General features: G+C 40.6%; 2 protein-coding genes across 2 annotated transcripts; both read right to left on the minus strand.

Moving 5' to 3' along the window:
* Positions 1-11,740: 11,740 nt before the first annotated feature.
* On the minus strand, positions 11,741-24,400 carry SNAPC1 (small nuclear RNA activating complex polypeptide 1). The gene is made up of 10 exons (XM_070931614.1): positions 24,251-24,400; positions 22,955-23,114; positions 21,700-21,840; positions 20,697-20,804; positions 19,158-19,316; positions 18,570-18,638; positions 18,142-18,204; positions 16,056-16,200; positions 14,508-14,615; positions 11,741-12,705 (listed from the first exon to the last, which is right to left on the minus strand). Exons 1-10 carry the CDS (start codon positions 24,376-24,378, stop codon positions 12,671-12,673), a joined length of 1,116 nt encoding a protein of 371 aa, XP_070787715.1. The 5' UTR covers positions 24,379-24,400; the 3' UTR covers positions 11,741-12,670.
* A 12,744-nt stretch (positions 24,401-37,144) lies between these two features.
* HIF1A (hypoxia inducible factor 1 subunit alpha) lies at positions 37,145-84,789 on the minus strand. Its single transcript, XM_070942478.1, has 15 exons — positions 84,615-84,789; positions 69,973-70,163; positions 62,625-62,770; positions 61,100-61,184; positions 58,831-58,943; positions 55,179-55,381; positions 52,184-52,290; positions 51,187-51,334; positions 50,244-50,464; positions 49,808-50,091; positions 48,834-48,959; positions 47,594-48,006; positions 44,871-44,979; positions 40,526-40,652; positions 37,145-39,139 (listed from the first exon to the last, which is right to left on the minus strand). The coding sequence occupies exons 1-15, from the start codon at positions 84,656-84,658 to the stop codon at positions 38,988-38,990; spliced, it is 2,469 nt and encodes an 822-aa protein (XP_070798579.1). The 5' UTR covers positions 84,659-84,789; the 3' UTR covers positions 37,145-38,987.
* Between the last annotated feature and the right edge of the window lie 59,390 nt (positions 84,790-144,179).

The raw sequence follows: 144,179 nt of genomic DNA on the forward strand, positions 1-144,179 counted from the left end.
GGGGGGGACGCTGGCCCCCTGAGCCCTGTTTTGGGCCTAGTAGGCCTCCCTGCAACCTCCTGGGAGCAAGAACGGGCTACAGGGTGACTTCTGGAAGGAGCGGGAAAGGGAGGGGTGGGGCCAGCCAGCAATTTAACAACCGGTTCTGCCGAAGTGGTGCGAACCGGTTGAATCCCACCACTGTGGGTACCCCTTTGCCAGCCCCTGTGGGGCAAGCTTGTCAGCACTTAGGCTGCCCACAAGATCACACATGGATTCAGTCCTCTGGGAGGTCAACTGTGTTCAATGTTTATACATTTGTTTATATATCAAAATTCTTTACTGCCAATCATGTTCTTTGCTGTCTTAAAGCATCGCATCTCTGAGACATCACAGCTTACTGCTTCATTCATTCATTCATGCTGCTGCTGCTGCTACTTTCCTGCTTCAGCTCTCTTTTAGTCCTCCTTCTTTTAGAATCAAATATATATACAGTTGGAAAGCACCTTGGAGATGATCTAGTCTAACCCACCACCCTCAACCCCCAACAAATGGCTGTCTAACCTTCCTTTGAAAACCTCAAGTAATGGAACATCCATGACATCAGGATGCTGGCAGTTCCATTGCTCAACGCATCTCATGGTCAGGAAATTTCTCCTTGTTTCATGTTTGGTTCTCTCTTTGTAAAGTTTCTATTCATTGGAGATTCTCAGTCATCCAGGTCATGGTTGTCCCAAAAGTGTTTTTTCAAATGGCAACTGGATTTTCTGGGTTTTCTTTGAAGACGTTTTGAAGAGCTGAAAAAGCTTCTTGGATGAGAAGCGAAACATTTTCAAAGAAAACCCAGAAAACCTAGTTGCCACTTGAAAAAACACTTTTGGGACAACCATGACCTGGATGACTGAGAATCTCCATAGACAAGAACTGAAGAAGCTTCTTGGATGAGAAGCAAAACGTCTTCAAAGAAAAAAACAGATAGTCCAGTTGCCTCTTGAAAAAGCACTTTTGGATTTCTATTCATTGGTTCTAATATGATGCATGGGCGTTATGGAGAATAGTGCCCTGGGATAGCCCTTCGAGTATTGGGAAACTATTCCCATTTATCTTCCAAGTCTTTCCTTTTTTTTTCTTCTTTAGGCTAAACCTAATTGGTTCCTTTAATCATTCTTCAAAGGATTTAATCTCCAAGCCCCACACTTGTCTGCACTCTTTCCACTTTCTCAGCATCCTTCTTGCATTTGGCAACCAAAACTGAATAAGCATTCCAAGCGTGACCTGACCAGCACAATAAAATGAAGAATACCATTTGCCATGATGTTAACATCTCAACATCATGCCTCTGTTAAGGGAGCTCAAACAGCATATGGCAACTCTAGCATATGTCATGCTTAGTCTATGATCTACCAAGGTGCACAGATCCTTTTCACAAGTAATTACTTGTTGTGGCCCGCCAGCTGGCAGCGGAGCTGGTGGTAGACTCAGACGATGAGGAGGTTGGGGAGGAACTTGGGCCAGTTCTGGAGTCTGGGGAAGGCTCTGCTGGATGCTCTGCATCAGACGCGGAGATAGAACCAGGGCCGTCCGACATTTCCCAGACACTGGAGAGGCAGCTGCCTTTGGAGGCTGGTATGAGTGAGGAGGAAGAACAGCTGGGGCCTGTTCCAGATGCACATATGCGCAGAGCAGTTAGGAGAGGTGAACCTCAGAGGACAAGGAGTCGACTCGGGAAGCAATTCACACATGGATGCTGAATGGCTCCTCCCTGGCTGGGGAATAAATAGAAAGAAAGGGGAGTGGTTGTCGTAGGAGACAACAGTTCGTATTTCTGAAGATTTTGCTCATTGCGTTTTGTGCCACAAAGACTGCTTGCCAGAACTTAATTTGCAGCCTTTCGGCTGGGAGCTCACGGCCTTGCAATTATCACAAGGAACTGATAAGGTCTATTACTGCAGTTAACTCCTTAAAGGACTATTGCCTGGACTTTTCAGTGGGTGAATGCAATTAATTCATAAGAGGTAAATAAAGAGAGGTTTTTCATGACAAGGAGTCTGTTTCTTGCTTCTGCTAAAGCTGGGTCAGAACATTACTACCAATCCATGTACTACCTGTTTTGTACCTGTACATCTCAGTTTTCCTAAGTATAGAACCTTATATTTCTTACCACTGAATATTTTGTTGAATAGGGTCCAATGTTCAAGTCTGTCAAGATCCTTTTAAACCTTGAACCTCTTCTCAGGCATTGGTAACTGTCACTTTTATTCCATCTCTCCCACTCCTCTCTTCTTTCAAGAGACAGTTCTCTTCTTTCCTACCATAGTTGTCTTCATAAAACAGCAGCAGCACATACATACTGTCTTAATAATAAAACTAAAGACTGATCTATAATTTCAAATACGGTTGCATCTGGGCTGCAAAAATCCAAATGATTCGTAGTTCTAGCAGCAAAAAGAGATTTCTGGGTCTTTAAAAAAAATATTTTTTTAAAAAAAATTAGAGACCATCTCACTCACAGAGCAACTATGAAAAATATAAAAACCATATATTTTAATAGGCAATTAAAACAGGAATAAAATAATTAAAGTTTTTTGTTAATCCCCTGGTGGTTATTTGGATTCTTACAGCCCATGTGTAATAAATTTTAAAAGTTTCTTTTGCTTGTATAAACTCCCAAGACATGTAGAGTTGGTGGTTCTTTGGGAAAATTAAAATATTTGAAAACAGATTTTATCACAAACTAATTAAGCTACAATCCATCAAGAGATTCAGTTCCTGATGACGATGGGGAGTTGTATACTCCCAACTCAGAATAATACTTCATAGACTTAATTAGGTCAGCTACAACTTACTTAATCAGCTATATATGTAGTGTATGCATGTAGTATAGTATATAGTATAGGTAGTCCTTGACTTACGATCACAATTGAGCCCAAAATTTCCATTCTTAAACACTTGAGTTTTGCCCCATTTTACAACTTTTCTATCCACAGTTGTTGAACGAATCACTGCATCTAAGTTAGTAACGCAGTTGAATCTGACTTCTCCATTGACTTTGCTTGTTAGAAGCTCACAAAGGAGGATCACATGACTCCAGGACACTGCAACCGTCATAAATACATGCCAGTTACCAAGCATCTGAATTTTGATCACATTATCACGGGGATTTCAGAGTCATAAGTATGAAAACAGTCCTAAGTTATTTTTTTCAGTGTCGTTGTAACTTTGAAAAATCACTAAACAAATGGTTATAAATCAAGGACTACCAGTGTAGTGCAGTACAGTGCAGCACAGTATAGTGCAGTGTACTTTAATATAGTGTAGTGTAGTGTAATGTAGTTCTTAGCTTTTAAAATGCCAATAAATATTTTAAAATCTTAATTTCATTTTGCCTGCTCTCACCTATATTAGCAACTCTCTCTCTTTCTCACACACACGCACACACACACTAAAAAAAGCATCCAAAGTACTATTTGAATGTCACCAAGGGATGTTATAAGACAAATCTGGAAGATATATAAAAGCCATAAGACAGACTCCCTTCCAATTCCATTTACTCATCGAACATGTTTTTTTCTTTTTCTTATCAGTGTCCTGGATTAAGAAAAAGCTAAGAACAAAAAACAAAAAGACCAACCTCCTAGACCAGAGATGTCAAACTGGCGGCCTGCAGGCCAGATACGTCACGTGTAGGCCACGCCCACCCCAGCTCTACACAGGGAATAATGTTGTGATACATCATGTGACGGCAACGTGACGGCGCGAGTTTGACACCCATGTCCTAGACTAACACTATTCAAAATATTATATTAAAAATGTATTGTATTAAAATATGTTTCAGCACCTAAGGTCAGGAAAACAGCGCACACTGCACAACTGGAAGACCTTTAGAAGCAGTAGTTGTTCATTCATACAATCTTTAAAGTCTAGTATGATCAAAATTAGAAACAGAAAATATTTCTTGTAAATTAAATGCTAACTCATACAAAGAACCCCAACAGTACAATTCTGGTAACTAAGCAACCACTGTACAAACCAAAATAGAAAACAAAACAGCCATGACACCTTAATTTCAGGGGCTGAAATCCTTGTCAACTTGAAAATAGCTAATTGAATCAGCTCTGGCTCAAGGCTAATTTTCTATTTACTTATATCTGAGATTTACCTTTAATCTACTTTTTCGTAAACTTTCACTCCCATTCAACATGCTCAATTCACCCCCACTGCCAATCTCTTCTAAAATTAAAAGCCAAGAGGACTCAGTGACCAAAGTATTGGATTTAGCACTTATTAACTTTTCCTTTTTAATATCACAATCTCTGGGGTGTGATGCTAGTTTGCCTCCTCGTGGTGCACCCTGGATAGCACAGAAGTGTGAACCAAATGACTAGCAACAATTGGCAGCCAGACTACATTAAAGAATTGGTAGTTAATGACAGTTGGTAGTCGGACATCTTTGTAGAACTCCTGGCTCTCTAAATACATGGCAACGGATAAGCAACATCAAGAGCTTACATCGGCCCAATGTCTGTTTTTTTTTTTTTGGCATGGACCAACATGTCATTGGATGGCTGGGTGGACTGGACATTGGCATTTGAACTACTAAAAATCCATGTATTTGCCATACACTAAATAAATAAATTGCAATCTCTAAAATAGAATAAAAGCCTACTTGATGAGGCCTTAATGTCAACAGATACAACAACCTGTCTAAAAGCTAATAATGAAAATACTGACGTGCTGGACAGATTCTGCTTATTTTGGATTGACTATGAATACATAATAAAGGAATCAGCAGTTGAGAAATATGCCACAGACTAGGACATGGTAGAATAGCCACAAAGGCTTTGTTAAAGATATTCAGATGTCATGATGTGTCCATACCTACAATGAATTCTCCAAGCTATGGTTTTCCTTATGATGCTCTAGTCAAGTGGAAGTTGGATTTTGAAGAAGTAGAAGAGAAATAAATAGTAATGTTGATGTTTTTGAACTTTGGAAAGATAGCAAAGTAAACAAACAAATGGATCATTGAACAAATCAATCCAGATTTATCACTCCAGACACAAGTAACAAGGCTCAAATGATACTTCAGATACAGTACATTATGCAAAGGTCTAACTCTTTGAAGAAGTTTATAATGTTCATCCTGGTTAATAGAATGTCCTAAAAGACATGGATGATACTTTTATTAATTAATACTTTCACTAATTAATTAAATACTACTACTACTACTACTACTACTACTAACAATAAGACAACAACAATCTTGGAAAGGTAGACAAAAATGCCAAATCCAGCCTGAACATCTGGCTGACTGTGTTCAATGAACCATAATAATAATAAAAATCTGCCTTCTGAGAAATTCCCTAGCCTGACATGTTTTTGCCTAAATTTTTTTGTCAATGTTTCAATTTTACAAATTCATACCATGTATTCACAAATATTAAGAATAGATGTACATATAAAAATCTAGAGTTTTAATGCAAACAACCTATACCGGTACTACTTTTTTAAAAAATAAATTTTTATTAAACATATTTCAATTTTTTCACATTTCCACTCTTTACAGTGTTCCAATACCGGTATCACTCATATTTATGTAGTTTTCAATTTTCATAGACTGCTATTCTATATATTATATATTTACTTAATTATATAAATTTAATTATATTATAATTATTTATTTATGTACATAAATGTACATATACCGGTACGTCTAACTTTTCTCTTAAAATATGGACAACAGAAAGTTTAAAAAATTAAATAGTATTATTCAATCTATTGTTAGCCTATATCTGTAATGAGAAAAATCTGCCATCCTAAAAAGTTGAGCATCCAAATTATGTAATATTAAAACTTCCTGTTCAAGTATGACATGAAAAGCAACTTATAGCATGAAAGAAACTCATAACATTCAAAAGAAAAATAGAACATCTAACATGCAAATAGAAAATTCATCAGAAACAAAAGGTTTGATTTTAGTTATAAAAATATGGGTCTGAAATATTTTTCTAAAGGCAAAGAACAAAAGAAACCTTGCTCATCTCAAACCACAGGAATCTTTATAGATTTGCCCTCTCTTGTAGATCTAAATGTCCAGATTCAGAACAAGATAGTTTTACCCTAATTTTTTTTTTTAATTTGATTTATATGCCGCCCTTCTTCGGAGACTCAGGGCGGCTTACAGTGCGTTAAGCAATAATTCATTTGAGTCTTAAAGTTTATATCAATATCTTAAATGAGGCCCTCAAAGAAACAGCAATGAATGTAGCTGTCTAAACAACAATCCCATATGATTTCTATTTAATTAATTGAATGGGGATTGTCTTTAATCCCCACAATCCCCAGTCAGGGGATTATGGGAGGTTATCAAATTTGGTGAAAGCTGCTTTACATACTGTGCCTTTTCTTGAAGAGTCTCAAACCAGAACTCAAGTTGTCCATTTATTTCACCTTCACTATAAGCTGATATTGTTACCAGCTTTAGGGGAATTAAGTTGCTTGTGAAATTAACAGAGTGCTGCTGGTTTCCTGGGCCATCTCCTTCCTCCATTTCATCATAGCCATGGAGAAGGATGCGTCTTTGCTAAAGGCCTCCTTCAGGTCCTGTAGTCACTACTTGAAAGTGAGCCGTTGCCACTGCAGAGATCAAGACCAGAACAACAAGCTTTCCAGGAATGGTGACATCTGATTATTCATTGGTGGCTTTTCAGTCAGCATCCAAGACAGGCTGTGGTGGCTGGGATTGCTGTGCAACATTTGGAAAGCCATACATTGTATCCTGCAGCAGCAACTGCACTCAATTCAGAGTTCAGGCTTAACTAGGTTAGAATGTTGCCCAGCCCTGTGCTAGCAGATGATGGCGACACAGCCTTAGATTAAAACAGAGCTGCCCAGCCCAGGGCCTCAGATCCTTAGAAGTCAGATCAAAACTCGGGTGGCCCAAATAAATCTTCAATTGACTCTTATGCCAGAAACAACTCCAGGGAACAAGACAGGATGATGAGTAAGGGATCCCCAAATTACATACAACTTTTAAAACCTGACTACAATTTGAAGACCAGATTGTGAGATCTGGAAAGAAAAACTCAGGTTGCAGCAGCTAAAATGCAGAGAGGGGGGAAATGGGGAGGGGACAGATGAGGACAAAGAGCAGGAAAGGATCTACAGACACCATACCACCCCCTCTCCAAATAAGAGCTTCCCAAAATGCCAGGCCTGGTAGGGTTTGAAATCCCAGACATCTAAAGGTCTCCAACTGGAAGAAGTATGGCAAAAATGCAGAACGGATAGGAAAAGGGACCCGGGAAGGGGGGGGCAGATATAAAGCTCCCACCAAAGCAAAGGAAGCAGGAATCCCATACACACACACACACACACAAATACACAAACACACACACACCAAGCGCAGAGTGGAAAATCCCGCAGAGAATCCCGCGCTCTGCGAAAGCCCGCAAGAAGGGCACTTACTATCGGTCGCCATAGCTGCTGCTGCAGCGGTTGAAGAGACCCACTTTTCCAACCGAGGACTTGCGGAGGGGCGGCGACAATGGCTTCTCAGCCACCTGCTTTCCCACTCGGCGTCGCCGCCGCCGCCAAAGCAGCCGCCGCCGCTTTTCCATTAATCGGAAAGGAGGCGCATCCTTTAATCCATCACTTCGCTCCCTTCCCTCCAGGAAAAGAGGAGGAGGGAGAGGGAGGGAGCGGATTTTACGCACGCGCTCGTCGGGGCTCTGTATCTCGGCAGGCGCGTGCCGGAGGGGCGGCCTGCGGAGGCGCCGGGCTTCTGCAGGAGGCTCGGCACGTGCTCCACGGTCCCTCCTCTCTCTCTCCGGCTCAAAGACCCGGGTGGAATCGGAAGGCTGGAAGGTACCGACGCCCGGCTTTAGTGGCTGTTGCTGGTCCTCCGCCTCGCGGTCATTGGAAAGGTTTCCTGGAATGTTTGCAATAAATGCGCGAAGTAAGAATGAAAATCCTATAGAAAATCGACCCCTACGGGAAAAAAATTGGTTGGATCGAATTATATTATCAGACACACACAAAAAATAACATTTCCTTATTCAGGGTTTTTTTTTTTTCCCCTCTTCAGTCGTGTCCAGTTTTTTAGAGACTGCCTGGACAGTTTTCTTGGCAAGATTTTCAGAAGTGGTTTGCCATTGCTTCCTTCCCAGGGCTGAGTGAAAGTGACTGGCCTAACCTTGCTCAGCTGGCTTCATGCCTAAACAAGACTGGACTAGAGCTCAGTCTCCTGATTTCTAGCCTGATGCCTTAACCATTGCACCAAACGTGCTCTACATTTTATTTAAAATGGTGCAAAACTGATTGCATACAAAAGGATTAGCTTTATTCTTATCAACCAGATTTGCAACAGGCAAGAACATTGCATTGATTCTGGATAGGGAAAGGGGTATTTTCTTCTCCAACTCCCAACCCTGTTAAATGGTGCTGGTGTTTTCTTCAACCACATAAATATCCTATAAAGTATATTTAAAATGCTTCTCTTGGTAGAGAGCTTTTAAACCAGTAGCCCAATTAATAGGGATGTGAATAGCATCCCCAATCCTTCTCACTTTCAAGGTGGGTTGAGACCGGTTCCAGTAATGACATAAGATAATAAATCCTGGAAATTCTGGGACTTGGGAGTCTCAATTGGTCCAGAGAATGTCAGGTTGGGAAGGCTGAAAAAAGGAAGCTACATGCTGAACAAAACTTATCCTAGGCTGCAGAGCTGTATTTTCCACACAGAAATAGAGCCAGATTAGTTTACATCTCTTCTTGCAAAAGGAAGATGGCAATATCAGACTTGCGGCCTCCCTGTGATATCTGACCTGCTCCTAAGCAACAGACATGTTCACATTAATTTCTGACTTACCAGAACTGCTTTAAAAAAAAAAAAAAACAAGCATTGACTCCAGTAGCTGGGACTGTCAAAAGCAAGAGAGCTGTTTTTATTACTGAAATGTGTATGCCACTGAAACAAACTTCCAGCAGTTTATAATAAGATAAAAATGCAATAAAACATCCATAGTAAAAAGAAAAACAAATGCAATAAAATGTCTGTCATTGTGGAAAAAAAGATTACTTCACAACTCCAGTAGCATCACAAGAAGAAAAAACAAAGGTGAAAACTATACAGTTCAAAATAGAAATGTAATAGTGGCCATTCATATCTCAAAGGCACTCTTTAGAACAATTCAACTGTCACCAGCTTCTGAATGGTCATAATTCTGGAATCCCAAAGGAGCACAGAGATCCAAAAGTTACTCTTCCTGGCTTAATTTCACCCAACTGGGACAATGTTGGCAGTTGTACTGCTTCAAGGTTGCAGGAATACACACGTAGACACGGTACTCAGAAGCTGAAGTAGATAACAGCAGACAGAAATGTAATTTAAATGTCTGGCAGAGAATGCTTGCCTGAAAAAATGCTGATAAAATCCAAGAATAATAGCATAATCCAAAGTCAGTCAAGCCAGTCAAGTAGTCAGTAGGTCCAAGAATCACAAACCATTATTCTGAACTCTTGTTTCCAACAGAGACTGAAGGCAGCTGGCCTAAATTACTCAGGCCTCACCCTTTGCTTAGAAAGAAATCTCATTGAATGGCATTGCTCTGCTCACTGCTGCAAGCATCCACACTTGGGAGATTGTGCTTAATCATCCAACTGCTCCAGCTGATCAGAAAATATCTGATTGCTCAGCCTTGTCAGATGAATCATGACTTGAAGATTCCCAAGTCTGATAATCTACAGTCTCAGCTGGAGCAACATTGTCAGTGCCCGAATCAGAATCCTGGCCCATGACAGCAGTGGTTTCTCCTGCAAGCCATCCTCAGACATCTCAACTCTGATTAGAATGGGTAGTCTTTGCAGGTACCTTGATGCCAACCCAGCTTTAAAAGCTAAAAATATCACTTTCAAAGGCAGCTGGAAGCCTATTGATAAGGCTTCCTTCCACATAACTTTTCTTCCTTCCACAGACTTTTTTATTTCATCAAGCTGGCCTGGCCTAAATCTTTTCCCCTTTTTAAATGTAAATTTTAATTTGTTTTTAAATTATGTGGTATTTTAAATTTGTTCAGCTAAATTATTTGTTTTATTCTATTTTAAATTTTTGTATTTATGTGTTTTTATTCTGTGGCTGTTCATCGCCCTGAGTCCTTCGGGAGTAGGGCGGTATAGAAATCCAATAAATAAATAAAATAAATAAGCCTTTGTCTTAAGATACCAATTAGCAACAAACATGCATTTTGCGCTAACTGCCGTTTCTGAGTGATCTTCAAAAAAGATTGAGCACATGGAACATACTATGATGATAAAGGAATGAATCATGTTGTAACCAGTTTGTGGTTACCTATGACATGGTACATAAACATGGATGGAGGCATCCAGGTTTGTTAGGCATATTCAGTAGCTGCATGCTCAAAGTTGGAATTCTTAAGAATTCTGATTCAACATTTTCTGTAAAGGTAGCCCTTTCAATTAGTAGCCTTTTCAATCAGTAGGTTTGCCAATTAGTAGAACTGAACTTTGACGAACTGCTATTCAGCAGTTCTGTAGCAGACTTCTTTACCTACCACCTCAGCTTGAGATCATCAGCAACATGAGATGATCTTCAAATGTGAATTTAAAAGATTTCCTGTGCGGTACAATTCATTAAAAATATACTAAATATACTAAATATTTTTGTTGTTATTAGTTGCGAAGTCGTGTCCGACACATTGTGATCCCACGGAAAACGTTCCTCCAGGCCTTCCTGTCCTCTACCATCCTCGAGTCCATTTAAGCTCTAAAGATTTTATTGTTCAATTATTTAGTGCATTAATATGAGCTGAAATGCTGTTTTCCAGTTAGTATAAACCTTACCATAAGTTGGCTTAAACAGAATTGTAGTTTTACAGAGAAAAATACAATCTGCACACTGCTTTTAGAAAAGATGCCAGAAAAATGCCTTTACAAATGGAATTATTTTTCTGCCTTAGGCCGTAAAAGCAGAAATTCTTGTATTTCTGAGAAAGCTATAAGCTTAATAATTTAAATATTTGAAATAAACAGCAAAAAGTCAAAGACCTTAACACCAGAAATTTATAAGCAAATCAAAGGACTATGTGTCAGAGAGACACTATCCCAGTCAGGAGGAGAGATCAAACGGGATCAGTCTGGAATTGTTACCAAGATACAAGAAGGGAAGGTCTGACACCACCACAATCCCACTTAGATGCCATTGAGCCTTACCTGTCTTTCCCGGGGCAAACTACCAGTCTGGGAAGATTGCTATGAAATAGGCATAGAACAATAAACTAGCAATTTGAATTCTTCACCTGTGGGTAGAGATGGGAAGGCCTGAAAAATGGTAACATGGGGGGGGGGCTATTTTTTCCCGTTTTTTTTCCAGAGCTGTTTGGAAAAAAACAAAAAAACTTTTCCCCCCCAATTTTTCCAGTCTTTCCCATCTCTACCTGTGGATCTGGTCATCAGGCAAATTTGGAATAGGAGAACTTTTACTACAAGATTTTTGAAAATAATTAAATAGTACCTTCAGGGGAACTAAATTTTAAATCATAAGAAATTCCATAAGAAATTCCATACTTCTATGGTTTTGGAAATTGGACACTAGAGGGGACTAAAAGATTCCAGGAAGAAAAGGAGAAAGGTTTGTCTTTTGTTTTGGTGAACAGAGACAAAATAACAGAAAATACTGACATGAAAAATTTGATGAGATATCAAACACTCCAACAATCCTACAATGAAATAAAGACTATGGTGATTAGTAGCAAAAGGAAAGACTATAAAGTTTGTTTAATTAAGGTTAAAACAAGAGGTTTCCACATTAAAAAAAATTATGGATTTTTGCTGGCATCAAGACTGAATGAAATGTTAATGATTTATGACTTTGTGCATGCATAAGGGATGGGTTATGGGAAGAAGAGGTGCTTGCATGTAACCTTATCGGAGTGAAGAATTACTATATTTGCTTTTACAGGCTGTGATGAAGATCCGAAATGGCTTCTTTAAATAGTTTTCTTATTTTTTTCCTTTTTTTGCACTTTTATTCTTTATTATTTTTAATTTATGAGTTTAGTTTGCATTGTCTTTTACTGTAATTAAAACAGTATCTAAACAAGTAGGACAAAACTATCTTCTCCTTTGTGAAAAATCTAGAATCACATAAGGATTTTTCAGTCTCGTCATAGTTCATTCCCCAAAGTTTTGTAGAAAAAAAAAAACAGAGATGAACTCCATAACCTTCAACAGGGCAAAAATGTTAAATCTTCTGATTCTTCAGAATGTTGTTTCTTTCTAGATTCTTCTAACAATAACTTACAATTACAAATAAACCAATGGAAGCAGGAGTAATATAGGTACATAAAAAGCTGAAATGTACATATGCACTGCATTACAAATCTGTTACTGTCCAGAACAAGAGTTTCTTCTTTCATGTAATTAACATGGCTAAAGACCTTTTTAAAAATGAAACAAACTTTTACCAAAACCTATTTTAAATATGAATAAAGAATCCATTATAATCTTCTATGAAGTAAATCATAAGTAATGTCTTTTCTGCTTCTGTGCCTTCTTAACAAGTATCCAGTTCACAACATAGCATGGGTCACTCAGATTGCATCATCCCTGGCTGGAAAACATGGTTCATTTAGACAGATGATTCATGTATCACCATTTCCCTTAAGATGCACTCTTAATGAGCCTTTTTCCTCTTGGTAGGTATGAAATCTAAAAAGAGAAGAAACAGGTCATCATAGCTTATAGCTATCAACAAAAAGAACTCTATATTCAAATTCTATTTTCTTAACATTTTTTTTTTAATTGACCAATGACAACCATTTTCAATCAACATAAAATACTGATTTTCTCAATGCATTTCACATGCATTAGTAAATTTAATATTAGATATTTCATGAGCTTAGGGAGAAAATGACCAAATTATTACTTATATACCTTATTCTGAATCAATGCAATTGAAAATTACCTGTGCATCAGTGGTGGGTTGCTTCCGGTTCTTGCGAACCGGTAGTAAAAGCGGCGGGAGGCTCCGCCCACCCGCCCAGATTCATAATGGACGCTCTGCGCATGCGCGCATGTGCAAACCGGTAGTAAAGGTAAGTAGAACCTACCCCTGCTGTGCACCCTGGCAATTCTGTAACAACTGTATTCAGAAGTATAGGGTTTGGGTTCTTTGAAATAAAAGAAAAAATGAACTCCAAATCTTGACTCCATTTTTCCTGAAAACAATGGGATTTCTTTGTGGTTTCTCTCTAGAAATCAACCAGATCTGACCTTGCTTAGCTTTCTGTGATCTGTCTAGGTCAGCTATGTGCTATGCATGCTGTGATGATCTTAAAAGCAGCACATAGCAAGCACTGCTAGTAGCTTATTGAGGATTGCATCTTAGAAGAAGGAAGAATGTAGTCCTTGGTGCTCTCTGAGCCTGGTTGTTTGCTTGCAGACATTTAAACTAGGTAACATCTTCCATGCCAGGAGGGAGTGAGGTTTGCTACCTGTTTACATACAGTGCCTGTCATGTTGATGGGTGTGTTGTTTTCACTTTGATAGTTCCTTGATCAGGGTATTGTTTATTGTTTCATTGTTTGGTGTAGATCAGGAGCAAGTCCTGTTTATCTGGGTGTTGAATGCTAACAAGTAGATGTTCTGGTCTTTTTTGTTTCCTTTTAGCTTTTTCATAAGCTCTTTTGAATGGAGTATAAATATTGCCTATCTCAGGGGTCCCCAAGCCCTGAGCCACAGACTGGCATCGGTCTGTGGCTCACCAGGAACCAGGCCAAGCAAGCAAAGCCCCATCTGAACATGTGCGGGATCCAGGCAGCGCATGGTCTGCGGAAAACTGCCATCCACAGAATGGTCCCTGCCAATCAAAAATTTGGGGACCGCTGGTCTATCTCAATTTGCCTGTTGATGGCTGATTTGTCTGAATGCCAAATTTCCAGGAATTACGTGTTTTTTTGGATATGGCTTGGTCTAGAACACCTTGTTGAAAAATTGAGTTGTTGAATAACTGAGGAATTACATTACCTATATATGAAAAAGCCTTGGTAGTACAGTGGTCTAAGGCACCCTGTTATTAAGCTGGTTATTAAGACCAGCTGCCTGCAATTACTGCAGGTTCGAATCTCGCCAAGGCTCAAGGTTGACTCAGCCTTCCATCCTTTCTAAGGTAGGTAAATTGAGGACCCAGTTGTGGGGGCAATAAGCTGACTTTGTATAAATATACAAAAGGATGAAGGCTATTGCTGAGCATATTGTAAGCCGCCCTGAGTCTCCAGAGAAGGGCGGCATATAAATCAATTTTTTTTTTTAAAAAAAAAAAAGGTGAATGTTTTTCTCCAGTGTAATGTTCGAAAGGGAAACTTCTCAAATGGAAGACAGAAGTGGTACCTAAGTAGGACTACTCATGTATCTGCTTGTGTCAGAGATAGCTAAGAACGGTAAAGAAGAAGGATTTTTGCAGACTTTCCTTTTTTGTCAGAGCTATTTTTGTGCAGAAGTGTACAACATACCTTCATCACTTGAGTGATCATTTCCTTCTTCTTCATCACCATCATTATCTCCAATCACAGGCATATTCAGTCTCTCAATATTTTCCTGTGCTGTTGGTAGTGAAGTTCCTGCAAAAAGAACAAAATTAAAGAGAAATTTTCATTTCAGCTTTACAGAAATTAGATTATATCTTTGATAGCCAATCTTATAGGATACCCTTACATTGGAACAAGTAGCATTTGAGGGATTTGGAACCATAATTCAATGTAATCAAGGAAGGGTGCTTGACATTTTTGCTCCTTTTGAAAGATATTTATTTATGTCTTTTTAACTTCAGTTAGCAACAGTTTTGCCAGAACAGTTTTGCCAGAAACTGGCATTTACTACCCATTTCTGGCAACAACAAAAAAAGCCCAACCCATAGAAAAAAAATTCACTTAACTGCTACAAAAAAGGTCATAAAATGGATCTGGTCACACAGTCACCTGCTTTATAACCATCATGACTTACAACCATAATTGCCAGGGTCAATTATGGTCCTAATTTAGGACTACCTAATTAAGGACTACCTGTAATCTATTTTATATGGGATTTCCTAAACGACAATTTGGGAATTGTGGATAGAACAAAATATAATTGTGAAGTTGTCAGATAATAAACTTTGAAGATCTACAACGGGTGTCAAACTGGATTTCTTCGAGGACAGGATCAGCATGTAGTTCTCCTCTGCAGGCTGGCCAGGGGGGAGACGGGACGGACACCTCCTGCAACACCCTGCCAGCCAAAATGGGGCACGGGGGGGACCATGGCCTGGACAGCCTCCTGCAGCACTTTGCCAGCCAAAATGGAGTGCTTTTTGGCTGGCAGGGTGCTGCAGGAGGCTGTACAAGCCAAAAATGGGGCATGGGGGTGCACACAGCCCCCTGCCCGTTTTTGCTAGCAGAGGCACTGCGGGCTGGTGCTTTGCTATTTCCAGGCCAGCCCCACAGCCCAGATTTAAGCACCCCATGGGCCGGATCCGGCCCGCAGGCCTTGAGTTTGATACCCGTGATCTACAGGATGCCTATTTGTCACAGAACCAACTCATATATTTAAATGTTAGAACCTGATTACTTGAAGGACTTTCCCCCTCTGTATTGTCTTGTTTGGGACCTGAGATTAAATTGGATTAAATATCATAATTGCAAAATCCTTCCCACTAGACAGGAGACTGTTACAATGATTTACAGATGAACTAATTCTCTTTCATCAGACCTTTTCATCAGTTATGAGACTGTTATGAAATAACATACAAACACAAACACACACACGCACAACTACAAGCAGATTATTTTATAAAACAAGGAAGGACATTCATAAGTAATACATTTAAAAGTGGCAAGAACGATGAAAGGCTCAGGAAGGACACATATTTATTTTTTTTTATTATCACCCACTTTTATTATGAAACATTTACATCTCTTGTGTTATGGTACAGCATTCACAATGCACACTAATTAGAGGGCCTATACATCAGGGGCATTGTAGAAACAGCAATTTCCCCAGATTAATCCTACTATGCTAATCACCTCTCTTTTGCAGACGTTCTGATTTCTTTGCTGTTGGTAAATATTTCCTGACGTTTCTATCCCTAGGCAATCTGGTTTTCCCACGATTTGATCCCAATTCGGAAGATTCCAGTTTAACTTGGCGATGTCGTCTGGACTTTGAAGCCTAAATAGATTTTCAGCCAAAGAAAGTGCAACAAGAAAAATATGCAAGCAATGAATACACAATAATATTGCTCTGAAAGAGAAAGATGATGATCCAATGAATTTATCATAAGGTATTTAATTCTGCCACTGTATTTGTAAACTGATCATATGACTTGTTCATCAAGAGCATCTTTACAACACAAATTAAATCCAAAACTAAGTCATATGACATAGGTAGGTTTAAAAGTGCACCAATGGAGGAAAAATACATTCTATTAACTATTAGGCTCTACTATCTGCAATTGGGGATACAATCTTGTATATTGTTATGGTACTGCTTCCACGGTAGACTGGGGGCAGAAAGGAGATGCAATTTCAAAAAGGAAACTTTTACCCAACCCACTAGAGTGGAGAGGCAGGGAATTCTATGGGTTGTCTTTCCTAAGGAGGTTCATGTAACAAGACCAAGAAGAAAGGCCTTCTCCATGGTGGCTCCTCCATGTGAAACATCATCCCAAGGAAATAAGATTGGGTCCCCCTCTGACACTCTTTCGCAAGGCCCTAAAGACTTTGCCAATGGGCCTGGACCCCAGACTGGGATGGAACCCACCAAGTGGCTTATTTGATTGACTGATTGTTGTTGTGGGGAGGATAGATTTTTGTTATTTTTATATTGAATTTTAATCTTTGTAAACCACCTGGAGTTACTGATAGTGAAATGGGCAGCCATATAAATTTGTTAGATAAAATCATGGAATGAAGTGGTTTGCTGCCTCTTCTTTCCATGGCAGTCCTCAACATACAACTGTAATTGAACCTGGAATTACGGTTGTAAGTCATGGCAATCATTAAGTCAGGATTAAGCTGTTGAAAGAAGTTGTATGTTGCCAACTTTATCTTTACATACCAAGAAAACATGTTAAGGGTTACATCCAATGTTACATAATCAGATTTCTACTTATCAGGAGGACATCTTGTTTAGCACTAAAGAGCCACGGTGGTGCAGTGGTTAGAATGCAGTACTGCAGGCTACTTCTGCTGATTGGCTGCAATTTGGCAGTTCAAATCTCACCAGGCTCAAGGTTGACTCAGCCTTCCATCCTTCCCAGGTGGGTAAAATGAGGATCCAGATTGTTGGGGACAATATGCTGACTCTGTAAACCACTTAGAGAGGGTATTAAAGCACTGAAAAGTCTAAGTGCTATTGCTAATTTGTCTGTTTCAAATTGCTTTTCTTACAGACACACTGAAATGAAGTTTAGCACTTGTGTTCAGATAATTATGGCTGTTAAGAGAGTCAGTGTGGTGGTGGTTAAAAGCATAAAGCTAGAAAGTGGGACATCCTGTATTCTAGTTCTGTTTTAGGCACATAGACAATGTGACATAGACCTTAGGCTAGTCACTTTCTCTTAGCTATAGGAAGAAAGCAATGGCAAACTGCTTCCAAAAACCTTGTGAAGAAAACTACAGGGATTTGTCTAGGGCAGTGATGGCTAACCTTTTTGCTGTCGCGTGCCAAAAGCGGGGGGAGTGTGGGGAGGCTGCCCACATGTGTGCCCACACCCATAGTTCAATGCACCCCGCCCTGCACCTCCCCCCCACCCCGCTTTTAGCATGTGATGGCACAGTGGGCCCGGTAGGCCCATTTTTCACCCTCCTCAGGCTCCAGAGGCTTTCTAGAAGCCTGGGGAGGGTAAAAACAGCTTTCCCCACCCCCCTGGAGGCCCTCTAGAGGCTGGAAACAGCCCATTTCTCAACTTCCAGTGGGACCGGAAGGCCCAAAAATCAGCTGGCCAGCGCACACATACGCGCTGCAGCTGAACTATGGTAATGCTCGCGTGCCCACTGATATGGCTCCGTGTACCACCTGTGGCACCCGTGCCATAGGTTCGCCATCACGGGTCTAGGGAGTCACTGGTAGTCAAAAGCACAGAAAAAAATCCAGCCTTTACGTACTTACCTGAGCAACTGCAGAATATGATCTGGATTTGATTTCAGCTAATGTTTTAGCTCTGCTAGATCCCTGAAAAGAGAAGATTGCCAATACAGTTTGCACTACCTTTTTTTTACTTCTTGACATCTAATGTTTTAACAATTATCCATGCACAAAATCATGCACAAAAAAACTTTAATGCTAAAAATGTATCATTTTTCTTTGTAAATAAATTACTGTTTCAAATACCTACTCAGCTTTGAGGACAATAAGGATAGTTATCCAGGGATAATCCATCCCCACCCCCCACCCCCTGGTCCCTTCTTATCTTCTTGGTTCTGTAGTATAGAGCTGAATTAGAAATGACTGCAAGGGACTTTTATGGTAAATTATATCTTACTAAGAATTCCTATAAAGAAATTAAACATTCCACCATGATGATGACATTTCCTTACTTCAGACTCTTGGGAACAACCTTCTTTTCTATTCCTCATTTCGTCACCCACAGTAGATAAGGGGGATTCCTGAAAAAATAGATACTAGTTAGATTCAAGAATGCATTAGATACACATCGGATTTGTACACTCAAATCATCAAACAGATGAAAGGTGACTTTCCTCTCCCAGCAATATCACAAGAGGACACATGCATGTGCATAGAAAGCTGGTGAACTGCTACTCCATTTAAATGGAAAACTAGTTACAATATCATCCACCAGTAATTTCTTGCCTCAAGAAGCAAGATTATGTTTGCCTCTTTCAACATGTCTTTGCAACGTATCTTTAAATATTAACAATTTTGAGTTGCCTTTATCTCAAAATCCTTCAGAAAGTCCTCAAAGACAGATTTTTTTTCATAGGGCTGTTGAAGCTTAATAGTTTATAAAAAGGTTATAAAAATAAATAGCTTATTCAAAATGATCAGATTGGTGCCGGAATTTTGTTATTACACTAATTATTATTTTTCTGATATTATGTAGTTAAAACCATTAGTTTATAGGATTTATATTATACCAATTTCTAAAGAAAAATTAAATTATATACCATTTTCTTTTTCTGCCACTGTTGATAATCCTGAATGATATCTTGGAACTTGGCTGCGAAGTCATCTTTAATCAAACTGATAGCCTTATCTGGCTGACTTTGATCCATAGAGATCAGACATTTCATTTTTTTGTAATGCTCATGAATATTTTTTGTTTCCTTATAAGTGAAGCAGACAAAAAACAAAATTTCTTAATAACTTCATCAGTAAAAATTGAGATTGTTGTCATATTTTGCTGTGCATCCTGCTCTTAATGTTTCATCCAAACAGAAAACATGGTCAGTTCTGCATTCATATCTCTCTCTATATATAAGTGAAATACCATGCATCATCACAAAATCTCCAGAACTGTAAAGCCTACAAACTTGAAATTTGCCACTTATGTTCCTCTTGGTTTCTAGGTGCTCGCTAAGAAAGGATTTTTTGAAATGACTATCAGAGCATTAGTATTTCCTATATTATTATTATTAACACGCTCTGATGCTAAAGAGTTCTACTCCCCCTCTCCACCTGAAAAGAAATCTGTTCCAAATGCAAAACACAAGCAGAGGAGAGGAGTTTCAGTTTTACTTTCACAGCAACAAACAGCTTTACTACAGAACAGTTAAGCTAAGCCACCGCCAGGCTCCTTCCTGTCTCCTTCTTGCTCACATAGTAAATACTGTTTCAGTTTTCAAACAACCCTCTGATGCTAAGAAGTTCTACTCCCCCTCCCCACCTGAAAAGAAATCTGTTCCAAATGCAAAACAAGCAGAGGAGAGGAGTTTCAGTTTCAGTTTTACTTTCACAGCAGCAAGCAGGGGATAGGATAGGGGAGGCTTCTGTGGGGCAAGCCTGAGGGAGAGAAGGGGGATAGGATAGGATAGGCTTCTGTGGGGCAAGGCTGAGGGAGAGAAGGGAATAGGATAGGGGAGGCTTCTGTGGGGCAAGCCTGAGGGAGAGAAGGGGATAGGAGAGGCCGATTGTAACTACTTATTAATTTTCAAGCTGTGTCGATTTATCAAGCCCAATCACATAGTTTCGTAGCGGAGCACAGGTATTCAGCTAGTTAGAAATATATGCTGGTAAAACTAAGTTAAAGATTTGGATCTATGTCAGATCATATAATTGTTGAAAAAAATGTGCTAACCAGGTGTACATTATGAATATGCCTTTAGAAATTAAGAGAGATTGTAATATCTTTTTATATAAAACTTATCAGATATTGCCTTTGTTTCTATGTTCTTTAACTTTTCAAAGAAATTCCTGGGGGAGATCAAATGGAGTTTGGGATCTCTCAAAATTTGAGTTGTATTTCTTTTTCGGATAGTATGTGAAAATGGCCTGGCCTGGATTTCAGCAAACAACTTGAGGTTCAAGCACCAGATATAATACATACAAAGTATGGATTACATTCACAGAAAGATATTTGGATTATAAGAGTTTTTTTAAAAAAACGTTATATCTATTTCTCTGTAAAATTGTTTATCGATAACATTTTTACAGTGTATAGGACATAAGCCAAAAATAATCATGTTGGAACAAGGTGTTAAGTATACCTCCAAGAAATTTTCATGGCAAAGCAAGGCAACACGATCAGTAGGATCTCTGAATTCCCTCTTCATGTCGGTATTTGCATGCATGTTCTTTTTAGTCCTAAATGAAAGCTAAGAAAGAAACAGTCATATCAGAATCAAAATAGGAAAAACACGTATCTGAATCACCCAGCATGCATGAAATTTCTTGGTTAATGCCACAATAGCCGTAACTCTGAACAAATTCCAGCATCAACCAAAGAACTTCTTAATGAGGGGAGGACCAAGTGGAGCCAAGAAAAATGATCACATTTTTCAAAGCAACATCCATACTCTGTTACACATAATCCAAAGAATCATAGCAGATCAGAATTATTGCAGGTCCCACCAGGTCCAATTAGGTCCAATTTTGCAGCAAATAGCTGATGATTATAGAAAAGCCAATCATTGTAGAAACCACAAGCATTCTAAACCAAGTTGTCAGCTCAACCTTTCTAATCTACCGTATTTTTCCCTCCATAAGACGCACCTGACATAAGACACACCTAGGTTTAGAGGAGGAAAACAAGAAAAAAAATATCAGGCCGAGCCTGAGAGGACCACAGATAAGTGTCCTCTCATGTGCCAGCTCAGCCTATTGACTCCTGCACTGTGGAAAAGAGACCAGAGGCGGGGTTCAGCACTGTAAAAGGACCCTGCCACTGCAGCCCGGCCTGTGATGCAATATTCACTCCATAAGATGCACAGACATTTCCATCCACTTTTTTGGGGGGAAAATGGCCTTATAGAGCAAAAAATATGGTATTAATTGAAGAAGCATTTGTATGAGAAAGAAAACAGGATCTTTGCTAGAAAATCCACATTTCTCCCATTCTCTTGTGATGCTTGGATAATGCAGGACAGAGAATAGGAAGCAGGATACCAGACTGAAACAATCATAAGTTTCTTAGCAGAATGATAAGACGACCAGCCAGAAAATAGAGATGGTACAATGAGTACTTGTGTTACTATGGTTTTAATAACTCACAAATTTGGGCATTGCTGTGAAATAGAATGCTTTGTCCATCCGAAGTTTCCTGAAGATATATGCTGCATCATAGTGCTGTGCATCTAGAAGTTCCTGCTTGAATTTACTGACTTCAGCCCAATCTTTAAGTGCAACCCTAATCTGAAATACAAAACAAACAAAAATGTCTTCAAACAAGTCAACAACATACCTCGAAGTGTGAAGTAATTAAACAGCCTATGTGGCTAACTAAATGGATATTATAAAGGATGTCAGCACAATCAGATGCCTAAATCACCTAGCTCTAACTGAAGCAACAAACTGGAGTGCTTTAGTTTATTCAGAATTCCCAGAATATTTAACAGTAGGAGATAGAAAAATTATTTGTAGACTTCATTGTTATATGATAGATTTAAGGTTAAAAGAGAAAAGAAAATACCTCCTTTGAGTTTGACTCCTGATGTTATTTTCTTGGCAACAATACAGAAGTAATTTGTAGTGCCTTGTCATGGAATTTTTTAAAAAAACCTCACACACTAGCCTATGGCCCAGGCATTTGCTGCTGGTTTCCATCCCAGTAATCTAAAGTATGAGAATACTTTTTAAATTGATGATAGTTTATATGTACACATTTCTACATCCTGCTTTTTAAGTTTATCCAATATGTTTCATGTATATTGCCACTCTTTAATACAGTCCTGTAAATAAGGCCATTTTAAGCCCTATATGACAGACAGCTGTGAGGCAAAAAATCAGAGCATACTATTCACTAGGTCACCATTCATGATCATACTTTTATATTAAATAAAATTTCAACTCCCCAAGACTAAAGAACAGTGGTGTCAAATTTGATTTTATTGAGGGCCGCATCAGGGTTGTGTTTGATCTGGGTGGGCGGGAGGCCCATGGCCAGGATGGGCGTGGCCAGCTCGACGTCATTTGTGTGATCAAATGCCACTTTTTCTAGTAGTTTGTTTTGCAAGGACTCTGCAAGTGAAAATGGAGCTCATGAGGGCAGTGCATGCCCCCCCCCCGGGGCTCTGTTTTTGGCTGCGACAGCCTCCTGCAGCCAAAAACAGGCCTTCCGGGCCCCGTTTTCACTGGCATAGGCACCATGGGCCAGTACTTCACTGCTTCTAGGGCTGCCCTGCAGGCCAGATCTAAGCACCCCGTGGGCTGGATCCGGCCCATGGGCTTTGAGTTTGACACCCCTGCTAAGAACATCAGTTACAATGCAAGATTACTGGACAATGAATTAAAAGCAGTTTAAGTTTACCTTTTGTTTTGGTTGACAGAGTTGTGTGTTGTACAAACCATACAGAAGATAAAGAGCACCAACTCGGATCTGGAAAGTGTAAGGAGGCAAAAAGTAGGGCCATACCAGGGCTAAAGCTTCTGTAGTGAACTTAATTTGCTCTGGAGTCCTTATTTTACCACTAGAGGGGAAAAAAAAATACAATATATATCAACCTCAACCAAAATGTAAGGTCTTAGTTGCAGAAGAAATTAATTATCGACTACCTACATCAAAAAGAAGAGATTCAAATATGCCATTTGTTTTTCTTTCAAATCTGCACAAGGTCTGCTATAAACCTTATTCACTTGTTTATTGCAGTAAACATCTTAATTTATAAAATAAGAAGTAGAACAGATTACATTTCTCTATATACCATGCTTGGAATTGGTAATTACTTTATTTGTGCTTCTTAATTAAGAATTATTTAAAGCAGGAATACACTTTTTAAGAACTATTGGTTTTTTTCTGCAGTCATAACTATCTGTAGAAGTCTGTATCTGTCCTGTTTGATTATTGTACCAAACCAACAACCAAACTATCCACCTTTTCTCTCCTGTTTTCTAAATCCAATGCTCTAAGTATCTAAATAATAGAGTATCTATGGAGATTCATCCAGGTCATGGTGGTCCGAAAGGTGCTTTTTTTCAAGAGGCAATGAACTTTCTGGTTTTTCTTTGCAGACATTTTGCTTCTTCTCCAAGAAGCTTCTTCAGTTCTAAATAATGGAATGTTAAGAATTTAAGAGTATTATATAAATATACCGGTAGTTCTATTGGAGTAATCAATCGTATCAAGATTTATACTAATGCAATCAAAAGGAAAAAAAATGTGCGGGGGAAAATAAACGTGCAGAGGATTAAACTACCAGAATGCCAAGCCAACATCCATCATATCTGGAAGTTCTCGAAGTTGCAATTCCAATGCATCTAAATGGGGCAGGCTACTCCAAAGATATAATATGCTCCATCCTAATTTTTCTCATCCCTAACTACAGTGACTAGGGAATGTGTAACTAAAACGTTAGGACAGCACCATATAAAAAAATGCAGGAAGACTTCACTATTTCTCTTAACTCTAATTCACTTTTTAAAGGCGGGGAGGGGGAGGCAGAGGAAATTCAACCGTGTTCCAAATAAACTTTGCACAAGTCTTGGCGTGGAGGCTCAGGACTGTCCATAGGTGGACAGACAGCCCCACCGCCGCCGCTCCCTCTCTCCTGGGACGAGGGACTTGAAACCACGAAGGGGTGACAAAACAACAAGAAAAGCGACTCACTAAAAAATGGTGTCGAAACGGTTCTGCCTCCAGAGCAAGGCGAAATCTTCGAAGCGGACACTCTCGGTTTGCTGGAACCGAGTAAGCAAAGCCTCAAAGTCCGTCCTCAGCCCGGGCCACCCGTTCATGATGTACGACAATCCGCTGTGCGGGAGAACCCGCGTACGACAGCACCTCCCCCCCCCCCCCCACCGCCGTCTCCAAAGGAGTTGACTGCGCACGCGCACACGGCAAACAAATACGCCTGCCTTAACTCGTTCCTCCGGCCAAGGAAGAAAAACTTCGAATCTGCTTAAGGCAGATTCTCAACAAGGCAACCTTCGAAAGAGTTCATCCAATCTGGGGGCGGAGGAAAAGAATCCGACCAATCCGGGTTAACTTTGTGTTCTTCGTTCCGCCCACAGGTCTTTCTTCCTTTTCAAAATCGCTTTTTTGGAGGCTGACGTCACCATCCTGGGAGGCGGAGTGAGCGTCGTTTTATTTTTATTTTTTTGTGTCGGAATCGGAACGGATGAAGCATCCTGGGCAGATATCAATTACTGGGTTTTTTTTGCTGCGATTTTACTTATTTAAGATTATCGATAAAAGAGGATAGATAGATAGATAGATAGATAGATAGATAGATAGATAGATAGATAGATAGATAGATAGATAGATAGATAGATAGATAGATAGAAAGCGTCGGCGTCTCCTTCCTGTTTCTAGCGCATTGGTAATTATTTGTTTGATCCAAGCTGTAAATGTAACAAAGTTTAACAGTCAATGTCTAATGATAACATTCCACCCCACCTCCCTCAGTAATAAAAGAGAAACAGAAGCACTACCTTAACATCACTTGTGTTAATTTTCCAGCCCCCCTGTGACTGGTCTGTGTTTTGCCAAATTAAAATTTGAACTATCAGGAGGGGGGGGTGTATTTGTGTTTGCGAGTGTGCATGCACACAAAAGCGGCGGTAAGTGTCAACATTTTCTGAAAGGGTGGAAAAGCAACCTAGGTAGAGCGATGCTGGTTTTTTTAAACGTCTCAACGCGAAAAGAATAATTATTTCTCTTTCCACTCTTCTCTCTTTTGAAATCTATTTGTATTGGATTTAGAGTCATTAAAAGAAACATTATGGTATTTTTTTTTAATTGTACGCCACAAAGACATTTGTCAAAGTAGTTTGAATAATAACATTGGAAGTCCTCAAATATTATTTAATCAACCTCTTAATGATTTCCTTAAGTGTCCAACCACCAATCACTTAAAAAAAAACTTCTGTACTAAAAATTCCGCATCTTCACAATTATATCATTCACATAACTTGCTATAACCAATATATACTAATTAAATATATTGATAATTATCTGCTCCCTTACCAGCATGGAATGTATGGAATGAGTAGTATTTACATTTTGCTCTCATTTGTTCAAAGGACTAGTATTTACAAACTATCACAGATTGATTTAACAGTAACCTTACATAAAAGTCACATAAAAACACTACTTTTCACAAGCTCATCTTTTACTTCTTTATATATATATTCCCAATTATCCTTTTCCTTTCCCTCTTTTCTCTGTCTTTCCTCTCTTCTCCTTACATCTCTTCAGGTTATTAGCTTTTCTTGTAACAAATGAACCATACATACCTTACCTCTTATCACATATTGTTTCTTTGACAGTCCTTCAAAAATTAATGTAAAACATTTTGCCTAATGGAAATTTTTAGACTGGGTTCAGTCTGCAACACCAATAAATCCTGAACAAGCTCCAGAGAGACACTTAGTAAGAGAATCTCTTACTCTATCCTGCTATTTCATTCTATACAGTACAATTGCAGCTTGCCAAAAAACAAGAACTATCTTTTCTGATACAGAGAAGAAGGATGGGGAGGGTGAGAAATACCTCTTGGCTCTGTCTAGAGTGCTGAGCTGCACGTACAGTGGGCGTGGCCCCACTGAGTGGATTGGCTCAGAGCATCCAGAACATTCTCTCATTTGCATCTCCTTTCCGCATCCAAGAGAAGCATCCTCAGCTGAAACTAGAACAGCACAGCACAGCATATTTCAATAGATGTTGTGATGGTGAATTATTTAAGAGAACTTTTGGGGCAAACTGGGTAAGTATAATGGATTTGGGGACTGGAAATGCTTTGATAATAATGAAGTGCCGAAAATTGGAAGGTTTGTATTTTTTTTAATAACACATACAAGTGACTTTAGGAAGACTAGAATTGATAAAAAGGGGGAGATAACTGCACGAGGCATAAAGCTACTAATTGTTATTAATTCTGAAAGTTGAAGGAAACCTTCAAGAAATACAAGTCCAGTTGGCCAACATTACTCCTCCTTCCTTTTCCTCTTCTTCCCCTTTTATCCTTCCATTTTATTGAGTCCTTCCCAAGAACCTGAGATAGGCAGATGTTGTTGTTAAAGATTCTCACAAGATGTAAACTATTCTGAGTAAAGCTGCCTTTTGTAATTGATTGTGATTTTTAATGCAGATTGTGCTCAAGTGGTGCTCTAGTTGTTTTGGGATGCACATAAGGAACCTATTACTATCTTTGCTATCTTTTGTCACACTCGTTCTACTTTTTTCTTCTATTCTGCTGGCGCCAGGTACTGCCACATCCACAATCCAGACTTTGTCTTTCTTATCAACAATTGTTATTTCTGGGATGTTCTACGCAGATGGTTGTCTATTTGAATAATAAAGTCCCAGAGCACTTTAGCTTCTTCATTTTTCATTATCTCGTCTATTTTGTGATCTCACCAATTCTCACTTGCGGCAGGCAAATGGTATTTTTTGCGGATATTCCAATGCACTATTATTATTACTTTGTCATGCCGTTGTTTGTACTCAGTCTGTGCAATCTTGCAGCAGCTAACTAGAAGATCCACTGTTTTTTCAGCTTCTTCCCAGAGGTGGTATTTGCTGTCTGTTGCTATCTTCTCAATTCTGGCTTTGTATGGATTTGTTCTTAAGCTTAATCTTGTATTATTATTTTCAACTCAAGATGGGAAACCTATCCAGTATGCCTGCATCTTGTTTTCCTGAGTTTGATTGGTAAGATATAGAACCGAGTTGCTAGATTAAATTTCCTTCTGTCTGATCAAGCATATCTTATAATTTGGCTGCCCTCCATCCCCATCCTAATTCAGCTTCTGTACATACTACAAGGATCCTATTACATTGCCCCCCTCCCCACGAAGCACTACACATGGAGGAACAGGTATTTGTAAGGATTAGTAGCTGCAGAATTTGCTGAACAGCTACCAATACTTCTGTTTTCTGTTAATTGGTGGTTTGTGAGTTCACTAAAAAGTAAAGATGGGATTGCTACATAAAATCATTTCAAAAAGAAATATGCTCCATATTGTTTACAAATTATACAGGGTAAGACATTCCTACTATATCAAACTATATACCTTCTTTTCAGAAGGTAAAAAAACATTTAAAACATGTTAACATTTAAAAGCAGCAGCAGCAGCAGCAGCAGCCAAAAGTCAGAGTCACTGAAGGTCTGTGGCTCAAACCAAGGAACTGAAACATAAAACCAGTGTAAGATAACAGTCCTGCATTTCCTAGGAATAGCAGGCTCCCAGACTCCCCTTGCTCATCACCACCATAATATTCTGGCTCACCTCCACTCCCATAATGACAGCCCCAGCCACAAATTCAGGCCCCCAATTCCCAAAATCAGGAATCTCCCACTGTCCTCTGCAGCCATCCTTGATCAGGGAAGCCAAGCATCCAAGGCACCTTAGTTTCACTCTCTCTTAACATTACCAGAATACCTAGCCACCAACCCCCCCACCACCACAACACACACACACACACATACACACACACATATACATATTAATACTCACTAATACATGAACCCTCCCCTAATGCTCCCACCACCTGATACCTTGTTTTCCTCAAAATAAGATATCCCCTGATAATAAGCCCAATCAGGCTTTGGAGCGCATGGCAATAAGGCCTAGCACTTTTGAACCCTATTTCAGGATTCAAAAAAATATAAGACAGAGTCTTATTTTCAGGGAAACACAGTAGAGGGCTCCCATTCACATGCACACATTCCTATTCTCTGGTGCTCACCCAGGAGGAATCAGTCTTCAATCTATAATAGGTCTAGCTCTAGCAGATGGATCATGTCCTCTTCCTTATTCTCAGGGTTATCCAGGGAAGTTAAAGTAGCCTCCGTGAGAAAAGGGGAGTCCACAATAGCCAGCAACCAACCAGATGGTACAGGAAGATGTCCAGCAGCTCTAGCAGCAAAGGCCCCAGTGTCCAGCAGCAAGCACAATTGGTACAGCAAAGGTTTTTACATTTGCTTGTCTGTCACTGTGTTGTGAACATGTATATATTTACATCCAAAATGAAAACCAGAATTTGGATATGGAATTTGCTTCATCCAAACTCCAGGTTTATTCCTTACAAAACAAAACAAAACTTAACAATGTTTTCTGGCCACAAATATATATGCAGTTTCCAATAGGAGAGAATTTATGTAGTTTGGGTTTGAACTGTTAGAATCCTTGGTGCTCTCTGAACTTGGTTGTTTGTTGCAGATATTTCATTACCCAACTAGGTAACGTAATCAGTGCTAATGAGTGTGGGGTTTGCTTCCCATTTAAATACAATAGCTTGCTCTGCCAACGTTGGGGCTGGGATTGATGCTGTGGGTTTTCTCCTTGGTAGTTCCCTTGATTAGAGTATTATTTTTTGTTTGTTTGCTTATCTGGGTGTAAGCTATTGAACAGAATGTGTTCTGTTTCCTTTCTAGGTTTTTTATTGTCATTTGAATGGTGTGTAAATATGGTTTATTTCTATGTGTCTATTGATGACTGATAGATCTGAATGCCAAGCTTCCAGGAATTCTCTAGCATTTTGGATTTAATTTGTCAGTTTCCAGTTAAAACTGGAAATGAGTTTTCATCATGTCTTTTAACTGCTGTATTATTTTCAATGCTTTCTTCGAATGCTACAATTCAGATAAATGGCTATCCAACCTGTTTAAAGATCTCCAGTGTTCTCCATGCTACTTCATATATCAACCTATACTGATTGATAGCTCTTACCATCAGGAAATTCTTCTAAATACTTAGCCTGAATCTATTTCCCTGTAGTTTCAACACAGCAATTTTCCTGTGCGCTGCTCCCACTATCCAGGAATGGGTTAATGCTTCAGCCTTTGGCAAACAACTGAGTGTTAAAAAATACTAAAAATAAGGACTTCCTCTTTCCCCTCTGCCTAGCCACACCCCCACTCCCATGATTCCCCAGTCTTCGCTCAGTTGCTTGGCAAACGCTGACGTGTCTCTCGGGAGCTCCTGACTTCTTAAGGTATTTGTCTCCTGTTCTTTTAACCGTTTCACTCCCTGCCTTCAGGGACGCTTAGGACATTTTCTTTATTTTTGATTATTTCCTTTCCCCGGGTTCTTGTTTTAGTTCTGCCTTATTTTTGGTTTATTTTTTTTTTCTTCTCCTTATCGCTGCTCACAGCGGCAGCGCTAATCAGCTGGGCGTCGGGCTCGGAAAGCCGAGCCGCCCACACAGCGCGCCTCTCGCTCGCCGCAGCAGGCGCCAAATTTAAAACTGCTACAAGCCCCAGGATCAGCTTGCAGCCACCGCGTGGGGCGAAGAAGAGAGCGATCGGCTAGGATTAGAGCCGATCGCCTCGCAGAGCAGCCGCGGTTCGCCCGGCTAGCCCTGCAAGCCGCCGCCGCGCTACAGAGGCCCCCCACGGAGCATCGAGGGACCCGCTCCAAGCGGCGCTGAAGCACGGCAGCTGGCTGGACCCTCGGGCCTCCAGCATAAGTCCGTTGCTACCAACAGGCACCAACCCCGCACCACGTGGCGCCCGCCATCTTGAATACCACGTGGGCCGCCATTTTGGGGCTAAATCGTGCCAGCGCCCTCTAGAGGCCCAGCCAACCATTCCCCAAGGGCGGTGCCTGTTTACTATAAGAGTTAGCTGGTGAGACCTTCGGGCTCTCAGCTGCTCTTATCTCGCCTGGCGGGGCGAACTGAAGGAGCTGCCTCAGAGTCACACGAGAGGAGAGGGGTGGCCTTGATCCCTGCAAGCACCATGGCTGACTCCCCCTTTTCCTCAGACCCGGACCTGGAATTGAGCCCACCCCGCAAGGGGGGCAAATCTTCCAAAAAAAGTGGCCGGAAGCGATCTGATGCGCCCAGCCACAGGTCCAAATCGGGGGCGGGGCTGCCTTTCCAAGACAGGGATGCCCAAAGACGCCACCAGGCACTCGAGAGGCAGTGCGCCAAGGCACAAAAGGCGCTGGCTATGCCACCCAACAGCGGGCCAGGTCCAGAAAACACTGCCCCACCCACGCCTAGGGAGTCTGACTCAGCAATGGCAACCTGGACAGACTTAATACAGACCCCGGCGACCCCAGTATTGTCGGAGAGGGGGCCCCAGAGGGACGGATCTCCCGCCCCGGCCCGGAGTGAGGCAACTCCCTTATCACCTGCGGCGGCATCACGCAGCCCAGCACCAGGCGCTGAAGCACAGGGGGCCCCGCCACCTCCAATGGACTTTCAAGCCATGTTTTCCACAGCCCTCTCATCTTTCTTAGCCGCCAGCTGGCAGCAGGCGATGCCACCAGCACAGGCCCAGGGGTCTCATCCTCATCGAGTCCAGAACAAGACACCTGCCCCCCTAGCACGGGAGTCCTCGTCTGAGGATTCAGATCAAGCAGAGGACGCCCCAGAGGACATCGAGTTCTCGGAGGACGAAGGCCTAAACCCAGACACTCCCGCTTTCACTGGGCTTTTCCGGCCAGCACTGTTTAGATCGCTCCTGCACAAGGCTCGACTCACAACTAACCTGGGGGTGCCAGGGGACGTGAACCCAGCCCCACCTCCTGCAGTGGGGCCCCACGATGCCCTCTTCAAGTCATCCAAACAGGAAAAGGACAGCATTCCCTGTCCACAGCTGTTCTCTGAAGTTATCCAAAACGCCTGGGGGCAACCAGCTTCTCAGACTACACCAAGCAGCCTGGACAAGAAGCTCTACTGCTCAGCCCCGGAGCTAGAGGATCTGCTACTTCTCCCGACAGTGGACCAACCGGTCGCAGCACTCTCATCCCCATCGCCAGTTTCCACTGAGGCACTGGACGGGCTCAAAGCGGAGGAGAAGAGGACGGAGTGGTCCTTTCGTAAAACACACCAGGCGGTAGCCTGGGCGATCAAAACAGCCACAGCCACCTCCTTCTTCAATAGAGCGGCCCTCATTTGGCTACGCCAGATGCAAGAAAGGCTCCCTCCAGAAGACACCAGGCTGCAACAAGATATCAACAAGATCATTGCGGCCACCGAGTACGCCTCTGATGCCTCCCTGAACTCGGCAAAGTTCGCCTCAAGGGCCCTAGCCTCCACCGTCACGACTAGGAGGCTGTTCTGGCTCAGGCCCTGGAAAGCAGACCTTAAAGCTAAATGGAAGCTGGCTTCAGCTCCCTACAAGGCACCAAATCTTTTTGGAGCAGCTCTAGATCCTGTCCTCGTGGAAGACAAGGACAAGAGGAAGGTACTGCCGTCGGCCTACCGCCGCCAAGAGCGGAGGTACTCCCCGTATCCAGTCCAACAGCCCTTTCGGCCTGGCCCAGGACCCAGGGGGTCCTTCCCACACCGCTCCAATTATATGGGAGGCGACAGATCACATGACAGACAGCAGTTCCGAGACCGGGGCAGGAACCAACATTCCAGAAGACCTCTCCGGGGGGCAGGCTTCAAACCCGCCAGAAGGGGGAAGTGACTCCAAGACCGAGGGGCCCATAGGGGGAAGGCTACATCTCTTTCACCGCCAATGGGCCCGGTCAACATCGGACTCGTGGGTAAGGCGCACCATCTCATTGGGATTATCAATAGAATTTGCAGGGCTGCCGCCTCAGCGCTTCGTGCGGTGCCCGGTCCCACAGTCCTCCGAGCTACAAGCTCTAATGTCCCAAGAATTAAAGCATCTGCGAGAGATCAGAGCCATAGAGTCAGTACCACCAGCCCACCAGGGCTCCGGGTTCTATTCAAGCCTGTTCTTAGTCCCCAAGAACTCGGGAGGATGGAGGGCCATTCTGAACCTAAAGAAGTTGAACCTGTCGGTGCACTATCACAGGTTCAAAATGCACTCGCTACAGTCTATTCTAATGGGGGTGAGACGGGGGGACCTCCTCCAGTCAGTCGACCTTCGAGAAGCCTACCTCCACGTCCCTATCCACCCGGACCACAGACAGTACCTGAGGTTCGAATACGGAGGCCAACACTTTCAGTACCGTGCCATGCCCTTCGGGCTATCGTCGGCTCCCCGCACCTTCACCAAGCTAGTGGCGGTGGTGGCAGCCAGGCTTCGAACCATCCCGGTCCGAATTCTCTGTTACTTGGACGACATCCTGATACTCTCATCGTCTCACGACCAAGCGGCCAGGGACTCACACCTAGTCCTCGAAGCTTTTCGAAACCACGGTTTCACAATCAACCTCGAGAAGAGTCACCTTCAACCGTCCACACGGATTCTCCACCTAGGCGCAGTGATAGACTCCGCCAGGGGCCAGGTCTTCTTATCCCCGGACAGGGTCCAGAGTCTCCAGCAACTGACCCTTCAGATTCTGTCAGGAAGGAGGGCCTCTCTTCTGCAACTATCATGCCTACTGGGAAAGATGGTCTCCTGCTTCGGCATCGTGCCGTGGGCACGCAAACATTCGAGGGCCCTCCAGTGGTTTCTCCTCCCGTTCCAACGTTCGGGGAGGTCCAACTCCAAACACAAGGTTCAACTCCCCACCAGGGTGCGTCTCTCCCTCAGATGGTGGACTTCCACCGCACTCCTCAAGGGGTCAGAGTTCCTAGACCCGGACAGATTGATCCTCACCACAGATGCAAGCCTGCGGGGGTGGGGAGCACACCTGCACAACGGGGTGGCACAGGGCCAGTGGTCCAGAGCCGAGCAGCACAGCAGCATCAACCTGCTGGAACTCCGGGCGATCAGATTAGCACTACGCCACTTCCAGGCCACGCTGCAGGGCCGGCACGTGCTGGTCCTGACGGACAACATCTCGGCCAAGGCGCACGTAAACAGAGAGGGAGGCACAAGATCCCGCTCCCTGATGCTGGAATCAGAGGCCCTATTCGAGTGGGCAGAGAAACACCTGCTATCGATCAAAGCAGACCACATCTCGGGGTCGGCCAATGTAAGAGCAGACTGGCTCAGTCGAACAACAATAGACCAGGCAGAGTGGCAACTCCACCCTCGCCTCTTCAGCAAGCTAACCTCCAAATTCGGGAGACCAGGGGTGGACCTATTTGCGTCTCCAACCAACGCCCAACTCCCTCGTTTCGTGTCTCGGTACCCGACACCACAAGCAGAGGACCACGACGCCCTCCATTGCAAGTGGCCGACGGGACTTCTGTATGCCTTCCCTCCGGTCCCGTTGATCCCTCGCCTGATTCGAAAGTTACTGGCAGAGAAGGCCGACCTGCTCCTGGTGGCTCCAAACTGGCCTCGAAGGCCGTGGTTCGCAGACCTGGTGGCCCTGTCGGTGGAGCAACCATGGGTGATTCCACCCCATCAGATTGTACTATGCCAAGGCGAGGTCAACCACCCAGAGCCTCAGTGGCTCCAATTAGCCGTCTGGCACTTGAGCGGGTCATCCTAAAGAAGGACAATCTACCTGACAGCGTAGTCAGCACTATTCAGGCGGCCAGACGCCCGTCAACAACTCGTATCTACGAGGCCTCCTGGAGGGCCTTCTGCAGCTGGAGTGCCGTACACCATGTGGACCCCACCAGGGCCACGATTCAAGACATTCTATTGTTCCTGCAGTCAGGGTTAGACAAGGGGCTGGCCCCAGCGACCCTAAGGCGTCAGACCGCAGCCCTATCGACGGTCGTCTCCTGCGCTCCATACCGGACTTTGTCACATCACCCGCGTATCAGGGAGTTCCTGCACGGGGCAACAAACTTGCACCCACCAACGGTACACCGTTACCCATCTTGGGATCTGTCTCTAGTACTACAGGCCCTGACAGGCCCTCCCTTCGAACCACTAGACTTAGCCACCCTCAAGCACCTAACTCTCAAGGTGACCTTCCTCCTAGCAATCACCTCAGCAAGGCGAGTATCAGAATTAGCAGCACTGTCCGTGCGTAAAGACCTCTGCATTTTCAAATCCTCTTCGGTGGTCCTCCGGCTGGACCCGACCTTCATCCCAAAAGTGAACTCCTGGTTCCACCGAGCCCAGGAACTTATTCTGCCGGACTTCTGCCCGTCACCAAAGGACCACAGGGAGAAGCGCTGGCACACCCTTGATGTCCGGCGAGCGATCCAGACGTACATACGCAGAACGGCAACCTTCCGTCGCACAGAAGCCCTCCTGGTCTCTTTCAACCCGGCGTCCATGGGCCAGAAGATTTCAGCTCCCACGGTTAGCAGATGGATCAGAGCTTGCATAGAGCTATCTTATGACCTGAACTCCAAGCCTCTACCGGCCAACATTCTTCCACACTCAACTAGGAGCGCGGCCACCTCGGCAGCCTGGGCCACTCAGGCCTCTGTTGCCGACATCTGCAGAGCAGCAACCTGGTCCTCTGTGTCGCCTTTCATCCGGCACTACAAGATCGACACCTACGATTCAGCCGAGGCGGCATTCGGTCGCCGGGTGCTCCAGCGGGTCGCGACTGGAATGGACCCAGCGGGCAGTCAGCCCCCCACCCTGGAGATTTAAGCTTGGGTATATCCCATTCCTGGATAGTGGGAGCAGCGCACAGGAAAATGGACGTTGTCTTACCTGAACGTCCCTTTTCTGGGCGCTGCGTACACTATCCAGTCCCGCCCGTACATTTGGGCTTCCTGCCCGGTGGGAATTTTCCCCGTTTTCTCAGTTTGAACATGTTGAATATTGTTGTTAATAAAGTTAGGGTTATTAATTCATCATGGTCGTGTCACTGGTAGTCCTTTTCGCCACACCTTCGCTCAGACTGGGGAATCATGGGAGTGGGGGTGTGGCTAGGCAGAGGGGAAAGAGGAAGTCCTTATTTTTAGTATTTTTTAACACTCAGTTGTTTGCCAAAGGCTGAAGCATTAACCCATTCCTGGATAGTGTACGCAGCGCCCAGAAAAGGGACGTTCAGGTAAGACAACGTCCATTCTGGTTCTACTCTCCAGGATGACAAAACAAGTCCACTTCCTTCTCTATTTGGCAGCCCTTTAGATGGCTATCATATCTCCTTACAGTCACAAATGAAGCATAACCAGTTCCTTTAACTGTTCCTCCTAGATTAGAACATGGTTACTACGTTCCTCACTACCTTGATAATCACATTGATGTCCACGCTATAGCACATTAAAATGAATGACCAGGTAGAATAGAATAAGTACTTCTCATAATCTGGATAATAAATCCCCGTTAATACACCCCAAAAAGAGTTTTGGGGTCTTTGGCAGCTGCCTAACCCTATTACTGTATTTTTTTGGACTATAAGATGCAGTTTTTCCACCCCCAAAAGTGGGTAGAAATGTCTGTGTGTTTTATAGAATGAATATTGCAGCCGGGGGGAGAGGGGTTGGTGCGGCACTGATCAGCTGTTCTAGGTGGTGTGGATCACTGCTGCTGCATATTGCCGCTGCCACCACCCGTTCGTGGCTATCAGTAGCAAACGGGCCACGGAGGCAGAGACAGATTCTTTTTTTCTTGTTTTCCTCCTCTAAAGCTAATGTGTGTCTTATAGTCTGGGGCGTCTTATAGTCCAAAAAATATGGTAGCTGATGTTCAGCTTGTGATACACTAGAGCATCCAGTTATTATTTTTTTTATACTACTTCAAGCCAAAACTTCCCCATCCCAAAATGTGCTTTTCTTTTTTCTGCAGAGAAAGAATTTTCAGTTTTCCCTGCCAAATTTCATACTGTTCCTATTGGTTTACCATTTGTATTTTTTTCTCTCTTCTAAAGTATAGGTAGTTCTCAACTTATGACAACAATTGAGCCCATTTCTGTTAATTGAGTTTTGCCACATTTTATGACCTTTCTTACCACAGTTGTTAAGTGAATCACTACAGTTGATAAGTTAGTAACCTGGTTGTTAAGTGAATCTGGCTTCCCCATTGACTTGCTTGTCAGAAGGTGGTAAAAGGCGATCACATCATCCCAGGATGTTAAAACGGTCATAATTATGAACCAGTTGCCAAGCATCTGAATTTTGATCACATGATATGGGAATGCTGCAAAAGTTTTAACTGTGAAAAATCATGTCACTTTTTCCAGTGCCGTTGTAACTTTATATGGTCACTAAATGAACTGTTGTAAGTCAAGGTCTATCTGTATTAAACATTCCTTCTAGTTCTGTACCACCTGAACATTTTACAATAATCTCCCCCAGCCCCTTAATTAAGATCCTTAATAAAAATGTTGATCAGCATAGTGCCTGAGGAAGAGCCTTCTGACACGCTACTCAATACTATCTTCAAAGTGATACAATTTATGAGTATTGTTTAGGGGCAGTCATTCAACCAATTATGAATCCATCTATCAATCTCATATGACCAATATTCTACCATTTTATTAATAAGGATGTAAGGAGACTTTGTTGAGGTCAAGATATGCTGTACCTGAGGAAAAAACCTGTTTCCCTCTACAAGGGGTGATTATATCCAAAAATAGAACTTTATAACAATACTGTAAGGGATTATGGCACGGGTGTCAAACTGGATCTGTTGAAGGAGACATATTCAGAATTGCACTATAAGAATCATGCATGCCTTGAGAATTTTTCTAACATTCTGGGATGAACATGTGCTTATCAGAGCTGTAACACCCATTCTTACAATACTGCTCAACATACTATCAAAAATTTCATGGCAAGATTACTTTGATTTCTGAGCAAAAAAATTACAGCACACACTGGAAATTCACTATCATCTGCAGATACAATCCTTTGTTACAGGCCTGGTCCACATAGTTTATTGATGTAATAAAACAATACAGTTAGTGTCATATCCAACCACAAAAAGAAAAAAAAAAGAATGAGTAGGTAGAATTTATTGTACAGCATGTAGAAAGAAAGATGTTTTGTGACTTATTTCCTAAATAAAAAAAAAAATCAAAGTATATTCAGCATTACTGAAAGCTATGTTTAATGGGGTGGGGGCGGGTCTGATGTTAATAGCAACAAGGTACTTAAAATCCAAAGCACTGAATTATTAGCAAGCAACAATGATGAAACAAGATAACTTTACTAAAAAAACAACATGGTTTATGATTTTGTCTGAAATATCACCTCTACCAAACAAAGTAATGGGAACATTTAAGCTGTTATTGGTATATTAGTATTAGCATGTACTGTCACAGCTATGAGCTAGGGAGAATTTTGAGTTGGTCAAAAACTTTAACATCGAAAATGGATTGTTTTTCAAATGAAATAAAATTTCTTAATATAAATAACAACAAGCTGCCCTGCTGGATCAGACCAAAGGTCCATCCAACCCAATCAGATGCTTCTAGAAAGTTCATAAACAAAGCATGAAAACAAAACCCTCTCCCAGCAAACTGTTAGGAGACACCTTGTCTTCAACACAGATGACCCTAAGACCATGTCTATTTTTTTTTTAAGAAAAAGACATCTTTTGGAAAACCATTTCTAAAATGGCCATGTTGTGGCAGTGAATTCGTTTATTTGCAGAAAAATAAGAATTTAAAAAAGAAAAACAAATGATTTTCAACTGGTCTGAAGATCAAACTTATTTAGTGGGCCAATTTCAAAAACTCCAAAAGGAAGGGGGGAAAAAACCCCTTCTATCCATCTGTTCCACAAATATTTGCATGAGATTCCATTATCTACTCCAATAATCTTTTTTCCTAACCTGAAAGTCTCCAGATGTTGCTAGCCTCACATGCGCAACTTGTTTCCCCCTAATCCTACTTTAATATTAAAACACAGTTATTTAGGAGCATCTTGAAATACAACATAACAAAAATATAGCACTACTCCAAAATTTCTACATAATTTCACATGTAATTAACATAAAAGAGAAACAAAAAAGAAAAAAAAATGTTCATATTAAAAACTAGTTTTATAAACGCACAATATTGCATGAGGAACTGCTGGTATTTTGTTTATTTTCATAAGAAAATAGATTGTGCGACTGGCTACAAATGCACTGCTGCAAAGCAATATTTTTTTTTAAAAAAGGTAAAGTAAAAATTTATTCAAACATTAGAGATAACAGCACAAGGTGCCTTCAAGTATGCCTACAACCACATGATAGAAAGCTTAGACGAATTTATTGTGGCAATGTATCATCAGATAAAAATTCTTCAGTGACAAAACTCCTAGCCAAAATAAAATATAAATAGTTTTTGAAAAGGTGCCTACTTCAAAGCTGTCATTATGAGTTATGTTCTAAATTTAACTGACTTGAACTGTTTATGTACCAAAAATGCATTCATTAGCCGAGTTAGTGAAAGAGAGAGAGAGAGAGAGAGAGAGAGAGAGAGAGAGAAAGAAAGAAAGAAGAAAGAAAGAAAGAAAGAAAGAAAGAAAGAAAGAAAGAAAGAAAGAACGAACTCATTATGTAAGAAATTGTCCAAAATAGAAAGAGGATCAGATACAAACTAACTGAATTAGTGCAGTATTTCTAGCCAGGCTTCTAAAATCAGATATAGAAAATATAAATACACTGCTTTTAGGTGATAAATCACCAATGTCCAAGAAAACAGAACAATTATGAAGAGGGAGGTACAGGAAGAGAAGCTCAGTTGATCTGATCCAGGGCTCTGAACAACTCTTCACCTTGTAACAAGTTTCGGTTGCCTTGTATAGGAGCATTGACTTCACAATCATAGCTGGTAAGCTGTGGAAGTCCCTTCTCATCCATTGACTGCCCTAGAAGTTTACTTGCTATATCTACAAGGAAAAAGAAAATGAATGTTACTTGTACAGCATTCTGGAGCAACTAACTGAACAAATAAATAGACAAGTCACCTGTCATCTGTTAAGAGAATTTAGCTATGAGTATCTGATAACAAGGCTAAATGTAATGTTTCAATTTTACAGGGCAGCAGAGAACAGGTAAAACCCGGGGTCCTCGGTGTGGGACAAAGCCTTTCTCCTGACTGTGTGAATGATCGGTTAGATAATGCCCAGCTGATAATGCATTTTATTTTTTATTTTATCTATTTTATTTATTTTATTGTAAGTTGCCTATAGTCATGCAAAAGTGCAATGGGAGGCTATATATATTGAATACATTAAGGTGAAGTATCCTTAAAAAATAAAACAGAATTATTGGGCCTATGGAAATATATCCTTTAAAAAAATAATATTTAACACAATATTAAATAAAAGGAGTAGCTGAATTAAGATGTACTCTTGCTCAGAAGAGAAACGGTGAAAGGAAATACTAAGTTATGCAACTACACATCTGTACATTTTTTTTAGCCCCCCCCCCCACCCCTGGACAATTAGACATTCTTCCCAACTAAATAATGGGAGAGTCCTATCTATCATTTTTATTATCTAAGAATGCCTCTGACATCTCTATGGGTTCAGAGACATTACTGGAAATAAGTAACAATGCACAAGGATATGCTATACAGCCGTGATGGCGAACCTATGGCACGCATGCCACAGGTGGCATGCAGAGCCCTCTGCTGGCACGTGAGTCGCCACCCAGCTGATTTTTGGGATGCATGCGGGGTGGGGCACATGAAGGAGACGTGTGTGCATGCGTGGGTGGTTGTGCATGCATGCGTGGGGGCACGGGGTCATGCACACGTGCAGGTGCAGGAAGGAGTTTGGGGGGGTGGGAGGCTGCAGGGAGGCCTACTAGGCCCAAAATGGGGCGGGGGGTCACATGCTCATGCGTGGGGGGAGCATGGGAGTCATGTGTACATGCGTGGGGGGGCGCATTGCATTATGGGTACCGGCACATGAAGAGAAAAAGGTTAGCCATCACTAATATACAGCATGGGAGGAGGGTGTCCCCAATTACTTTTTAAGAAGCAAGGTTGCTGTGTTCTCAAATCCTATGGAATGATATCACTTAGTGTTATTTCACATTATCAAAGTTCCCCTTATCCTATGATCCAATCCATTTCATTCCTTTCCACAATATACATATTAAAATAGAATTCCTCTAATAGACAGCCCAATATCAATAGCTTGGGCCTTCATACCATTCCCAATTTGTATTAATATTAATTAAATATTTTATAATTATACAGGTGTTTACATGAGAAAAGGAGAAGGGATTGACAGATTTGACTATGTTAGCATTACACAGACACTAACCTGATGGTAATAAAATTACAGTCTTCTCCGCCACCTCATTCTGTCCGTTTGATCTGCATCCTTTTACACGTTTCCAAGCCAGTGATATATTTGTTCCAGGAGGCCCCGATTGTGCCAATAGTGTGCCCTTAAAAATATATACACACTTTTTAAAATGTAACCACAGAGCTTCTACTCAAAAATATTACAGAAATGAAAAAAAAAATGTACTCATTTAAAAGATGTTCTGAAGAGAAAGTGATCTCTGATAGCAGGGGAGAATCCTGGGTACGACTAGGCCTGCACTAGGCCTCCCATGTTTTTCCCCACCTGAGTCACTCCATGCTCTACCTAATGACCCACGCATTCGTTTAACAAACACATTGAGGAAAGCAGGGTCAGGGAGATTATTAATTATTCACTTCATTTGACATAGTCCTTGACTTCCAACATGAATGGGCGTGTTGGAAGTCGTAAGTCGAGGACTACCTATCTCTAGATACTATCTAGATGTATCTAGAACGCATCTGCAAGGAAGGCTACTACTTTTCTGGGCAATTAATTGCATTACTGAATTGCTCTTGGCCTTTTTTTTTAACATTCAATCCGAATCTGTTTTCTAGTAGATTCAAACCATTCGTCCATAAAGCTAATCAAATCCAGCTTCTTCTTTTTCTTTTCCCTGGGCTGTTTCTAGTTGCTTGTTCGAGTTTGTTCACATTTTCAAATCTGGTTCACTTTCACTGAATTATTTTTAAAACTATTTTGCTCAGAAATGGACCTGGTATTCAAGGTGAGTTCTGACAAAACTATAGAGTAGAATAATTTCTTTCATGAGTTGAAATTGTACTATTGTTGCTTATTATGATTTGTAAGATTTCTATACAAGAGACTCCAATACTTGTTTTCTTTGCAGCCATGTCACCCTGCTGCCTCATTATCTTAATTTTTGTATAGTCCACACTTAATTAGCTATAGTCGGCATGCAATGGGTAAAATGCTTTGCTGATGTTAGTACAGGTAATCCTCAACTTAAGACCACACTTCAGCTCAAAATTTATGTTGCTAAGTGAGAAATTTGTTAAGTGAGTTATGCCTCATTTTACAACTTTTGTTGCCAAATTTGCTAAGTGAATCACAACAGTTGTTAAATTAATAACATGATTGTTAAGTAAATCTGGTTTCTCCATTGACTTGGCTTGTCAGAAGGTTGCAAAAGGTGTTCACATGACCCTAGGACCATGATGGTGAACCTATGGCACGCGTGCCACAGATGGCACACGTAGCCATATCAGTGGGCATGCCAGCTCAGCTCTGGCGTGCATGCATGCGCTGGCCAGCTCATTTTCGGGCCTTCTGGGCCCACCAGAAGTAGGGAAACAGGCTGTTTCCTGCCTCTGGAGGGCCTGGGGGAGTGGGTGAGGGGAAGGCCCATTTTTCTTTCTTATCTGGCTCCAGATCCTCTATGCATCTGCTGAGGGTGAAAACAGCCTTTCTCACTCCCTCGGAGGCCCTCCAAAGGCCTGAAACGGTCCATTTCCCAACTCCCGGTGGGACAGGAAGTGACTTTTTTGCTGTCAGCCTCCAGAGTCTCCTAGAGAGGCTCTGGAGGCTGGGGACAGCAAAAAACATAACTTCCTGTCCCACCGGGAGTTGGGAAATGGACCGTTTCAGGCCTCCGAGGGAGTGAGAAAGGCTGTTTTTGCCCTTCCCAGATAAATAGAGAGGATCTGAAACCAGGTAAGAAAGAAAAATGGGCCTACCGGGCTATTGCATGCCAGGAGGGGGAGGGGTTGCACGCGCATGCACAGGGCGCATAGAATTATTGGTGTGGGCACGCGCGCGCATGAACCTCCCCCGCCCCCCCTCCTGGCACGTGATGGCAAAAAGGTTAGCCATCACTGCCCTAGGACATAAATATGAGTCAGTTGTCAAGCATCCACATATGAATGGATCCACATGTGTGGATGTCAAGCATCCACATACGAGGGGATGAGTTGCGGTGATGCACTGGTTAGAATGCAGTACTGCAGGCTGACTGCCAGCTGCCTGCAATTTGGCAGTTCAAATCTCACCAGGCTAAAGGCTGACTCAGCCTTCCATCCTTCTGAGGTTGGTAAAATGAGGACCTAGATTGTTGGGGGCAATAGGCTGACTCTGTAAACCGCTTAGAGAGGACTGTAAAGTACTGTGAAGCGGTATATAATGGTGATGGGGGCTACTCGGCGCTCCCATGTAACACCTCTCCTGCGCGAGTTGCACTGGCTCCCAGTGGTCTTCTGGGTGCGCTTCAAGGTATTGGTTACCACCTTTAGAGCGCTCCATGGCTTAGGACCCTGGTATTTACAAGACCACCTTCTGCCGCCGGTAGCCTCCCACCGACCAGTACGCTCCCACAGAGAGGGGCTCCTTGGTGCCATCGGCCAAACAATGTTGGCTGGCGGCCCCCGGGGGAGAGCCTTCTCTGGGGGGGGGGCGCCTACCCTCTGGAACGAGCTGCCCCTGGAGATACGGCAGATCCCAGATCTGCGCACTTTCTGCCGTGCCTTAAAGACGTTTCTGTTTCATCAAGCCGGGCTGACCTGACCTAACTTTTTTAATTGTTTTAATTTTAAATTGTTAAATTATGGGTTTTAATATAGGGGTGTTTTAACTGTGGGCCAAATTAATTTAATTGGATTTTAATATTGTTTTAAATTTTGTATTTTCTGTATTTTATCTGCTGGCTGTTCACTGCCCCGAGTCCTTCGGGAGAAGGGCGGTATACAAATACAATAAGCATAACATAACAAACATATAAGTCTAAGTGCTATTGCTATCCAAATGTACATCACTTAACCATGGGGATGCTGCAATGATCATAAGTGTGAAAAATGGTCATAAATCACTTTTTTCAGTGCCATTGTAACGTCAGGCACTAAGTGATCTATTCTAAGTCGAGGACTACCTGAATATCTTCAGTATTCCAACAATCTATTAAAGATATTACTTATCAAAAGTTATCTGATCCGGAACCATGTGTTTCAGATTGTGCATGCTTGGAAGTTAACCAGTTTTGTTCTGTATCAGGACGGGGATGATTCTGATAAACTACCATTTGTCCTTTGAAGGGAGGGTATAACAATACCCTCTTTGCAAAGCAAACCTACTCTTGTGACCTAGAGCAATTGGTAGTAGGGTCACCAATCACAATTTTATACAATTGTTGTTGGAAGTTGCAGAGTGCAAATTAAAATACATAAATATTTTCTAAAAGATCAGTAGAAGTAAATAAAATAGCAGATTATTAAATATAAAGAATAGAATACTTAAAATTTACATGGATAAAGCCAATTAACTAAATTATAAAACTACAATATGAATAAAATAATATCATAGTGTACTAAGCTACTAAGTGTGTATTTGTGTCTATGTATAACCTATTGTGATCAGTTACAAGTGAGATGTAACATAAAAAACAAGACACCCTGCCTTCTTCCACTTTGATACCCTTAGAAGTTCTCCTATCTTAGAAGTCTCTGTTGTGGCCCCGCCCTCTGAGCCTGTCCCATCGGAGGAAGAAAGCTCCGAGCATGAGGAAGAGGAGTCAGCCAGGCCTCCCTCTCCAGGCCCCTCCCCTCTGGCACTGTCTCAGGTGCCGGCCGAGGGAGAGGAGATTAACAGGGAGACAGGTGGCTCGGATGAGAGCGGAGGAGAAACATCATTCCTGGACGCACGCCTCTGAAGGCGTGATAAACGATTGCAGCAGCTCAGGAGGTGTGCTAGGGATTAGAACTGAGTCACTGGACCACACCCCAGAGACTATATAATAGAGGGTGGTGGCCAGTGATCCCTGTGACGAACAAAAGTAAACCTTGGATAGTCACTAAAACCTCGTCCGGAACTGCTGAGAGAAATATTATTCTGATTGGACTTTTTGTACGCTAAGTATCTTATCTTTCTGTTTTGTGGAAATAAACGCACTTGGCAGACGGTGTATAAATCGCTGCCAAGTTGGAGATAAGACCTGGGTGTGTGCCAAAGTGTTTCCTTAACCCTCGGCTGGCTGTGTTTGTGTGTGTGTGTGGACGGGGACAGATCAGTCTCCTATCCCACCACTGAACAAGACTCACTCTGTTTAGCTGAAGCATCAAGGCCATAGTTGTAGTCTATGACTCTGCGAGGCCGTGAGTAATGAAAGATATTGTTAAAGGACAGAAGTAGAAGACTAGAGCTAAGCAGATCTTTCGTTTAGCTGACAACTCTGGGATAAAAATTGCAAAGTTCTTGTGAAATAACAACCTGATGACTCAAGAAAAATACATGTTTAAAGATGCAATACCCAACATTAAAAGAAAGGAGGGGAGAATCTTTTTTAAAAACGTACAATTCCTACTGCCTGGAAAAGCAAGCCGTCCTGCTCCATTTTTCGTTTCCTCTGAATATTATGGAGAGCTATTATCCTTGGACTGATGTCTTCATTCACTTCAGTTGATCTAGTGTGGAATATAAAGCCAGAGGGTTAACAACTGTTCCAGTTCAATTAAAACTAAAGTTTATGAATAATTCAATAGAATAAAATCTAGACTGTTTTCTTTTATAATAATGTTTATGTTAGAATAATGTTATAATAGTGCCTGGAACACACTGCTGATGACATCCTTAAATGAAAAGGACTGAAATTTTCAGCTCAAGGTGTATGTATGTGCATTTTACATGGGCTAGTTGGGGTGAACTTAGGACTTTCAAATTCAAAGAGGCCATCTATGTCAAAATTGAACCACCACCTCCTCAACAGAAGGGGAGGGAAACGACATCATCTGGCATACGTCATCATCTATCTCCAGTCTACAACACAGTCCTTTCAACAGTTCCTAGAAGGCTCCATACCCATTTGCACCACTCAGGTGACCCTGACACAGATAAACCTCCAGGTGACCTTAATGACTTGTTAAAAGAATGCAAATTAACTGTCTGCAAGGAATATAAATCCTTCCATTCCCCAGCATCCAGTCAGAGCTGAAGACGCTTCTTGGATGAGAAGTGAAATGTCTTCAAAGAAAATCCAGCTGCCTCTTGAAAAAGCATCATTGGGACAACAATGACCTGGATGACTGAGAATCTCCACAGACATCCAATCCGCAATATTTTAAAAATACTAAATGTACTTTCAGTATCAAATTTGGCTTAGCTACATCAGAAGACCAATGTTAATTGCTAATTAATTAAAACAGAGCAAGACTAGCCTAGGTGCAATTTTGTTCATGTTTAGTTTGATATGGAAGTAGGGTTTTTTTACATCATTTAGCTTCAGAGGAAAAGACTAGACTAGAGTAGAATAGAATAGAATTTTTTATTGGCCAAGTGTGATTGGACACACAAGGAATTTGTCTTGGTGCATATGCTCTCAGTGTACATAAAAGAAAAGATACGTTCATCAAGAATAGATTAAGCACCTTCATCTAGCAGATTGGGGCTAAAGTATTAGGTCGCAAAACTCAGCTGCACTTCAACTTAATAGATAACTTGGTTAAGGTGCTTCCTTATCTGTGAATAGGAAAAATATTACTATAAGGCAACACTGGGATACTGAGAATAAATATTAGGATAGCTGACTTTTGTGACCCATGGCACTTTAGATTATTTAAAAGCAGCAGTAGGCATATCCATCAAATGACTACAGGTTGTCCTCACTTAATAAACATTTATTCAACATGAGTTTGGAATTACAATGGTGCTGAACAAATGTATGTATCTCAAAGTGATGGCTGCTACAGCACTCCATATTCATGTAATCAAAATTCAGCCCAACTGTATTTACAACTTCAGCATGCACTTCCATCTCCCCCCTACATACCTATTTTCCCCTTTTGGCCACCATCCATTCACTGCCCCTGCCACCCTGCCCTCTGCCGCTCATGTTGTCGTGCAATCTGCCATCTTTTCCCCCTTGCTACCATTTGCCATCTTCTTCTTCCCACTGTTGACAAGGTACTTGCAGCCAGCAGCTGCTCATGAAGGGCCAGGCCAAGTGCAACTTTGTCAAAAGTGGAAGGAAGAAGACAGTGAAGGCAGCAGAGAAGGAGTATAAGATGGAGTTCAAGACAGCCAAAAGGGTATAGGTGTATGGCGGCGGGACGGGGGGGGGGGGGACGACCACGGACACTAAAGCATAGCCTAGAGTAACAGATAGAAGAAATGTGAAATCCTTGGTTAATGACCACAACCAGGACTACTGGAAGTGCTGTTACTAAGTGATATGGTCATATAATGTTTTGCCTAATAATTGAATAACAAAAATAACAGAGTTGGAGTTTGGAGGTCTTCTAGTCCAACTCTCTGCTCAAGCAGGAAACCCTGTATCATGTCAGACAAATGGTGGTCCAATCTCTTCTTAAAAACCTGCGATGTTGGAGCACCCACAACTTCCTTCTGGAGGCAAGTGGTCCTATTGATTAATTGTTCTGTCAGGAAATTTCTCCTTAGTTCTAAGTTGCTTCTCTCCTTGATTAGTTTCCATCCATTGCTTCATGGCCTGCCTTCAGGTCTATGGAGAATAAGTTGATCCTTTCTTTTTTGTGGCAGCCCCTGAGATATTGGAACATTGCTACCATGTCATCCCTAGTCCTTCTTTTCATTAAACTAGACATACCCAGTTCCTGCAATCGTTCCTCATATGTTTTAGCCTCCGGTCCCCTAATGATCTTTGTTGCTCTTCTCTGCACTCTTTCTAGAGTCTCAACATCACTTAGCAATGGAAACTCCTTCCTGTCCCAATAAGGATCCTTAACCAAGGACTACCTGTATCAGAGGAGATTTCCCTGTTTACAAATTAGTTGTCATAGCCAATAGCAAAATACCTTTTTTAACAAAAATAATCTCTTCCCCAGTGATCTTTGATCTTCACTACCGGTAGAAAAATAGATTCCAGCCTAAATGATAGCATTTTGCCCTTATTTTTTAGACAAATTCTAAAAGAAAGACAAGTAGGATCAGGGGGACTTACTAGTGCTTGAAAACATTACTATCCACAGGTTCATCCACTTTTCCATGTTCAAGGGTATAGATCACATGGCTGGTTTTAAGATTTGAACAGATAACTCCATTTACCTGTTACCAAAAGTGACCGTCAACAAGTCGGGTGCTCCTGGACTCATTTGGTCTGTCTGGTCTATTGTGCCTTTTCCTGTTCTGACTGGAGACGAAGTCCGACTTTGGGTTTTAGCATAAGGTGATGCTGGGGCACTGATTATGGGAGCAGGATCTGTGAGTACTTTTGGGTTAATAGGGGCAGGCGTTACAAGCATCTTCGGAGCAGTTTCATGTTTGATTGTCGTGGATTTTATCGTGTCAGTGGCAGATGACTGCACCGGAGTTTGCTGAAAAACTGTCACAGGAGTCGCATCAGAAGAAGAATTTGCAGTATTGCCCTCCAGTGGTGAAAGCTGGTCGAAAGTGCGCAACTGGAAATCATCGTCCATGGGGATATAAGGTGCCAACATTTCCAAATCTAAATCTGTTTCCTGAAAGAAGACGACGATGACATAATTGCATAAACTAACACAGGATTGTAATAAAACTGCTATCAGGCCTGTCAACTTCCAAGAATCTATCAACCTTGCTTTTCCTCCTGCTTCCAAAAGGCTTAGCTGGGAAGACTACTGAAATGTAGATGGTGAGCAACATAGTTTTAGGGGGCTTTTGGGGTTCAGCCACATTAGATTGATAAAATGGCCTTCTCCTTACTTTATATAGATACTACCTATGTGAGGGTTCCAGAAATAAACCTTTATAAGCATCATCCAGACACTAGGATTCTGCAGCATTTCAAATTCTTTCCCCAGCAGGTGTTCCAGGAACCCACAGTTGCACAAATATACCACCTGTCTATAACAGTTTATAGCAGCCATGTAGCCATACCCTTTCCTGAATTGCCAGAAAATTCTGGAAATAAGAAGTACATGGTGACACTGCCATGCACTCAGAAGCATCTTTTTAGAGAATAAATCTGAAGTGCTACGCAGACCATTTGAGGTTTTCTGACTACAATCACTTTAGTCAAAGTATTTTGATTCCTCAAAAATGGATATTTTAGGTGGTTTTTGACTTATGACAATTCAGCAACCACTTGAAGTTCAGCAGGGCTAAATTACTTACATCCATCCATCCATCCATCCATCGTGCCACTCATCTTGCCAATTCCCATACCCGCTCACCTATATCTAGTCAGATAGTAATGAACTTAGTATTCTACCTCAGTATTTGAAAAATTACACCAAGCACTGTAAGTAACACATCATGAATGTGTACATATTAAAATAGAATGAACAAAAAGTTTTAATGTGCTCACCTGCATTGAAAATGGATTTTTCGATTCTGGGTCTATTGCAAAGAGCTTTTCCACCAATTCCAGCTTGAACTCACTTGATATCTCATTATCCACACTGAAGCAATAATCATTAGGAGGACTATTAGGCTGTAAAAATAATCAGCAACTTTATTCAGTAAAACAAGACCAAATTTCAAGTGTACTATCATAATGAATCTGATGTCATAGAAAAAAAGTCTATTTATTGAAATTTTAAATCACTAAGCTCTTATAATTAGGATGAGGCACAATAGATATATAGATTGGAATAATAAAGCTCACACAATCATTTTGACCAGGGGTGAAATTCACTTACCTTCCCTACCGGTTCACAAATGTACGTGCGTGCTCGCTTTGTGTGTGCCATTGTCTGCGCATGGACAAAGCCTTCTGTGCATGCGCACAGGCTTCAAATGTCACAAAAATGCAACGTCATGACGTCCACGTGGGTGGGCGGAGCCTCCCGCAGCCGCTGCTACCGGTTCGCCCAAGCCAGATAGAACCGGATGAATTTCACCCCTGATTTTGACACATAGCTCCTCACATTTTAAAATTGTATTTAAAAACATTCCTAAGGCTTAGGAAACAAGGCTATACTAATAAAAGCAAATTGTCAAATGCAAATTCTGTATCTCAGAATAATTCTTAACTGTCAACAGAAACGAATCAAATGAAGGAGGTTAGTGAATTGTTTTAAACTTTAGCTGAGCAAAACAATTAAAAACTTACTACACTGTTTGGAAAAGAAAAGTGTGAAATAATAGTTTTATTATTTCTAATAAAATGTTTCTAATCGGAATCCTCAGCACAGAGTTCACTAGCAAAGATTCAATCAGTCTTTATTTTTTCCTCACTATCCTCTTCTGATGTTTCCTAGGAAAATGACCAAGGTCGATAATGCATAAAATTTAATACAGAAACAATGGAAAGCTGCAAAAGGTTATTAAATGACAAACCTCAGGTGAGCTTTGGCTAGTGCTTCCATCAGAAGGAGTAGCTGGTTGATCTTGGGTCCTCCGGCTGGAGAAAGTAAGATCTAAGGGCTCCGTGCTGGGCTCCAGTTTGGCCACCGCCTCTCTATTGAGTGCTGGATCAGCACTGCTACAGAGAGGTTTTGTTGTTTCAGAAGCAGATAGTGGGGACATTGCCAAATTTATATTCTGCAGTTTCTCACTGGATGAGGGGAGCATTACGTCATTATACAAAGGAACGTCATCAGACGGTTGTTGTTCATCTGGCTCTATAAATTTTTTTTAAAAAGACATCATCAAACAAAGAAATATTGAGTCACCAATTAAGAGCCAAAAACATCTCTTTTTAAGAAATTCTAATGATCAGCATTTATCGATAATTAGCCTTTTTCTTTAAGTATTTGATTAAATATACACACACCATCGTTGTCAAAATCTAATGCAATTATGGTATCTCCAGCAGCAGGAGCAAGATAGGCTAATGCATCAGGTTCCTTCTTAAGTTTCTCAAAGAGGCTGCTGCTATCTTCCAGATCACTCTTGTTGAGTACTTTCATCATTCCCATCTCAGGAGAATCCACTGGTTTCAACATACGCTCTGTTTGCTGAAGTGAAAAAACCAAGTCCCCCTGAACAATTCCACTGCAAAAAGAATAAAGACAGAAATGATTAAAGAGATATTGAGAGCTGCATGATGCACATTTATTTACAATGTATGTCCCCAATAGTGGGAAAGGTAGAAAGAAAAAGAAGAGGTCAACTAGCAGCAAGATAGATGGACTCAATTACAGTGGTGAGGGTACATCATTGGAAAAAATGATAGACCAGGTTGGGAAAGATCATCCTGAAGAATAACTATATAATCATGGTCACTAAGAGTTGACACTAATTTGATGGCACGTAATCAATCAATAATATCTGCATTGAAGATTAATATGTTATATATAGTATGTATTTCTATCTGAAGGTAGAATATTCCAACAGAATTCTATACATGGACTGGAGAAAAAAAACCTATGAGTGGCACACATGCAGCCTCTTATTTGTTGCAATAACTACATCTATTACAAACCCTGATGCAGGTTCTCAAAGTATAAATAGCACTGTCACAAACAGATATGAAAGCCTATGGGCAATCAGTAGGAAGACAAACTAAAGATTTCATACAGAAATCACCTCAACATAACAAAGAAATGAACAAATATGCTTACAAAGAAATACATACTGAAGAAGTAAATTTTGTTACCAAGGACATTAGCATTACATCAAGCAGACAAATACTCATAATTTCTCTTCAAAAAGCTGGCTTAATATCTGGCTGATTATTTCCACTACCCCCAATAGCATTTACAGACAAAACTTACCTCAAGACATAGTTCACACACACTATACATTGTGGTTGAGAATTTTTAGTATTGTATATGACAGTTGCTTGAGTCTCTACCCAGACATAGCCCCCTTGCCTGGCAAGCATTCGATACTGTCCGGTGGTGACTTGCCCTTTGGCAAACACTGGAAGAAGCAAGAGACCCAAATTATTTATATACTGAAGACTGGGTTGCCCAGTAGGTTGCCAGACACTCACTCAATTCTAATTGGCCTTGCCATTTTTTAAAGCAATTATTTTCAATTAAAATAATGGGTGGCCAGAATACTGCAAAATAAAGTTCTGGCCTCTTAAAACATCTTGATTCCCAAGAATGCTTTTAACATTAATATTTGCAATATTTTCTAAATAAATAATAGTTCTTTAAAAAAAAAATTAAATGGTGATGGGAGCTAGGGTCAGTGTAGGGCATCTGAGTAAGCTAAAGGAGATGGCAAAGAATAAAGGAATGTTTTGATTCACCATGTGCATATATGCTTTGTTCTTCACTATTTTTGAGAATAATTACATGCTTGTTTCTAGTGTGGTCTTTTCCTAGGTATGGGTATTTATGAATCAAAGTAATATGCTGAGGGACCATTTCTGTGAGCATTACCAGTTTGCGTTTAATGAAGTGGATATCCACGGGCACAAATAGGTAATTTATTTTTGTGACTCAGACATTTCCTCTACCTCTTCAGTTACTGGACAAATTACATCCATCTAGCAACAATGACTTTTACTGCATTGCTGTTTTACAATTAGTCACTTGTAAATTTGCCATTTCTTTATGGCAGCAAATCTGTGCCCAAGATTAGCTTTCCAACATTCAAAATATACTCATCCAGAACTTTTGAATTGCTTAGAATTGCACAATAGCATACACAGTATCTGACAAAATGCTGGCATAATGTGTACAAGATTTATGATAAATAGCACAGAATATGTTAATGAAACCTGAATAGCATGCAACTGTCCTGCCTTCATCAACTTACTGTCATGATGTGTTTTGGTCAGATGATCAGAATCCAGTGCATGATAATATTCATATATAGAATGCCCCAGGAGTTCTTCAGGATCATACCCTATTAGTTCTGTAATCCTTTATGCAAAAGGAAAGAAAAAGTAAATTCATGATATCGCTAAAGATTACAGGTACAGTTTATTTGAAAAGTATTGAAAGTTTATTGAAAAAAATATTATCGCAATTTATTATCTGTTTCAACTAAAACAAAAAGCATAATATAAGCTTCGCTAGTAACTATAACATCATCTTGGCTTGGAGCCAAAATGAGCTAGAATGATTCAAGTTTAGGGATTTTGCTTGATTCAAAGCAATTTAGAAAAAAAATCAAAATTAAAAAATATTTACATACTGGTTTTATTTTGCATTTTGGGGATTAATAGAATCATGCCATTTAATGTTTTTAAATACAGTCAGGTCCAGAAATATTGGGACATCGACACAATTCTAACATCTTTGGCTCTATACACCACCACAATGGAGTTGGAATGAAACAAACACAATGTGCGTTAACTGCAGACTGTCAGCTTTAATTTGAGGGTATGTACATCCAACTCAGGTGAACGGTGTAGGACTTATAGCAGTTTGTATATGTGCCTCCCACTTGTTAAGGGACCAAAAGTAATGGGACAATTGGCTTCTCAGCTGTTCCATGGCCAGGTGTGTGATATTCCCTCATTACCCCAATTACAATGTGCAGATAAAAGGCCCAGAGTTCATTTCAAGTGTGCTATTTGCATTTGGAATCTGTTGCTGTCAACTCTCAAGATGAGATCCAAAGAGCTGTCACTATCAGTGAAGCAAGCCATCATTAGGCTGAAGAAACAAAACAAACCCATCAGAGAGATAGCAAGAACATTAGGCATGGCCAAAACAACTGTTTGAAACATTCTCAAAAAGAAGGAATGCACCGGTGAGCTCAGCAACACCAAAAGACCTGGGAGACCATGGAAAACAAGTGTGGTGGATGACCGAAGAATTCTTTCCCTGGTGAAGAAAACACCCTTGGCCAGATCAAGAACACTCTACGGGAGATAGGTGTATGTGTGTCAAAGTCAACAATCAAGAGAAGACTTCACCAGAATGAATACAGAGGGTTCACCACAAGATGTAAACCATTGGTGAGCTTCAAAAACAGGAAGGCCAGATTAGAATTTGCCAAACAACATCTAACAAAGCCTTCACAGTTCTGGAACAAGATCCTATGGACAGATGAGACCAAGATCAACTTGTACCAGAGTGATGAGAAGAGAAGAGTATGGAGAAGGAAAGGAATTGCTCATGATCCTAAGCATACCACCTCATCAGTGAAGCATGGTGGTGGTAGTGTCATGGCGTGGGCATGTATGGCTGCCAATGGAACTGGTTCTCTTGTATTTATTGATGATGTGACTGCTGACAAAAGCAGCAGGATGAATTCTGAAGTGTTTTGGGCAATATTATCTGCTCACATTCAGCCAAATGCTGCAGAACTCATTGGACGGCACTTCACAGTGCAGATGGACAATGACCCAAAGCATACTGCAAAAGCAACCAAAGAGTTTTTGAAGGGACAAAAGTGGAATGTTATGCAATGGCCAAGTCAATCACCTGACCTGAATCCCATTGAGCATGCATTTCACTTGCTGAAGACAAAACTGAAGGGAAAATGCCCCAAGAACAAGCAGGAACTGAAGACAGTTGCAGTAGAGGCCTGGCAGAGCATCACCAGGGATGAAACCCACTGTCTGGTGATGTCTATGCATTTCAGACTTCAGGCTGTGATTGACTGCAAAGGATTTGCAACCAAGTATTAAGAAGGGAAAGTTTGATTTATGATTATTATTCTGTCCCATTACTTTTGGTCCCTTAACAAGTGGGAGGCACATATGCAAACTGCTGTAAGTCCTACACCGTTCACCTAAGTTGGATGTACATACCCTCAAATTAAAGCTGACAGTCTGCAGTTAACGCACATTGTATTTGTTTCATTCCAACTCCATTGTGGTGGTGTATAGAGCCAAAGATGTTAGAATTGTGTCGATGTCCCAATATTTCTGGACCTGACTGTATGCTTCTTCCCAAGTGCATGAAGAGATGTTATAAATAAAATTCCAATGGAAATTACACAGAATGAAATGGAAGTAAACATTGCATTAATTAGACAAACACAGATCACAATGCAAGTCTTACTAGTAGCTACAATATGATCTGTGCTCGGAGACAAAATGAATTAGATAAAATAAAAGTTTGAGGATTGTTGCTTATCTCAAAGAAAAAAACGTAAGCACAAAAACAAAAAATATTTCAGCATTACACCAATTATACATTATACTTTTCCTTTTTAAGAATGCCATCTTTGTCTTTATTAGTTCCATTCCCCAATCTGGGGCCTCCAGATGTGCTGAACTGTAAATCCTATTGTTCCAAGCTAGCATGCCTAAGACTGTTGCTTGAGATTGGAGAAATGGTCCAACACATCTGAAGAACACCAGACTAGGGAATGCCAAATTTAAAATTATTTCAGCCACTTGATGGCAGTGTTACACAGAGCAAGGAAATGAAACACCACAGAACTCAGAGAAAGCAGAAGTAGTTTTTTCTAAAATGAAAAAAAAAAATCTATTACTGTAACGGTAATGTAACTGTTGCTTTAGCCTTAATATACAGTAAATTTAAAACAGGATCTTTATTTATTTTTTTATCATTTAAAAACATTTTAGAAAATGGAAAGCAGAACTGAAATCATTTTGCATCCTCATTGTTCAGAATTGAAAATTATGAAACTGAAGTTATAAAACAGAAGGATGCACATGAATTTACATCATCATTTAACTAATTCTCTCCCTTAACTTTTAACAAATAAATGCAGTAAAATGGCACAGTATGCCATCGGCAAACAGGTGAGTATGATCATTCAAAGGGAATCCATTTTGGAAGTGGAGGAGAGTGAGGTATGCATTGGCATTGTTGTCCACAGGCTTTACCTTTCATCACAATAGGAAAATTTCATGTCAAGGCTATGGCGGCTGAGGAACGTTTTACTATCCAATGGGACTTCAATATTTGATGGATGAGGTATAGGCTCACAAATTAATACCAAACACGTCATGGGAGGCTTTTTACAACCGCACACAGTCTGATTGTTGCAATTCTCATAAACGCGGATATGACCTGTACAGTGAAGTACCTGAATGTTGAAAAGAAAGAAAGAAATTTGTTTATCTGCCACCTGATACAGAAACACAGAAGCAATCTCAAGCGCCATTTATTCATATTACAAAGTCATTTATTTAACTGGCAGCTGAATTAGGGATTAGTTTGGGCAAAAGTAGCCAAAAGAAGCTTGTTCCTCACTATAGTCAATAGAGCAGTCCTGTTTCCCATTGTTTCTGGACCTACATTTGCACTGCTAATCTGCAGCACTAAAGGATGATTGTTTCATCTTCAAGTAATTAAATAAGTTAAGTGAAATTAACCACTATGTCCACCAGCACTAGCAAGTAGGTTTCACTGAAAACGATTTGAATTGTTTAAAACAAATGCCAAAATAAAGTTCAGAGCTATATAGTTTTGGTCTGGTTGCCTATATATTGCGCAAAGAACTCAAATCAACAGAAAAAGATCCATATTGCTCCGGTTTTCTCTCTTGAAATGGTCCCTGGGTTGATGTATGATTGAGCAATTACCATTGAAAGGAAGACAATTTTTGCAGCGGGCAAAGAGGTTGTGGTTTGTAATATACATAAAGCATACCAATGTCTATGAACTATTTCATCCCAGGTTAATTAATTTGTTAATGAGATTTATCAGCACCTGAAACCTAACAGATTCTAGTTGGTTAATCAATATTATAATTAATCAAAACTTACAAAATCCAAAATCTATTTCCACAACTTAAAATTAATGAGCTAATATTTGTTTGGTATGGTGCCAATAGTTATAATTAATTCTCTCAAAGACCTTTGGGAAGAGCCAATTTTTCATCTGCTTCTTGGAAGGCCATGAGGGTGGGAGCAAACTAAAGGGGAGCTCTTACAGAGAACACCCTCCCCTCCTGCCTTACCTCTTTAGTAGCTAAGGATCCTTAGCAGATGCTTCGTATTTTTCCATGCAGAATGTGCAGAAACTATTGGGGAACACTGGTGTCTAAGACGTCCAGGGCCTGCACCATATAGTACTTTATATGCAGTGACAAGCAGCTTGAATTGAACTCGGAAACCTAGTAGTAACCAATGTAGCTCCCACAGCTGAAGTGTAACATGTAACAAGAGTTCAGGAAGAGCCCTAGATTGTGGCCCTGCTCTTTTCTGAGAAACAGGACCACATCAAGAACTAAAAAAGTCTATTCAAACATGCCTAGATTGGGTTGAATCTGTTTTTCTCCATCCAGATCTAGACTGTCAGAGGTCTAGATAATTCATACTCTCCAGAGTCCTCTGCAACTATGACCCCATCATTTTAATCCCTGAGAAAAAACAAGATGAATGATAAGGCTGTTGTTGTCCAATCTCGCTGGATCCAGGCCTGGCCTCTTCGTTGGAGAACAGACCAGTGTGTCTTGTTAGTTCCCCATCCCTTAACAAACTGCTGTCTGCAGCCAGAATCCAAATTCCAGGTTGCAGAGGACTTTACTTCCTCACAATCACAATCTCCCAGGTACCGCACAAGACATCACCTCTATCATCTCAGTGGATTCTGTCCATCCAATTTGTGATTCAGAGTGAATGTGAGAGATTTTATCCACGAAATGCTTGGCCAGATGATCACAACTTACATAAACTGGATCTTCCTTTCCATTCTTTCCCAAGGGGTCCAGGACACTCTGAACAGTGTAGTTGGCCAACATTCCGCAGATGCAATAAGGGAGGGAAAGTAATTATGCTTCACTGCCCTTATCGCCACAGAGTAGGCTCGAATCTGGGCTCCTACTCGTGTCCGGTCACATTCGCTTCTTGTTTTTCACCAGCATCATTCTAGACGGTTCTTCACTTCCTTCATTTCCTGGAGCTCCTCAATGAATCAAGGAGCTGTGAGGGGTTGATTTGGGGGAGGAGGGGGGAAAGGGGGGGGAGAGGCTGCTCAGGGGTAAATGCTGCCGAGGAGTGCCCTGGCCGCCACCGTATTCCAGAGGTCAACAAAGCGCTCAACAGAGTCGCCCTCCAGATCGCTGGGAAACTCCCCAAGCGTCATCAGGAAACCTTTAATGTAAAACACATAGATTTTTCTCACAGATTTGACACTGTGACTCTCTCTCCATCCTTCAAATTATTTTAATATGCTTAAAATATTAGATTTAAGTTCTTGAACAACACAACAAAACAAACCAGTCCCAAAACATTTATGTACTATTGTGTCTTAAAAAAATATTTCACACAATGCTACTTTTCAGTGAAACGTCTCATCACTCATAGCCATCATGGTTGCTTAACTGCTTAAAAATATTGAACAAAAAGCTACTCTATTTAATCTTTATATATAACATCAATTATTCTATTTTATTCAGGCTAGGTGAGCACTGGATTGGAAATCTTACCACTTCAGACTACATAAGTAAAATGATATAATAATGCTTAACAACTGCAGAAAGTATAATTTCTGCAGTATAATCAACTGACCAGTGCAGCCATGTCATTCTGGTTTTTGTCCTGTAGACTAGATTTCTGGTAGCTCTATGGCAGTAGTGAAATCCAATTTTTTTTACTACCGGTTCTGTGGGCCTGGCTTGGTAGGCGTGGTGTGGCTTGGTGGGCGTGGCAGGGGAAGGATATTGCAAAATCTCCATTCCCATCCCACTCCAGGGGAAAGATACTGCAAAATCTCCATTTCCTCCCCACTCCTGGGGGAAGGATATTGCAAAATCTCCATTCCCACCCACTCTGGGGCCAGCCAGAGGTGGTATTTGCCAGTTCTCCGAACTACTCAAAATTTCCGCTACCGGTTTTCCAAACTACTCAAAATTTCTGCTACCGGTTCTCCAGAACCTGTCAGAACCTGCTCTATGGGTTATCATCCCCCATATTTCTGTGCCACAATATGAACATTAAGAAAAGGTTTTTTTTTTTTTTTTTTTTAATTTTGATTTATATGCCGCCCTTCTCCGGAGACTCAGAGCGGCTTACAATGCGTTAAGCAATAGCCTTCATTCTTTTGTATATTTTATACAAAGTCAGCTTATTGCCCCCACAAACTGGGTCCTCATTTCACCTACCTTAGAAAGGATGGAAGGCTGAGTCAACCTTGAGCCTTGGAGAGATTCGAACCAGCAGAAATTGCAGGCAGCTGTGTTAATCACAGGGTGCACTAAACCCCTGTACTATCAAGGCTCATTGTTTCAAGTACCATTGTTCTCTGTGGATGAATATTTGTAGCAACAGGGAACAGTTTGCCCCATTTAGTGCCAACATTGAGCAAAATTCTAGATTACAAGAAATTTTGCTCTTAACTTAGAGCACTTTAAAATCCCATTATAATCGCAGAACAGATGAATGCAGCCTAGAATGTGACTAAAAAAAGCTTAAAAATATGGAGCATCCAAACAATGTGAGATGCCAAGGGAGCATCTTATAATACATAGGTTCTTCAAATGCTCTTGAAGCATTTATTTATACACTTCTTTCAGAGCATAAGGAAAATTACCTTCCATGTGGCTGATTTTATATTCACAGTTCTTCCTCTGCTGGTCAGTGTACATTTCATTCTGAGGAAAAAACTCCGTTCTGTATTTTGATCCTTTCCCTTTTTAACGGATCCTAATACAAAAAGAGCACAATGGGAATGAAAGAAAACAGATGACAACAACTGAAATACAGAAACAGATTAACACAATACAAAACACTATGTTTAATTTGTATTCAATTTCACCTATGAATTTCTTTAAACAGTGATCGTACAGGTTTGTTTATACGATCATTTGCAGTCACAATAGCTCTTCCCATGGCCCATAAAGCACTTCCAGCTGTCATAAAATGTTGCATGATTCCATTTTGGATGCTTGGCAATCTGTTTGCATTTATAACCAGTTGTGAAGCGCCCTGAAATCATTTGAGTAACAATTGCAATCTTCTCTGCTGGATTCCCCAGAAAATCGATGGAGAAGCTGGCAGGGAAGGTTGCAAGCAGAAGGGATGTTGGATTTTAAGTCCATTCTACCAGCATGCCAAAGGATTTCCCCTTCCCTTCTTTCAGAGAGGAGAAATCCTCTGATGCATGGGAGAAAAGGACTGCAAATCTAACTAAAACACTAATGAATGCCAATAATTTCATCCCTTTTGAGGGGAAAAGTGCCAGAACCCCAGCATTGTGAACCTTCCACAACAATGGTGTTCACCAACACTTTCACCGGATATGAGGTCCCACCACCACCATGGCCAGGTGGTTGAGGACCTCTCTCAATGCTCTAGTTAACAACCGAACTGGGAGAGCCAGGATTGCAGTTGTTGAGTAAAACAGTTCCATAGTGACTTGCTTAATAACTGATTCATTCAACGATCAAGGTCACAGGCCTAATTGTGTTCTTAAATGGAGGAGTATTTGCAAAGATTTACTAATTATTTTCTTGCTTTTCCCATGAATCTTGTCCCTTCTGCTCTTGGTTTAGAGTGGATGGAGTAAGGTGAGATTAGTGTTGGGAGGAAATCAGCAATTTAGCACATGAGACTATTGCTTCCAACTGCATGGTTGTATTATGTAGTAACTTACTGTTTTGTTTTGAAATGCTTTTTAATGAGACAACTGTAGAACATGTACATTGTTATGTGTATTGCATACATAAAAAACTGGGATGGGAAACAGGATTTGGGGCTAAAAGACTACTCTACATCCCATCAAGAAAATCTTTAGAGAAGGGCATATACAGATAGCCATCAACTTGCGACCACACTTGAACCCAAAATTTCTGTTGCATAGTGAGACATTTATTATGTGAATTTTGCCCCATTTTATGACCTTTCCTGCCACAGTTATTAAATGAATCACTGTGATTGTTAAGTTAGTAACATGGTTGTTAAATGAATCTGGCTTCCTCGTTGACTTTGCTTATCAGAAGGGCGCAAAAAGTGATCACATGACCCAAGACATTGCCATCATCATAAATGAGTCAGTTGCCAAGCGCCTGAATTTTGATCACATGACTATGGGGTTGCTCAACAGTTGTAAGTGTAATAAAACGGTCATAAGTCACTTTTTTCAGTGCTCTTGTAACTTTGAATGGTTACTAAATGAACTACTGTTAAGTCAAGGAGTACCTGCATATGAACCGGATGAAAATTTCTACTTAATCTAAACTATTCAAGACAAGTTGCAGATATCAACAAGAAAACGCGAAGTGTTTTATATTTTAATTTTTAAATCCCAATTTTTTAATTTTTAAATCCCAATTCAAATTCAATGTACAGTTTACAAATAGAAGTTACAATTTTTACAAATTTAAAATTTCATAAGATTGTATTTGGGTAGGGACTTGTTATAATTAACATAAATTATGGGACTGCTTAACAACATTAATCAAGCACATATTTAAGGAGAAGCTATCTGGTCTCAAAGCAAAACTCTGAATGTTTCTCTCTCCTTAAGTTCTTGGTGTTCTCTGAGCTTGCTTTTTTTCTTTCAGATGTTTCATTACAAGAATAAAAATAATCATCATGCCTAAGGAAGTGGTGAACTTTTTTCTCCTACAAGCATTGATTTTCATCAAAGAATGCCTAACATCAGATAAACAAGATCAAGAAATAACAATACCCCAGTAGGGCAACCATATATAAACAGCCAACAAATTTCATTTCCTGATGCACTGATGTTACCCAATCTGATAATGAAATGTCTGCAAGAAAACAAGCTCAGAGAACACCAATAACCCAACAATTCAACTTCAAGCTACATATATTTTCCACTATCTTTTCCTTCTTACCATTTCGATGGATGAGCATTTCTCTTAACTCTTCATGATCACATGGATGAGTGAAATCAAACACGCTGTGTCCTGTCAATTCAAACTGCCAAAGGGAGGGAAAAAAGCTGCATTTAGCACTGTATATTTATTGCAGGAAAAAACACTGGTTATAATCATAGTTTACTATCCTGTTCATAGTCACTAGGGATTCACTATGCCAATGATGCAGCCACACTGTCTCTAATTCAAGCTGACTTCAGAAGAAATCTACAGTCCTAGCAGATTACTATATAAGAGGGGTGTAATGCTAGCACGGTAGTGTGAACCAAACGACTAGCAACAAGTGGCAGCCAGACTACATTGAAGAATTGGCAGTTAACGACAGTTGGCAGCCAGACATCTTTGTAGAACTCCTGGCTCTCTACACTGGCCCAATGTCTGATTTTTTCAACATAGACCACCCTGTCCTTGAATGGCTTGGTGGATTGGACATTAATATTTAAACTACTATAAGCCCATGTATTTGCCAGATGCTAAATAAATAAATAAATAAATAAACTATATAAGAAAGGCTCACAACAAAATATTCTAAATCCAAAGGGATTGGATGCTTGAAAGGATTGAAACACCACAAACACTAATGAAAGACAATCTCATAGACCAGGTTTCGGTCTTCAAATATTATGGCATAGTGCTCCAACCTTCATGAATCTGGAACAAATTAAATCTATATCTAATATGATTATTAACCTATTGGACTACTTTTATATCAAAGGAGGCAAGGATATGCTTGGGAGGGATGTAAATTTGCATTTGCAGCTTGGTACTTATAAAGTTTAATTTCTTATTCATAAATTAATTTATACTCCATTTAATTAGTTTTAGTAGTTAATATTTATATTCCTTAGTATTTTGTTATCTACATTTATAGCATTACAATGAATCATTTTATTGACTTTTACTGATTTTCATGCTTTTATTTTTTTAATTCAAAAGTTATAACCTCTTGTAATAGTCACAGAAAATGCCGGTTGACTACAATAAATTTAACAACAATAATTTTTAACATCTGTGTCACCATTGCACCATTGCACCATTGTGTCATGGTGAACTATGACCATGGTGACCCACTATCAAATCCACTGTCAGCCACAGAAGCTAAATAGGCAAAGTCAGGCTAGTCATTTTCCCGCGGGATTGTTATAGTGGGAAAAAACCTGATGGCAGGACGCTTATGCCTATAGTCTTGAACTCCTAGGGCCGTGATGGCAAACCGTTTTGGGCCTGGAAAACCTCCTGCACCAACCTGGAAGCCAAAATGGGGCGTGGGGGGCTGGGGCGCATGCACGGAGGGTTGGGGCGCATGCGCGTGCATGCACCAGGGGGGTGCTTGCATTGCATTTTGGGGATTTGGTGTGCTTTGGGCACTTGGCACCAAAATGATTAACCATCACTGTCCTAGGGGAAAGGTTAGATATCTAGTCAACAAATGAATAAAAATAAATAATACTCTACACAATCAAAAGAATGATTCATGCCATACCTGAGTGAGTCCCATACACTTGTTCACATTTTCAGAAGTATAGATCATGTCACCATCTTCAGAGAGGACCATAACAAACCCATCCAGAGCTTTTAAGTAAAAACAATTCAACTGTGTCTCCATTTCAGCTTCTGCCTCTAAGTCATCTAGAAGAATCAGTACATATTGAATGCCTGCAACCCATCACTATAAAAAAAACAATGTATCAACTTCCATAAACCAAAACTAGATGAAAACCTAAAACCATGCTTTGTGGATCAAGCGTACAAGTTATCTGAGGCCATATGGATGTCGCCCTGGGAATCTTTTTAGTGCAGTTTTATAATACTCTGCCCTGAATAATCAATGGGCAGGGCTTATACAACAAAAACTTTCAGGGATGCTAATGAAGTTCTGTCTGGAATAAATAACTTTATTCTGTAACCATGCATATATAGTTGCTCGGTGACTGTTCAAACATATGTTCTCTCTAAAGAATGAAAAGTACTATAGGTGCACAAAACCTTAAAGTACTCATTTTCTTCTAGGCTTTGGGGTGAGATGGGTAGGTTTGTTTGTTAGTCATTTTTGTTTTTGGTCTGCATATTAATGGAATTAAATAATGTACCAATAACTTGGAAAACTGAGTGTCAGAAAGACATAAACATCTTTAATTAGATTCAAAGCAATCTATTTTACTGTCCACTAAATATTACATGTCTAGTAGTGAGCATGTTGTCCTTGATACCAACTTTTTAAAAGTTTGCCTTATTTGGGTATCAATAGTATTTTCAGAATAACAAGAAGAAACAGAAGAGGTTAAGTCACCAACAACTGTAAAACAGGATTTATAATATTCTCCTGCAGTCTTCATAATACCAACAAGTCCTTTCCTTTGAAGCAGTAACAATAATGGCAGTAATAGGTAAAGAGCTTGTGAAGTTAAAAAAATAAGATCCTTAGCTTTACAATTCTAAGAAATGACTTCTTGAGATTGGGGAGATAAAAAGAAACGAACGTTGTCTTACCTGAACGTTCCTTTTCAGCTCTCTGCGACTGCAATCCACCTCTGGGTTTCCTTCTTCCTCGCTTCCTATTGACTGGGTGATTTTTTTAAAACTGTCTCTCCGTGCTGTGGCCACGCCCACCTTCCCATGATGCACCAGTCTTTGAACGAAGGCGTGACCACCTAGTAGACAAATCAAAAATTCATAACAAGCCATATAAACTTCAAATCTCTGGAACCCGTAAAAACACAAGAAATCAAGAACCCACAGGGCGGGTGTGGATTGCAGTCGCAGAGAGCTGAAAAGGAACGTTCAGGTAAGACAACGTTCGTTTTCCAGCCCTCTGCTCCTGCAATCCACCTCTGGGATATACCAAAGTTCAAATCCCAGGGCGGGAAAAACTACTTGGACTCAGACTCCTGAACCTCAAGGACACTTTGGAGAACACGTCGCCCAAAAGATGCTTCGGCCGAAGCATACGTATCAATTCGGTAATGTCTGATGAAGGGTGTCACAGAAGACCAAGTAGCGGCCCGACATATGTCTGAAACTGAAGCCTGCGTAGCCCAGGCGGCCGACGCCGCCGCACTACGAGTAGAGTGAGGTAATATGCGACTCGGCACAGGACGAGAACGTTGCTTGTAAGCTGTAGCTATGCATATCTTAATCCACCTGCCCACTGTGGAAGAAGATATCTTTTGGCCCAAAGAAGGTGGATGAAATGACACCAGAAGAGCCTCAGTTTTACGGATGGATTCAGTCCTGCGAATATAACGACGTAGAGCCCTACGCACATCAAGGGTATGCCAGTCTTTTTCGCGTTGATGTTTCGGTGACGGGCAGAAATCCGGAAGGATAAGCTCCTGAGCCCGATGAAAATATGAGTTTACTTTGGGTAAGAATGCTGGGTCCAGACGTAGTATCACTGTATTAGGTTGAAAAATACAGAGATCTTTTCTAATCGATAGGGCGGAAAGTTCTGACACCCGTCTGGCAGAAGTGATCGCCAAAAGAAAGGTCAACTTGAAAGACAAAAACTTTAAAGGAATGGACCCTAAAGGTTCAAAAGGAGGGTACATCAAGGTCTGAAGAACAAGGGAAAGGTCCCAGGTCGGGTACCTATGAACAACAGGTGGGCATAAGTTTACTGCTCCATGAAGAAATCCCTTAAGTAACGGATGCATAGCCAAAGACGAGTATGGGGGACACCGAATGACTGTAGATAATGCAGCCGTCTGACGACGAAGGGTAGAAGGTGACAACCCTTTGTCTAAGCCGGATTGTAGAAAACACAGAATGTCCTCTATGTGGGCTGAAGTAGGGTCTACCAGGTTGGCCGCACACCAGCGACAGAAGGCCTTCCAGGAAGAGTCGTATATCCTCGAAGTTGACGGCCTACGAGAAGCCTGGATTGTACTTATGACGGAGTCGGGCAGTCGGTCCTTTCGCAAGATAAGCCGCTCAAACGCCAAACGGCCAATTGGAGCCATCCTGGCTCTGGGTGGTCGATGACCCCTTGGCGTAGGGCGATGCGGTCTCGTGGAATCAGCCACGGTGGACGAGACGATAAGGCCACAAGATCTGCGTACCACTGTCGACGAGGCCAGTTGGGAGCCACCAGGATCATTTCGGCCCTTTCCTCCAAGAGCCTCCGAATTACCTGAGGAATCAAGGGAATTGGGGGAAAGGCGTACAATAGCCCCGGGGGCCAATGGCAGCGCAGCGCGTCGTGATCCATCGCTGACTGGCAAGGGTAACGAGTCACATAGAGTGGAAGTTGTGCATTCGACGGGCTGGCGAACAAGTCCACGACAGGCGTGCCGAACAGAAGGACAGCTTCGCGAAAAAGCCCCGGATGCAGCTGCCATTCCGAGTGATCGAGACTTTGTCTGCTGAGCCAATCTGCCCTCACATTGTCTACGCCGGAGATGTGATCGGCTCTCAAGGAAAGAAGGTGGCGTTCCGCCCACCGGAATAGACTTTCTGCTTCTAACATCAGAGACCTCGAATGTGTCCCGCCTTCTTTGTTTACATGGGCCTTGGCTGCAATGTTGTCCGTGAGCACAAGGACGTGGTGACCCTCCAACTGAGATTGAAAATGTTTGAGGGCCAGGCGGATTGCTCTGAGTTCTAACAGATTGATGTTGTGGCCTCTTTCTGGAACGGACCAACGACCCTGCACCACCTGATGTTGAAGGTGGGCTCCCCAGCCGCGAAGGCTGGCGTCCGAGGTCAGAGTCAGTCTGTCTTGAATCAGAAAGTGCGAGCCCTTGTGAACTGCCGATCCCATCCACCACTGAAAAGACAGCCGAAGTTGAGGTGGAAGGTACACTTTGTGTAGGGAATCGCTGCGTCCCGAGCGCTGGTAAGGGAGCAGAAACCATTGTAATGGCCTCGCGTGACGTCGTGCCCATGGAACAATTGAGAAACACGACACCATCTTCCCCAGCAGCTGAGACAGCTGGAGAAGGGGGATGGAGCGATGAGACAGAACTTGACGTATCAGGTCTTGAAGACTCGAGATCCTGTCCGGAGATAGAAAAACCTGACCCCGAATAGAATCTATCACCGCCCCCAAGTGCAGCAGTGATGTGGACGGGTAAAGGTGACTCTTGGGAAAATTTATTGAGAATCCGTGATCCTGGAAGGCCATGATGACAAGATGAAGGTCTCGAGTAGCCTGACTCCTGGACGATGACAACACCAGGATGTCGTCGAGGTAACAGAGTACTCGCACCGGGATCTTTCGGAGTGACGCCGCCACTACAGCCACTAATTTTGTGAAGGTTCTCGGGGCGGAGGATAAACCAAAGGGCATTGCGCAATATTGATAATGATCGTCCCCAATTTGAAAGCGCAGAAACTTCCTGTGTGAAGGTGACACTGGGACATGCAGATATGCCTCCCTGAGGTCGACCGATTGAAGGAGGTCGCCACGACGAACACCCCCCAAGATGGACCCCAGGGAGTGCATCTTGAATCTGCGATAGCAAATGAAAAGGTTTAGTTGTTTCAAATTCAAGATGGCCCGACAACCCCCGGAATGTTTCGGGACGAGAAAGAGCGTCGAATAGAATCCCAGGCCATGTTGATCCGGCGGTACCTTCTCTATTGCTCTGATGTTGAGTAAATGGCAAACTTGTTCCTGCAGCAAGCGGCCCTGTTCGGGAGAACGTGGCACAGGGCAGCAAATGTGTCGAGAAGGCGGACATCCCAGGAACTCGATCGACAGGCCGGAAGACACCGTATGAAGGATCCAAGAGTCCGAGGTCGACTGTTCCCATTGATGGTGGAAAAGTTGCAGACGACCGCCAATGGGATCCCGTGACCCGCAGTCATTTGCCCCTGCGGAATTGACGGTATCCGGCTCCTCGAAAGGGGCGCTTGGAACCAGAGGAGTTCCTGGCTCTGTCACGAAACCGCTGGCGATCTGAGGAACGGTCGGGACCAAAGAATTGTGGACGTTGCGAATAGGCACCGCCTGACCCGGAAGTCGCTCGAAAGGACTGTCTTTGATAATAAGGCGTGTAACGTCTTTCAGGTCTGCGATATGAGGAAGTCGGCATAATCTTCCTCTTGTCCTTATCCTCGATAAGAACAGGATCAAGAGCGGAGCCGAACAGATTCGGAGCCTTGTAGGGTGCTGCCGCCAAGCGCCACTTAGCTTTGGCATCGGCCCTCCAATTCCGAAGCCAAAATAAACGACGGGATGTAATAGACGAGGCCAAAGCCCTGGACGTAAACTTCACAGAATTTAAGGAAGCGTCGGCCGAATATTCCGTCGCTGCAACAATTTTGTTTATGTCTTGGTGGAGACGTGTGTCTTCTGGTGGTAGCCTATCCTGAAGCTGCCTCAGCCAAAGCAGCGTCGCTCGGTTGAAAAAGGAAGTGGCAGTCGCGGTTTTGATTGCCCATGCCAGGGCTTGATGTTCTTTACGAAAGGAAAGCTCAGACTTTCTGTCCTCCGATTTCAATCCGTCCAGTGCATCCGTTGACAGTAAGGACGAGGAGGACAGGTTGGCAATGGGAGTGTCCACCACAGGAACAGACAGCATGGCGTCCAAATCTGGTGCCGCACAATATAATTTCTTATCAATGCTATTGGGGCCCGTGGACGAAGCAGGTTGAGACCAAGGAGATTGTAGCACGTCAGAAAAAAGTTGAGGACAGGGAATGAAGTCCCTGCCCGGTTTGGAAGAGGAGAACAAGGCCTCGTGGGGGTTCGACGCGGACGCAGTCTCAGATGTTGCAGGCGCAGAGGCAGACATGTTAGTGACCTGACGAGCCTTATGCAAAAGAGATTTAAACAATGAAGGCCTGAACAACCCGGTAAAGGCAGGAACATCAGGAGCGAGGCCCTCGTCCTCCGAAAATTCTAAATCCTCAACAACATTCTCCCCTTGATCGGACTCATCCGAAGAATCAGGCGCCAAAAGGTGAGAAGGCCTCGGAGTCGGTGCCATAGGTGGTTGGGGCACCTGATGGGGGGCCATCTGTGCAAGAGGCAAGGACGGTTGCTGGATTCCCGCGGCCAAAATTGAAGACAAGGCGTTAGACAGCAAAAACTGCAAGTCCATCTGGGGAGGCAATAATTGTCCATCAGCCCCACGAAGACCAGCGGCGGTTGGTGTGAAAGTCGCCTCAGGGCGAGAAGCAGGAGGAGGGGGGGCGGGGTTGAACAAGCCCACCGATGAAACATCAGGCAACGAGATTGAAGCTCTTTTTGACAGCTGTCCAGAGGTACCTGGCTGTGGTGGATCAGGCGCCTGGGCTCCACCAGACGCAGGCGACAAAGGTGGTGGATTCTGGCCAGTCGGAAAAACAGAGGCCAAAGTGGCCTGCCTGGCCTTGTCATATTGGCGCTCCAGAGCCCTGTGGCGTCGCTGTGCGTCCTTATCCGCCGCTGCCGATGATTTAGGCTGGCGGGAGTCCTCAGAAGCAGACACGACTCTGCTACGAGATTTGGACTTGTGCTTGGCTGGAGCCCTAGGGGGGCTGGGCTCACGCTCCTCATCAGAGGAAAAAAAGGCATCCGCCATGATTAATAAGATTAGATATAATCAATTGGTTTTTTTTTTTTTTTTTTTTTTTATAGAAAAATGTAATAAACAATAACTTGTATAATGTTTAACTTCTTTTAGACCTTTTTTTTTTTTTTTTTTTTTTTTTTTTTTTATATATATATATATATATATCCAAACACAAGCTGAACTATATACACTTAGCCCTCTTTAACTCCGAGGGTGTCACAGGGGATTAACAAATACTGCCCAAGCTCCAATAAAATTAGTGGGACAACAGACAGCTGGTCCCCTTAACTGGGCAGGCTGACAAGCAAGCGTACACCCCAACTAAAAAGTGGCTTAGAGAGAGGGTGACCCAGGAAAAAAGGCGGCCCTTAAAGAGCGACTTTGCCGTTCAAAATGGCGCCCGCCAAAACGCTGCCAGGAAAACTGCGCCAAAATGGCGGCCTCGGGCCGTTCAGAAATGGCGGCAACCCAGGCGGCTGAAAATAGCGTCCAAATAGGGATCAAGGGCAAGCCTCGCCAGACGCCGCCCGAGGGACGGGCGTCAGCGCAACCTCACCGCCGCAGCAGCCGACTCTCTCCACAAGGCTGTGGGCTGGAACGAAGTCTCCGACTCTGCCTGGGCGCCTGAAGCCCCGAGCGGCAACTTTGAAAGGCTGACAAATGGATCGCAGCGCCACAAAAAAACAGCAGCGGTGAGAAATTGACAAATACGTCAGAGGCCGCAGGGCAAACCTTGCGGAGCACTCCGGAGCCGCCCTAAGAGAGCCAAAAATACCGTGCAGAAATTGGTGTGGGGGAGGAGATGCAGCAATCGCAAATCCCCGCGCTCCACACCGGCGGCTAGGAATAAGAGAGGGAACCGCCCCGAAGGGCCGGTAACCCGAGCTGCTGTCAGAAATGCGAAACCCCCGGGCGGAGGACGTGCCGGCTCCCCAGGCACCTATCTCGCGCCCCGCAGCTCACCAATAGAGGCTCTCACCGATCAGACAAAAAATTACTAAGAAAAATAAATAAAAAAACCTAACGCAAACTGCTAAATTCTCCAAAAAATGAGCACGAAGAGAAAGGCACACCAGTCAGTCAGCGACTGAGTGAAAAGACTGGTGCATCATGGGAAGGTGGGCGTGGCCACAGCACGGAGAGACAGTTTTAAAAAAATCACCCAGTCAATAGGAAGCGAGGAAGAAGGAAACCCAGAGGTGGATTGCAGGAGCAGAGGGCTGGAAAACTGCTGGGAAGTGATGTAGTTTTGGATCGTAGCACCACAGCCAGCAAAGTATTCATTCACCAGCCACTGAGAAATTTTCACCCATCTGGAAGAATAATGCTTACCTGCATCAAGCAGCTTTCTCATACGGAGGTAGCTGATTGTAAGTCTCATAACAGAGGCTTTATCAAGATGTGCGCTCACGTGATGGGGAAGAGGCAACTGGTGAGCAAGTTCATAGAACACTTCTGATTCTTTACTCCTCCGACACCTGGCTGCATCTCTAGACTTCTCTTTTCTACGTTCCGAGCTAATCCTACAAAAATAAACACAATATCCAAATCCATATACATGGGTAAAAAAATATCATGAAAATGAGCTCTTAGACTACTTAATCAAGATTCACAAATAAATATTTGTTCCCAATGCACGTTTCTCTATCTATTCATCATCATGCCCTTGCAATCCACAAATCTATCAATAGTTTACGACTTAAAAATATTAACACCTGAAATATTAAAATCACCAACAAAAACCTTGTTTTGAAATGTGCATTTTGGAACCTTTTAAAAAAGCCAAGAAAGGGGTGCATTTGACAGTCCTGAGTTAATTATAGAGAAGATCCAATAAGCTCATTGTAACAGGAAGTCAATCTTATCAGATTACTTCAGTGAGCAGGATGATCCAAACTACAAGAACTTTAAAGATAATAACCAATACTTCCTATACTAATTAAAGTTTCTAAATACAGTTCCTTGTAGAGGCCTTTTTTTGCAGTCAAATGTTAAGGTTATTAGTAGCGTTCATAATGTCATTTTCTTCCAGAAAGTGGTAAGAGTTGGCCTATAAAAACCTTAAGTGATATAAAGGCTCTGGGCTGTAGTTTTAATCTAGGAAATTAAAGCATGATCAAGTTCAAAGCAGCCATATATCATGTACCAACTCCTTTTGGAAAAGTGCAATCATCTAACACATTCCCTGGAATTATAAATCACCACAATATGCACCTCTGTCCTGCCTGAATTTAATTTTAAGATATTTTTCATTCAATTACCATTTGCAGACAAGAAAGTATATACACTGAATACTCACATGCAGTCTCTTAACAAGTAATTGAATGCAAAAGTGAAGCTTACACAAATCTTGAAGAATAGTCTATTATAACAGCTCTCATTTGATATTACATACAGCAAATTACAATTCAGGCTAGTTGCTTTCCTCCATATAAGTCCAATATCTTTGAAAGGATCATATTAATCAATTCTCTTTAATTTCTGAAGAAACTATCAAACAATTAGAAATAGCCTCTTTAATCTAGAGCCTGAAAGCTACTGGATCAGGAGAAACAAGTTCAGACAAAACCTCAACAAGATCGAGTGCTGTTTGTAAACATTTTAACTGAAATATTCATCCAATCACCAATGCAAGATCCATATAGCAGCAATTAAACAGAAGTGTTGGACTTTCAGGTAGCTGCTGTAAAGAAGCAATCATATTTTTGTTTTTTATTGGTGGACTCAATGTCTCCTTCCAGCACCCAATTTCTACCTGCCAGTTTTACCAGGTAGACCAGACAGGAAACACAACCAGATATGCTAATTCTACATTCTACTGTAAAGCTATATTAACCGAATCTTGCAGGTCTGAAAATACAGTTCTCTCTATATAGAATACCGCCTAGGTTTCTATTGGGATTGAAACTAAATCAAACAAATATCATACTAAGAGTGTTTAACTCATAAACTAATTAAGCAAGGTCATCTGAACCTAGGGATTGTGTCATCTGTGTCATGGTGTCTGCTTTCTGGAATTACATCCCCCTTGAGAACTATATAGCTCCCAATCCAGCATAAGGACAAAATCATGCAAATTAACTTGACTAAGGTGGAATAAACAGTTAAGAAGCACACTGAGGTAAATCAAACTATTTTTAATTGTAGAAAGGTTTTCAAAATCTAAATCAGAATTGAACTGGTTCTAAATAAAAAATATTATGATACTTCCAATTTATCCCCCCCCCCATTCCCAAACCAGTGTAGGTTCGCACAAAAGCTTTTAAACCTGGTACCATTCACAGCAGCGCCTCTGGAAACTGCCCTTCTGACACAAATAATTTATTGCAGCCATCTCCCCAACTTTTCTTCCCCGCTTTGTTCTCTCATCCCAGAAAAGATCAAACCCTGTTCTTCAGTTTTCCAAGCCTAGCTCAGTTCCACCAGAAAGCTCAAGAGACTTGTGGTGCAACCATTTCATTCTCAGCTATCCTACTGTTCCTGCTTGCTATCTTTACACTGAGCATAAGTAGGGATCTCTGCTATTCTGACCTACCCTCCTAGATCTTCTAAAAGCCAACACCACTTTCTCTTCAGAGGTCCTGCTGGTAAGCATCACAAGGCAATGTTTTCCCCGCTGCTGCTGGAGTAAGAAATTAAGGCTGCCATGATGTTCCTTTGACCATGTCAGCTGCACATTTGTCTTTTCTTAAACCCTTCTATGCTTGTCTCAGATTTCATTTAGTTGCCTTGGTTTTCTTCTGATCCTTTTTCTTTTCCCCCCATTCTTTATAAATTCTTTTTTGGCTTTTCAATTCAATTGGTATTTCTATTGATTCCTTCAATGGTTCTTTTCCTTCTATTGCTTTGCCTCTTTTTAATTTCAGTAACACTTAACAAGATGAGTATTATAACATCAGATTAACTCTGACCTCCAGGTCTTTTTCAAGAAGTCTTTCAGAGCACTTCCACATGGGACAGTTTCTGCTCTGTAATCCTTCTTATTATGTGGTCCAGAATTTTTTTTTTAAATGTAGGTGTATGATAAAACCATTTGGAAAGGCCAAAAGAGGACTTTTGACACAATTTATTACATTAGCCAATTCGATAGAGTATAGTATAAACCTTTATTTTAGTTGCTAAGATTAAAATTCACTAAGAAGAATAAAAGAATATCCAAGGTTTAAGAATATGACATATTTAAGAAATTATTCTTGATCACTTATGTCCATGATATTCTTCGGAAGATTATGTATTCTTTCTATTATTTTGCAACAATTAACCTACAGTTGTTGACAAGGAAGTTTACTTCGTTATGTAAAGAGGGATTTTTTTAAAGTCTTGAAGTCAACACTGTTAAGTCTTCAAGAGGCTGAAATAAATACCTTTTGCTGCTATTTTGTGTACTACTAATCCCAAATCTAAGAAGATAAGAATACAGCAGACCTGGAGACACTTACTGCTAGTCATTTTACAGACTTTAGCTAAACTATAGCAAGGATTTATAGATGAACAGTGAATTAAGAATTTGGTTAAAGCCATTATTGGTTGTTTAATAGAATTTATCATCAAATAATCAGTATTTACTATATTTATTTTTAAAATAAACACTCATACGCAGGCTTTTTTTTTTTCCAGGAAACCTATCCTGTTGATAAATTTAAGAACTAGACACTGACATAAATATTTTAGATACAATCAGCAGGAAGTTAAAAAAATGATTTTCAGTATTTCTTTTCATATGTAGGGCTAATTACTGGCTAGATATTTTAAAACATTCTTAAATACTTGTTTTATGTGCTGATTCATGTGCTTAAACTGGGAAGTTAAAGCAACCTTTAACTAAGGTTGCTCAGAAAACTCAACGAGACAATTACAGAAATGTAATTGTAAGTGTCAAATTAAACAGATCAACTTACTTTTTTATATCAGTATTATATTGCAACAAATTGTTTTTCATGCAGATTACAAACTACCATGATAGTAGTAGTTAGACTTGGCAACCGTTTGAAGTGGCAGATAATGATCCGTCTCTAGACAAGATGGGTGATGCACAAATCAAATCAAAATGATTGATCAATCAATCAATCAATCCACACACATTTTCATGTAATTGTGGAGACATCACTGTTGTCACACTATTTTTTTTAAATGACAATTTCATCAATATGATAGTAAATATAGGTCTGATATTCTTTCCTAAAATCTATGCAAGAACATCACAGGAACATGAAAATTGGGCCAGTTCTTTTTTAAAGTATTGTTTTTATTTAGGTTGAGGGTTTCATGGAAACAATCTAAGCACTGAATCTTAGGCTACAATTACTCATTTAATATATACATAACCACAGAAAAGATAGTGTAACAGTTTTCATGCAAAAAGAGGAAACCGATCTTTCTTGTGAAGATTATTTCTAGCTTAATTTTATTATTGTCTTCCTGTAATTTCAAAAAACAACGATTTCAATTCTGTAATTCAGCATTTGTCTATTCTCCTCTTACGTATAATTGCTTCCAGATAACCATCTACATCCACCTGAAGGTTCGGATTTAAAAGAAATGAATATAGTATTTATATTTCTGTCTGAACGCAGAAATTACTGATTTTCAGCTGACAAAGGCAAAAAGGCGCCAAATTCAGACTTCTTAGGCATGCTGTTTGTATTACAATATATTAATCCAACTTCTTGCAACTAGAGACTCATACTCAATGTAATTTAAGAGTATAACAAGAAGTATTTTATTCAAGCTATATATTAGTCTGACTTCCAACTAATTCGTCCATGAATAAAAGTAACAATGTCCTCCTTTATAATATTAAGTGTAATATTAAGTTTCTCTTCTTTCTATTCAAAGCTTATCCCAGCTTGACCAAACAGAACAGAATTAAATTGTTACAGTGATATGGCTTTACACCCCCACAAATTTGCTACCACTTTCATTTTTGATCATGACCTTCCAAAGTGATTCACATTTAAAGTCCCCAACTTGCAACACTACTAGAGAACCAGTGAGTCTCCAAATGTTGTGATTATTATTTATTAAATTTAGGCAAATTTGGGTAACTCCAGGAGACATTTAATGTTCAGTCACACAATGTCCACCTAGAAAGCCACTAAACAGGGCATGAATCAAGGACACCTCTTCTCTTGTGTTCCTTAGTAAATAGCTTCAGAAGAATATTTATAATGCCAGAAATAAAACATAGCTTAAAACTGTCAGCCTTAAACTCCAATTTGATCATTCAAATCAATGTCTATTACTTTATCTTGTAGTAAATTCCACACTAATCTCCTTTACTGGTACAATAATTATTATAATTATCCAAACTGTTCTAAGTCTTCTGAACTCAGAACAAAAGAGTCTGTGCTTATCCTAAGCGGGAGACAAGATGGGAACAGTTCATTACATATAGTCTTGAGTGGCATAATATCTACAACCAGTTTGTTCTTTTTTAAAAATTCCTCCAAGGCTTTTATATTTGAAGAAATGTTTGTCAATAAAACATTTTTGCTGTCAATGGCTAAAGCTAATTGAAGGCAGGAGAGAGTGGAGGTGAAGAAAAATTGGTTAAACAATGTTCAGGTATTAAAATCTGCTTACAAGTTAAAAGAAAATTACTACTTACCTGTTCAATAAGTTAATTGCTATATTATATGGAACTCTGTGGTTACAATGTAATGTTCTGCTTTATTGTTTTATTGCTTTATTGGACGAGGGGATAGATGAGAACTCATCAAATTTGCAGATGATACCAAGCTACCAGTAATAGCCAACACTCTGGAAGATAGGCTTAAGATACAGAAGCATCTTGACAGACTTGAACATTGAGCCCTCTCTAACAAAATGAAATTCAATGGTGAAAAAAGTAAGGTTCTACATTTAGGCAAGAAAAACAAAAGGCACAGGTACAGTATATGTGGTACCTTGCTCAATAGTGATGACTGTGAGAGGGATCTTGGAGTCCTAGTGGACAATCACTTAAATATGAGCCAGCAGTGTGCTGCAGCTGCCAAAAAAGCCAACACAGTTGTAGGCTGCATAAACAGAGGAATAGAATCAAGATCACGTGAAGTGTTAATACCACTTTATAATGGCTTGATAAGGTCACACCTGGAATACTGGATCCAATTTTGGTCACCAGATGTAAAAAAGATGTGGAGACTCTAGAAAGAGTGCAGAGAGAGCAATAAAGATGATTAGGGGACTCAAGGATAAAATATATAAAGAACGGTTGCCGGAACTGGATATGTCTATTCAAATGAAAAGAAGGACGAAGGGTGACATGATAGCAGTGTTCCAATATCTCAAGGGTTGCCACAAAGAAGAGGGAGTCAAACTATTTTCCAAAGCACCTGAGGGTAGGACAAGAAGCAATGGGTGGAACTAATCAAGGAGAGAAGCAACTTAGAACTAAGAAGAAATTTCCTGACAGAACAATTAATCAGTGGAACAACTTGCCTCCAGAAGTTGTGAATGCTCCAACACTGGAAGTTTTTAAGAAGAGATTAGATAACCATTTATCTGAAGTTTGTAGGGTTTCCTGCCTAAGCAGGGGATTGGACTAGAAGACCTTCAAGGTCCCTTCCAACTCTGTTATTCTGTTCTGTTCATTGTGCCTTCTTTTTGAGGCAAGCTGCTAATTGTAAGCTGTCTACTGTGAAATAAAAAATGTTACAAGTCTATTGGGTGCCTGAGTTTGCAAATGCCCAAACTATTGCTTATTGAACTTTTCAAGAGGAAAAATACCTTTTTCCTGTTATTTATTAAGAAAATGTATATGGCCACCAGGGTGTAAAGTATAGACTACCTCCATGATGGTATACCTTGGGCAACATTCTGTCTTAACATTGTAGCTAAAAGTCTATACATGACAACCCAACTGGATATTACATCCCTCACAGTCAAAAACTAGAGAGGCAGCAATTAGAATAAATATGGCCACCCAACTCATTCACTCATTCGGGGTGATTACCGGTAGTCCTTGACTTACAACAGTCCATTTAGTGACTTTTCAAAGTTACAACAGCACTGGAAAAAGCGATTTATGATTGTTTTTCACACGATCATTGCAGCATTCCCATAATCATGTAACCAAAATTCAGACACTTGGCAACTGACTCATATTTATGACAAATGCAGTGTCATGTGATTCCCTTTTGTGACTTTCAGATAAGCAAAGTCAATAGGGAAGCCAAATTCATTTAACAACTGTGTTACTAACTTAGCAACTGCAGTGATTCACTTAACTGTGGCAAAAAAGGTCATAAAATGAAACAAAACTCACTCAACAAATGTCTCACTTAGCAACAGAAATTTTGGATTCAATTGTGGTCCTAAGGACTACTTGTATTCACAGACTGGAACTGAAGTAAATCAATTATTATTACTTGCTTGTTAAGGCTTACTTTTACTTTTTAAATTATTAATGTAAGTAGATTTTAAGCAAATTACACTCTGGAAACCTTCCAGAATTTTATTAAAATTTTTGAATTCAAAATTCTTCATATTTCAATTTTAGACAGACTGTTCCACACTCACACTGGTGCAATAAGACTGGGTGTTTTGTTAATATGATTTATTGGGTTAGGGATTTTCTATCTTCACTGTGAGTTATATTGTGTTGGGGGGGGTACTGAGGGAGCTCAAACAATCTCATTCCACATATGTTGTGCACTGACAATAAAGATTTGATTTGATTTGAATTGAATTGGAAATGTTCCACATTTATGCATAAAATACTATCCAGCACCCTTTCCTCCCCCCACCTCCCAATTCAACATCGATGTCCAATGAAAGAAGCCAGATGTGCCAGAACATTGGGTGCAGACAATCTGCAGTGTCTTCTTTGATTTTCCTGAAATATTTAAACTGGTACATGGAATTGTTTCTATTATTGTTATTCTGATTGGGTATATTGATACATCACACTGAGTTTTGTTTTAATCATATCATTATACCAGAATCAAATCAATCATGGTTTGTAGAACAGACCAATGAGAGTTGAGACATACCACACATAAATAAGAATCAAACTGACTACTGTAGATTTGTGCTGTATGAATCCTACATTTAGGTTTGGATCCTCAAAACATTTGTTCCAAAACAGCCTCACTGAGGACAACCACAGGGACAAAGCGATCTGATGATAATGAAAGTTGTGTAACAAGTTTCAATTATTGTAGGCAAATGCATTCTTCATAGTTACTTCACAGTACTGCTGGAGAATGCTTCAAAACAAATAGTTCAAACAACCAGTCCACTGGCCAATACAAAAAAGCTTTCCTACTTACATAAATGTAGCAAATACCTTCTTGCAATCAATTATTTTTTTCTGTAGCCCAAAGGAACTTATGCTATAAATCTAACACCACAAAATTATGTGATTTTCCCAAAAACCTGTCCTGTAAAAAAGAAAGTGTTATTTAAAACATATTTCTAGTTCATTTCCTTATATCCAAAATTGGTATCCAAATCTGGTTTTTTCGGTAGTCAGTTACCCACACAGGTCATATAGTTGAACTCTCTGTTCACTGCAGTTTCCAGTAGCACAGAAAAAAGTCTGGTCTGGTTGATTGTAGACCAAACATTAGTAGTGTCCTTTTGGAGAAACATGAAATCCAATTGATTTCCAATTGGAAGTTCTAGAGATTTGTCAATCAAGTTATTTGTCAATAACTACCTCAAGTGTTCCTTTCAAATCTTGGCCTCAGTATGGACACCAAGTGTCCAGGATGTACAGAATGTTTCCTTTTCAGCTGATCAGATTCTACACTGTAAAGCTGTAGAGCTATATATGGCATCTATTACAGGAAATGCTGTTTTACAACCTTTAGAGACCTGATATGATAAACTTATCTAAATGCAATTCCAAATGACATCTCCAGTGTAGCAATTATATGAGATCAGATTTAGTTTTTGCAGTCTAACAGCATGCGCAAGATGTTTGTGATGACATGTTCTACCACAATGGCTACCACAGTGAATTATGAACATTTTGCTACATAAAACGTATTATTGAATAATACGTTGTTGTTAAAGATGTGAACACCCAAAAGTGGTACTTAGAATATTGTCATAACTATATCCTTAGTTAATCCAAAGAATTTTATCATATGTATATCCAATGGAAAATATTTTTTTCTCTTGGGTAATGTGATGAAGAGAACTGCAAAGATTCTTAGGGAAAACTTTTTCTAGATCCATTTCTATGTGGGCTTCTGTCTTGCTATGGACAGAATTATTTTGTCAGATTACTTTGCTGGAAGAGAGACAGCATCTTTTCATACCATTGATCATGATCCAATTGTACCTTAGGGGTTGGAGCATACTGTAGTTATGTAATGATTCTATTCCTATCTGTGAGACATGTCTCAAGGAACAGTATTTGAGAGGTTTATACAGGTAGTCCTTGACTTGAGACCATAATTGAGCCCAGAAGTCATTGTGCTCACATCATGTGACTGGACCTTTTTTTTTTTTTCTGAAGCAGCAGTCATTAAATGAATACTGTTCTTAAGTGAATCCAATTTACCTAATGGCGACTGTGGGACACTGCAAATGTCCACAAATATGATCTAGTTGTTAAGTGCCCAAATGTGATCATGTGACTTTAAGAACACAGTATTCAAGCTAATTCTGCTGACTGCCGGCCGCCAGCAGTTTGATTTTCACTGACTCAAAGTTGACTCAGCCTTCCATCCTTTTGAGGTCAGTAAAATGAGGACCCAGATTGTTGGGGGCAATATGTTGATGCTGGAAACCACTTAGAGAGGGCTGTAGAGCATTGTGAAGCAGTATAAAAGTCTAAGTGCTATTGTTATCACAACTTCAAAATTGAGTTGTAAGTAGCTTTTGTGGGGTCCGTCATAACTTCAAATAGTCGCTAAGCAAGTTCATATTTATTTACTTTATTAAATTTAAACAAGTCAGGACAACTAACAAATTAAATGCTTTGCCTTCTCTCAAAGTACTCTCTTGTCTCCTGGTTAGCTGTTTAATATCTGCCTGAAGTTCTGGTGTGTTGAAAACATCCAGCAGTATTTTTCTGTAATATGTACAGAATTACATTTACAATAATTCTGTAAATGTAATCAAGAGAACTAATAGTTAAAACTTAAATAATGTAATAGCTGTTTTAGGTAAATAAGCTGAATTTGAAAAGATGGCAATAGTGTAAGTAGTTCTTCCATTCAAATAGTATAGGAATTACTCATTCTGAATAAGGTTGCGTTGGAAGAATGAGCTTGCAGTACAGGGACACTTCTAGATTTATCACAGTTATACGGTTCTATGACGTCTACGGATACAATTGTCCACTATCATTTAGAATTTATGTGAACTGTCCTATTTCTGGAAAGGACATCTTCAACACAGTGAAGGTTAAAAACCTTATTATACACGTTTACATTTTTGAGGTATTCTTAAATGTAAATTTTTGGATTTGCAATCATGGCCCAATCTCACAACTAGTACAGATCAGTTCAGTTGCTTAGCAAAAAGCATATCCAAAAAGCATTCTAGTTTGACAGTTATCAAATTCCTATTAGTTAATAAAACTCCTCAACAAAGTTACACACTATGGCTTATGCATGAATTGGTGAACAAAGTATCCATTCTTAAATCTTGTTCCAAATTAGTTAGCTATGGTTAACAAAGTGTCACTATTATATCAAGTCCAATAAAAACATAAACTAAATGGTGACCTAAATATTATGCTCTAAGTTAGAATGTCACTAAACTTTAACTTCTTAACTGTCTTAAAAGATCCTAAAAGTGAAGCCAATTATATCTCATGTATTCCAATATATTTTTCAGTTTTTATTTTAACATTTTAAGATTACAAAACCAATTCCATGCTTATATTTAGATGGAATTAAACCTCTCTGAATTTATTCTCTATTACTGAACGTGTTCTTTATTGACATAATAGAAAGGCAGATCATTAGATATGTAATAATATCTTTAAAAAACAGTTTTCTATTAGTCTTGTATTCTGTTTTGTAAGCAAAAGCAATTTTAAAAACCCACTCTGAATTCAGTAGACTGACCTTCAAACAGTGTTAAGACTGAGCTAAGCAGCAAATCTTCCACAGACAAAGCTTGTTTTGAATTCACAAAGTTCTATCACCATCAACAACTAACAGTTTGTCTGTTACTGTAAGTTTAAATAAAACAATAGGGGTCTGAACTGTATTTTGCTATCCTATTCAACAGACCTAAGCCTAAAGAAGACAATCATTTTTAGAAAAAAGGAAAGATCATTTTAACAGCTGCATAAAGTTCCCAGAAGCATATGTTTGTCTATTTCCATTCATTAAGGAAAACATGAAACTTAAGACACACTTGGTTTGCAGCATTATGGAATTTTTTATATTCCCAGAATTAGAGAGTAGCAGAATGGTTTAAAGTCAGCTGGCAAGCCAGAATCCAACATATTCTGAGGTTGCAAGAAAGTGATGTTTTCCTTTTTTCCCCAATGGATAATTCCTAAACTCCCAAGGAAGAAATATTAAATAGCATAATGATTGAGGCAAACAAGTCTTGGGCAGAAAGGAAACTAAACCACTATCAAAACCACCATCACTCCGTGGCGCTTGTTAATATTATCGAACATTCCTGTGCAAAGCTCCCTTCATCTTTGATTTTAAACTTTTATTTTTCAACCGAAAAAGACTTGGGCTAATGAAAGCAATATGGGATGCACTGGCTCAGTAGCTAAGACACTGAGCTTGTCGATCGAAAGTTCGGCAGTTCAGCGGTTTGAATCCCTAGTGCCACGTAACAGGGTGAGCTCCCATTACTTGTTCCAGCTTCTGCCAACCTAGCAGTTCGAAAGCACGTAAAAAATGCAAGTAGAAAAATAGGGATGGCCTTTGGTGGGAAGGTAACAGCGTTCCGTGCACCTTTGGCGTTTAGCCGGCCACAGGACCACGGAGACATTTTCAGACAGCGCTAGCTCGTCGGCTTTGAAACAGAGATGAGCACCGCCCCCTAGAGTCGGGAACGACTAGCACATATGTGCGAGGGGAACCTTTACCTTTAATGAAAAGCAATGGGGCATTGTTTGAATCAGATTTTGATTAAATCAAAACAGGTTTTATATAAGATACAGTTACAAATATAGTAAAATATAACCTCTGCAAAGCAGAAAGCAGCTTTTCAATTCTCCCTTTGGAAAGTAAAACAGCTGGAGGGAAAGCAAACCTTTCTTGACTTCATGATTTTAAAAAAATCATGTTTCAGCTTCTCTGAGTGGCAACTTCCTCTACTAAGTTTACAATACTTTTTTAACAGAAGCATTCACACCAAATCATGAATCATTCCATCACATGCTGTTTCTTTGTAATTTAGAACTGATGTAGGTGAAATAGGGGGTGAAAGGAAAAACCTGTCATATTACCTATTAATCGCACAGCTCTACAAAATTCTATTAAGTCTTTTAGAAGACTTCCTAGGATATCAGGTGAGTAAAGAGATGATAAATACATAAAATGTAAAAATTTAAGAATCCAGACCCAAGTTCTGAAAAGAAAGATAAAACAAAATAAAGACTTTTTTAGTAATAGTAACAGTAATCTTTGCAAGCCACTTTCACCAAACTCTGAAAAATGTAAGATCAAATATATTACTATTTTAAATTATGAATGGCTTAAAAAAAATCACATTTAATGTGATGTAATAAGGTCCACCTGTTTTCTACCCAAGGTCTATAAAGGTATGAAGCAATCCAGTCCCCTTTGAAGAATTTTTAATTGCTTTATAACTTAGGGGTGGAGACAGGATTTATGGAAGCTGTTCACTAGTCCTAAATATTTAGTTATAAACTGCTAAGTATTCACACTAAAATTCAAGAGAAGGATTAACATATAAATTGATCCAAAGGAAATTTGTATTGTTCCTCTTAGAGCAGGGAGATATTTTTGAAACTTAGTGGATAATTACCTTTTTTATTCAACTTAAATGTTTCTCAAGATGAAGACTGCTCTACTATTACAAAAAATGAGACAGATCCTAGAGGTGGGGATATCCAAACCTTTATATGTCACATCAGCTGTCGTGTACCTTCCCCAGCTATTCCACACACACCCCACTCCCACCCCAATAAAAGACACTGTTTTGTCACGGTCAACTTGGTCTATTACTGAATATTAAATGGAATGGAAGAAGTTGTGTATTTCACAACTGGTAGAGAAAAGCCTCAGATTAGTCCTACAGTGCAAATTATTCTTTATTGTGAACCAGTAAAGCCATTTTTATATCTAACCATATCAAGGAATCCCATGCTATTAAAACATTCTATTTTAACATAGTACAGAGTTCTCATCCTATTGTTTACATATTCTGTAAAATTGATAAACTTAACCCTTCATAAAAGGTTTGGAGTTAGTGAAATATAAAACAAACCATCCAAAGACCTCCAAAAACACATGAATGCAAACCTTACCACAAACCAAAAAAATTACTGCTAATAATTCACTGAAGTGTAGCAACCATATTTTGGCAGAAGTAGCTTGGAGGGAACTCAAGTTGAAATCATCTCAGGAAGATTCAGGTAGGAAAAGCACAAGTTGGGGACTTAGAACAACTTCTGCCAACCTTGCAGGATAATGCCCTTTTCGGTGTCATTTCGCTAAAAATTACAGGGTAATCTGTCTCAGCACTGAAAGAATCTGAAAATCTTAAAAGTATCACTGACTCTCCCACCTAAGACAGCATATATCCATCTCTATTATTAACAATTATTCTACCTGCCTTTCTAATTGATATCTCTTATTGTCTGCTTACAAAGAATTTGAAAATGTACACGGGCAAAGTGCTGTTCTTTCCAAATCATAACCAGCCAAGATAGACCCATCCTTTTCATATCCATCAAGACACATTAACATAACTCCTGTGGACGACTCCAAAAACCAGACAACCATTATATTAAAGCCACCATCACATTTCCTGACTCTTTTGAAATGCCAGATCTCTTTTTTTGTTGTTATGCCTTAATAAACAGGAACCAAAAAAAAAAAAAAAACCTCAAATGTGGAGACTCCATGCCTTACAATAGCAATTATCTTGCAAAAAAGTTGCATATTTAGCAAGCTAAGAACATCTACTATGAAATCTTGAGAGAAATCTGATTTCACTCTCTCTCTCTTTCTCAGGTTCTCACATTCAAATACTCTTCCCCCCCCCCAGCACAAAATGGCGACGTGGACAATTGGGGGAGGAGAAAAAATAAAAGAGTGAAAACATCTTCCTAAGAAAAGGGAAGAAAGGGGGGGGAGGAGGGAAGGGCATAAGAGGACATGGGGAGGGGGAGATGAAGACAAATGTGAATAGACGGAAAGCTATTTAAGGGAAAATAGGAAGAAAAATGGTAGTTGAGAAGCAAGGAAGGGGGTGTCGCTAACGAACAAAAGATGGGCACGAAAAACAGGTATGAAGGGGACAATTAAACAAAAACCCTGGAAAAGAGAGCTCTTCCAAGTCCACCCTGTCTTGAGCCACCCCCTCTACCCATTTTTTTAAAAAAGGAGAAGACAAAATTTGGAATAGGTTAGAAGGCGGGAGTTTTACATAATTTGGCAAAAAAAATCCCAGAGACACACGGCAGACTACAATACCCATCATCCGGAATTTCGGCTCGGCGAGCCTTGTCTGCGATCACACACACGGCTGGGGAAAAAAAACCTGGGCTGAATAAATCGCTGCTTAGGTTGACGTGGGGTTTTCGCCCGTGAAGACTGAGAGATTATTATAAAGATTGGTGGGGGTGGGAGGGGGGGGGTTTGTGAGGAAAGGTTCTTCGTGTTCCTGGCCATACAGACGCCCCTTCCTTCCTGAAACTCCACGCACCGAATTACACATTGTTTTTAAAAAATGGGGGTGGGGGAGGGAGGGAGCCTCTGTTCCCCTCCTGGACCCTTATAACAACGGCCGGCAGTCCCGATCCGGGAAAGGCTCTCTCAGGCCGCGACCGGCAGCGATCGTCCGCTCCTTACCTTTTCTTCTCGCAGGAGCCATCCGTCGTCGGGCAAGGCTCCATGGCGACGGCGGAGGCCAGCTTTGGGCTGGCCCGGACAGGCTCTCACAGGACGGCGGGCTTCAGAGGCCTTGCAAAGGCGAAGGGAAGAAGCCAACCAAGTGCGGGAGGCGGGGAAATTCTCTCCGAGCGGCTCAGAGGCGCTTCGCCGAGTGACGGGCGGCCGATTTGTGAAGCGGAGCTGGCTGAAGGGGGCGGCAGAGTGGAAAAGGAGAGGAAGGCCTGACAGGCGGAGCCGAAACCCGCCGGGCCTCGGCCTCGCCTTCTCATCACGAGCGCGCTCTGCCCCAATGAGAAGCCCTCCTGGCGGCCCGGCCCCTCACACAGCCCCGCTGTCGGCTGAGCCCTCCGTGGGAAGGTGTGGCGCCTCTTCCGGCTTCACGTGTTTTAGGAAGGATGCGGGAGTGGAGGAACAGCCTGGCCCGCTTCGGCGCTGCTTTTCGTCTTTATTTGCTGTATTCCCTATGGAGGTTCTCAATCATCCAGGTCATCGTTGTCCCAAGCAATGACCTGGTGCTTTTTTTTCAAGAGGAAACTGGACTTTCCGGGGTTTTTTTGCAGATGTTTCGCATCTCATCCAAGAAGCTTCTTCAGAGCTGAAGAAGCTTCGTGGATAAAGTCTTCAAAGAAAAACAGAGCTTCTTGGGCCCCTCGCAATGTGTAACATGTTCACACTGCTGCAATAGGACTAGGTATTTTGTTAATATGATTTATTGGGTTAGGGATTTTCTGTCTTCACTGTGAGTTGTATTGTGTTGTGGGGGGCGTGCACTGAGGAAACTCAACCAATCTCATTGTACATATGATGTGCACTGACAATAAAGATTTGAATTTAATTGAATTGATAAAAAAAAACAGATCTGAAGAAGCTTCTTGGATGAGAAGCGAAACATCTTGAAAGAAAAACAGAGCTGAAGAAGCTTCTTGGTCCCCCGCAATGTGTAATGTGTTCACACTGGTGCAATAGGACTGGGTGTTTTGTTAATATGATTTATTGGGTTAGGGATTTTCTGTCTTCACTATGAGTTGTATTGTGTTGGGGGGGTGCACTGAGGGAGCTCAACCAATCTCATTGTACATATGTTGTGCACTGACAAGATTTGAATTGAATTGATAAAAGTCTTCGAAGAAAAACAGAGCTGAAGAAGCTTCTTGGATGAGAAGCGAAACATCTTCAAAGAAAAACAGCTGAAGAAGCTTCGTGGATAAAGTCTTCAAAGAAAAACAGAGCTGAAGAAGCTTCTTGGGCCAGTACAATGTGTAACATGTTCACACTGGTGCAATAGGACTGGGTGTTTTGTTAATATGATTTATTGGGTTAGGGATTTTCTGTCTTCACTGTGGGTTGTATTGTGTTGGGGGGGGTGCACTGAGGGAGCAGTACATATGTTGTGCATTGACAATAAAGATTTGAATTGAATTGATAAAGTCTTCAAAGAAAAACAGCTGAAGAAGTTTCTTGGATGAGAAGCAAAAGGTCTTGAGAAAAAAACTAGAAAGTTCAGTTGCCTCTTGAAAAACCACTTTTGTGACATACTTGCTTTATTGATCAGAAAAATGTTTTTTGAAAGCCTCAGCATTCAGTTCACCTGCTGCCACCCAAAGAGCACATTGTCTTATGATCACACACTCCTGGTATTTTTCACACTTGCTGACCAGCTCAGCCACAAGTGTGCCTATGTTATCTTGGGTGAAAAGTGGGACTGCATCTGCACCATCTGAATTGTGTTGATTCCACCCTTAAATGCAGCCTAGATTGAATATAGAAAAAGACCAATGTAACAACAATATTACAGGCAAAATTTGAAAAAATGGGGAATGATTAAATGCAAATTTATGTAAACCTGAAACATGTTTCTAAGAGACTGCTTTTACCCAAACAATGTTATTGATTTACTCAACCCAATAAATTGACTATACTGTAAATTAATCACAAAGGCCCCCATTCATATGACAAATGAGACTAAATGTAGCTTACTAAATGCTACCTAAGCTGGGAAGTGAGTCTAGCTCAGTGCTTTCCAAGCTTTATCCTTCATAACCGAAACTGCTTATCAGAAAGTCCTTTTTCAGATGTCCCTATTATGCTTAGGTAGTGAATCATGTCATTATGCAAAGAAAAAACCCTTTTACTCAATTTTACCCAGGCTTGGGAGTGCTGCTCTAGCTAGATTGCAGGATGTGATTAAAACAATATAAAAAAATAAGATTAACTAAAGGAAAAAAGTACGCAAATATATTCCCAATCAATTATCAAAAGGGAATTGATTGTTCCACACTACCCCAAGGTCTGTTGAAATGTTCCCCAATTAATGGTACAAGTTTTTGTCACACTTTCCAACCACTTAAAAATAGGCCCACTTGTTCTACATAAAAAAATGAGCAAGGGGTTATATTTCAGTACAGTAGTGATTTTCCTTCTGATAAATATGCTTCACCACTGGAGGTTTTTAAGAGACTAGACAGTCACTTGTCTGAAATGGTATAGGGTCTCTTGCTTGAGCAGGGGGTTGGACTAGAAGACCTTGAAGGTCCCTTCCAGCTCTACTCTGATTAGTTGATTGCTAATCAAACTCATCAAACTTAGTAGAGCATAATTTCAAATATAAATAAATTAATGTGGATATACATTCCCAGAAAAAATAGGCATAATTGGCTAAAGTCCGTAAACAATACATTGTAATACAATGAGTATATCTAACATAGTTGTCCATCTGTTCCCATGTGTATCTTCATGTGTCATAAGAGGGATTTGTTACCATTACTTGCTACCTGATCCTTTTAATTGTGTATGATAGAGATTAAACAATCATTTTCCACCTGTAAAACTACAGACTTTTCCCATCTATAGGTTTATATAATACATAAGGTCAGGGCATTGATTATTCTGCAGACAAGTACAACTTAGCATAGCATGTCATTAGGTTCCATTTAAAAAGGTCTTCTTAATATTGAAAAACAAATATTACATTGCACTTTAAGTGTTGTACTGATATGCTTGGAGCATTATGTCCCAAATCTCTCCTATGGCATAAGAAAAAATGGCCACCTCTTTCCAAAAACCCACACTGATACCAACATATAGATTCAAGAAGTTCCTGATCACTTGATATGATATTCCTATACAACACATCACATAAATTATTGTTTATTTAACTGTTTTTAGAAAGCATGATAGAAGAGCATAACAAACATTAACAAGAAGACAGTCAAACTGTACAGCTGGCTTGATATGTTGTGGGAAACCAGACTACAATTCAATGCGCTAGTAGCTTTGCTGAGCTTCACTATTTTCCTGTGTCTGTATTCCTGTATTCACTAGTATCCTGTATCTAGGATACTACTTTCCTGTATCCAAAAAGTCATGGAACATCAAGTGGAAAAAGTTGAGAAGGTGAAGATCTTGTGGGACTTTCGAATACAGACGGATCGTCACTTGGAACACCAGATATCACAACTGTCGAAAACTGAAACGTACAATTTATTGACATCGCAGTACCAGGAGATGCCAGAGTCGAAGAAAAAGAACTGGAAAAAATCATAAAATATCATGACCTGACTATCGAAACTACCTGGCTATGGATGAAACATGTAACAGTCATACCCATTGTCATCGAGGCACTTGGTACCATGTCCAAGAATTTTGTAAGATACATCAGCAAATTGCAGCTTCCTGCAATAACACCAGCAGAACTGCAAAAAACTGCGCTGCTTGAAACATCGTACATCTTAAGAAGGTACTTGGTTGATACCTAGGATGCTAGCAGCAACCCGTATCAACCATTAGCACCAGTCAATGGTATTTGTGATGCATTTTTGAATGTTCAGTTGACTGAGTTTCATATTTAATGAATAAAGATGATGATGATGATGATGATGATGATGATGATGATGAGTTAATCTTTAGTGAGATTCACAGCCTTTGAGGCTGGTTAATAGCTCAGCAGCTCGAGTCCTAACCAAGGACCTAGGAACTGTTAAGGTATCATCGGAGGATGTAAGCTGTTCCGAGTAAGGTGGTTTTTTGTAGAGTCAAAATGTTCAAGTCCGGTAAATTTAGAATTTCTAAATAGCGGGGTAGCGCTTTGGGTATTGCTCCAAGAGCTCCAATTACAATCGGGACAACACACGATTTCTTTTTCCACAGTCACTCAACTTCAATTTGCAAGTCCCGGTACTTTGTGATTTTTTCTGGCTGCTTATCTTCAATCCGTGCATCACCAGGTATTGCAATGTCAATGAACCATACTTTTTTCTTTTCAACTATTGTTATGTCAGGTGGGTTGTGGACCAAGTGCCTGTCAGTCTGAATCCTAAAGTCCCATAAGATCTTGAGTTTCTCATTCTCTAAAACTTTCTCAACCTTATTATTATTATTATTATTATTATTATTATTATTATTATTATTATTATTATTATTATTATTTATTGGTTAATCTTTAGTGAGATTCACAGCCTTTGAGGCTGGTTAATAGCTCAGCAGCTCGAGTCCTAACCAAGGACCTAGGAACTGTTAAGGTATCGTCGGAGGATGTAAGCTGTTCCGAGTAAGGTGGTTATTAATTATTATTATTATTATTATTATTATTATTATTATTATTATTATTATTATTATTATTATTATTATTATTATTATTATTATTATTATTATACCTAGGATGCTGACTGCAATCCGTATCAACTATCAGAGCCAGTCAATGATATTTGTAATACATTTTTAAATGTTCAGTTGACTTGAGTTTCATGTTTAATGAATAAAAATTTATAATAATAATAATAATGACTTTTTCTAGAAAATTGCTTCTCTAGAAAACATTTTAAAAACATGTCTTGACATGTTACTTGACAAATGCTTTCTTTACAACAACAACAAACTATTGGTTCAGAAAAATCAATGAGCTACTGACTCATATATCCTGACTCCACCATCACCTTTTCCTTTTGTCTCCCCAGGTGTGTTCGACTACAACTCCCATCACTGCCAGATAACATGTGGAAGATTTCTGAGAAAAGCTGGTTAAGAGCCTTAGCTCTGGGTTATGTCAAAGGAAACTTACTTTGGGGGAAAGGAAAACTCAAAATGATGGTATTTTCTCAAATGGGAACAGAAAATACCAATCATACTGCAAACAGAGTCTAGGTCATTTTTGCTACTGTGAATTCATCTGCTCAGAAGTAATGAAAATCTAATCTTAGCTATTCATGTATAAATAAACTTGCTTGCTGTAGTATTGGAAGCCTAAGTGGGACATAAAAACAGACATAGAGATACACACTATAAAGGGGGCTAGAACTACCTCTCTTCTTGAATTTCACAGCATGAATTTACAGTTTTCATGAAAGACAAATGCTTATACTATATTCTGTTTTGCTAAAGTTTTTAATCCATAATTTATTACAAAACAGATTGTTCTTTATATTAGCATAATGATTTACATCTTTTTAAAAATTTGCTATTCAAGACAATCCTATCTTAATAAGGCATACTTTATTCTTATAAAAAAAACTTGTTATAATATACAATTAGATGGTTCCTATAAAATTAGAGTCGTGATGATGAACCTATGGCACATAAGCCACAGGTAGCACACGGAGCCATATCTGTGGGCACGCTAGTGTTGCCCTAGCTGAGCTCCAGGGCGTATGCACGTGCCGGCCAGCTGATTTTCGGGCCTTCCTGTCCCACCAGAAGTTGGGAAATGGGCCATTTCCGGCCTCTGGAGGGCTTCCGAGGGAGTGGGGAAGGCTGTTTTCGCCCTCCCCAGGCTTCAAGAAAGCCTCTGGAGCCTGGGGAGGGCGAAAAAACGGGCCTACCAGGATTGTTGTAACTTCAAATGGTCACTAAAAGAATGGTTGTAAGTCCAAGTAAGTCACCTGTATCTAATGACGATCAGCATTTTTACAGCCAAATCTGGCAGCTACACTTAGTATAATTTATGAATTCTATCTGTTACCTTGCAATGATACCTTGTTTATTTTACTTTGCTATTTAGTATTATTTAAGTTATCATTTTTTGTTTAAATGTCTAGTTCATAATTGTAAATGTTGCACCACTGTGAGAACTTTTATTTTGAAGGATAAGCATTTAGTAACAAATAAACACTGTGAAGCAAGTTCTTATTTGATGGGTCATAGGACTGCAGCCTCAGTCACCAACTGATTTGCAGTCCCGTACAAAACATACCTATCCTTCAAATAAAGGTGCTTTTAGACTTTTAAATAAAACAAGGGCAGTATTTAAAGCAGGGGTCCCCAACTTGGCAGCTTTAAGACTTGTGGACTTCAACTCCCAGAATTCTCCAGCCAGAATTCTTGAAGTCCACAAGTCTTAAAGCTGCCAAGTTTGGGGACCCCTGCTTTAAAGGGTGTTGTAAGAGGAAGGGATTACCCATCTAAACAGGCATGAACTCTCTCTTTGGAAGAAAACTGCAGCTTCTGATTCAAGGATTACCAGTAATTACTGGACTTTAGTTTTTCCTTTGAATCAATGTCATATGACAGAATCACAATGCATTTCTTTCTTACTTTGGATTAAAGTGAGATCTATTAATCAGTTGCTCAAGCAACAGTAAAAACTTATATGAACTATAGTCATAGCTCTTTTGTTCACATCAATGAAACTCCAAGGAAACAAGATTATAGCAAAACTTAATCTGCAGCACCATCAATGATTTTAAGCCAGAATGACAATGTCGCTAGAAATGATAGTCTGTGTAAACTATTTCTGACATTGGGACATCAAAACGTACGTGTTTGTTTGTTTGTTTGTTTGTTTGTTTGTTTGTTTGTTTATTTATTTATTTATTTATTTATTTATTTATTTATTTATTGAATTTCTATACCGCCCTTCTCCCGAAGGACTCAGGGCGGTGAACAGATTAAGATTTCATATACATATATATATATATATATTTATAAACAGTAAATAATAAATTGAGTCAACTTCGTGTATCTGCTAAGACCTTGGCATAGAATTTAGATGTTTATGCTAGCCCTGCTTGTTGAAACAGAAAGGTCTTCAGGGCACGTCGGAAAGTGCGAAGATCTGGGATTATTCGTATTCCAGGGGGTATTTTGTTCCAAAGAGTAGGTGCCCCCATAGAGAAGGCTCTCTCCCTTGGAACTACTAGATGACATTGTTTTAATGATGGTACTATGGTACTATGATACTATGATGGTACTATGAGTAAGCCTACTCTGTGAGAGCGTATTGGTTGGTGGGAGGTTATCGGTTGCAGCAGGTGGTCTCGTAAGTACTCAGGTCCTAAGCCATGGAGCACTTTAAAGGTAAGAACCAACACCTTGAAGCATACTCGGAAGGCCACCGGAAGCCAGTGCAGCTCGCATAGAAGAGATGTTACATGTGAGCACCATGTTGCTCCCATAATTACTCGCGCGGCCACATTCTGGAACAGTTGGAGCTTCCAGGTGCACTTCAAGGGGAGCCCCATGTAGAGAGCATTGCAGTAATCAGGTCGGGAAATGACGAGGGCTTGAGTGACTGTGCGTAATGAGTCCCGGTCTAGAAAGGGACGCAATTGGCGAATCAGGCGAACCTGATAGAAAGCTTCTCTGGCCACGGCTGTTATATGATCTTCTAAAGACAGTCGTGTATCCAGAAGGATGCCTAAATTGCGAGCTTTCTCTGCGGGGGTCAATGACTCGTCCCCAGTAGTTAGTGATGGGACTAACTGGCTGTACCGGAACGCTGGCAGCCACAGCCACTCAGTCTTGGAAGGGTTGAGTCGAAGCCTGTTTCTCCCCATCCAGACTCGTACGGCCTCAAGACATCGGGACATCACTTCAAGGGCATCATTGGGGTGGTTTGTGGTGGAGATGTACAGCTGAGTGTCATCAGCGTACAGATGACATCGCACCCCAAAACCACGGATGATCTCCCCCAACGGCTTCACATAAATGTTGAACAGGAGAGGCGAGAGGACCCACCCCTGTGGCACCCCGCAAGTAAGGGGCCTCGAGGTCGATCTCTGTCCACCTGTCAACACTGACTGCGACCTGTCAGAGAGGTAGGACGAGAACCACCATAATACGGTGCCTCCCACTCCCAGCCCCTCCAACCGGTGCAGCATGATACCATGATCAATGGTATCAAAAGCCGCTGAGAGATCTAATAGGACCAGGATAGAGGAACATCCCTTATCCCGAGCCCTCCAGAGATCATCAACCAATGCGACCAATGCTGTTTCTGTGCTGTATCCAGGCCTGAAGCCGGACTGGAACGAGTCTAGATAGACAGCTTCATCCAGATACTGTGGGAGCAGTTGTGCCACCACACTTTCGACAACCTTTGCTAAAAAGCGAAGGTTGGAGACTGGACGGTAGTTTGCTAAAACAGCCGGATCCAGAGAGGGCTTCTTAAGGAAGGGTCTCACCACCGCCTCTTTCAAGGTGGGAGGTAAGAATTCCTCACTCAGAGAAGCGTTAATAATTCTCTGGAGCCAGCTACGTGTAACCTCCCGGGTAGCCAGCACTAGCCAGGAAGGGCACGGGTCCAGTAAACATGTGGTCGCATTCAGCTTCCCCAGTAACCTGTCCACGTCCTCAGGAGTCACAGTATCAAACTCATCCCAGATAATGTCCTCAAGATTTGCCCTCGTCATTTCATCCGAATTAACCCAGTTAGAGTCCAAGCCTTCCCGAATCTGAGCGATTTTATCATGCAGATATTGTGCAAAATCCTCAGCTTGTCCTTGCAGAGGGTCTTCCCGGGCTCTCAGCTGGAGTAGAGCCTAAACCCTAAACAAGGCGGCTGGGCGATTATCTGCCGATGCAATAAGAGCGGAAAAATAGTTACATTTTGTCGCTTTTATCGCCACTAAGTAGGTCTTAATATAAGATCTCACTAGTGTTCGGTCTGATTCGGAATTGCTGGTCCTCCAACTGCTCTCTAGGCATCTTTTCCGGCGTTTCATCCCCCTCAGCTCATCAGAGAACCAAGGAGCTGGGTAGGTTCGACGCCGGGTCAGAGGCTGCAAAGGCACGACCCGGTCTAAAGCACCAGCGGCCATCCTATCCCAGGATGCTACTAGGTCTTCAGCCAAGTCATGAGCCAAGGTCTCAGGAAATGGCCCAAGCTCCATCCGGAACCTATCAGGATCCATCAGGCGCCTGGGGCGAAACCATTTAATTGATTCCGCCTCCCTGCGGTGGGTTGTAGTGGTCAGAAGGTCAAGGTTAAGGAGAGAATGGTCTGACCATGACAAGGGTTTGATGACTATATCCCCTATATCTAGACCATTCAGCCACTGGTCAGAGATAAAGATCAAATCCAGAGTGGGTCCCCCCATGTGAGTAGGGCCATGAACTAATTGGGTCAGGTCCATGGCCGTCATGGAAGCCATAAACTCCCGAGCCCCTTCAGACGTTTCACCAATGGATGGCAGGTTGAAATCTCCCATAACCAGTAGCTTAGGAGTCTCAACTGCCACCTTGGCTATTACGTTGAGGAGCTCAGGCAAGGCTGCTGATACGTGGCAGGGAGCCAGGTACGCAATCAACAGGCCCATCTGTAACCCATAACCCCACTTCATGAGGAGGGACTCACATCCGGTTGTCTGAGGGACAGTGACTTCCCTAGGGTCAAGACCTTCCTTTATAATGACCGCCACACCTCCACCCCTGCCCCGAGTTCTTGGCTGATGGAATGCGCGGAAACCTGGTCGGCACATTTCTATGAGGGGGACCCCCCCTTCATTGCCCAACCAGGTCTCTGTAATACCTGCCAGGTCCGCTTTCCCCTCCTGAATTAGGTCACAAATGAGGGGGGCTTTGTTAGCCGCGGACCTGGTGTTGCATAACATCAGCCTAAGACTCGGGCTCTGAGACCTTGAGCAACCTAAGGAACAAGAAGAGCTTTGGAGGTCGGAGCACGCCACCGCTTGAAGATAGTGGGTGGCATCCACATTAGTAGCTGCCCAGACAACGTATGACAAGAGGGTGGCTCAGTTGGAAATAAAGCCAAACAGTGAAGGTAGAATGATAATAGCTCCATGGGGTGGGGGGTATCTGTATATAAAGAGGGAAGGTAGTCTAGGTGGTGAAAGTATAGTCTGGAGGCAGCTAGGTCAGTGTCAAAATCAAGGTGGTAATGTATAAGATGGAGGCAGCTGGGTTAGGGACTAGCCTAGTAGTGTTAGGGTTACATGTTACATTATTTACATGAATTCATGGTATTCTTTATCAATCAAAGGAAATGTACTGTATCCTACATTTTGAAAAACATAAGAACAGCAATATATTTCAAATAGTATGTTTATCAAGTTGGAGTTACTATTGATTAAAAAGTTACACCGGCTATCAGGAAGCAAGCACTACATTATTATTTTCATTGTTTTTGAGATTAATCAAACATGGAAAGGCAGATGTTTTGCTATGAGGTTCAGACTCTTTACCAAAAATTGAATGCACAGTCCTTCACACTCAAGATGACTATATACAATGCAGTAGCTTAAGCTAACCAAATCTTGGTGCCTGGTTCTTGGTGCTATCAGAATGATAAATACAGTCTGCATTCCTTTTAAAGCTTGTTTCTTAAAAACCATTCTTGTCTAGAGCAAAACATTGTGACTTGGTAATGAGCAACGATCAGAAACAGACCTCCTTAACTCCTATTTTGCATCTGTTTTCTCTCACAAGAAAAATGGAGACCTAACTAGTCATTACAAAGCATTGGGGGAGGGGGAAGAGAACTGTAGTTTAAGGCAAAAAAGAAGAAGGTAAGATATAGAGAGCCAGTTTAATAAAGTAGTAAAAGGCACAGATCTTGAAGCCAGGAGAGTAAATGCTAATGAATTCTAGAATTCTGTGAGTTCTAGCCCTGCCTTGGGCATGTAAACAGGCTGAGTGACGATAAGTCCTAGGAAGAAGGCCATGGCAAACAACTTCTGAAAATATTCAACTATAAAAGTCAAAATTGACTTGAACGCAACAAAGAAGAAGAAAATGGGGGTTTCATTTATTTAACTGAAATCAGATCTCTGGTTTCAAATGAATTAGATCACAAGTTATTAAAGGAACTAACATGGATGATCTCAAAATCATTCTTAATAATCTTGGAGAACTCCTAAAAAAACTGACAAGGGCCCAGAAGGGAGAAAATGTTCCCATCTTTGAAATTGGGAAGATTATAACTCATGGGACCAAGTCTTCAAACAGATTTTCAAGCAACATGTTTGTGGAAAGGCATGCTACCATTGAGAGGAACCAGCATTAGTTGTCACAAACAGATCGTGCTAAACTAACCGTATTCTCTTCTTTGATAGATTAGTTTAGTGTACTTGGACCTCAGCAAAGGTTTCAACAGAATGCCTCCTGATAAAATATGGCTTAAATAATATTATTTCAGATGTATTTGCAATTGGCTGAATCATTTTATCTAAACAATGTGGTTACTTATCTTTTAGGGAATTATTAAATGGAGTGCCACGGGGCTCTGTCCTGGACTTTGTGCTGTTCACCATTTTATCAATGACTTAGATAAGAGAATTATGAATTTTGCAGATGACACAAAACTGGGAGTGATAGCTAGTATAATCTAAAAGTGAGGAGATTAAATAAAATCTAGCTAGGTTTGAGAATGTGTCAAAAACAGGAAATATTTTAACAAGGAAAAATGCAAACAACTGCATTTGGGTAGAAAAAATAAAAGGCATGGGTCTAGGATTGCAAGACCTGGCTTGAGAGGAAGACACGTGAAAAGAATCTGTTTGTCCTTGTCAACCACAAGTTAGACATGAGCTAGCAGTATGATCAAGTTGCTAAAAAAGCAAATGCTATCTTAGGGTATATAAGCACCCAGGAGCAGAGTCCTGATCATAGAAAGTAATTATTCAAATCTAGTCTGCTTTTGTGGGATACCATTTGAAATTTTAGGTCCAATTATTGGCGTTACATTCAAAAAGGAGAATAACAAATTGGAGCTAATTGAAACACCATTAAGGTAGTGAGAAGTCTGAAAACAAATTCTATGGGAAACAGTTAAAGGAACTGGGAATGCTTAGCCAGGCCCTAGACAGAAGGCACCTGAGGGGAAATGTGATAGAATCTGAAGGAATGCCACAATACAGTATAGAGAGTGGAGTTCTATATTGTCCCTCAGAGCAGGATCAGAACCAATGGGTTAATGCTGTAAGGCAGGGGTGTCAAACTCAAGGCCTGGGGGCCGGATCCAGCCCATGGGGTACTTAGATCTGGTCCGCATGGCCATCCTAGAAACAGCGAAGGACTGACCTGTGGTGCTTCTGCCAGTGAAAACGGGCTCCTGACCTCCGTTTTCCGTTGCCACGGCCTCCTGCAATCCTTTGCCAGTGAAAACAGCCCTCCCAAGCTCTGTTTTCAGTGGCAGAGGGTTGCAGGAGGCTGTGGAAGCCAAAAATGGAGCTCGGGAGCCCATTTTTGCTGGCAAAATGCTTGGGCCACCACAGGCACCCCTGACACGAGTGATGTCAAGCTGGTCACACCCACCCTGCCCAAGACCCCCCCGGCCCCCCAAGGTCAAACACAACTCTGATGCAGCCCTCAGTGAAATCAAGTTTGACACCTCTGCTCTAAGGAGTAGCTCAGGCTAGACATAAGAAGGAATATGTATAACATGTCAGTCAGTGGAATCACATGAAATGGTGATTTGTTCTTCACTAGAAATCTTCAAATGGAGGATGAGTAGTCATGTCAGAGATATTGTATCCTGCATTGAGGTTGGATTAAAGGTAAAGGTAAAGGTTCCCCTCACACATATGTGCTAGTCATTCCTGACTCTAGGGGGTGGTACTCATCTCTGTTTCAAAGCCAAAGAGCTAGCACTGTCCGAAGATGTCTCTGTGGTCATGTGGCTGGCATGACTAAATGCCAAAGGTACACAGAATGCTGTTACCTTCCCACCAAAGGTGGTCCCTATTTTTCTCCTTGCATTTTTTACGTGCTTTTGAACTGCTAAGTTGGCAGAAGCTGGGATAAGTAATGGGAGCTCACCCCATTAGGATTTGAACCGCTGAACTGCCAACCTTTCAATCGACAAGATCAGTGTTTTAGCCACTGAGCCACCACGTCCCTCTTGAGGTTGGATTAAGCGCACCCAAATCTTCCTTCCAGTTCTGTGATTCCATGAAACCATAAAATAAATCTCAGTTGATTGAGTTCAAGCACCACATGAAGCCATAAACTAAAATGTTCATCCACAATTACAGGTTGATAAAACTGAAAGAATGGAAACCAAACAAAGCATATTACAGATTATCACAATAGTTAAATCATAAATAAATCTTCATATTTTCTCTCAGGGAGCAAAATAGGGAGCTGCTTGCTTGAATTCAAAACTTTCAAAATTCAAAAACAGGGAAGATATAAGTTTCGCCACTGATCAAAAAAGCAAGTACTTAAGTGTCCTGTTATTTATCTGTAAATAAAGACAAATTATTTAAAGATCATTTGGAAGACAGTTATCCCAAAATGCAATTCTGGCCTTGACATTTGTTATCTTTCCGGTAAACAAGAATGTGTAATAACTTAAACAGAACAGCATTCAAAAGAGATAATTTGAATAATATTCTGTTCACTTCAGAAAGTCTTTCTTATTTATTTATTTATTTATTTATTTATTTATTTATTTATTTATTTATTTATTGTTTATTTGTTTGTTTGTTTGTTTGTTTGTTTGTTTGTTTACTCTATATGCCACCCATCTCACTGTCAAGTGACTTTGGGTGGCTTACAGCAATATTTTTATATGAATAAAAAGTTATGTTTGCTTTTACTGCTTAATATTCTTTGTTTAGATAAACAGATATAACTTCAAAACAAGTCAAGTCCACATATCAAAGTCTCGCCAAAAGGTAAGTTTTATTTGTTTATGGCATTTTCATCACTTTTTCTAAGGAATTCAACATACTATCTATGCTTCAATCTTTATTTTATTCTTACATTAGCCTAATAACATAGCTTAGAGATAATAATTTATTTATTTATTTATTAGTTTGCTTTATATGCCGCCCTTCTCCGCAGACTCAGGGCGGCTTACAATGCGTTAAGCAATAGCCTTCATACTTTTGTATATACCTGCTTAGTAGGGCTTTTTGGCCCCCCCTAAGCGATGTTCTTTTTTATACAAAGTCAGCTTATTGCCCCCACAATCTGGGTCCTCATTTTACCTATCTCGGAAGGATGGAAGGCTGAGTCAACCTTGAGCCTGGTGAGAATTGAACTCGCAGTAATTGCAGGCAGCTGGCAGCTAAATACTACTTTAACAGTAGTTTAGTCCACTGCACCACCAGGCTAATAATAATAATAATAATAATAATAATAATAATAATAATAATAATAATAATAATAATAATAATAATAATAATAATGATGATGATGATTATGATTATGATGATGATTATGATGATGATGGTGATGTTTTACAATCAATGCATTGGCACAATTGCTAACCATCCTTTCCTGAATAACAGAATAACATAGTTGGAAGGAACAGTGGAGGTCTTCTAGTCCAACCCTCTGCCAATTTGTTAATGATTCTCAGTGATCTGTGGGGAGACCAAAAACTCCCATTCTTCAATACCATCAAACATTGTAACTTTCTAGACTGATTCTAGAACCTTCTAGACTTCCAGAGAAATTTAGAGAAAGGTACAGTGGTTTCCTCTTTTGTTAAAATAAGCAATAGCTAAGACTCATGTATGAACCAAATTACAAGAAAGCAAGAATTACTGATCTAAAAATGAGGTGAGAAAAAATTAGGGCTGCTAACGTTATTTTGAAACAAATAGTGATGTATTTTAAGAATCATGTCCTTAAATATTGGCCTTAGCCATCGTTTACTGCAATTTTGCTAGAAAGCTCACTGGATATAATGAGACTTCTTCTGAAAAAGCAGTCAGAGGATTGTACAGTCTTATGGACCATCTATTTTCATAAGCTAGAGTTGCCCTTTGTTAAATGGTACCCAAATGGAGCACTTTCTCTCTTTATGCTCTTTGCCCTTAACAGCTTGATCTGCAACTATTAACAAATTATATTGAGTTCATTTCATGCCATATTAACTTTCACTTGATGATTTTCTAATTCTTTTTTCTAATTGTTATATCATGGTTTTAACCAGGGGTGTTATTCAGCAGGTTCTGACAGGTTCTGGAGAACTGGTAGCGGAAATTTTGAATAGTTCAGAGAACTGGCAAATACCACTTCTGGCTGGCCCCAGAGTGGGGTGAGAATAGGGATTTTGCAGTATCCTTCTCCTGGAGTGGGGTGGGAATGGAGATTTTGCAGTATCCTTCCCCTGCTACGCCCACCAAGCCACGCCCACCAAGCCACACCCATAGAACTGATAGTAAAAAAAAAATGAATTCCATCACTAATTTAACTAATCATTATTTCATTTATTTGCTGTTTTTACTGGATTGTTGTACCCCGCCCAGTGTCACCTCCCATAAGATCAGTGGCCATATAGATTTGATAAATAAATATATGTCATGCCCCTGTTGGAGTCTGATTCTGAGATGGAAGAGGAACAGCTGACAGAGAGCAAGAGAGTGGCTCAGTTGGCTGTGGAGGAAACTGGGGAAGGGCAAAGTCAGGCTGGGCAGAGCAGATTGTGACACACACCAACGGTCCTTATCAAAGTTATAACGTACCAAGAATAAACAAAGTCCGGCAAAGGTTGGCAACCAGCCCAGAAGACAAGATACGATAAGACACTCACTCTTCAAAAATGCTCTTTAATAATTACACGTTGTTTCCAGCAAGAAATTACTAACTGCGTGCGACGTAAATAGGCTAAGGGAGTGGCCAAATATCCTCAAACCTTACTCTTGAGGAGACCTCCTCTTCCTGAGTAGCCACTCCTGCCTTTTGGCAGCCCTGGGTGCTCAAGCATTGAGGAGAGGCTCCTCCATTTCGCTCTCCACATCCTCTTCAGCCTCCTCGCTGTCTGACGCGAGCGCCGGCTGCGCAGGCTGCTGACGCGACCCCACACCAGCCTCCTCCTCATCGGGATCAGCCACAATCCGCGCAGGCCACTGGCAGGTCACAACAGCAGGGGAGAGTTAGAACAAGGGAGAGAGTGTTCTGATGAAGACCAAAGCCCACCCCCTCCTCATCCTAGGGCACGCAGGGAAGAATGGAGAAAAGAGCAATGTGGGTTGCATGGCTTATGAGGGAGGATAGGGCCCCGATCCCCTTCACAAGATACACCTGGAGCTGGAGTTTAAAAGGAGAGGCAAATGGGAGGGGCGGTTGTCGGGAACAAACACTGAGTTCATGACTGCTTTATCTGAGTTCCTGGCATCCTCCCAACTGGTTTAATTTACGGCCGTACTGCTTCAATTCTGGAATTCCTTATCTTGCCCTATTGGATTTATGATTGGAAGTTTTGTCTGCTTACAGGTTTGTGGAAGGGTTTTTCTCCAGACCGAAGAGTAAAAGGGACATTGGGGGCAAAGTTTGGAGCTAATAAAGGAACTTGTACTTATTTTCTGGTGATGTTGCCTTTGTGCCACGCCCCGGGTCATCACAATATATACGTAAAACAGTGTGAAGTGTTTTGTTTCTTGGTCTAGCTGTGTTTTACTTTAAACGGTTCATCTGACTCTAGCATGAAAAGGTTATGGATGAACATGGAAACCGCCTAAAAGAAAGGGAGCATGGGAGAGGTTGAGAAAAAGAGCAGCATTTTCCTGTGTTACTACTTTCACTTAGGACACCATAAACTGTTTTGTTTCAGATATAGTAGCTGCCTGATGGAAACAACGTTATGGCAAATGAGAACCAGACAATTAATTTTCATATGTGATAGGTTTTATAAATCTTTTCCCTGTCAAAAGGAGAAAGATTGGTCCCACCATAATGCAGAATATACTGAGAATGGAAGAATATTACAATATCAGAGAAGATGTGCTATAGAGTATGCATTGATATTTTGTGCTATTCCCCCCCCCCAAGAAACATAGTGAAAGTTTGAAGTGCTAGAATCTAATTGATTTCTCTACTTGGACTGTCTTTGATCGGCCTTGAAGCAGGATTTTTGTTTGATTTCCACCAGTACTTTTGTTTCTTCTTCTGAGTCTGTCTGAAACTATAAATCTGCTCTTGTACAGTCCTTATATTGCTTTATGATCATACCATGAGCTCTTTTGAATAAGTTTACTATATATTTTGTTCTATCACCTAACTTTAAAAAAAACTTTCCAAATCATATGCTCCTTATTTAGACTTCCCTTTTATAGAGCAAGTATCATAACATGTTAATAGCAGATCATGAGTCATTTACTTTTCCTATTTTCTATTGATCTACAAAGTTTATTCTCTTAAATTTGCATTTTATGAGAGAAACTTCCTGACTCTAGATATTGTTTGAACAAGGCAATGACTCATTTGGAGAGGGCAAATGGTCAGAAGACCTCAAACAGGAAATATGACAGGGAAAAGGTAAGGCTGACATTGCTAACTCTTTTACCTGTTTGACTGCCAATGCAAATTCATTTAGAAGTTCAGAAATCAGAGAGCACTTCCATACTCCCAGTTGTATTCCTGATAAACCTTGAGAATAATTGTGTCCACCCCACCCCCTTAGCTACTATCCTTACAATGCCTATCCTCTCCATGAACTGATCGGTGGTTCTTCCAGTCGAGTAACGGGACTCAGCATTCTTGGTCCCCTCCCTGCCCATTATCTGCCAGTGAAAACAGGTCCGTTATCTCACTATATGTGTACCAGAGTAAGAGAACAAGAAAAGAGAACCTCATTTAAAAGGCCTTGTGAAAAAATGTCAAGATCCATGGGGGTAAGACTTCAGCAGGGAGAGGAGAGAACTAAGAAACCAGGAAGAATGGTGTGGCAAGAGATCTCACACAGGAGAAACTGCCCACCTTACAGCTCCATAACTACCACTGCATATTTCTCTTTGCAGTCTACCACACACACCCCACTTAAAAGCCATTGGCTTAGTGGCAAAAAGAGCATCTAAGTTATGAAAAGACAAGCATAGGGGTTGGACTATATGATACAAATAGTTTTCCAGCTACTGCTTATACAGACAAAGTTCAGCCATGGGTAGCTGAATTCATCAAATAATGGCTAGATAGGTGCAGAAGTGTCCATTACCAACCACAGTGATGGGGTAAAAAAAAAAAAAAGTGATGTCTTGATGTACATTTCTTCACTTGACACAAATGTCATCGGAGAGATTTTGCATTGTGACATCCATCATTTTATTCATTAATCATTTATTTATTTATTTGTTTGTTTGTTTGTTTATCCACAGCATTTGAAGTCCACTTATTTGAGCGGCTCCCTCTCTGTCTTTTGCTGAAAAGGAGGATGCAAAAAGAGGAAGAACAAAGGACAGCAAAAGATCTGCCTTTGGCAAAAAGAAGCTACTTCCTATTGTACAAATTCCCCAGACTCGGAAAGCAACAGGCTCTAAGCGGTTTGAATGATGCAATCTGCTCACATGAGACATTCCACTTCATGCAGATAAAGTCACACAACAGATACACACACAGCATACAAGCCACTACATGCTGCCTAACCTTTGCCTTAGTGCAGTTAATTTTTAAGAGAAGCGCCTGGCATGTAGTGGCCAAACAGCAGTGACTCCTACAGTCAGTTGCAAGCTTGCTTATGAAAGTTTCTGGGAAACCACACAACATATTGAGCAGTCCCCATAGTGAGGGGTTCACTTTGTCTGTTTTTTATTTCTTTGCTCAAGTAAAGCAGGACTTTTTTTTTATTGAAAAGTTTTAGAATATTTTACAAACAAATTTCCCCCCTCCTCCCCCCACCCATTCCCTTCTCCCTCCCCCCCGACTTCCCAGAGCAAAATACAGAGTATTGCATTTAACAAACATAATCTAACATAAACAAACTAACTATAAGCTCTTAACTCCCCCTTACTCTTTAACTCCCCCGTAGATACCAAAATATCAGGATAAAAAGAAAAATCATCTAAATATTTCATTCATAAGCTATTCACAACTTTTTAGTCCCATATTTATTTTGTATATAGTCAATCCATCTTCTCCATTCCAGTACATATCTTTCATTCGAACGATCCTTCAAATATGCAGAAATTTTAGCTATCTCCGCCAAATTAGCTACTTTTAGTGCCCATTCTTCAATAGTAGGTAATTCTTCCTTCTTCCAAATTGCGCCAACAAAAGTCTGGCTGCTGTTATTAAATTCAAAATCAGATTAGTCTCTATAACTGTACAATCTACAGTTATACCCAATAAAAACAACTGTGGAGTAAATTTTATCTTCCTTTTAAGAATATTTTGTAAGTTAAGGCTTTTTGGATAAAAATTTGGTGGGTCATGCAGAATGTTTTGAAGAAAAAAATTCAATTTTCTCCACAATTGTTTTTATTGGGTATAGTTAAGGGTTTTACTAAGGGTGAAACAAAGTTGATATTGTACATGATAACAGCTGCAAGATTATTGATAGGTAAATATTGGAAGAATGAAGTTTTGCCCACGATTGAGGAATGGACTTTGAAGATGGCCAGTTTTGCAGAGATGGCGAAGATCTCAGCATTTTTAAAAGACTGTTCACAAGAGACTTATGAATGGGAATGGAAAAAGTGGATAGATTATGTTCAGAACAAATATCAAACTAGGAAGTACCAAATAGCTTTTAATTGAAAATGATATTTTAAGATAGAAATATTTCAGTGTAATGAAGATGAAAAACTTACGAGGAGGGAGGGGTTCAAGTTTTATATAAGTTTTATATTAAGGGGTTTTTTTTTACCTGATATAAGTATATTGTGTGGAAGTCCGGGGGGAGGGGAGGGTTAGGGAGGTTGGGAAGTTTGGGGTGGGTGGAGGGGGGGGGGGAAAGGGGTGAAAATGTAATTGTAAAACTTTTGCAATAAAAAAAAAAGAATATTTTGTATAATCCACCATATCTTAATTCAAAATGCCTTAATTTTCTTACATGTCCACCATATATGAAAATACGTTGCATCATCACATTTACATCTCCAACACGTAGATTGTAAACTCGGGTACATACAAGCTAACTTTTTGGGATCTAAATGCCATCTATAAAACATTTTATAAAAATTTTCTCTCAGGTTTAGGGCTTGAGTAAATTTTACATTTCTAACCCATATTTTCTCCCATACATCCATAGTTATTGATTCCCCAAAGTTTTGTGCCCATTTTATCATACAGTCCTTCACCAACTCTGTTTCTGAATCTATTTCTATCAATGCATTATGCAACCTTTTAATATGCATTGGACTTTGATCCCTGATTTGTTTTATTAAATTTTCTTCCTTTTGCAAAATACCAATTTTCTGATCTTCTTTCCATCTAGTATACAATTGTCCATACTGAAACCAAGTTTGAATTTTCCTTTCTTCCTTTAATACCTCTAAAGACTTTAATTGCAATGTACCTCTTTCCAAGATAAGAAGCTCTTTATAAGTAATCATATCTTGTTTCTGTTCCACACTTATATTCTCTATCATATGTCTAGGTATTGTCCATATAGGTAATTTATTATTTAATTTATATTGATACTTTTTCCATACACATAATAATGCATTTCTTAATATATGACTTTTAAAATTTTTATCCACCTTTTTATCATATAATAAATATGCATGCCATCCATATAACAAATCATAACCTTCAATATTCAATATTCTTTCTTCTGTTGAATTAATCCAATCACTAATTACTGAGAGCACAGCTGCCTCGTAATACAATCTTAAATTAGACATTTTGAGACCTCCTCTTTCATATGTATCTTGCATTATTTTTTGTTTTATTCTTGGTGTCTTTCCTACCCACACAAATTTAGTAATACCCTTCTGCCATTCGTTCAAATTCCCATCTTTTTTCAATATTGGTATCATTTGGAAAAGAAATAAAAACTTTGGTAAAATATTCATCTTCACTGCTGCTATCCTTCCCAACAGTGATAATGGCAATTTTTTCCAATTTTCCATGTCTTTCTGTATTTTTTTGCCACAACAGTTCATAGTTATACTTATATAGTTTCGCATTTGATGTCGTAATATACACCCCTAAGTACTTAACCTTCTTGACTGATTCAAATCCTGTTATTCTTTCTATTTCTTCTTTTTGACTTGTAACCATATTTTTAATTATTATCTTCGTTTTCCCTGCATTAATTTTAAATCCAGATACTTGTCCATATTGGTTAATTATATCCATTAGACCTGTAACCGATTTTATTGGTTGGGTCAAAGTCACAACCAGGTCATCTGCAAATGCTCGTACCCTATAATCCTCATGACTAATTTTGATTCCCCGTATTTTATCTGAACCACGTATTTTATTCAACAAAACTTCCAGAGTCAAAATAAACAATAATGGAGATAAAGGACATCCTTGTCTTGTTCCCTTTTCTATATTAAAAGTTTCCGTTAAACTACCATTAATTACTACTTGTGCCGTTTGTTGCTGGTATATTGCCTTAATAGATTGTATAAAATACTCTCCAAATTGCATCTTTTCAATTATTTTCAATAAAAAGTTCCAATTCAATCGATCAAACGCTTTCTCCGCATCTAAGAATATAAGCACCGCAGGGACCTGGTTGTTTTTACCCAGATATTCCAATATATTAACTATTTGTCTTATATTACTCTTCATATATCGCCTATGAATAAAACCGGTTTGGTCATTATGAATCATTTGTTGCATAACTGGCATCAACCTATTTGCCAATATTTTAGTAAAAATCTTATAATCTCTATTTAACAGTGATATAGGCCTATAATTTTTTGGTTGAGTGTGATCTTGATCCTTCTTTGGAATCAGGGAAATAAATGCTCTTCTCCAGGAGGGAGGCACTTGTCCTCCGGTTTGTATTTTATTAAATAATTCTTTAAGTGGTTCCACCATTTCTGCCTGTAATTTTTTATAATAAGCCGCTGTCAGTCCATCCGTCCCAGGGGCTTTTCCCACCTTCAGTTGCTTAATTGCTAAAATAATTTCTTCAACAGTTATCAATTGATTCAAACCTTCCCTTCGCTCTTCTGAAATTATAGAAATATTCTCCCTCTGTAAATATTTATCTATATCTGTACCTTGAATCTTATCAGTAGTATATAACTTCACATAGAATTCTGAAAATGCTTTTTTAATCATATTTTGCTGATACACCTCTTTACCCTTATATTCTATTTTCTCTATAGTACATAGCTTTTGTTTTTTCCTAAGCAAATATGCCAACCATCTGCCTGGTTTATTCGCATTACAAAAAGAGTTATGTCTGGCATATTGCAAATTAGTTGCCACCTGATCTGCCATCAACATATTAAATTGCCCTCGCAATAGATTAATTGCTTCTTTTATTTTCTTATCAGTTGGGTTTAAAATTAATAGTTGCTCTTTATTTTTCTTCTTCTAGCTCCCCAGGGGAAGGATACTACAAAATCTCCATTCCCTCACCACTCCTGTGGGAAGGATATTGCAAAATCTCCATTCCCACCCCACTCTGGGGCCAGCCAGAGAGGGTATTTTCCAGTTCGCCAAACCACTCAAAATTTCCGGTATTGGTTCTCCAAACTCAAAATTTCTGCTACCGGTTCTCCAGAACCTGTCAGAACCTGCTGGATTTCACCCCTGTCCTAAATCATACACACGCAACTAAATTTGCCCATCATGTTAGATTAAGATTATGGTTAGTTTATGGTTCAGAGTGTTATTTATTTATCTAATTTATATAGATGCCCATCTCACAAGGGTGACCTGGTGATGTACAACAAAACTAAAATAATAAATATCTAAAACCATTATTTACAAATATTAAAGCATTAAAAACTATAAAAAGAGCTAAAACTAAATTAATAGACAAAATGATGTTAATGGTAATGCAGTCAGCTCGCTACATCATTACTTATCATGCCAAGACACTTTTTTAAAATGGACTGAAGCAGTGAGTGTGAATAATAATGAGACCAGTCAGGGCAATTGAAAAACATAATGGAGAAGATTCATGTAAAGCTGCACCGCCCTGAGTCCACTAGGAGAAGGGCGGTATACAAATTGAATAAAATAAATAAATAATAAATAAATAAATTATAGAAGCACAGCATTCACGTCAACTGGAAGAAAAAGCTCGAAAATTGAGGAGGTGAATTCAATATCAAGACAGAGACACTTTGGGTAAATTAATTTTAATTGATACTATTTTTTCTGTAACTACAGACACCCATGGGGGATGGGGGAGGGCAAGTCAAAAAAGTCAGTATGGCGTCTGCATCCATGCAACTGAAACCCCGTCTTTTTCTTATGTGTCTCACAATGTACATAAAAAGAAAGTGGGGCTTCAACTGTTTGAACTCAACTGTCTTCTCGATATTTTGATTCCACCCTGCAGACAATCTTCTTTTGTAAGTGTAAAGATCTCTTGTTAAAATGCATTGTATTTTACATGTTGAGCATTATTACGCAGCAGTCAGAAACAAGCAGAATCGCATTGAACACAATCAATCAGCTTTACAGATTTTAACGCAGAAAACACAGACGCATCACAAAGCCTATTTCCATTTGAACAATTATCTCAGCAGTTCACAGGTTTTGCAGGTTTTGTAATGTCTTAAAGGCTTGCCTGTTCGAGCAAGAGAAGAAAGGAGAAAGAAGAAAGAAGGACTAGAGGTGACATGATAACAATATCCCAGGATTTGAGGGGCTGCCGCAAAGAAGAGGTGCGGGAGTGGGGGTCAACCTATTCTCCAAAGCACCTGAAAGGAGAAAAAGAAGCAATGGATGGAAACTAATCAAGGAGAAACCCTACCTAAAACTAAGGAGAAATTTCCTGATAGTTAGAACAATTAATCAATGAAACAACTTGCCTCCAGAAGCTGTGCTCCAATACTGGAGGTTGTAAAAAAAAAAAAAAAAAAAAGATTAGACAACCATTTGTCTGAAATGGTGTAAGGTTTCCTGCCTGAGAAGGGGGTTGGACTAGAAGACCTTCAGGGTTACTTCTAACTCTGTTTTTCTGTTAAAGCAAGCACAATAGAGTTGCCATGTCTGGGCACCTTCCTCCTTTGAATAGTAGAAGCCAGTCAGATGGGAACAAAAAGGGACGAAGGAAACCTAAAACTTCCGCTATTAAGATACGAATCTCTTTGCTGCTATCACGTGACCATCCAGCCCAGGTACAGCACATAAGATATATGAATGTAAGAAGTGCCATGCTGGATCAGCCAACTGGCCTATCTAGTCTAACAGTCGGTTTTCCCAGTAGCCAATCATTAGTCACCCATAGCAGAGGTGAAATGCTCCCAGTTCGGACCAGATCGCCCGATCCGGTAGCGATGGCGGCGGGTGGTTTGGAGAAACAGTAGCAAAAATCCCTGCGCCCCCCCCCCCCACCATGCCCAGCTGAGCTGCAGGATCATCAGAGGCTTTTTTTTTTTTTTACTTTTAAAAGCATTTTTTCTACAACCTCTTCCGATAAAAAAATGCTTTTAAAAGTTAAAAAAAAAAAAAAGCCTCTGATGATCACGCAGCTCAGTTGGGATAGTCAGAGGCTTTTCAAAGCATTTTTTTCTCCAAACTCTTGGCCGAAGGTAAAAAAAATGCTGTGAAAAGTCTCTGACGATCCCAGCTGAGTTGCCTGATCGTCAGAGGCTTTTCAAAGCATTAGAAAAAATGCTTTGAAAAGTTTTTTTTTTTTAAAAAGTTGACCACGCCCACCCAGTCACATTACACACACCCCCATCAAGCCACGCCCATAGAACCGGTAGTAACAAATTTTACATTTCACCCCTGACCCATAGTCTATGTGTCTCCAATCGTATTGCTATCAAAGCTAAAAGCCATTGATTTCCATGATTTCCATAGGAATAACTCAGACAAAAGGCAAGCCCAATATGGGGAATTCTAGCTTTCTCCGAAATAAATTGCCCCTGGAGCTAAGGTGGTCACCTCTTTCTTACAGGAACCTAGACCTAGGCCTGTAGGGGTTTTAAAAGAAATTTCTTAGCCTGGTTTTAATTTTTGTATCTGGGTGCTTGCAAGCAAGCTGTCAAGATCTGCAAATGGGGGGCTGTTGCATGTGTATATTTAAAAGAAATAGGTAAAATCTATATCAATCGTCCTCTTGCCTCTGTCTCCAGCTATAGCTTGTTCGGGATGAAAGCCCAAACTTCAACAATAGACAGAAAAATAAAGCCAATGTTCTATGTGGCAAACAAAGCTCAGCATCCCTAGGATAACCAAAGCCTTGATCAGAAAACTGAACTACATATAATTGTAATGCAGACAAAAACCAACAGAGATAAACTCTGTCATCAAATGGTGCTCAAAATGGCCATAAAAGAAGCAAACAGAGTCTGTGGCTGTGGATGTGTTGAAGAATGCAAAGCTTGCAAAAGCTTTGTAAACACCTAGCTCTGTACCAGTGTTTCTCAACCTTGGAAGCTTGAAGATGGGTGGACTTCAATTCCCAGAATCCCCCAGCCAGCGCTGCTGGCTGGGGGATTCTGGGAGTTGAAGTCCACCCATCTTCAAGCTACCAAGGTTGAGAAACACTGCTCTATACTGCTCTATACTCTATACCTGTGATGGTGAACCTATGGCACGCGTGCCAGAGCTGGCATGCAAGCCCTCTCTGTGGGCATGCACACCGCACATCGGCGCCAGCTGCTCTTCCAGGTTCCATCAAGTGTATGCGCGCAGGACAGCTGGCTGGTGCGCATGTGCACTGGACCACTCATGTGTACAATGGAACCCAGAAGAGCAACTGGCCGCCGCATGCATGCGCACCAGCCAGCTGCTCTCTTCCGGGTTCCAGCGCTCCAGCGTGCATGTGCTCCAGTTTTGGCACTTGGTGCCGAAAAGGTTAACCATCACTGCTCTATACTCTTATTTTCTGATTGTGGGACTTAGTCGAAACAACATAATTGACAAACAAGAGAGGCGTCTAAGTCAGAGACGCAACAACAAAACTAAGGAATGAGCCTTAAAACATTTTCATTTATTTTTATTTATCAAATTTATAGACCACCCATCTCACTCTCAGGGAGACTCTGTGATAGAGAGAAAAAAAAAATGCTCTCGGGAGACACAGCAAATTTGGACAGAGGGGAACAGAATGGGGTTTCCTGGAAAATGTTATGATTGACTAGTGGGAAAGGAGCCTTTTATTCATTCAGTCTTTCATTTTAAACATTTCTATAGGCAACCATCTTATTTATTTATTTATTTATTTATTTATTTATAATGCAATTTATATGCCACCCTATCTCCAAGGACTCAGTGCGGCTCACAACGGTAAAGATGCACAGTTCCTCATGAAAAGACAATATAAAATTAAAATTCCAATTTAAAACAATTTAAAATTCATTAAGAAACCCCCTATCAGTCCAGGCTGCGGAACAACCAGGTCTTCAAATCGTGGCAGAACGAGCGAAGGTCAGGGGCCATCCGGAGCTCCAAAGGAAGTTGGTTCCAGAGGGTGGATGCGCCCACAGAGAAAGCTCTCCTCCTGGGGGTCGCCAACTGTCTGGCCGACGGCACCCTGAGGAGGCCCTGTCTGTGGGAACGCACCGGGCGATTGGGAATTGTCGCTGGCTGCAGGGGGTCCGACAAATATTCTGGGCCTAGGCCATGAAGGGCTTTGTAGGTGATAACCAGCACCTTGAACCTCACCCGATGGGCAACCGGTAACCAATGCAGGCCGCGCAGGAGGGGTGTAACATTGGAGTGTTGGGACGCTCCCATCACAACCCGCGCGGCCGCATTCTGCACCAGCTGAAGCCTTCGAGTGGCTTTCAAGGGCAGCCCTAGGTAGAGAGCGTTGCAGTAGACAATGCTTTAACGCTTAAAACAACCCTGGGCAAACTGCAGCCACGAATTTAAAAATAAAGTTTTGTTCTAAGTCCCACTTTGGCAAATTCATTCTGAAGTTATTCACCAGTTAAACCTGAGTTATAGATGGTCTGATTGATGTACAGAGAAAAGTGATGAAATTGGTGGGCAGAGGCAAATCAGGGCACCTTTTTTTGTTTGTTTGTTTTTAGCACTGCTTGGAATGAATGAGGGAAGCAGGGAACTTTATTGTGATGGGATGATATCACCAGAAGAGTCAGGGCTGGAGTTTCCTGCCTTTTTTGTGTGTGATGAGTGGGTGGGTGGATGAGTGTTTGTTGGAGACTTAACAATCCATTTCCTTTCATTGCCTGCCAAAAACCAGCTGGAAACCATACCAGTGTAACTTAACACTTTGCCCCTAACTTTCAGTAGCAGAACTCTGGGTGGCTTCAGAGTCCATCCCAGTATTAAGGATTTTTTGTACATGTGTTAGAAAAAAGAAGAAGAAAAAAAAGAACCCCATAGGTTACTGCTTTAACAAAAGAAATTGCAATGAGCGCTTTCAGTGATCGGTCAGGCAGAACATTACTAGTATACAGTAACGCATTTTACATCACATGATGGGCTCCAGCAAACAGAATGTTGATCCATCAAAGGAGTAAGAAAATATCCCCTCCATCCCTGATTACCAGAATGTGCCTCCCTTCCCAGATTTCTCATGCTTTAATTACACAGATTTCTCCAAAGCGGTAGAAATTTAACCACTTCTTCTTTTGCCAGCAGTCTCAAAACTACTGATTCTCATCCATTTGCTAGGCAGACTCAACACTAGACAAAACGAATCCTGTCTAGATTTAAGGCTTAACTGTATTGTAAAGGGAATCAGTTCATGGGTGGGCATGCTGTGCTGACTGGCTGTGTTTGCACAGCACATTTGCTGTCAGTTATTTAATTAACCCAATTCTCTGGATTCCATGACATACTGAGCTACAATCTAATCACATGGCTTGGCTCACACACTAGGCTGAACTAAAATAAGAGTGATTGATTTATGGCTCCGTGTTGTTGTCTATTAACTTGATTTCTATCCTACCTTTCTACGCAAGAGATGATGGCCTTTTTTTTCCACCCCAGCAAGCATCTTCCTTCGGTCCAAGCAAAGGGAAGCAATCTTTTGCTTGCTTGGCCCAGTGCCAATTGAGCAAGCTTTTTCACCAGCATGGAAAAGATTACAGGGAGTTACAGTATTTTGCACAACAAAATGCTGACAACTAAAGTGGAAAGGTCAAACACTAGAATCCTACTTCAACATATTCCAAGCCACATCCGGAGTTGGCATGTTACCAATACTTGCACTGTATTGTGGATACAAGTTTGACTTCCATCTTCATCTCCAATATAGTTAGCATAATGGTTAACCCAGGCTGGGAAAAACTCAGGTACACAAAGAGACATGTTTGTTCAGGTCTTTCAGCTATTTTCAGGTACAAAATTCAGAGCTATGCAATTAATTTTCTGTAGGTACAGAAAAGGTACTGTATCTCCCCACTTGAGCTTACAATATATATAGACATTCATCTTGGTAGCAAAATGATTAATTTAAGCCAGAAAGTTACCCTTTACTCTGGCTGGAAAATACCCACATTGTACATGATTAACATAATTAAAATATAAATGGGACTACTTTGGAAAGGCCATTAGAATACCAGGGACCCTTAATTTGACTCACGAGTACTAAATCCAAACCTTAATTTACCAAAGAACTCATTGTTTATGAGTAGGCATTGCTTACCCTCAGCCCTAAATCTCTTGTGTCAAGATAACAACTCTTAGTTGATTGTTCCAAAATTAATGAGATAATGGGTCTATTTACAGAATAACCTGAACCACAAACTTTACATACAATATCTGACATCTTTACTGCTATGTGCCCTTCCTGTTGGAACGTGAAGATTAACCAAGATCAGAAAGAGAAATGAACAGGGTGGATCCTAAGTCACAAAGTAAGCTGAGGAGCCTGAGCATCCACATTAAGATTAGCTTCCCAAAGTTGTGAGAGATGACTAGATCCATCCTCTCCTGCTTATTCAGTCTTCCCAGAACACAGGATTAGCTCTCTTCAGAATTTCCCAGATCTGCAAGCTTGCTGAATATGCACTCTGCTTGTTTGGCAGGGAGGGTAAAATGGAGATGGTGGAAAGTAGCCAGGGGTGTATAATCAAAGCAGCCTGAAGTGACCATTATATCTCTTGACTAATTTCATCTTTTATGGCAGGGGTGTCAAACTCAAGGCCCACGTGGGCTGCACCCAGACCACAGGGTGCTTAAATCTGATCTGCGGGGCTGGCCTGGAAATAGCAAAGGACTGGCCCAAGGTGCCTCTGGCAGCCAAAATGGGGCGCAGGGTGCCACGAGCAGCTCCCATTTTAGCAGCAAAGTGCTGCAGGAGGCCATCCAGGCCAAAAATGGGGCATTGGGGGGGGAGCATTTTGCCCAGCGGGACAAGTCCCATTTTGGCCGGCAAAGTGCTGCACGAGGCATCCATCCCATCTCCCCCCCCCCCGCAAGCTGGCTCGTGGAGGAAAATTACAATGTTGATCTGGCCCTTGAAGAAATCCAGTTTGACACCACTGCTCTATGGGTTCCACTCTGAATTGCAAAAAAAAAAAAAGGTTGAAAGAACAAATGAGGTACAGTGAGTGCTTATTGCATAGTTACAGGCAACTGGGAAGAGCCAACTGTGAAAAAGAGAGAAATCTCACTCTGACCATTTCATATATCCATTCTTTTATGTACTTCTGTCACCCTTGTTCTCATTATCCTATGTTCTAAACCTTCCTCGTGAAAGAGCTGCATCATCTGCTGTCATTTTGGTTACGCCTTTTTTTTTTTACTTCTGAAATATCTTTGTTAAGATTGGGGATAATCACAACTATCTTCAATACTCTACGTGTGTCACCATAGTTTTGTTTATGGGCTTTAGTATATACCCGAAGTTCTATTTTCATTTTACTTCTTAGTGTTACCAAGCATAGAATTTTCTTTTAAAAATAAATAAATAAATAACAATTGCATATTGAGTAGACATTTGCATTGAGCTCTCCCCTGTGATTCCAAGATCCGATTCTGAATCTGTCGCTGCCAATTTAGCATAGATGTACTACCGGTACAGAGGTGAAGTTTGGGGTTTTTTTACACTAACAACCATTATTTTGCACTTGCTTACACTGGAAGTTTACCACAAGTTGGGTCCCCCCCCCATTGTAGATAATAGCATTATGATCACAGCTCTATATCAATTCAGTACATTTCAGATGTACTGTACAGATGTAGATGTATATATATATGTAGGTCTTTGGTTATTCGGGTCTTCTCCCACATAAAATTGGAAGTGTCTTGGCGACGTTTCGACGAAGTCTCATTCGTCATCTTCAGGCTGGTGTTCTCGGCTTTGTGCTTCCAGGAGCCGAGAACACCAGCCTGAAGATGACGAATGAGACTTCGTCGAAACGTCGCCAAGACACTTCCAATTTTACGTGGGAGAAGACCCGAATAACCAAAGACCTACATACAGACACCCGCGAAAACCTGAGAAAACAAATATATATATATATATATATATATATATATATATATATATATATATATCTGTCTTCTTAAGTTTTTGCGGGTGTGTATATGCAAAAAAATAAAATCTCAGGTGTTTTCCCGCGTCATGTTAAATAAGTTAGTTAAAATGTTTAAAATTCTGGTTAAAATCCTAGCTTAAAATCTTCTAAAAATCCTTACAGAGCACTCTGCAAGGTCCTTTAAAACCTTAGCTAAAATCCTACCAGTACCTTAAAAGTTTTTCTTTATAGCAACGTTTCAACAGGTTCACAACCCTGTCATCTTCAGGCTCTTATCTAGTTTAGAAGCTGTGGGTGTGTTGCGAGGTCGGAGCTGTCGCTTTTCTATGTTTGCTGCTGCTGACGTAACTCTGTGTTGTGATTGGAGGACAGCAGTTTTTCTTCCTGCTTCCTCATCCTGGCTGTTTGGCTATGTGTTACAGGCCCAGCTTTCTCAGGTTCTCTATTATTATCTGTCTGCTGTAGAGGGGAAAGGATTCTGGTAGGCATCACAGCACCCTTGATTGTTAGTTGAGATCTCAGCCTGTCTTCTGGCTTGATCCTCTCTCTCTCCCTATTGCTAGCCACCCTCTGCAAAGAAGGAAGAATTCTGGCAGGCCTTACAACACCACTGGTTGCTTGTTGGAATCTCTGCCTCTCTTCTGATGTTAACACTCGAGTTTCTCTCAGTGCAGGTCCCCAAATACTTGATAACCTAGAGGCGTCATCCCGTCTGTTCATATTCTGTGGTCTCTTTTCAATTTCGATGGCCTCCCTGATTATTCTTTTGTTGAGATGTTCCTCTTTCGCCACTGTTTATCAAGTGTTTGGGGACCTGCACTGAGAGAAACTCGAGTGTTAACATCAGAAGAGAGGCAGAGATTCCAACAAGCAACCAGTGGTGTTGTAAGGCCTGCCAGAATTCTTCCTTCTTTGCAGAGGGTGGCTAGCAATAGGGAGAGAGAGAGGATCGAGCCAGAAGACGGGCTGAGATCTCAACTAACAATCAAGGGTGCTGTGATGCCTACCAGAATCCTTTCCCCTCTACAGCAGACAGATAATAATAGAGAACCTGAGAAAGCTGGGCCTGTAACACGCAGCCAAACAGCCAGGATGAGGAAGCAGGAAGAAAAACTGCTGTCCTCCAATCAGGACACAGAGTTACAGGCTAACCAGCATACGTCAGCAGCAGCAAACATAGAAAAGCGACAGCTCTGACCTCGCAACACACCCACAGCTTCTAAACTAGATGAGAGCCTGAAGATGACAGGGTTGTGAACCTGTTGAAACGTTGCTATAAAGAAAAACTTTTAAGGTACTGGTAGGATTTTAGCTAAGGTTTTAAAGGACCTTGCAGAGTGCTCTGTAAGGATTTTTGGAAGATTTTAAGCTAGGATTTTAACCAGAATTTTAAACATTTTAACTAACTTATTTAACATGACGCGGGAAAACATCCGAGATTTTAATTTTTTGCATACATATATATATATATATATTATATAAATATATATATTATTTTTTTCAAACATAAACATAAAATATATCTTTCAAGAACGAAGTCTCTATCTGGTCATAGATAGGTACAATCGCTTACATTTCTTTAACAGGCTCCATTCACAATTTCCCATTACATCTTTTAAAATTAAAAATCAGAACATAAATTTTTTTAACATGAATTTCTAGCATCTTAATCTAAACCATTCTATTATATCACCGCAAATTAATTTCCAAATAAACGTAACTCATTTTTATAGCCATTTATTAAATCCAAATTATATCTGGTTCTTTCCCAAGCTCCCTTCACTACGTCTTTTAGCATCAATATCAAAACATTAGTCTTAAAAAATATTCTAACCTCTTATTCTAATTATTTACCTTACAATTTTATCACCACAAATCTTATTTTCAAATTAAGTACAACTCTATTTTTGTGTCCATTTTTTAGAACAAAATTCTATCCATATTTCTTAATCTCTAGGCCCATTTCATCAAATCTTTAAATCTTAGACTTTATCATTTTACCTTTAATTTTCTCACTCTTATTGTCTATTACACATTTCATTTTACACAGATTTATCTCAAAATCCATATCCTCCTCCTCATCTCCTACTATTATTTGGCTGATTTCCAGCATATTTTATTTTGGCTGATTTTCAGCATATTCTCCTCCATACCTCCAACTATTGTTTGGCTGACTTCCAGCATATTATTATTTTGGCTGATTTCCAGCATAATCTCCTCCATACCTCCAACTATTGTTTGGCTGATTTCCAGCATATTTTGTTTTGGCTGATTTCCAGCATAATCTCCTCCAAGCCTCCAACTATTGTTTGGCTGATTTCCAGCATATTTTATTTTGGCTGATTTCCAGCATATTCTCCTCCAGAACTCCAACTCTTGTTTCGCTGGTACCAGCATCTCTTATTTTACCTCTTTCCTTGCAGTATATTTGTCTATTATTTAGCTATTTCCCAGTATACTCTTCCAAATTAATTCTCAACACATTTCATAATATTAATCATTTCCAGCATACATTGAGTTCAATCACAATTCATTACTTAAGTCTGTGTATCTTATATTTTCATCCAGTAATACATTATTGAGTCATATTTACCCTTCTCAAATTTGTTTACAAATTAGAATTTAAACATGTTACATCAAACAATAAATTTTCTTGGATTTATCTCATATTGGTATATACTCTTATATTTTTATAAAAATATCATTTTTAACCACCTATACATCAATCCTCTATTTTAATTACCTTCTTTTATTTCCCATCTTTGTTACTTCAGGAGCCCTCCTGTTTTTATCTAAAGATCATTTATACATTTAGCTTTTAAACATTACATTTTAATTTTATCTGCTTTATTTCTTCGTTTCCCTATCTGTCCATAAATGTTCCACTTCAAAATCCATATTTCCATATTAGAAACTCCATATATCACTTTAATTCTTTTGTAACATCTGTTCCATGTAAAGTCCATCATCTTTCTTTCTTTTATTCCTGTGCCACATCTTTTGTTGCTAAGCCAGTTAGTTTCGATTTTAATAAATCCAGTGTATTTCTTCTTTCTTTGTAAAATCACCCAAAGACAGAATAGGAATCCCTAAAGTCAAAAACCCTTAGTTTTTTTCAAAGTAATCCAATTTAGGTAACAAAACACATTGTTTCTCTTTCAAGCCGAAAGCAATCTACAATTCACACTTTCACTTAGTCACGGCAATTCTCCATTTTGTCAATTATGTGGTCATCCATTTGTCTCTGTTCTTTTAGCTTTTAAAGTTATCTGGTTCCTAATTATTGTTTTTTTCTTTTTTCTTTCTCCAAGAGTAATCTATTCCAATTTTCTAACTTGTTTCAATAGACAGATTATTCCAAATCGGTCTGTAATAAAATAAGCTCCTTAATGGGTCTTTTCTTCCTGCAAATTCTTTTACTAAATCTTCTTGCCTCACAGATCCATAGCCGCTATTTAAGGCCAGGGGGTTACTTGTAAAAGACAATGTTCTAATGTTGTTCCTGCCTGGGTTGGTGTCAGTCACCCGGCTTCCGAACACTTTGCTCTTTTTCTTCTTTCTTCCTCCTGCACAGTGCTTCTCTGGTTTGCCCCGGCTTCGAGGCAGCCGCCATGGCTGCCACACCCCCAGCGCCAACTCAGAGGGTTTCCTCCGGCCTCCGAGGAGCTTGCCTGTTCCTCTTGGCCGTCCAAGGTGTCCCTCTCTTTCCCCTGTCCCTACAGGACAGGTTCGGTCCGCAGACCTGTTGGCGGCGGTTTGACAGTCGGGGTTTTTGCAGGGCTCATCAGAGCCCCGCTATTTCCCCAACTGAATCGCCACGGTGCCAAACCGGAAGTCAGTACATTTCAGAATTTGAACACAATCATTTAGGACAATTAAAAAATCTTGGTTTAAAAAAAATGGTTTAGCATATTTGAATCCAGTCAGTATTTTCAGCAGGATTTCAAAATTACTTGGGTCATGTAAGGCAATTGGCACCGACTCAATTAGTGTGGTATGTGTGGGTGTGGGAAAAATAGTTCCATTGAATGTTTCTTTTAAATACAATTATTAAAAGCATAGAATGTATCTCCAAATTTGCATTTAATTGCTGTAATCCATGGATTGGTGCTTGAGTGCCTGCTTCATTTGTCTGAATTGTTTAAAAATGGAAGTAGGCATGATATAAAACACCAGTCATTGGTGTAAGCTTTATTTATAACTTTGTCTCTGGTTCCCACGTAGGCCCTAATGGGATTTAAAAATATATATATATACAAATAATAGGTGATTACAGCATGGTACTTTGCTTAGAAGTTGCTTACATTCCCAGAAATATAATAAAAGTAAATTAGAGTGATAAGGAATATTTGAGGGAACATGGCTAGAAGTGATACCAGGGAACAATCTCTCTTACTATTCTGCCTTGTGGCAAATGGGTTTTTCTGGCTGCCACACCCATCACAGCTTTCCGTGGCCAAAATGGCAAATATAGTGTGAGAGTTTTCATGGCCCAGTTTCCAAATACCAAGTGTCTTCACAGCCACCCTCCCAAAATTACTTGTGTAATTCTTGCAGCCTTTTTCAAGTATAGCCTTGTTTACTGAAATCCTTCTTGGAAGAGATACAAGTTGCCACTTTCTAGCTCAAATCCACTTCTGCTGCTATGTCTTGGGGCCTTTTCCGTTAAAAAGTTCCATCCAGATATTGTTCCATCATTGCAGGCCTCTGTTAAATGCACAGAAGCAGAGGCAGATTGACAAGGTGGCAACTGTCATGAGAAAAAGCACACACACACACACACACACACACACACACACACACACACACCGTTTATGAAGTTTCTCGATAGCCTGATAAACCAGCCCATATTTCCAAGGATGAATACCATCAGTCCAGTGATGGGTTTCAATTTTTTTTACTACCGGTTCTGTGGGTGTGGCTTGGTGGGTGTGGCATGGCTTGGTGGGCGTGGCAGGGGAAGGATACTGTAAAATCTCCATTCCCACCCCACTCCAGGGGAAGGTTACTGCAAAATCCCCATTTCCTCCCAATCAGCTGGGACTTGGGAGGCAGAGAATAGGTGGGGGCGCGGCCAGTCAGATTTTTACTACCGGTTCTTTGAACTACTCAAAATTTCCACTTCCAGAACTGGTCAGAACCTGCTGAAACCAACCTCTGCATTAGTCTTTCAAAGCCAGACCTGACAGTTTGCACCATCCTTGTACCAAGTGTTCAAAGTACTGCATAGTTAAACAAAGTATAAACAAACAAGCCCAAAATAACACCAAGGTATACAAATAAAAACTCAACAGGTATGTTTACAAGACTTTCCAATGATAGCCTTCTTGTGAATTACAATATCTTTAAAAGAGGAACCACAGTGGGGCCGAAAACATCATGATGGCAGCCACAATCATGGGATCAAAATGACACATGTAAAAAGGGTGGGGCTTTGATCACCTGGTTATGGATATCATCATAGCTTTTCCTCTTTCTTATGGACCACCGTGCCAATACAATGGTAGGATAAGTATGGGATAGCATTAAAAAGAATATGAAACCTAGCAGAGAGGATGTTTTATTTATAGTGATTTTTGTAAATGTTGGTAGAAGAGGTTGTTTTAGGACATTCATGATCTGAATTTGCTCAGCGTTAGCAGTTGTACAAAGTCAAATAAAATGGGGAAATGAGAATGAGAAAAATATTTTTTTTCATTCCCATTCCAAGTATACAGTACAACTGAATCACATTTCTTAATCCTCGTGATTGAGAGCTTGATATCAAAGTGAAGTTAACCTTTTCATTTTCCACACCCCAATTAATTAGTTAAGAAATGATATTATCTCAGCAAAATCCCAGGGTTTTTCTTCTAGAATCTTTGCATGAACAAACAGGGAGTCACCACTGTATTTGCCTAGTTGTATTTTTTTTTATTTACTTGTACATACAGAGACAGTGGCCTTTTATGGTAATTTTGTCTACTTTTCCCCCTCCTATCAGCTTTCTCCTTAATCATCTGATGAGAAATTGTACTATTTGTGCAATAAATCCTCCCCCTAACATAGTTTGAAGTCCCAGAGTTATATAAGCCTCAGATGAGCTTTGAGCAATTTTTTTAGATGTCAATTCGTATTACTATCCAAACAGGCAGCAATTGTTTCTCAGCTCATTCACAGAAGGGACTTCAGGCGTGTAAAAGGGCACATTGTAATTCTCAATCTGTGGTGTAAAACCTAATGTTATTATCTGACTATATATATATATATATATTGAACCAGGATTGGCCATCTTCAGTTTTCATGTCTATGGGAATGTGTACTGTATGTAATTTCAAAGCCGAATCTCTTTTTCACAGTCAAACCCATCTCTCTTTTCTCACAAACAAGAGGTAAGAGATCCAGACTGCAAAAATCCAGACAATCAACAGATGGCAGCAAAGGTGATTTTCTTTGTTAGATGCCAAGTGAATTTTTGAGTCCAGATCTGGTAGTCACAAAAGCAGGTCCATATATTTATCATCACCTGAATGAGCTTTCCTCTCCCGGATTCCAAATGTTAATGAACATTCTAGAACAGGGGTGTCAAACTCGATTTCATTGAGGGCCGCATCAGGGTTGTGTTTGGCCAGCTCGACGTCACTCGTGTCGGGGGCACCTGTGGCAGCTCAAGTGCTCTCCCAGTGAAAACTGGTTCCCAAGCTTAATTTTCGGCTGCAACGGCCTCCTGCAACACTCTGCCAGTGAAAATGGAGCTCCAGAGGGCCGCCCGTGGCCCTCCTGAGCACCGTTTTTGCTGGCAGAGGCACCACAGGCCAGTCCTTCACTGTTTCCAGGGCAGTTCCATGGGCCAGATCTAAGCACCCCATGGGCCGGATTTGGCCCCAGGGCCTTGAGTTTGACACCCCTGTTCTATAACAATCCAGTATAGGAGGTCTAAGACAATTTGCCACAGCCAACTTGCCATGAGGCAACTCACCATGGGACAAGAGTTACATTAATATTGAATAAATCATGGAATAGAATCACTAAAGAAAGGAGGCAAAAGGAGGGACAAAATTAAATGTGAATGACAAAAATTAAAATAAATTTTAAATTATTTTAAATAATTAAATTGAATCGTTGAATTGTCACACAGCAAGTTGTCCCAAGGTGAGTTGGTCATGGCTAGTTAGCCGCGGCAAGCTGGCCACAGTGACTGGTCCCATTCCACAGTACATGTAGTCCTTGACTTACAACTGTTTGGTTAGTGACCGTTTAAACTTACCATGGCATTGAAAAAAGTAACTTTTGTCTTGTCTTTACACTTACAACAATCACAGCATCCTTATGGTCATGTAATCAAAATTTGTGTGCTTGACAACTGGTAGGTGTTTATGGGTTAGGTGCAGTGGTGGGATTCAAATAATTTAACAACCAGTTCTCTGCCCTAATGATTTCTTCCAACAACCAGTTTGCCAAACTGTTCAGAAAATTAACAACTGGTTCTCCCGAAGTGGTGCGAACTGGCTGAATTCCACCACTGGTTATGTGATCTCCAATTGCAATCTTCCCACCCAGCTTCCAAGAAGCAAAGTCAGTACAGAAAGCTGAATTCTCTTAAAAACCATGTGATTCTCTCAAAAAGTCACTGATTCACTTAACAGCTAATGGGGAAAAAGGGGGTCATAAAAATGGACCCAATGCATTTAACAACTACTTTGTTTAGCAATAGAAATTCTGGTCCCCAATTGTGATTTGGGAAGTTTCCAATAAATTCCCTCCCACTGACCAAAATAAATGAATCTATCTAATCAATCTGTTAAATCACCCATTTTTCCTCATTCCTTTTCACCTACTTTTCAAGCAATCTGTTCTGAATTTCTCCTTTTTTGTCATGCTCCTTTTTTGTCTGCATGATTTTGACGTGTCTGCCAAATTAGCAACAGATCATATCCCATAGTCAGCGCATTCCATGATACATGTTCTAAGGCAGGGAGAAGGAAACATTGCACAAAATCTTCTGGTTGCGGTAATCCTGCGGTGATTGGCTTAGCTTCCTGCTCAGGACTAAGGTAATAAGCTGCCAAAAGGGTCCATTGGCAGCAATTGGCTGAATTGCTCTATTCTAGCAGAAGACCCTATCAATACGGTGTCTATGCCTGCTATTTGATCTCTAATGAACTGGAAATACTGGGAACTAAAGTCGCTGATTTGACTATGAATCACTTTATCCTTCCTAAAAGATAGGACAGCATTGCCATATGTTGCAAAGGCAAAAAAATGTGAAGTCTATATATTAATTTGAAAGAAACAGTAAGCAGCTAATCTTGGACGTATCATTTCTTTGAATTTTTTTCTTTATTGTGCCCTTTTGTGTAAAGTATACAGTAAGTATAGATTATATAGATTCTCAAATTCCATGTTGTCTGTGACATATCCTTATATGTCACATATATGTCACCTTAGAACTACACCGCCTTCGGTCTGACCTAAGCGTAGTACATAATTTTATCTGCTATAATGTCCTACCTGTCAATGACTACTTCAGCTTCAACCACAACAACACATGAGCACACAACAGATACAAACTCAAGGTAAACCATTCCAAACTTGATTGGAGAAAATATGACTTCAGCAACAGAGTGGTCAATGCCTGGAATGCACTACCTGACTCTGTGGTTTCTTCCCCAATCCCCCCAAACTTTAACCTTAGACTGTCCACTGTCGACCTCACCCCATTCCTAAGAGGTCTGTAACGGGCATGCATAAGTGCACCAGCGTGCCTATCGTCCCTGTCCTAATGTCCCCTTTTATTCCTATCCATTTCATATATTCATAATCATGTTTTATACTTATACATGTTATCAAATACATGCTTGACAAAATAAATAAATAAATAAATAAATAAATAAATAAATAAATAAATAAATAAATAAATAAATAAATAAATAATAAATAAATGAATGAATGAATGAATGAATGAATGAATAAATATCCAACTTCCAACCCCCCACAGCTTGATTGAGCATACTTTTCTTTTCCACGAGTAATAGAACTGACCTCACTCAATATATTGATAACTATTACATAAAAAGCCTAGTCAATGTAAACAGTCTCATCTTTTGGAATACTAATTTACAAGGTTACAATTTTTGCCAAGTGGTTGGCAACCTAGATATCAGGAAGATTATTATTTCTGGAATGCACAAGGAAACTCTTTGGTGGGAGTTAAGTTCATAGCTTATGCAAAGACAATTCAGATGATAAATTGATTTGCAAGTCCCTGGAGTAGGCAAGTTAATGTGTTAGGGTAGAGAGAAAGCAAATTGAATACTTCTCAACATGACTAGGCTATTTAGAGGAAAGATGTATCCAAATTTGGGAAAGGTGAGTTGTGAAGCTAAACCAAACTGATTGCTAATGAAGTCATGGACATCGCTTCTGTGAATCAGTTTGGCTGGGTTCACACATGGCTTAAGTCATAATGGTTTTTTGATGTTGACTTAGATGCTTGTGAGAATTTAGCCAATTGTGATTAAGTACAGTAGTTTAACCAACAATGGCTTGGCAGAATGGTCAAAGGACAAAGCACTAGCAATAGCAGTTAGACTTACTGTATATACTACCACTTCATAGTGCTTTACAGCCCTCTTTAAAGCGGTTTACAGAGTCAGCATCTGGCCCCCAACAATTTGGGTCCTCATTTTACCCACCTCGGAAGGATGGAAGGCTGAGTCAACCTTGAGCCTGGAGAGATTTGAACGGCCAAATTGCTGGCAGCTGGCAGGCAGCAGAAGTAGCCTGCAGTACTGCACTCTAACCACTGCACCACCGTGGCTCATGATGAGCAGGATACAATCTGGGTCCTTATTTGACCGACTTCGGAAGGATGCAAGGCTGAGTCAATCTTGAGCCAATCAGACTCAAACTCCTGGCAATGAGCAGAGTAAGTCTGCAATTCTGCATTCTAAGAGCACCATGGCTCTTATGGCCCAGTATCCCCCAGTGCATTTGAGTACCTTTTAAATCACCAGCCCTGCTACCATTCTTAAAGGCTCTGAAGTTCCCTTTGTCTGTAGCAGACAAAGGATGGAGGAACAACAGATAATCATACCAGCATGAAAGAACAGGGAAGGGTGCTAAGAAAAAGATTTGGTCAGCCTATTGGCAAGGTTGCAATGCAAAATGCTGTGGCTCAGGATCTAAATGTCTTTGGTACTATTGGTTTCCTTGGTATCTACTCATACAATATGGAAGGAAAGTTCCCTTGTAAAAAATCATTAACAATAGGGGTCTTAAAGATAGTCTTTTCCCGTTGCTGCCTCCTTCAGGGGAACAGCACCCTCTCAGCTTAGCGCCAACCCTATCCAAGTAGTTCTCATTTAGTGACTGCCCCTTTTAGCATCTGTTTGCAATTACAACGATAATGAAAAAGTAACTTTGTGATCAATCCTCACATTTATGATCTCTGCAGGACTGTAAAGCAAAGGAAAGCTGAAGTAAGATTGTAATCACAGTTGCGGGTTCCCTTAGTGAACACTCTGCTTAATGACCAAATTGCCAGTTATTTTATTTATTTTATCATATTTGTATACCGCCCTACTCCCGGAGGACTCAGGGCGGTGAACAGCCAAGATAAAAATACAAAAAACATACAAAAGTTAAAAGCTATTAAAAATAAATTAAATAATTTAGGCTCAAGAAACAAATTTAAAAACATCCAATTTATGTAAAACATTTAAAACCCAATTTAAAAGGGAGAGTTAGGCCAGACCAGTCTGTTGGAATAAAAACGTTTTTAGGGCGCGGCGGAAGGTGCGTAAGTCCTGGATCCTCCGTATCTCCGGGGGGAGCTCGTTCCAGATGGCAGGTGCCCCCACAGAGAAGGCTCTCCCCCTGGGGGCCGCCAGTCGACATTGTTTGGCTGACGTTTGGGGTCGCTAAACAAGGTCTACTTGTAATAGGCCTTTAGAAAAGCCCTTCACACTTGTTTGTTTTTTCCCAGGAAGCTTTTGGGGTCGGAATGGAGGTTTGGGAAGAAATGCTTAGCAATTTTGGTATATTTATTCCTTGGCATAATATAATTTGATATATTTTCTTCAGTTTTATGTTTTGATGCTGTATATATTTTACTAAATGTGCATGCATGATTGCAGTTATGATTGAAGTGGCATATAAGCCTGAGTAATATGTAAATAATAAAATATATATTACGTATGATTTACTGGAACACAATAAAGCCTGTTGAATCCCACTTCCTGCTTCTCGCAGTGTTTAATTAGATATTCCCAGAAAACCTGCGGACAGGACATAGGAGGGAAAAGTTCCTTTTCCGCCTTCTGTTTTCCAGCAACTAGGATTCAAAGTACGAAGTACATTTTTCAACTTTGCTGCGACTAATAGTTCAGATGTTTCGATTAGACTTTAGAGCAAACAGTCATGGACTGACCATTTCCCCTAAATTGGTTTATTCCCCTTTTAAAGTAATCAAAAATGGTTGTCACCCTCATGTGTTTTGGCATTGAGTCTATCTTAAGATTCCTTCTTTTTTAGGCAGAATAATCTCTAAGAATTTCTTACTTAACTTAGTTCCATCCTATAACTAAATCTGTGCATAGTCAATCACTCATTGTGAAAGAGAAGACAGATTCAGACAATAAATTTCCCATCTTCTAGAAGGCAAGTATTGGAGGTCGCACATTATGGAAAACAACATGATTTGTCTCCATTCTGATTTATTGAATAACTCCCAATGGCCCGATACATGCAATTAAGGCATAAACCATAGTTTATCAGCCAAGAGAGTAATACAGAATGCAACGTCTTTTATTTTAGTTGCATCAGTGAGATCTAGAAAGGCTTGTAAAACAAACATGTTCTGAAAGGAAGTTAACTGAAAGGCAAAATATATTTTGTTACCTGTTATTGGTAAGGGACAGAAAAGCAGTTTTCTTGGCAAGAGAGAACACAAATGCTTATGTTGTGGAATACTTTTTTTTTTCTGCAAAGAACAAATTTGTTTGAGATATTCTATCCTTGAGAAACGAGCAGGAAGGGGCTGATCAATATTTTTCTGGAGAATGATGGGGTGAGAGGCAATGTTCTGATTCTTAGTGTGCTGTACATAATTCACCTGATTTCAAATACCTTGATCTGGATTTCTCATTTCTGTTAATCATTCAGCATCTTAGTTTACTTGCATAATAGAAAAAAAAAATTTTTTTTTTTAAAAAAGATCCAGTTTTTAAAAGTCCAATGCCCTCCAGTATCCTGGAACACTTGAAGATGTTTTGCTTCTCAACCAAGAAGCTTCTTCAGTTCTGACTGAATGGTAGGGAATGGAAGGATTTAAGTTCCTTGAGTCATCTGATCATTAGCATTCTTTTGGAGTACTTTCTCTTTCTCAGAAAGAGTACTAACGACCAGATGACCAGAAGGATATTAATCCTTCTATTTCCCACCATTCAGTCACAACAGAAGAAGCTTCTTGATGAGAAGCAAAACTTCTTCAAGGAAAAACAAAGTCCAGTTGCCTCTTGAAAAAAGACCTTTGGAACCATGACCTGGATGACTGAGAATTTCCACAGACACTCAGTGGTTGGTCTTCTTTTCTTTTTTATCCTTCTAGGATAACCGAATATTTGAAACTGAATATTTTATTCACCTCCGATGGGAAACAGGATAAGTAATTTAATGTTAACATTTAGTAAGCCCAAAAACTGCAGCATTCTCAACTATCCAGCCCCTGTATGAGGAGCTGATGGATGATATTGTAGAACCTGAAAGCCCCCCCCCCAAACTATTGAGCAACAATAGTTTGCTCAATATTTAATCAGTAGGAAATAAGGACATCAGTGTTCCCTGAAGTTAGGGCTATCACGTCTAGGATCTAAAAAACAAAACAAAACTGGACAATCATTAAAAGGCAGAAAGTGTTAGATTCTTAGTGTCTCATTGCTGTGATCTCCTGGTCATCCAGATCTTTGCAGTTCCAAATTGGCAGCCCTACTGTATGCAAAGTTGTTGTATACACATGCCCAAGTAAAGATCGTTCAATGTAATGAATTTCCTTAAAATTTATCCTCCTGTAGATAGAACAGTGGATGTTTTAATGATTTCAGCACATCTTTAGGTATACCCTGGGATGGCTCTTCCATCATTTATTCACAAATAATTCACCAAGACTGTTTTGATGGACCACTAGGTCTTTTTCTGCCATCAGTTTTCTATGTTTCCATGATGATGCAATTGTGAACTGAATGGAGATCAATCTCCCACATGCTCTTAAGAGTAGATCATCTGCTGTTGGCATTTTATGAAAGCCGTGTTTGCTCTGGAAGGTCATTTGAGGTAACTGCAGCTTATACTGTGCATCTGCTCTGTCCTGCATGATCCTCTTAAAATCTCTTTCTAATTAGTATTGAATGGGAACTTCATTTCCTGTACAAGCCCTGGCCAGATTTTCCTTCCCTTCCAGTCAGGCGCTCTCCACCCCCCACCCCCACCCCTGCTATCAGTGGGAAAACTCTTCACAATCTTCTGTCAACAACTGCACTATGCCTACTAATAATACTTTCTGGGTACAACTGCATAACAGTGGCATTCTACATTTCTTCTTCAAGGGAAAAACACAAAAAGGTTTGGAACTGGAACTTCTACATTAGGAGTGAGTGATCCCCCCTGAGCGATCCCTCTCTTCCACACACAGAAACTCACAACTCACGCATATCTTTAGAGCATCATCTGTGAGCATCTAGCTGCTCACAGTTGCATGAACTGAGAGATGAGTGGCAAGTAAGTTTGATAATAAAATAAAATAAAATAAAATAAAATAAAATAAAATAAAATAAAATAAAATAATCCACCAGCCTGCTTTTACAGCAGTCTTGCTCCAGAGCATTGTTTCTCTGCATTCATTAGTAACAGAGAAGCAGAGATCTTCAGAAGGGTCACTGGGAGGAATCCAAGACTTTTGTCTTCCTGGGATTGCCTAGTTGCAAGTGGCCTATTTGTGCTCACTCCAAACAGAACATCTTGTGTGTGTACCGTCCATTGTAGAGATTATATTCATGGAGAGATGAAAAAAGCCTTTCTTCTTTCTTTTTGGGCGGTAATATCCCAGGGAGATGAGCTTCCACCAGTAGAAGGAAAGCAATCTCTTCTCTGAGACTTCTCACCTTTATATAGAGTTCTAACCTTTTGTTGTTGTTGTTGTTTTACTGCATTTTTTTTTAAAAAAAGTGTGTCACTAGTTATCTTTCAATGATGAGGCCCCAACATGCAGCAGCAGCAGCACAGTGGTGGGTTTCAAAATTTTTTACTACAGGTTCTGTGGGCGTGACTTGGTGGGTGTGGTGTGGCTTGGTAGGCGTGGCTTGGTGGGCGTGGCAGGGGAAGAATACTGTAAAATCTCCATTCCCTCCCCAATCCAGGGGAAGGATACTGCAACATTCTCATTTCCTCCTGATCAGCTGGGACTTGGGAGGCAGAGAATAGATGGGGGCGGGGCCCATCAGAATTTTTACTATCAGTTCTCCAAACTACTCAAAATTTCCACCACCGGTTTTCCAGAACTGGTCAGAACCTGCTGAAACCCACCTCTGAAGCAGCAGCAGCAGCAGCAGCAGCAGGCCAATCCTGATTCCACAATAGTACTTTTAGGCTTTACACTTGTTGGAAGAAATGTCCTTCTGGGTTCAGTTCCAAGTGGGGGAAAAGACACTGGATTCATGGAAGTTGCTTGGAAAGGAGGTTTATTGATGAACAGGATCACATGCCTTGGAGATCTTGGGCAAAAAAAGAGAAGAGATGCTGGGAGTCCCTGGGTTTTATACCCTTTGAACTTCCTGGGGCACAGGAAGAGTATCCTGATTGGTTGCTGTCAGAGATCATAGCTAGCTTTTTAGGTTGTCTCTGTGTTAAATTTGGTTAAATCTTGCTGGGTGATGCAATGAAGGGCAATTAAATGGCTCTGCCTGAAGGAGGTAGATCTTTGTTATGGAGAATGGACTGGCTCAGGCCTTAATGATCCATTAACAAGGGGGGGGGGCTGAGTTTCTGCCTCCCTTTTAGGGGAAATATTCTGCCCTTCTAATATTTCCTAAAATATTTCATTTTTCTAGGAGAGGGGTGGGTTTTAATTTCCTACACATTTAAGGCAAAAAATTAAAAGCGTTCTAGATTAAGAACACATTAGTTTATCCAAAGGCCGAACCAGATTTTGAACAACAGGAGGCTACAACTTGTAACTAACACTTGCATAGTCAGCTATTGGTGCCATTGTTTTCACCACAGACTCTCAAGAACATATCTGAAGTCTTGCTATTAACCTTATGATACCATTTAGCCTTTCTGCTGAGTGACTAAAAGGCTCCACAGCACTTACATGACTAAAATAAAAATCCAGAATGATGCCTCTCTCACGCCACAAACCACTTTTTTTAAAAAAAATGAAAATAAAAATCTATTGATTTGTTTGGTTGGATTTTTCTTTTGGTCATCTATCCAGAGTGGTCCAGGAAAGTGACTTCCATTTAGAAAACCCAAGGCACAAAAATAAACCATGATCTTATTTTACAACACTTGGAAAATTCTACACCAGACTTACTTACCACTTGAAAAAAGAAAGTTCTCTGTGTCCCTGGAAATAATACCTGGCCTACAAAAATCTGGATGCAGCAAAGGACCCACAGTGGTCATCTTAATTATTGCTGTCCTGATGTGTCAGGCTTCTAATGATGTTGCAGCTGAACCTTTGTTACTATGAAGAAAAATAAAGCATGTTTTAGAATAGCATAGAACAGGGAGGTCAAACTCAAGGCCCGTGGGCTGGATCCGGCCCACAGGCTGCTTAGATCTGGCCCACGGGGCCGGCCTGGAAATATCAAAGGACTGGCCCGTGGCACCTTTGCTGGCTGTGGCCCGTTTTTGGCCAGCAGAGTGCTACTGGAGGCCATGGAGGCCAAATATGGGCTGAAGAGGGCCTCATGCACCCCCCCCCATGGCCCACTTTCAGCCAACAGAGTGCTGCAGGAGGCCGTGGAGAGAGAAAAATGGGCTGCACATGCCCCGCCATGGCCCGTTTTGGCTGGCAGGGTGCTACATTTCTCCTTAGTTCTAGATTGCTTCTCTCCTTGATTAGTTTTCATTCATTGCTCCTTGTCCTGCCCTCAGGTGCTTTGGAGAATAGCTTGACTCCCTCTTCTTTGTGGCAGCCCCTGAGATATATTGTTGGATACAATACTTCTGGAGAACTGAAGATCAAGTACATAAGTGCTATATAAAAATCTGTTTTTCCAGGAAGCAGAAGAAGAATTGCTAGGTCGAAACTCTGGAAACTAAAGATCACAAGAAGTTCCTATAACTGTTTAGCAGTGGAATCAATTGTTTCAGGTGTTGTGCTATCTTTTCCTGGAATAATTTAAACAGACGCTGGGTAGCCCTTTCTCAGGGATTCTCTCATTTTCCCAATTTCTACAATGAGCAAAGTTTAGATTAGATGACCATTAAGATCCATTTCACCTGTAACATGATTCTTAACAGAAAGAAAGAGAGCAGGAAATAAGTGTACAACCAGTAATTCAACAGATACAGCTCTCCCCTTTTCTTCCTCCCATAATCACACCTTAATAGCTTTAACAGATGCTGCAATTAAGATAAATTTAATGGTCAGGTTTGTCCAGTATATTCCATCCAGTTTCAGGAAATGCTGATTGGCCCTCTCCCCTCCCACCTCATTGCCCCAAATAAATGCTCTTGTTACCTTCAAGCATGTGCTCATTCTATAACTTTACATAAATAGTACTGACTGATATCCCTGGATGAGTCAAAAAAGTCAGATAGTTTGCTTGAAAACCTGCATTTCATAGCAAATCCCGGGAGATTCTCAATCAGCATGAGGAACCCACAAGGTTACCAAACATTAAAAGCACAACTTTTATGTGTCAAATAGAAAGGGATTTTAAAATAAAAGCATGAAGTAGAACTGTGCTCAACATGTAGCATTTTGACAACTTTGAGTTTAATATTGCTTTGGCAGCATTTTTCGGTTCCATGAATCATTGCAGTTACCGTAAATCTGACCCAAAGAAGATCCTGTACAGACCACAATTGAGCCAAGAATTTATGTTGCTAACTGAGACAATTGTTAAATTAGTTTTGCCCCATTCTTTACCTTTCTTGCCACAATTGTTAAGTGAATCACTGCAGTTGTTAAATTAGTAACACGGTTATTAAGTGAATCTTGCTGTTCTGACCTAGGCTTTATGAGACAGTAAAAAAACACACAATTAGTCCCAAAAACCCTCTTTTTATTTCAACGGCTGTGAATTCTGCTCATTCATAGCCCATGATGAATCACAAATAGTTTGTAAAGAGTCCAGCAGAAGTCTGCCACAGTCCTTTGGGATAAGGCTGATAAGTACCCACCTTTATCTCCCTTGACACGCTGCCAAAGACCTAATTGGCAATTAGCTTTGCAAGGCCATAGGAGCACAGAGTCAAAACGGAGCTTCAGAATTTAAACCAACCGGCATGAACAAAGTTGCTCCCTGAAAAGGCTCACATGCCTTTGCTCCTCCTTTATGTCTTATTGGAGGGGCCAATCATCTCTAAGCCTTACTCCCAAGTCGCCCCTTTTGCCTTAACTGTTCTTGCCTTCTGACAGCTCTGTGCATGCGCACACTGGGAACAGGTTCCCCCTGTTTCTCTGCCTCGCTGATGTCAGACTCTGGAGGCTCCGGAGTCAGCACATAACTCCTGGCCCCATCTCTGCCTCTGATGCAGAGCCCTCGTCCGAGCCTTCCCCAGACTCCAGGACTGGCCCATGGTCCTCCCCAACCTCCTCACTGTCCGACTCTGCTGCCAGCTCTGCAGGCTGCCGGTGGACCACAACACTTGCTTATCCACTGACTTTGCTTGTCAGAAGGTCGCAAAAGGTGATCACATGATCCTGGGACACTGCATGCAACATAAATATGAGTCAGTTGCCAAGCGTCTGAATTTTGATCACAAGACCATGGGGATCCTGCATAAGTCATAAGTGTGAAAAACGAATGTAAGTCCCTTTTTTCAGTGCCATTGTAACTTCAAATGGTCACTAAATGATCTATTGTAAATTGTGGAATACCTGTAATCACATACAGTCCTGGAAGTTGGTTTAGTATAAACGCCCCCATATGATAGAAGGAGCTGCTGAAGCTGAGTTGCCTACCTCCAGGCTTGGTTGGGGTCTGAAGTCAAGAATTGCAAATCAGAATTTCAGTCACAGTCCTAGGCCAGTTCAGCTGGGATGTGACTTGGTACTATATGTCGGTCACATGAGCAAGCTTAGTGTGTGTCATCCCAAAGTCTAGGACATTGAAGGAGAGGATTAATAGAACACGTTACTGAACTTCAATTGCACACTTCACAATTATGCCAAGTCTAGCAAGATCCACCCAACGCTGTCTGGAAGAAAAATCCAATTAAACATTCATTGACTTCTGCCTTTAATCTATAAATAATGCTTTCAACTCGAACCAACAGAGATTTATCAGTGGTTGCCACATTTCTTCTCCCCAGCCCAAATAGATGTTTCCACCCAGTAAGGTTTGGAGAAACCGACAAATTGGCACACAATTAGAAAATCAAGGAGGAACTGAATGACATATTATAGGGCAGGGTATGGCCAACTGGCAGGAAGATTATGAAGGAATACCCCATGCTGTAATATTTTATTACAGTTCCCATCCATCACTTGTAACTTTTTCACATGAAATTCAAGACTACCCTGTTTCCCCCAAAATAAGACATCCCCTGATAATAAGCCCAATCGGGCTTTTGAGCTCATGGCAATAAGGCCAAGTGCTTATTTCAGGGTTCAAAAAAAATATAAGACAGGGTCTTATTTTCAGGAAAACACGGTAATTGAACAGTTTTCCATGGCATCTCTGTGCTAGAACAGTTTTCTGATGAAAAACTTTGTAAGCAGAAAAATGTTTCAAGCCCAGAATGAATAAGGCTGACATCTTATAAATGTTGTGCTTTTATATGGCTTTCCACCTTGCTAAGTAAGATTTTTTAAAATTTGGGGTTATGTTAATGCCTACATTTTGGAAAATACAAAACTCCAACATGTTACATTGATGTTTTCTACAGTACGAAGAGAATCTATTTGCAGGGTGAAATACCACAGAAATGAACTCCAAATTTTCTTTCCATTCTCATTTTCACCCAGTTTGCATTGTAAATACTTGCATTCTCATCATCTTTTGCTCCCAGCAAAAGAAAAAAATTATAGGTATCCATGGAAAGAAAGGTTGCTTATATTGGCTATAACCCAGAATCATTTTAAGCACGAAGAACTTTGCCACTGATTTTTAAATAGAATCGTGAATTGCAGCCTTTATTAGTGGCTGTTTGTTTGTTTGATTACATCAGCCTTAACTGCTTTGACATCAAAATGTTCAAGGCAACCAAGGAAAATATGCTTAGAACCAAAAAGAAAACCAGCAAATGTTTCACAAATAAAGCATCATAAAAATAAAACAACTGGCAAATTGGATAAATATCTGTGTCAATAATTCAATAAGTGAGGAGGACTATATAAAAGGTACATTATAAAACAATATTCTCCCTTTTTATTAAAAACAAAAAACAAAACATTTTAAACACCATTTTTATTATGTTTTGTAAGCTACCCAGGGTTACAGTGGGTGACTAGCCATATACATTTGCTAAATAAAGAAATAACATAAATTGGTTAAACAGCTACTTTGGTGTAGTGGTTAAGGCATCAGACTAGAAACAGGGAGCCCATGAGCTCTACTCCCACCCTAGTGGGATGGTCACTCGTAAAGTCATTTAGGAGTGACTTTGGGCCAATCATACCCTCTCAGCCCTAGAAAGAAACCTTGCCAAGAAAAAAAACCTTGTCAAGAAAACTGTAGGGACTTGTTCAGGCAGTTTTCAAGAACTGTTGGAACAATTGTTCCAATATCTCAGAGGTTGCCACAAAGAAGAGGGAGTCAAGTTATTCTCCAAAGCACCAGAGGGCAGGACAAGAAACAATGGATGGAAACTATTCATGGAGAGAAGCAACCTAGAACTAAGAAGAAATTTCTTAATAGTTAGAACAATTAATCAATGGAACAATTTGCCTCCAGAAGTTGTGAATGCTCCAAACTGGAAGTTTTTAAGAAGAGATTGGACAACCGTTTGTCTGAAATGGTATAAGGTTTCCTGCCTAAGCAAGGGGTTGGACTAGAAGACCCCCAAGGTCCCTTCAAACTCTGTTATTCTATATTCTATAATCTAACTGGACACAACTGAACAGGAAAAAAGTCTTGGTAAAATTATGTGCAGCACATCATATTGTGCAAACTCCGCTTACTTGATGAGTATTTATGATGCAATGTATTATACAAGTCCAGGAAAAAGAAATTAATTCAATAACCAAGATAATCATGTTGAGTAAATGTAACCACTTGGGCATACATTTCCTAATCTAGCAAGGCTTTTCTTACTAAATGAACTGTTTAAACTGTTCAAAAGGTTTTGTTGTAGCATCCCAAGTGCAGCAGGCCTAACAGAGATGTCCACGTCACCAAACTGACAATATATATGTTCAATGACATGATCACACAAGTGCCACAATTACATACTTGTGTCAGGACAGGACAGGACAGATCTCTCAGTATGTCAGGCGTGCCTCCTTTCAGATTTCAGGAAAGAATGACCCCGACTCCATTTTCATAGATAAAGGTACTTTTACTGAAATTGAACTGAATGCAGCCAAGGAAAGCAAGATCTGAGGCAATAGGTGCGAAAATCACATATAGAAAGCATCCCCTCCCAACTGTCCAGCGTAAATCATCCAATCCAAAGGTCCTCCAGAGGTCAGGTGGAATCACACATCTGGCAGTGTCATCAATCTGGAATGTCAGGACCGTTGACTCGATAGCAGCTTCAAAGGCACAGGACTGCAACTAAGATTCGCTTTCGTTTCTCCTTTCCTCCCATCCTCCAGCACGCTTCCCCCTCTAGCAACTTCCTAGCTCCCCCTCCCCCGTTACCATGGCAGCCGACAAGCAAGCATTGAAAGATCGGAGGCTGACACAGTAGTTGATGACGTATTGTCACCCCTTGTAATTATTGGCCTCCTAATCCCATAGCAATAGCAATAGCACTTAGACCTATATACCACTTTACAGTGCTTTACAACCTCTCTAAGCGGTTTAGAGAGTCAGCATATATTGCCCCGAACAATTTTATCCACCTCGGACGGATGGAAGGCTGAGTCAACCTTGAGCTTGGAGAGATTTGAACTGCCAAATTGCAAGCAGCCGGCAGTCAGCAGAAGTAGCTTGCAGTACTGCACTGTGCCACCGTGGCTCATAACAAGAACCCAAGAAGAATCTGCATTCCATGGGAGTCTAACTTAGAACCAAGAAACACAAAACAAAACCAATGTCCTAGTCCTAAAGCATGGAGAACATGGATGGTGTGTGATGAAATCTCAAAAGCCAGCGAGCTTTTGTACAAAATGGTGCTACTTTTAAGTGCAAAATGTTCCCATGTAGGCATGTTCATACAGCAGAATCAAGAGGCCTCTGTGATCAGCCAGAGGGGGCTTTTATTAAGAGTAAATGCAGCATGGGAAGCAATTGCAGCTTGCATCATCTTTCCCAGCAGCTATTTTTTTTTTCATAAGTATTGCCTTAACCATCCAAAAATGAAGCAATTGGCACAGGCTTGATCATACTTGATTCATGGACAGGAATGGTCAGATGATGTTCTGGGAATCTTGAATTACAAGTTACAACAAGAGCCAAACTAAACAATTTTTCTGACTGAATTTAAAAGGGACATCTGGAGTTAAAGTGGAAAGGAAAAACAGGCAGAAACAAGTCAAAACAGTTTAGTATCTGAGGCAGAATTTTCTGCTGTTATTTCTGCATTCCCCCACATAAACTGTGGCAGTAGAAATAAACAATAGACTGCATCATTAGTATGTATTTTCCTTTCCCTCTTCTGACCACTTCAGAAGGCAAAGACTTGCATCCATTTTGTATATCTTATGATTCTAAATAATGTAGGCACCAGCTGCTGTTGTTTCTATAGAACTATAGTACTTCTCACCATTGTGGAAAAGCTTGCGAGTAAATCAGGGGTGAAATCTACTTACGTTCCCTACTGGTTTGGAAGTGCGTACTCCATGTCATGTGCACACTTGGACCCTCTGCGCATGCGCAAAGCTTTCTGCGCATGCGCAGAGGGTCAAAAACAAGTTACAAGTAATGATATCTGGACAGGTGGGCGGAGCCTTGTGTTGCTGCTGCTACCGGTTCGGCTGAATCGGTCTGAACCAGTAGCATTTCATCCCTGTCTACCCTGTCAGATTTCACACCAGGAGCAGCAATAAATATAAGTCCTCAAGAAATTCAAACTTGCTTTTAGTAATATCAGAAATTGCACAGGTGTGACCTGGCTAAAAAGATTACTTTTTGAAGCTAAAAATACAGCTATCAATCCTTACAGGGATACTAAAAATTGCCATGTACAGTACATCAGGGGTGGGTTCTACTTACCTTTACTATCAGTTTGCAATGGGGCCGCGTGCGCGCTCTTCTGTGCATGCACAGAAGCATCTGCGCATGCACAGAAGAATTTTGATGACTTTGGGGACAGAGGGTGGAGCCTCCCAGGGGTTTTACTACCAGTTTTATAGAACTGGTGCGAACCGGAGGCAACCCACTACTGCAGTACATGCACCGTGCTCGATTTCCATCACTTGTTCATTTGTCAGGAAGCAATTTATTAGAAAGTGATTAATTTCTTTTCTACCCAATCCTTTGTTTGGGTTGTGTTTGTACAAAACGATAAGTTGAAAAGCTCATACAATGAGCAAGTTAGCCACTATTTTACTTCCTCCCATTTCACATGGTTGTTTAACCAAGCCTTGTATTGCATCATTCCAACTTGAAGCATCCTACAGGACTGGAAACCGGTACTAGTAATCTATAATAATCCAGTAATGTCAAGGACATCGATTTCAGATAACATAGTAAGGCACAAAGTTTATTAAGTAGCAAGTAGCAATTTATATCTGGCAGGATACACATGCTGATTAGCTGAGCATTTTAGTTTGTAGTATTATGTGAGTTTTTTAAAAAAACCTCTTTGTTGTATAGTTGCAAAAGATCTGGCTAGACCCTTCTGAGCGAAGTACCACTCCTGTTAGCTTTAGTTATTGCTACTCCCACTGCCATCACTACCATTACCTCCTAGAAAGATCACTAACTAAGGTTGGTGCAACCATTAAGTAATGGTACAGATAGTCTTTGACTTATGACTATTTGCTTTATGACAGTTTGACTTATCACTGGCTTTGGAAAGGGTACTTTACATCCTGTAAAGCACTTCTAATTGTTGCAAAATATCAGAACCCCTCCCACCCCAGGGCTGGGTTCTACTTATCTCCGCTACTGGTTTGCAACGGGAGCACGCGTGCGCACTTCTGCGAATGCGCAGATTGTTCATGATGATGTCCGGGTGGTGGGCGGAGTCTCCCGCCTCCATTACTACCAGTTCGCAAGAACCAGACCGAACTGGGAGCAACCCCCCACTGCCCCCCCCACTATTAGGTGATTGTGATCTACATCCTTGGCAATCTGTTTGCACTTATGACTAGATGCCAAGCATTCCACGATCATGTGGTCACAATTTGCAATTTTCTCTGCTGGTTTCTCCAGAGAGTTAATAGGGAAACCATTGGGAAAGGTTGCAAGCTACTGCTGCCTGCTGAAAGGACCCCCTGTGGTCTCTGGGGCCTGGCTGAAAGAGCTGCTGCCAAAGAATTTCAGTTCTGTTCCTACTTGAATTTCAGCAATCCAAACAGGTACAGAGCTGAAGTCCTTCAGCAAGCAGCTCTTTTGTTCTAGAAGCTGACTGAAACAGTTTACCCGCTGAAGGATTTCAGCTCTGATAGTGCAACAATCAATCATGAGTACAGTTACTTGGCATGCCACTTATTGGGATTGAAGCTATAGGGTTGGTTCTCTTCAGTGGTGGGATTCAAAAATTTTTACTATTGGTTCTATGGGCGTGGCTTGGTGGGTGTGGCATGGCTCGGTGGGTGTCGCTTGGTGGGCGTGGCAAGGGAAGGATACTGTAAAATCTCCATTCCCTCCCCACTCCAGGGGAAGATTACTGCAAAATCCCCATTTCCTCCCGATCAGCTGGGACTCAGGAAGAAGAGAATAGATGGGGGCGGGGCCAGTCAGAGGTGATATTTACCGGTTCTCCAAACTACTCAAAATTTCTGCTAGCGGTTCTCCAGAACTGATCAGAACCTGCTGAATACCATCTCTGGTTCTCTTGAAAAAATGCCCCCTTCTCGGTTGTCCTTTGCTTCTTAATACCTTCTGCTCCAGCTTGAGCAAAGCAAAGCAGCCCTACTTCTGATCACATTGAGCTATCATGAAATGCTGTATGTGCTGTGGGAAGCCACCTCCCTCCTAGAAGAATGAAATATTTTGAGGAATATTTTAAAAAGGCAGATTATTATATTTCCCAAAGGGAGAATTGGAGAAACATCTTTTTTTAAGAGACAGAAAGCAACCCCGACTTTCCTTAATAGCCCCAGCAGATACTGAGGCCAGCTTTTAGAAATGCAGATTTGGTAATCCATTCAAGACAGGATATTTTGAAACAAAGGCAGAATGGTAGGATTAAAAGCAGACATCACTCAAGATCCAACACAGGACAAAGCCATTAAGCAACAACAGGAATTATTACATCACCCTCAGAGCAGTCAAAACGTCAACCAAACTTAGCTCAGACAAACACCTAGGATTTGTACTTTGCCTATAGAACCAGCTATGATCCCTACATAACCCCTACACGATCACATAGAAATCTGACAACAGCCAATAGAATATTAAAGGACATGTTCTTGCATAGGAACAGGAAGCTCAAGTGCAAAGCTCAAAGAAGGTATAACACCTCCCCCCCCAACTCCATTTTGTCAGTTGCACCAGAACATGTGCTTGGTGGTTCGGTTCATCATTAAACCTTCTTTCCAATCAGCCTCCAAGTTTCTCCTTTCTCCTGAACCAGATGGATATTTCTTCCGAGAGTGCATTTTTTATATATTTTATTTATTAATTAAACAAATATTTATACATGTGTATTCTTCTGAGTGGTGATACTGTGCAGTAACTTGAGGATATATTGGGTTTGAATCCAATTTAAAAAAAAACTTTTTTGCAAAGTTTTGTTGTGTATTACAGCAGTGATACTGCCAATATTCTTTACCTCTCACTCAGCTTTTCTTTGTCTTCACTGCAAAATAAAACTCTGCTCCAAATAAAGAGCATTTATATTATTCCCTCTCCCCCCCCCCATCTTCCCAAAACACGATGGATGTGGCACTTAAATGCCTGCCAGTGCAAAAGCTGACTTGATTGCTGGTAGACTGGCCAAATAATTGTTTACCTTCTAATAAGATATTTTTTATTAGCAATAAAAAAAAAGAGGCTCTTTGGTTAAGTTTTTAAATGTCAGCACACCAGCAGACAAATGTTGGATGTTTTATATTATATGTTCTCTCTCTCTTTCTCTCACACACACATGTGCACGTACACACACACACAAAACACACATTATGAAAAGAGTTCAAGTGGAGACATGAAATTAGTCAGAACAGTGAAACTGAAATGTACACCATGCTATTCTCTTTCAGCTAACCAACTGAAATGCAATACTTGATATGTCTCCTGTTGGAAGAAATCTCCTTCTAGGTTCTGCTCCAAGTGGGGAAACAGACACTGGAAACATGGAGGCTGCTTGGAAAGATGGTTTAATGGTGGACAGGATCACATGGCTTGAGTTCCTGAACAGAAAAGGGGGCAGATACAGGGAGTCCTTGGGTTTTTATGCTCTCTCTGGCTTTGCATTTCCTGGGGCCCCGAAAGAGTATCCTGATTGGTTGTCAGACTCCCAGGGGGTGGGGGGTCTTAGCTAGCCTTGCTGGCTCATGGTCACATGTGCTTCCCAGGTCATATGCTTCCCAGGTCACATGTGGTGAGTTTCTGCTGCTATTGTGTAGAGGGCTAATCCTATCTTTGTTGGATTCTTACAATTCCTACTATGGCTCTGCCTGAAGGAGGTAGATCTTTGTTATGTAGAATAGACTGGCCCAAGCCTTAATGGCCCATTGACAAAGAGTGGGGGCAGGAAGATGGGAGCTGCTTCAAAACATGCTTATCCCAGGGAAATATAATATTCTGCCTTTTTCATATTTCCTAAAATATTTCACTCTTCCAAGAAAGGGGTGGGTGCTAACTTCCTACACTCCATTTCAATTTAAAATAGACTTAGTATATTAATATTTTTTTTGTTTTATATACATTGAAACTTTTTATTTAATTGCAGTTACCAAAACAATCAAAAGAAGGAATGAAATAATTCTAGAGTCTGGGAGAGGGGATTTCAACAGACCATATATATTTGTGTTGTGTTGTCTGTTTGTGAAATAGAAGTTAAATTTATTGAGAAACGGATAAAATGAGCACAGAGAATATTATACTCATATTCAGAGGTACTTACACATCAAGCAATTGTGAACCAGCGCAAAGGTTAGGTTCTGGTGGACAGAGGGAGCTCACCTCCTTTATAGATAGGAGGCAGAATAAAGTAAAGGGATTAAACTAAAGGATGGAAACTTCTTGACTGTGTGTACGGGAAACAGCTTAAGAATAACTACTGGTAACCAGTTAAACCAATGGCTGAAAAAAGGCGGGGACCAGAAGTCTTTGGGTCCAGTCTCATCTTCTGGGAGAATCTAAATACCATAAAGTGAATAGTGGATTAGATAGTTTACAAGAACAGAGGTGAACAAATGGGACAAATTTTAAAATTAATTCTATCTCCAAAGGCACAAGGAACATAATAGCAAAATAATGAAAGCATCAAGAAGCTTTCTATATTATTTATTTGATTGATTGATTGATTGATTGATTGATCGATCGATTGATCGATTGAGCTATAGTCTGCCTTTTTTCCAGGAGCTCAAGATAGTAACACAGAAAAATGTGCATTTACTTTATTTGTACACTCACCTTCTGAGGAGAGGGAGTGGGAGATTAGATTGAAATCATCTGTGTCTGAAATCTTGAGTTGGAGCTCCCTAATTCTGGTTCAGCATCATAACTGTTATGTCATATTGACTATTTTTAATCTTTTTCTGTGGGCTGGGGAAATTAATCCAAGTTCAGAGAGAGAGAGAGAGAGAGAGGGAGAGAGAGAGACAGACAGACAGAGAGAGATAGAGAGAGAAAGAAACTTTGGACCAGTCACTATTTCTCCAGCCAATTTATTTCATCAGATTATTGTGGAGACAACTAGAGAAGAGAGGGTTGTATATGCTGCCTTGAACTACTACAAGAAAAGTAAAAAATACCTAATAATTAAATAAGCTAAATCTGCCATCCCCAATAGATCCTAATTTTTGCTTCTCCCACTGTCCGAATGGCAAAAATCATGCTATCCAAAGTTGGTGATTTTCAGTCAGATTTTGGCAGCTTGATCTTCAGAAAGCTCTAGGAATATAAATGTAGAGCTGAGGCCACCCATTTCTGGCCTAATTCTCCAGCAGTAAAATTCCTCTTGGTCCACAAAAGCAATATGTGATTGGGTTAAACTGCAAAAATGTGCTATCGTTGCAACATTTCTCAAATGTTTTCCCAGTTTGTTATGATTTGCAGATTGCTGAAAGACTTGTTGCCCAATAATCATCCTATAAACATAATAGACCACTATTTGCAGATTCTCTTCACATGGTCTGTCCATGAGGCCTCTGGCTCAGACAGATGTTTTCGTTTGGGAAGTTCTCAAAACCTAAATTAAAATGTAAGTAATTCTCTTTAAACTTGTTATTCACATTCTTCCCTCACTAGCATCTGCCCATCCTTTACAGCAAGCATGGATAGATTTCAGGATTGTAAAAACTGATTTCATTCATTAGAACAATACCAAGCCCCTGCCAGAGCATGATGAAGAATGACTATCATGAGTGATGGAGCCAGTTATTTACTACCTGCAGTGAGTCACACATTGAGATGCCCTAAATGGTAGGATGGCATCTTTCATATGTAGGATGACCTCTCCTGGAAAGTATCTGCCCATTCCACCAGGTCTGATAGGGTGGGTGCACTCCAGGTTCCTTCTTTAAATGTTGTAATTTCATGGGACCTAGGAAGTACACCTTCTCTGACACAGACGCTGCTGTGTGAAACACTTTCCCCCCTGAGATTTGGTAAGGTCTTGAAGAGCTGGCTCTTCCCACAAGGTTTGGAGTTGAGTGAGGCTAGTGCTCACTACAGTTGAATGTCTACATGTAGGGAGGTGTTGCCTTTGGTACATCAGGAGTTTTGTTAAAGTTTTTATAGTTTATGTTTTTATTATTCTGTGAACTGTCCAGAGTGATTTGTACATAAGATGAGCGATTTCATCGAACGTTCAAAGAAATATGTAAATAAAATCTATTTTGCATGCATCAGTTGACCAGTTTGACTGTTATAGCTTAGTTCAGTTGAGGGAATGGTTCAGTGGTGGGTTCCTCCCGGTTCGGCCGAGCCGGTAGTGGTAACGATATGATGTCACCGAACCGGTTCTCTTTGTTCAGGAGCTGGACCCTCCCGCCCCGCCCCCCCATGTTATTCTTACCTTTTATTTGGCCCTGCCCCCAATTTTTCGCTGCCTCCCGAGTCCCAGCTGATCGGCTGGAAGGAAAAAAACTGTTTAAACTCTTGCAGCGGGGCTTCAAAGGGCCGCCCTACAGCTGATCAGTGTTAAAAGGCAGTGTGTGGTAGACCAGTGCGCTCGAAAAACAAATGGGTAGACCAGGATGCTCAAAAAACAAATGGGTAGACCAGGACGCTCGAAAAACAAATGGGTAGACTGGTACAGCTCTACAAGCAGTTAAAAGCCTGGTAGACCAGTACCTCTGCTAAATCCTAAAGAATTGTCACATGACCATCAAGCCACGTCCATAAAATAAGACACGCCCACAGAACCAGTACTAAAAAATTTTAGAACCCACCCCTGGAATGGTTCAATGTTCTCCCCCACACCTGAG

The sequence above is a fragment of the Pituophis catenifer genome, unplaced genomic scaffold (genome assembly GCF_029215685.1).
Source record: "Pituophis catenifer annectens isolate HBS135680 unplaced genomic scaffold, rPitCat1.0.hap2 SCAF_1, whole genome shotgun sequence".
NCBI classification, from domain to species: Eukaryota; Metazoa; Chordata; class Lepidosauria; order Squamata; family Colubridae; genus Pituophis; species Pituophis catenifer.

Bases quoted from the DNA above. Each gene is read 5' to 3' on its own strand.
- SNAPC1 (XM_070931614.1), bottom strand. From the start codon at position 24,378: ATGAACGGGTGGCCCGGGCTGAGGACGGACTTTGAGGCTTTGCTTACT. The intron at 19,317-20,696 runs GTATACTTAACA...TTCACTTATAAG, and splicing joins GCCATGAAAATTTCTTGGAG to GAAACAAAAAATATTCATGA. The intron at 18,205-18,569 runs GTAAGGAAATGT...TTCTCTTTTCAG, and splicing joins GTTGTTCCCAAGAGTCTGAA to GGATCTAGCAGAGCTAAAAC.
- HIF1A (XM_070942478.1), bottom strand. From the start codon at position 84,658: ATGGAGCCTTGCCCGACGACGGATGGCTCCTGCGAGAAGAAAAG. The intron at 55,382-58,830 runs GTAATTTTCCTT...TTCAACATTCAG, and splicing joins TAAAATCAGCCACATGGAAG to GTACTTCACTGTACAGGTCA. The intron at 50,465-51,186 runs GTAAGTTTTGTC...TTCTTTTTGCAG, and splicing joins TGTGTGAACTATGTCTTGAG to TGGAATTGTTCAGGGGGACT.